The 121,807-nt window shown below is 37.0% G+C and overlaps 2 protein-coding genes across 4 annotated transcripts; one reads left to right on the top strand and one right to left on the bottom strand.

Moving 5' to 3' along the window:
* Positions 1–43,556: 43,556 nt before the first annotated feature.
* Positions 43,557–100,032, bottom strand: Galnt5 (polypeptide N-acetylgalactosaminyltransferase 5). 3 transcript variants are annotated; one of them, XR_012447212.1, is made up of 12 exons: positions 99,497–100,032; positions 98,016–99,335; positions 81,455–81,621; positions 79,802–79,921; positions 72,807–72,942; positions 72,114–72,233; positions 69,145–69,262; positions 67,477–67,800; positions 62,864–62,944; positions 59,950–60,111; positions 54,351–56,411; positions 43,557–46,017 (listed from the first exon to the last, which is right to left on the bottom strand). XR_012447212.1 is itself a non-coding variant. In XM_074070824.1 (10 exons), exons 1-10 carry the CDS (start codon positions 99,446–99,448, stop codon positions 56,271–56,273), a joined length of 2,802 nt encoding a protein of 933 aa, XP_073926925.1. In that variant the 5' UTR covers positions 99,449–100,032; the 3' UTR covers positions 50,166–56,270. The 3 variants fall into 3 exon arrangements, 1 of the variants encoding a protein (XP_073926925.1); XR_012447211.1 differs by having other exon boundaries at positions 98,016–100,032; XM_074070824.1 differs by lacking the exon at positions 43,557–46,017 and having other exon boundaries at positions 50,166–56,411; positions 98,016–100,032.
* Positions 43,720–50,638, top strand: Ermn (ermin). Its single transcript, XM_020167519.2, has 3 exons — positions 43,720–43,960; positions 44,610–44,702; positions 47,448–50,638. Exons 1-3 carry the CDS (start codon positions 43,720–43,722, stop codon positions 47,963–47,965), a joined length of 852 nt encoding a protein of 283 aa, XP_020023108.2. The 3' UTR covers positions 47,966–50,638.
* Positions 100,033–121,807: the final 21,775 nt, after the last annotated feature.

The raw sequence follows: 121,807 nt of genomic DNA, 5'->3' as shown, positions 1-121,807 counted from the left end.
ACCTTTATTAAAATGAAGAGTTTCTTCTTTTTGGAAGGTACTAGTAAGAGAATCAAAAGACAAGCCACAGACTGTAAGGAAATATGAATTAACTGTGTCCTATCTACACAAGGAGTGATATTTAGCTGTACAAATTCATCAAACTCACAAAAAGACATGATGAATCTTAAATGTATGTTGCTAAGTGAAAGAAGCTATTCTGAAGAAGCCACACATACTATATGATTCCATTTATGTTACCCTATGAAAGAAGCAAGAGTAATAGTAATGATATCAGTTGTTTTTCAGGGGTTAGGGATGGAGGAAGGCATGGAGAGTGTTGAACAGATGGAACTCTAGTTAGTTTTATACCACGAGTTAACTATTCTGTGATTGTGGATAGATGACTGTGCATTTATCAAAATCCATAGAATTTTACAGTACAAGGAATTATCTTTAATGTGTGAAAATGAACACAGCTCACTTAGGAAGTTAAAGGATCCCAAAATGGAATGCAGAATATTAAAAAAAAAATTAAACTGTAGCAAAAATATATGAAAAGCCACTTAACAAGGTGGAAGGAAAGGGTGCTGGCTTAAATAATTTTTTGACATGATTAGAGTGTGTAAGAGTAAAGGCAACTAAATTCTTCGTATACATTCTACTTTAGTTTAAAAAGTTTCTCATGGGAGCACTGATTAACCATTCTGCCACAGCTAGGCATGTACACTGGAAATGAGGATTTAATAAATGAAGTGCTGATGATAGGAATATGATTTCTCACTGTTTTATTCATAATTTATAGGCAAGCAAAGGAATGGCTGGAATTGATTAGAGCTGGAGATGTCAGTATGTACTAAACATTAGCTTCATAAAGATAGAGAGGATTACATGCAGAAATATTTATAGATAGGTGGATGTACATGGGTTAGGAAACATACACATATTTCCTTACATCATCATCTGAGAAGACCAAGAAGGAATAAGCATACTTATCATCTAGATTTTGGTTTACAATACCATTCTCCAATAAAAGAAACTTGGGTTCCTTGGAGAGATGTCATATTCTGGGACTGGGGAAGGAACTGTAACAAACCAGCAGCTTCTTATAGTGCCAGAATGCAAGGAAGTATTTAAAAAGCTTATAACCATGGGGACATGTCAAGGAGGCACAAAAGCCAACTGAATGAGCCTTAAAAACCAAAGAAGGAACAATTTGACAATAAATAAAATAGCATTTTATCATAACAAAATATAAAGAAAATATCCACTCATGAATCCATACTGATGCAAATAAATGATTGGATTAAAAACTAATGAAGGTTAGGAGACAAATCTGTACAGAAATTATTTGTGTAGATACTCCACCCTGAAGGAGGAGAAACACAGCGCCTCATTCCAGAGTAACTCTAATGTAGAGTTACCTGACAAACTCTCCCTCAGGCAGGTGATCAAACTCAACATTAGTAGAGAAAGGTCATGTTGACAATATGCATCCATGATACTATATGGTATCATAGTAAAGCAATGGAAGACATGTATACTGAAAACTGTAAGACATTATTAAAGAATTAAACAAGAGATCCAAAAATGAAAACATGCCATAGTCGAGAGTAGGAAGACTTATTCTTAAAATGTCCATACCACCCACAGACTCTTATGTATTCATGCAATCTTTTAGAGAGTCATTCAATCTTTATAAAATTTTCAGAGGCATATTTTAAAGAAACAGAAAAAAATTCTAAAGTTTATATTGGAACCACAAAAGACTATGAATAGCCAAATCAATCTTGAGAAAGAAAAACAAAGCTGGAGGCATCACACTTCCTGCTTTTAATATATGCACTACAGTGAGCCTATAAATAAATCCATAGGTACGTGGATAGCTGATTTTCAACAAGGGTGTCAAGAGTACACAACAGGGAAAACTTTAATCACATGCACAAAAATGAAATGGGACCCTTATCTCATACCAGCCACACAATCAATGCAAAATGGATTAGATACTTAAATGGGAGATCCAAAACTATAAAACTCCTGAAAGAAAACAGGAGAAAAGCATCACAGTTGTTACCTTGGCAATGATTTCATGGATATGATGACACCAGAAGTGCAAAGAGCAAAAACAAAAATGAACAAGCAGGACTGATCGAACTAGCAGCTTCTGCAGAGCAAAGGGAGGAACAATCAGCAGAGGGAAGGACACGTGTAGAACAGCAGGAAACATCTGCAATCCTGCTATGTGTTTAGAGATCAGTGTACAAAATACATAGGGATCCCTATGTCATAGGAAAAGAGACACAAAAACTTAACTTGCATAAAAATGGGCTAAAACTTGAAAAGACACTTATCCAAAAACAGCATACAAACTACACGCAAAGATGTTCAACATCATTAGTCATCTGGGAAAAGCAAATCAAAACCAGAATGAGATGTCACCTCACAGTTGTCATAATGATTATTATAGGAGAAACAAGTAGCAAAAAGTGTTGGCAAGTGTGTAGAGAGACTGGAACTCTAGCATACTGTTGGTAAGAATGCAAAGTGCCAGCTGGGCAGGGTGTCTCATGCCTACCATCCCTTCTACTCGTGAGGCAGAGATTGGGAGGATTGTAGTTCCAGGCTAGCTCAGTCTAAAATTAGTGAGACTCCATCTCAATAGACAAGCTGGGTATCGTGGTACATATCTGTAATACCAGCTATACAGGAGGCAAAGGTAGGAGGATTGCAGTCTGAGACTGGTGCAGGCAGAAGTGTGAGACTGTATTTGAAAAATAAACAAAAGTGAAAAGGGCTAGGGGCATGGCTCAAGTGGTAGAACACTTACCTAACAAGTATGAGGTCATGAGTTCAGACTGCAGTACCAAAAAACAAAAACAAAAAAATACCCTAAACCCTAAAGATAGAATTACAATGTGACTCAGTGATCCCATTACTGAATATCTTCCCAGAGGATTTGAAATCTTTCTGCAATGGAATGTCTGCACATTCATGTTCACTGCAGCATACGAGCAATAACCAAGCTATGGAAGCATCAGCGGATGAATTGGTTTAAAATATGTGGTGTATTTTCACACAGTGGAGTATTATTCACCCCTGAAAATGTTAACTCAGCCTGGAATTAGACGTGTGATCATTTTTGTGCATAAACCTTTCATGTAAGGGGTAGGAAGAACTGCACGTATGTGCTGGAACTAAATCAGACAAGATAAAGGGAATTACACAATTATTAGTTTAAGAAAATCACACGGAGTTGAGTAAGTTCCATCCTTTACAACAATGCTGATTTGTTGACTCTGGTCACACTACAATGCCTTGCTAATGACAGAGTACGTGGGGCGGAGGCGCAGAAGAGCAGGTGGCACCATTTTCCTCTCCAATGGCTACTTGAAAAGAACTCTTCCATTTTTGCCACATTCATTTTCTGCTTGACTCTCCCAACACCAATGTACAGAGGAGAAACTAGAAACAGCCCAGTGTATACTGCTCGGAGGATGAAATTGCTGTCTTTTAAAATGTCTGGAGTTTACGTCAATGGGTCAGTACAGCTCCAAATCTTATCACTACTTCAGGTTGAAAAAATGAGGAAGGTGTTTGACCTCACAATGTAGTCTACTGTTTCATCATTAATAAATTATGTCGATGAAAACTTTAATGGATTTTAAACTAAAAAATAGGAACAACATAGAAGATGAAAATGGGTAGAAGATTCTGTTCCTAAGTAGCTATATTTGGAGACTCAGTTGTCATTTCCTCACCACAGTGTGTGACAAGTTTATTCTCCATTTTTAAGCTGTAGACAGATCCACTGATTAAAGCAGGATGTGGCTTAATAGTCATGCACGAGAACTGATGTTAAGACATGAGCTTAGGTCATGGTCCTGAAGACAAGCACTGGCTGCTGCCTTGTTAAGTTCAGGCTTCCAGGCCTCAGACCCCAGAGTCTGCCCGTGGGCCTGCACGGGTCCTCATGGACATGGATGCCCAGAGCAGTGATTCCAGAGCCTGGCCCCTGGGTGTAAATTATATGCAAATACTACACTAGTTTACAGAAAAGACTTGAACATGAATGGATGTGAGTAGTCGTGGGGTGGGGGAAGAACGGAGAACTGATTCTCAGGGATGCTGAGGGATGCTTGTGCATCCTGAGTGCGTGCACATGTGCACCTGTGTAGGCACACACCTTCTCCTGAGTCACTTCCTCTTGAATCTCATGCTGCATCTTTTCTCTTGGCAATCAATCTTCTTGAAAAATGACCTACTCATTCACTATCTTCTCCTGCTGGGTGATTTAGCCTCTGTAATCTAGTGTTTGCATCATTGCTCACTCATAAAACATTATCGGTAACAACTTTCTAAATGAAAATGCTGTGGCTTTTTAAAAATTTAACCTTATCTTCCTCAGCCTGTTGATAGCTGTAATTACTCTTTCCTTTCTGAGGCATTGTATTACTATTATTAATATTATTCTTTTGATATTTTGAGACAGGCTCTCACTATGAAACCCAGGCTGGCTTTGAGCTTGCAATCTTCTTGTCTCACCCTCCCTGGAACAGGATTACAGGCAAGTACTACCATACTGGCTACTCTTGCTTTCTTGATCTTTGCTTTTTTAAATTCTTCTTTCTGCCACCTAAATGGAACCATTCTTCAAGTTATCTTCTTTCTTTGCATTTCCCTTCTGAGACTCCTTTCTTGTAGTTTTAATCTGCAATCAGAACTTCAAATATCACCTCTACATGACACATCCTTTTCCCAGACCATAATTCCTTGCTCCTAATCTCATTACCTGATCCTAACTCAGTTTCCACTTATACACCCTGTGTTTTAGTTGTATTGAACAAACGCTTTTTTCTGTCTTCATGCCTGTGAAGATTAGGGGAGTACATAGCTGAGCCGTGTGGGCCAGGTAGAGACACATCACTCATTCTACAGTAGACATGCAGCCTCAGTTTCAGGACAACAGGGAGAGATGGGGACTGTGGCCAATGGAAGAGTTCATGATCAGACAGCGAACTGCTACCCAACTCCAGTGAATTTATTTCTAATTAAAAAAAAATTAACTGATTTTTATGTGGTCTCTTAGACTCTATATGTTGTTAACTAAATTTTAAATTTTAGAAACCACTGTGCAAAGAAAACATATTTGCCAGTCATAATTAGCCTGAAGACTACTATTTTGCAATTCTGACCTAAGCTTAAATTACTGGAGATATTTGCTACACAATCCAAACCCTTGCTCCAGATTCTGCCTCCTTCTTCTCATTACACACAGCTATACTAATCCTTCTGAGGCTAAAGTGAACAACAGAAAATGTTCTTTTCTAAGTAAACTATCCTGTTGTTTTATAAAACCATGCACAAAACCTCAGTAGGGCTGTAATTGGTACGCTGCTGGTCGGAGTCAGAGCTTCCCGTGTAGCCTCGCCTTTCCCTGCCTACCCTGTGAATCTAGGGTTTCCTTGACAGACCTGTAATTCACTGCCTCGTGCTCTTTACCAACTTGTGTGCTCACCTGAGTGCACTCACGCCCTTCTGCCCTCTGCATTTGAGTTGTATGCTATTTGAGGTTTGGTTGATTTTGTTCCACATTGTATTCATTCTTTAAAGATTATTTCGAAACTGGGCAGAAAAACATAAAAGATTGGAAGAAAACAGCAAAAATCCCAAAATCTACACTTGGATTATTTCACAGGGTCTTTAATTCTCCTTTCACTTCAATGAGAGTGGGACAGAATGTTCTGGAGAATGTTTTATAGAAGAATGATGACGGCTGAATTCTAAGTAGTGGACCCACACTCAGAGTAGTTGGCCACAGCTGAAAGTGGTGGCAAATTCACCTGTACCTAGACATTTTAGATTACAATAAAACTCCTTCACAGAGATGCACCATTTCATGATTACCCGCTTTAACAGACTTTTGGATTGACCATCCATGTGTTGAAATGATCTTGGATTGTTTTGGTGTTTTGCACCCACACTCCACTCCCAAGCTCCATTGACACCATGATTTTGTTGGTACTGTTCTGTAACTCTGCTAGTCTACATTTCTATTTTTATTTTTTTTTAAATTAAACTCATCATTTCAAATTGGCTCAAATGCTCTCTTCTTTATTGTTCTACATATGTGCATTTGCATATGTGAGTGTATGTGTATACACACCTACAACTGTCCCCTTGATTTCTCCTCCTTGACGTGAGTTCTCATTCCTTTATCCACGCTTGGTCTTTATGCTTCCCTTTATATTCCTCTTGTTACACCGTATAACCACTAGTGATCTTATCTGGTGTTTCTCAAAATGTCCCATTCATTGAAGGCAGAATTGTGTACTTTTTCATCTCTGTTCTTCCCATAGCACCTAGTATTTAATGTGGCAAATATGAAGTACTAGTAACTATTTTATTAAATTTGTTTCTTTACTTCCAAAATTCTTCTGTCTTCTTCCACTTAAGATCAAACACTGCAGACTGACAAGGTCTTCTAGACCTCAAACTTGATGCTCGAACTTACTGTTTTTGTTTTGTTTTGTTTTTTTATTATTCATATGTGCATACAAGGCTTGGGTCATTTCTCACCCCTGCCCCCACCCCCTCCCTTACCACCCACTCCACCCCCTCCCTCTACCCCCCCTCAATACCCAGCAGAAACTATTTTGCCCTTATCTCTAATTTTGTTGAAGAGAGAGTATAAGCAATAATAGGAAGGAACAAGGGTTTCGAATTTACTGTTAATGAGAAGGTTCTGAACACATTGCTTCTAAATTCTCAGGAGACTTAGAATGTGTATCAGAACTTGTGGGCCAGTTGTAATAAATTAGTTTTCCCTCTCCCTGTCACCAGAGATGTCACTCGAACTGGGTGTTGGTAAAAAGATACACTGAAAATTAGAAGTGGCTTTTATCGAGGCCAGTGCTGAGTAATGCTCATTGTTTTTAGCAAAATATTTGGATTTAGTATGTTATCATGTTTGCAGCATATATGCTGATTTTACAGTTCTAGGAATTGTAAAAAGCCCGTGTGCTTTATCTTTGCACAATTGGGGGTTTTGATATTGCTATTTTATGGGAAAGATTAGTACAGTAAAAATAGTGTCAAAAGGCATGTATTAACGTTTTTGTCTTAAAAAATAAAAAACTTAGTCTGATACATGCATCATTAAGCATGGAACAAACAAAAAATTGGCAATCAGTTTAGAAAGCAATAGAAATATGGGCACACTTTAGGCTTACTTTGGAAACAAAAATGAATTTGAAAATGTCAGGTGAGTAAGCAAAATCCCCCATGAAGTGCCAGAAGAGGAGGCATGCTTAACAGGAGTCAAGCGTGGATCACCGCAGGTCCTCAAATAAGAATGCTCATGAGCATAGTTGCCAGGTATGACAACATAATTTTTAGGGCTATTATTAACATTTGCTCCCAGGAGGGTGCACCTTTATTTACAGTTCACTATTTTTCAATTTCTTTTAAAGTTTGTTTTTGTTTACTTTGTGTTCATATTTGCTTTCTTCTAAGACCAGTTATACTGTAACACGTATTTGCGTTACCTCAGAGCCTCCCAGTATTGTCATGGGAGGGTCTGTCATAGTTTTTTCATAGTTGTTTGTTTGCCAGCCTGCTAGAGGCAAAAGTTTCTGACTGATTTTGTTGTTGTTGTTAAGCAATTCCTGTTGGTTTTTCTTGCTTATACTATGGCATCTTTTCTCCAGTTGTTTCTCGTTATTTTCATGTAATTTTTATAAGCTGTGCCAGCTTATTTTTCATTTTCTTCTCTCTCTAAATTCCTTGATCATCTGTAGCTCTTCACCAAATTCCTTTTCAGAGTTCATAATCTATTTAATTTTTATAATAGCACACCTATTTTATTTTTTGCTTGTCCTTCTGTTAATTTTTAAATTTCTATAGGTTCTAGTTGAAGAGCTCATGCTGAAATCTTCATGCTTATTACTCTTCTTGAGAGAGGGAAATTCATAGGCACCTGCACTGGCCTAGGAGCCCTGTGGAGAAATGCCATTGGCCTGCGGGGAGGGGTTGGGGTTCGGTGTTGGGGGGGTTGGGGGAGGGAGAGGCAACTTCAGATCAGGAATGCTGTTCCACAACCCCTCCTCTTCAATTCAGGACAAGGCTGTGCTTTGACCTTGTGCCACATTTTCTTTCAGGGCTAGCAGGTGAAGTAGCGAGAGGAGGTTATCTTCAGTTTCAGTACAGCCTGTTGGCTTTCCGAGGTTTTAGAAGTGATTGTTCTGGATTTGTTTCGCTTAGCTGCATTCAATTCTAACTGCAAATCTAGCATTTGTTTTCCTTATTCTCCTCCTCTTCATGTTACCTCCAGATGGTTTTTGAGTTGAAGTATCCCATCCTCAGTCACAGTTTCTTGTATGGTATGTGCAGTGTTGACTTTGACCTTCTTAAAGCTATTCCTGGAGTCTTTGGGCATGGTGTATTCTCTTATTCTTCCTTATTTTAGATAAAACATTATTGAAAGAGTCTTTAGAGACCCTCTGGCTTACTTTAAGATGCATCGGCTTGTTTTCTCCCTCATTTTGGTCCACATTTCACTGAAATTCGTAGATTGTAGGTGTGTGTAACCAGAGTTAAAGGCAGAGTTCCAACTCCAGGAGTTCCAACATGTCAGGTCTGGCCACTTGCTCAAGTATGCCAATTAAAACACTAGCAATGATGAGGGGCAAAGAAAGAAGATTTATTAACACAGCATGGCATGGGTGGAGAGAGAGTAAGCACTCCAGCCCATATTCAGGGGACTGATACGAGCTTTATGTTTAAACAGAGGAAGAATATGCGGTAATTAAAAAGTCTCAAAGTGTGGCCTAGGTGTGGTCATCATCTCAGTTTTGGTTTTGCAAGGGTACTGGAGGAGCTGTCGTTGCTGTTGGCTGAGATGTCGTCTCCATCTCTTACCATAAAGGTGTTTACTGCTTCCTGGATGGGCTCCAGAATCTAAGCTGAATGTAGGAGGGAAAGATTCAGGAGGAAAAGGTTAGAAAGGCAAAGCTTGAGCCAGACAGGGACAAAATTGAGTAAATTAGGCCAAGACCAGTGCCCTCTGTGTGCTTGTGCCATGATTTTTGTTTATTGCGTAGCTCTTTTCTGAACTTGTAGATGTATTGTTCTTCACCATTTTAAGATGATTTTTGGTACTTTGGGTAGATGACCCAGTCTTCTCTTTTAATAGAAAACTGCAGAATAGCCTGTAATGTGTGTGGTGAGAAGTGTGAAAGGAGCAGTGAGGTGGTGAACCCAAGTAGCATAACAAAGGAAAGAGTGTATGTGCTGTTAACCTCTTAAAAAAAAATATTTAGGGGAAACTCCCCCATGTTACTTCAGTCATAAAGTGACAGCTTGCATTTCATTTCTGTTCATCAGACTTACAGATATTTTTGGGTATGAAACCACTATGTGAGCTTATAACCTCTCTTTTCCATAGAACTAAAGACATTAGATCACATTGAGAATGGAGTTTGAGAAAAAGGACAAACACAAAGAAAATCAACAACCAGCAAGTGCAGCATTTTAATAGTATGTGATCAGACTGAGTCTTTTCAGAAAGCTGCTCTGCCTTGTCATTATTGCAACATGGTGTTACCTGAAACCTAAGATAGATGCAAAACGTTTGCACAAAGTTTATCATTTCTAAATATTTTCAAAGTACATTTGGAAGGACTGAAATTGTCACCAGCATTTATTTAACGCTTACTGTGTGTGCTAGTGTGATTCAAATTCTTACACATACTTAATCCTGTTTCTGCTTATCTTACTCTGAGAGTTGTTTATGTTATTATTTCCATTTTAATTTTATTTACTTATTTTGGTGGCGCTAGGGTTTGAGTTCAGGGACTCATGCTTGCTAAGCAGATGCTCTACCACTTGAGCCACTCCACCAGCTCCTTATTTCCATTTTTTAAAAATAGAGATTGTGACTCACTGAGGTCAAATATCTTACCCAAAGTATACACAATTAGTAAACTATGATTGCAATATGATTTATAGTGGTGAAGAACTTGGTTTTGTACTCACATAGCCCTGGAATAAAACCCTGTCTTTATTTTAGTTAACTTTGTGATGTTAGGCAAGACACTTCTGAGCATCAGTTTCCTCACATGTACCTAAGGATTTGTGAGGATGAAATGCCATAGGTTATGTACAGAAGTTAGCACAATGCCTGGGACATGGCAAACATCCAGTAAATGCTACCTGTAAATCTGTAAGTGGTTCCTTTCCTCCCTGAAAGCAGGAGCTTGTATTAGAGGAGAGAATTCCTGCAAATCAGTCTGACAATCAGTTTACTAAAATTAGTACCTAGTGATACTTGCAAGAGGAAAAGAAAATGGGATAGTTTTATTTAAAATTCACTTTAAAAAAACAAACAAATCCTGCTTGTTGGCTCATACCTGCAATTCTAGCACTCAGGAGGCAGAAGAAGGAGGATTGCAAGTCTAAGGTCATCCTCAAACACACAGTGAGTTTGAGGTAGCCACCCTGAGCTACATAAGAAGATCCTGTCTCAAGGACCAACACCAAACCAAACCAAAACAAAACAAAGTAAAAATCCCAGTATTATACTTTCTTGCACTATGTAAGAACATGCCAAGAAATTGTGTCAGATTCTATCCCCACAAAATAGTGTTCCTTTCGAAAAATTCAGTTCCCTAATCCATGGCTATTAGTGGTGAGTGCAATGTCCCAATGTCAGAGTTTGCTAAGAGTTGTATGACTTTTGTCTGTTTCCTTAACCTCTAAAATGGCAGTAAAAATGTTACTTAAGTCACATAGTTGGATGATTAAATGAGATTATTCTTAAAAATTCCCTGTATAGCTATTGTCATCTCAAACTAGCAAAAATGCCATGTTTTTCTTATTAATTTATGTTTTTTCTTCAACAAAATAGGAGAACAAGTGGGTGGATGGGGTTCTTCCTGGAGTGTGTGTGGGAGGTGGTTGGCACTGGTAGGAGCAAGGAGGTGGCCCAAATAATGTATACACATGTAAGTGTGAGCCTTTTACTTTATCCTATGCACTTTCTCCTTAATCCTGTAAGAAAGGCAAGTTTCCCATAATTTTCTCTCTGTGCATTTAAGATAACAGGAAGAGTACACATGAATGAAGAGATAGTTAACTTACTGCCACTAATAAAATGTTCCAGGTGTACTTACAGAGGAAGATGCAGTATTTAAAGGAAACTGAAAATGTGGAATTCTTGTAGCCTTATTAGTTCTTGAACATGTTCTGATTTTTCTTTAAATTCAAATTGATACACGTTTGCAATTTATTCTAGTAAAGTCCCTGAATAGTGGATGTGAAGGTGTTCGAGGTGCTATCTTCCAGGAGTCAGGTGCTCTAAAGATGATACTTGATTTGTTTTTTCTCCAGCTTCATGAGGTTGATTTTTGAATCCTAATTGTATAGTTAGGTCATTGAGACTCAGAATGGTGAAGTAATTGACCTCAGATCACCTGCCTGGTGAGTGATGAACTAAGAATGTAAACATGAATTCATTAATCAATACCATATTAACTTTCCAATCGAGTATCCTAAGTATATGAATTAAACTACAGTGGATGATCTTGGCTTTGATATATTTTTAAAGATTTCCCTCATCCATCTGTATATACGAGTTCTTTTCCTTCCATTGATGGAAAATATTGCTTCCAGAGTGGCACACTGTTACTTTCTGCCAACCAATGAAAAGGAAATCTTTCCTTTCATACATAACAAAATAATGTGCTCCTCCCCCAGCTTGATTATCCAATTCACCTTGGTAATTTTACTATGAAAATTTCCATATTGACACTTGTTTAGTTAATTAATATCTGTGATTTTAACTCAAATATCACTTTCATTTATACATGTGGACAAAATACCTGGAGTGTTTTTAAAAATGCGTTATGAGTATAAAGCTTGGAACTTTTAAATGTCTCCCACTCTTGGGCTGGAGGTCTGGCTCCAATGGTAGATCACATGCTTAGCAAGGGCATGGCTTTGAGTTCAAATTCCAAAAATAAAACTAACTACCTCACTTTCTTACACTCTTTATGTTGTGACTAAAACAAGTTGAATTATTTCCTAGACACATTGAATTGGTAAAATTGATGCTTATAATTACACAGAGAATTACAGAAGATTTATAAAATTTGCACAACCCCAGTTTATCTTCATGACATTCTTATTGATATTCTCTTGCATCCTTAATAAGGCTATAAAACTAGGTTTACCAAAATACCGAGGGCCATGGAGTTTAAAGCAAAAGTTCCATAGCCAACTTCTACAATCCTACTTGTGCTTCAAGGACTCAGATGAAGATCCAATGCTATTCTTCAACCATGTACAAAGATTCCCAGGCATTTTCCTGGGGATATAAACACAGATTGCGGAATTTTGCTCTGTGTGCTACCGTTCACCTCCATAAGCACAAAGCTTTCACAGACATTATGTGATTGTTTCAAATTCTCTTCACAAAGTGTTTTGACCAGGCAGCTTTGATAAATGGCTCCTTGATTAGCCAACAAAGAGGATGGAAAAACAGAGGGGAAAGGTTTAAAATATGACAGTTCAGAACCCCAATTCTCTGCAGCATTTATCTTAAAGTATTTCATAAAAGTTAGCCTACTAGACTCCTCTTTTGCTAAGAGAATTTACTGAACAAAAAGATTAGGTTCATTTTTTTTTCCCATTGAGAAGCTCATTAGAGGACTTCTAAACATGCCTGTCTTGAGAGACTTAACTTAAATTTCTCTGTTAACAAAGACACTCATCAGCTGTGGCCACCTTTTGAACTCACTCAGTTCAAAACTTCCTCAGTTCAAAAGTAAAGAGAAGCTGATGATAAGAAATTAATTTTCTTCACATTTTGCAGGCACATTTCAGGCTTTCCCCTTTTATCTTTTTTACCTTTACATTTTATTCATGTTTACTTATTTTTCTTTTTTGCATTGTCCACATCTAATGTGTACTAGATTTTATTGAGATTTGGTAATGTGGTGGCAGGGCTTATTGAAACTAATTTTATGGTCTTGTGTAAAATGTAAGGATAGAAGTAAAATAGCCTATGTAGGAAGGAGACAGACAATTCCACAAACCCAGGGTCCCTTGTCTTCCTACGATATTCACACTAACTAGAGACGTGTGCTTTTGTTTCTGCATGTGTTTTACAATGAACTACTCTATAATTTTCTAGTATCTGATTCATACTTTGTTATGTGAGTATGCTTTAGATTTTAATATCAACTTTGAACTCCTCCCATGCAATGCAGAGACCAGCATAAAATGGACTGAAGAATTGCTGTCTCTAGTCCTCTTTATTTCATGTATGTCAATCAGAACAGCGTGTGCTGACTTTATGTCCAAAATATATTCTGCATCTGACCAACTCTTCTTTTTTTTCCTTTTTTCTTTTTTTGGCAGTGCTGGGGTATAAACTCAAGGCCTTATGTTGTAAGGCAAGTATACTACCACTTGAGCTACACCTCAAGCCCCTTTTGCTTTAGGTTATTATTCAGTTAGGATTTTCCCTAGTTGCTTCGGACCTTAATCCTACCTATGTCTCCCATGTAGCCCCAGCCTGACTAACCCTTATATATATATATATATTATATATATATATATTATATATATATATATATTATATATATATATAATATATATATATATTTCTGCTCACCTGCCTACAATAGTAGTACAAGCCATTATCTTTTTTTGCCTATACCACTGAATGTTTCAAATGCCTAAATGGTTTCTTCTTTCATTCCTATCCCCACCTGTGCATAACCAGATTAAGCTTTTAAAAATATAAATTAAGCCACATTACTTCAATCACCTCCCACTGAACTTTGATTCCATCCAAATTCCTCATGGTGCACATGTCCTGAGGAATCTGCTCTTGCCTACCACCACTGACTGTATCTCCAACCACACTGCCATCTGTGCATCAGCCACACTGCTCTCTCTTCCCAAAACGTAGCGTGCCTCTCATTGTGGTTCCCTCTGCTGTAATCATCCTTCCTTCCAGGGTTTGATTGGCTTCTCAGCCATTCAGTTCTTCACTCCTCAGAGAGCCTGTATTCATCACTTGAATTAAATGAGCTCTTCCTGGTCCTCACCTCTGTTGCTTTTTCTTATTTTATTACCCAGTATATTTTCTTTATGACATTTCTCTCTGGAATTATCTATTAATTTATTTCCTTATTTACAGTCTACCTTCCTAAAACAGAATTATAAATTTATTAGAGGAGGATATTCATCTGCCTTGTTGACTACAGTATCCTCAGTCCTGGGAACGGTGCCTAGTGTCTTGCAGATGCTCAATAAATGCTTGTTGAATGAACTGAGGGGAAAAAAAAGAGATGAATGGAATCTCCTACTTCAACCATGAGTTCTTTATGAGTTAGCTGCAGCAGAAAGATTTTTGTCTCAAACAAGTCTATTTTTTAAACATAAAGATATTTAAATAACCCATCCATATGTTATTTTAGTAACTAAAACTTTAGCTTCTCAGCTACTCAGTGAAATGATTCCCAGAGGCTAAATGTGTAGCACATTAAAATAAGCATTAAAAAAAAGACCAACTCTATAATTGCATCTGTAACAAAAAACACACAGGAAATATATTTTTAGAACAATATGTCATGTGATTCTTAACTATTATGTCTGCTTATGCAAGAGAACAAAAATGTGCCATGACAAGCCCCTGGATATCTCCCCTAGGATTCTTTGTCTAAGCTGCAACTCAATTTGGCTTGCAGAGCTTAATATGAAATAAAAAATAACTGGTGGTTCTATACTTATAAATCATTATGGGAAATAAAATGGTAGGAACATGGAGGAGGGAAAGAGAACCAAGACAGAAAAGGTACATGGTGGCAACTTAGTCACCTAGGCAGAAGCTTGGATTTTTCTGGCCCTTTGAAAATTTCTAATGCCTATTTTCTTCTGTGCATTAAGCAGTTAATCTATAGTTTCTTGAGAGAATCTATTTTGCTAAGTGGGGATAGAAACAAAATCCTGTGATTCTTACTTATTCTAAGGCTGTTGGTTAAGGGTGTTATAGAGATTTTTCAATTCATAAAGAATTTGTCATACTGATAAAATTGAATCATCACTATCTGAATAAGTCTTCCAACCTTTCAAACAGAGAGATAAAGAGATTTTCTTAAAATTAAACAAGTGCCAAGGTGAAATGCATAAGCTACATTCTGTATCTATGTATATGTCATCTTATTTTCATTTTTCTCTTTTGTCTCTTTTAGTAAATGACCTGGATTAGAGGCTTCTACTGAAAGAAATATTAGTTCCATTATGCTTTTCATTAAATATGGTACCAGTAAACTTATTATTTCCATTACATCTAAAATTTAGCTTATCAACATAGAGAAAAATAACTGCTTCAAGTTATACATTAATGTAATAGAATACTAGTCTTGGAAGGAACCACAAAGGAGATCTTATTTAGCCTTTAATAAAAAACAGAACCAACTTCTAAAGAATTCCCATAAAGTGGTGATCTTGGATAAACCACTTGAAGTGCCTGTCATTTTAGCCCCCTCTTAAGAACTCTGTGTCAGTTGCAGTGTTTGCTATCAACCCCATCTTCCTGGTCACAGCTGAGAGGGTTATGGCTCTGGGTAGTTGTCTCAAAGGCAGCTCCTTGGACAAAGTGATCTGTAAGTGGCCTGGTGGGAGAGAAATCAAACAGTGATGAACTGCACTGGATGTTGACAGGACAATCCAATAAGTTTATTGACTGGGAAGTTTAAAAGTAAGTCATGAGAAAATCAGATAGCAGAAATGTCAAAAGCCAAAGAGAGAAAGAAACTAGTGAGGAAAAATAACAGGGCAGAAAAAGTCTTAGAAATCATGAGTAGGTGAAGCGATGTGAAGGAAAGCAATTAGTTGGGTATGGGACAGGTAACACGCAGACAAGGGCAGTGAGGTCACAGATGATGCTGTTGATTGAACAGAGCAGTACTTTGATGATTGAAGATGTGTTGAATTATGGACATAATGAGATTGACTTTTGTCTTTAAACATAGCTGTGAGATTTCTGAGGTTCTCTTTTTCCTTAATAAATTTCCAGAGTTAACCTTACTAAGTGAGGTAACTGAAAATTTTCTCTGTTCCTTGTCAGCTTCTAAGAGAGTATCTAACGAGGCTTTCCTTGATTTTTCACTAATTTTCCATCAGCCCATTTTTTCTGAGTCTGCTTATTGAAACATTTTTATTTATGGAAGCATAAACTTAATTCCTTATAACTAAAATTTGTTAGCCTTAATCTAGAAAAATATCAACTAAGTGATAATCTGCTAACTGTAGGAAGATACTACCACATCTTAGTTACCTTAAACCTATAGATATATATTTATACCAATTAGATAGAATATTCCCAAATTCTTCAGTCATATCATGTGACAGTACCCAGAACTTTGCAAACAGTGTACTTAAAGATTTCACTCAGACCAAGATGCACACCTAAACTTCCCTCATGCAGACAGCACATTTTGGTTAGTGTAACCTAAGATTTTATTAACTTTCAGCTTTGTTGCCATCTTTTGACACATGGTGGATTTCTTCCAGGGCACACTTGGCCTGAATTTTGTTCTTGCTTAATGGGATTTTCAAAATATCAATTCTAATTCTAGATATAAATTTATAAATATTCTTTGTAGCATGTGCTTTTATTGAGAATTATTCATCTATTCAAATATTGAGTTTGAATTCTATTTCATCAGCTAGTTTTGATTGGGTTCAATACAACAGCTGTTCCTTGAGAATTCTTGCCAGGTACCTTGACTTTTTGCTATGCATTATAGATTGTCCCCCTCCTTTCTCTCTCCACCTTCTCTGAGAGCCATGATACTGGGTCTATGGCTTTAAGAACTTAATTGACTGTCTTAACCCTGTGTCTAAGTCAAATTTACCTTGTAGAATTTGCAAAAGTTTTTCATGTAGTTTTCTTTTGGTAGAAATTGAAAGAATTAAAAAAATACACATGAAAACAAGACAGACATTAGGACCATATTTTCTACTTCTCTGTTTTAGTGAGTCCTCTTTTCATACAAAACAAGCATTGGTCCCCTGTGACCTTCAGGTGTCTAGCACAGTCCCAGAGCACAGCCCAGCTGCCTCTCTCAGTTCTGAAGTGCAGTGGTCCAGAAGTGAGCAAGGTGGGGAAGGAAGGGAGTTAATCAAAGGAAGAGATGTTACTAAGACAGAACATTTGTTTTAAAATAACTAACCGTTTGGAGTATTAGAATCCATTTATTCTCTCTAGTTGCCTCTCCCTTGATAACTGTTACTCTGCAGAAAATGCTATGATGGGAATTCATTTGCATCAGAACTTTTGACATAACTCTGACTCCATTCCTTCCTCTCCTTTGGAATTATAGTCTCCAGCCTGTATGTCACTGCTCTGGTGAATTTTGTATGTGTATGTTACTCATTACCTGTCAAGAGGTGGATGCAGGTAATCTTGATTCTGTTCAACCATGGACGGGAAATCGGTGTCCCTATGTTTTATGCCCCTAAGTACCCTTCATAAGATCAGTCTCTCTGCTCTCTCTCTTTCTTTCTTGGTGATTCTGGGGATTGAACTCAGGGCCTTGTGCAAACTCTCTACCACTTGAGCCATGCCCTAAATCCTTTTACTTTTGGTTTGTTCTTCAGATAGGTTCTCACACTTTTACCTAGGACAGACTTGAATCGTTATCCTCCTATCTCCACCTCTGGAGTTGCTGTGATTAGAGGCATGAACCAATATGCCTTGCCTTATTTATGTCAAAATTAAAGAAGGAAGCTGCTTTAGACCCATCACTTTTTTAATTCCCATAAATAATATTTCTATGATAAATTGTGTGTGTGTGTGTGTGTTATATTGGCAAGTTGTGGAGTAGGCAGCATTACTTTTTGAGCATACCCATCTGCTCCAAATTTGCTTCATAAGGCACAGGTATGTCCAGATTTGTCCTCATCTTCTCAGTAAGTCACCCATCTGTCTTCCTCTTATTCCCATTCCCAGAACTCATTCTCATGTCCTATGTGGTGACATGGAAGCTAATCAGTTAATGAAATAATTTCTTCTTTCATGACTCAAAAGATTTGTGTTCATGTATGCCTCTGTCTATGTGGGTGGTTGCTGCAGGTCTCTTAATAGCTCAGTTTTTCTCATCTGTAAAATGAGTCTATTGGACTAGAATAACTTTTATGATGCCATCCCATACTACACTAAAATTAAGCCAGCTAAATAAAGATGTTGAGGTAATAGAAGTGTCCTTACCTATGCTACTTATTTCTTAGTAGAAAGTTTATGAGCTTCATTATCTAGTCCTCAATTCTACTTCTTATTAATGATAATATCAGTCAAGGTTCAAACAGGAAAATAGAAGTCACTATGAGGAACATTTCAGAGAATTGCTCACAAAGACAATGGAAGTGCTGAGGGGTCCAAAGGAAGTGGTGAGATAACCCATGACCAACCTTTGATGGAAGACAGAGGTGTGTGTTTATGAGGGAATGGTGGTGGTGGGGGCGGTTTACAGGAGCTTAGTTCAGGAGCTGGGCCATGAAGCAGAAGCTGAAACACAGATGAGCCTCTGTGTCAGGAATGAGAGTTCACAGGAGATGGGGCTATGTTAGTGACAATAAACCAAATGTAGAAGTAATGGAAACACTGGATTTTTGTCTTCTTGCTCTCAATATTCCAGCAACCTCCAATTGAAAAAACTGAGTTGACACAGATGCAATGCAACCACAAAAATACAGAGCAGGGAAGGGTAAAAGAAGTGATTTGAAATCAAATTGATCTAGCACTGGAATAGAGGTTGTAGGCGAGGTGCTGAGGCCATGGGTCCTCAGGTTCCTCATCTATAAATTAGGCATAATAAAAGTGCTTACCCATGGTTATGAAAACTAAATAATATTATGTACACAAATGTTCTGAAAAGATCAAGTAACCAACAGAGGTAAATGTTTGATTGGATAGATAAGGAAGAATATTTGCTTCTTAAAGGGATAAACTAATATTGGATGCAAGTCAGTTAAATACCTCTTTTAATATTCTAAAACATTCTTTTTTTTTCTTTATTCGTTGTTCATATGTGCATTCATTGTTTGGGCCATTTCTCACCCCTGCCCCCCCCGCCCCTTCTCTCTCTCCCACACCCCCTCATGTTGTGCGGGGGTGCATTGTGGCATTTACAAAAGTTTTTGCAATACATCAAATGTATCATACTTGAATCCACCCCGTCCATCATTCTCCTTTATCCTACCTCACTCCCATTCCTGGAATAGTTTCAACTGATTTCATTTTTCTACTTATATACATGTGTGCATAGTATTTGTACCTTATTCACCTTCCTATACCATTTCCCCACCTCCTCCCCTCTCCCACTGGTATCAACACCCTTAGATAGGACCTCTCTCCTGTTCTCTGATTTTGAAAGGAAAAATTGACATTTTTGTTTGTTTAAGATAGCTATATAGGGAGTTTCCTTGTGTATATATGTACTATAACCCAAATTGTTTCATCTCTTCTATTTTTCTCCTTTCTACCTTAGTCTCCATCTTCTGATGATTTCAACAGGTTTTAAAATTCTATATTCATTCTTGTATAGTACATCAACTATATTCACCTTCTTAACTTCCTTTTTTTACCCTCTCTCTCTCATATGTAATTTCCCTTAGCATGACCTGTTTTTCTGTAATTGTGTTTGGTCTATATTCCACATACGAGAGAAAACGTACGGCTTTTGGTCTTCTGAATTTGGCTAACTTCACATAAGATGTTCTCCAGTTTCATCCATTCACCTGCAAATGATCAAATTTCATTCTTTGTGGCTGAATAAAATTCCATTGTGTGTAAATACCACATTTTCTTAATCCATTCATCAGTAGTGGTGCATCTTGGCTGTTTCCCTAGTTCAGCTAATGTGAATAATGCTGCAACAAAAATGGATGTGCAGAAGCTTTATTATAACCTGACTTATTTTACTTCAGGCATATCTCCTAGGAGTGGAATCGTTGATCTATCTTTAGTTTTTTATCTATCTATCTTTAGTTTTTTGAGGAACCGCCTACTAGTTTCCATAATAGTTGTACTAGTTTACATTCCTACCAGCTGTGTATAAGGGTTCCTTTTTCCCCACATCCTTGCCAACATTTTAGTTGTTTGTGTTCTTGATGGTTGCCATTCTAACAGAAGTGAGGTGGAATCTTAACATGGTTCTTATTTGTATTTCCTTTATGACCAGGGATGCTGAGAATTTCTTTATATTTATTTTGGACATTTGGACTTCTTCCTTTGAAAAAACTCTGTTCAGTTCATTTGCCCATTTCTTCATTTGGTCATTGATGTTTTGAGAGTTTAGTTTTTTGAGCTCCCTCTATATTCTGGTTATTAATTCTTTGTTAAATGTGTAGGTGGCAAGGATTTCTCTCTGATTCTGCTGGAAGGCTCTTCAATTTGGTGACCATTTCTTTTGTTGTGCAGAAGCTTTTTAATTTCACTGAGTCCCATTTTTCAATCCTTTCAGGAAGTCATTGCCTATGCCTATTGATTGCAGTGTATTCCCTGCTCTTCCCTGCACTAGCTTCAAGTTTCAGGTCTTATATTAAGGTCCTTAATCTACTCTGAGCTGATACTTGAACAGGGTAAGAGACATGGATCTAGTTTCAGTTTTCTGTATGCAGATATCCAGTTTTCCCAGCAACATCTATTGAAGAGGATATCTCTTCTCCATTGTATGTTTTTGGCGCCTTTCTCAAAAATCAGGTGGGCATAGCTGCGTGACTTTATATCCCGGTCATCTATTCCATTTCACAGGTCTTAATGTCTGTTTTTGTGCCAATATCATGTTGTTTTTATTGCTATGGCTCTGTAGTATAGTTTGAAGTTGGGTATTATTATACCTCAAGAGTTGTTCTTTTTTGCTCAGTACTGCTTTGGTTTTTGAGGTCTTTTGTACTTCCCAATGAACTTTAGGGTTGATTTTTAATCTCTGTGATGAAAGTCATTGGAATTGTGATAGGGATTGCATTGAACATGTAGATTGCTTTTGGTAATACAGCATTTTCCCAATATTGATTATACCATTCCATGGGAAATCTTTCCATCTTCTGTAGTCTTCTTTAATTATTTATAGTTTTCCTTACAGAGGTCTTTCACATCCTTTGTTATGTCTATTCCTAGGTATTTTTTTGAGGCTATTGCAAATGGAATTGTTTTCCTATATTCTTTCTTGATCTGTTCATTGTTGGTGTATAGAAGGGCTACTGATTTTTATAAATTGATTTTGTGTCCTGCTACTTTGTTTATGATATCTAGGAGTTTTATGAGTCTTTTGTGTATAAGATTATTTCATCTGCAAATAGAGATAGTTTAATTTCTTCCTTTCCAATTTGTATTCCTTTTATTTCTTCTTCCTGTTTTATCATTCTGCTAGCAATTCTAAGACAATGTTGAGTAACAGTGGAGAGAGTGGACACCCTTGTCTCCTTCTTGACTTTGAGGAAATTGTTTTTCCCCATTTAGTGTGATGTTGGCTATAGGCTTGTCATATGTAGCTTTATTATGTTGTGGAACATTCCTTGTATTCCTAGTTTCATCAGAGCTTTTATCATGAAAAGATGTTGGATTTTGTTACAGGCTTTTTCTGCATCATTGAGATGATTGTGTGGCTTTGTTTTTGCTACTGCTAATATGCTGTGTTGCATGTAATGATTTGCATATGTTGAACCATCCCTGCATCCCTGGGATGAAGTCAACTTGGTCATGGTGTATGATCTTTTTGATATGCAGTTGGATTCAATTTGCAAATATTTTATTGAGGATTTTTGCATCAATGTTCATTAAGAAGGTTGGCCTGTAATTTTCTTTTTTTGTTGTCTCCTTCTCCAGTTTTGGGCTGGGTATAATATTGACTTCATAGAATGAGTTTGGCAGTGTTCCTTCTCTTTCTATTTTGCGGAAAAGTTTGAAGAGTGCTTGTATTAGTTCTTCTTTAAAGGTCTGGTAGAATTCAGCAGTGACATCATCAAGTCCTGGACTTTTCTTTTCTGGGAGACTCTTTATTGCTGCTTCAATTTCATTGCTTGTTATAGATCAGTTTAGGTGATTAATATCCTCTTGGTTCAATTTTTGATGGTTGCATGTGTCTAGAAATTGGTCCATTTTTTGTTGATTTTCCAATTTATTTGAATATTGGTTTTCAAAGTAGTCCCTAATGATTCTTTGATTTCATTAGTGTTTGTTGTGGCATCCCCTTTTTCATTTCTAATTTTATTAATTTGGGTTTTTCCTCCTCATTTTAGTCATATTTTCTAGGGGTTTTACAATCTTACTTATCTTTTCAAAGAACCAGCTTTTTGTTTCATTGATTCTTTGTATTTTCTTTTGTCTCTAATTCTGATTTCATTCTTATTTTTATTATTTCTCTCCTTCTGCTAGTTTTGGGTTTAACTTGTTCTTGTTTCTCTAGGAGTTTGAGATTCAGCATTAGGTCATTTATTTGAGATCTTTCTGTGTTTTTAATATAAGCACTCAAGACTATAATCTTTCTCCTTAGTACTGTCTTTGTTGTGCCCCATAGGTTCTGGTAGGCTGTGCTTTCATTCTCACTAAATTCTAGGAACCCTTTTATTTCCTCCCTTATTTCTTCAATGACCCACTAATCATGAAGCAATGTGTTGTTAAGTCTCCAGGAGTATTTTCTGCTGTTTCCTTTGTTGTTGAACACTAGTTTTATTGTATTGTGGTCAGACAGTATACAGGGAGTAATTTCAATTTCTTTACATTTGTTAGGATTTGCTTTGTGACATAAGATATGATCTGTTTTGGAGAAAATTCCATGGGCTGCTGAGAAAAATGTATATTGTGCTGTTGCAAGATGGAGTACTCTGTAGATGTCTGCCAGGTCCATTTGATCTTAGAGTGTCATTCAATTCTAGTGTTTCTTTGTTGCTTTTTGGTCTGGGTGACCTATCTATTAGTGACAGAGGAGTATTGAAGTCTCCTACTACCACTGTGTTGGGGTCTATCTGTGTTTTTAAGTCCAGTAGTGAATGTTTAATGAAGTTGTGTGCACTGAGTTGGGCACATATAAGTTAACAATTGTTATTTCCTCTTCATATATTTTTCCTTTCATTAGTATGAAGTGGCCTTCTTTGTCTCTTCTAATTTCAGTTTGAAGTCTACTTTATCTGATATAAGTATTGCTACTCCTGCCTGTTTTGGGGGGCCATTAGTTTGGTAAATCTTCCACCTTTTCACCCTAAGGCAATGTTTGCTTTGTCTATAAAATGGGTTTCTTGCAAACAACAAATTGTTGGGTCTTCCTTTTTTAATCCAGTTTGCTTATTGGTGTCTTTTGATGAGGTAGTTGAGGTCATTAACATTCAGTCTAAAACATTCTTAAGAGTGACATTATGAATAACACTATGTGGACCTGGCTGGTGTAGTGGGAAGAGAATGGAATTTGTCAGCCTACAGACATGAATTTTAATCTTGCACTGCCCTTCACAAGTTCCATAACTTATATGAATTAGTCATTTAACTTTTTAAGCTGAGGGTCCCAATTCATTTAATAAAGATTATAAGACCTATGTCATTGGGCTATTGGGAGATGATGGCAGAATCATATATGAAGGGCAAAATGGTGCTTGGTCTTTCCCTGATTTCTTTTGGAGGGCAGTTGGAAGACTGCTGAATGATGAACCATCAGTCAGCCCTGTGTTGAGCAATGTAGCAAACTAGACAAATGTCAGAATTTTGGATCCTAGACAATTTCTTTGTTTGGCAGTCATCCATGCCAGTTTTTTTTTTTATTAAAGGCCTTGACACCAAGAGTCTGAGATAAAGGAAAATCGTAGTACTAGCTGAGAAGATTACATAGGCTTAAAGAAGAAGTTAATCAAATAGAACAGGCATGCATGAACTCCACCAACCCAGCTTTAAGGACAGAGGATTTTAGGTCTACTGTTGATCTGCCTTTTTTTATAGCCTTTGGTTTTCCTTTAGGATATTTTAATGGTAAGTAATGTTTCTCATGAGTATTGAAATATGTCACCAAAGGATGAGACTTTTAGAAAGATTTGGCATGCTTTTTTTGGGCATAGGTCTTTGAGCAACTTTCTTTGTGATTAGAATACATGGGAATTATTTTCTTTTTCCTGTTGGTTTCATAGTCATTGAGCTTATCAGTCATTAAAACATTAAGAACCTAGAAGCAGAGAATATAGATATGGATGTGATCCCTGAGGAGAAATGTCAAAAGTTACCTTATAGTCTCCCTTAGTTGATAGTCTCTCTTTATGAAATGTATGTTGTCATGGTGATGAGAGTGGGAATTAAACTGTAAAGGGATTAGAGAAGACATTACAGTCGGTAAAGGGGCTTACAGTGTCTATACTATGGAGAAAAGTGCACTTCCCTCATGTCATTTTGGAGATCACACAGCCTGCTCACAATGTTGGAAATGACACATAGCTAAAGTTTCTGTGAGCTGACGGTTATGTCCATTATCTGAGCTATAACTTCAAAGCGTAGGGCAGGAGTTGGTTGTGAAAATTGTCTTTGGTGTGTTGACACTTGGAGGTACTTTGAGAGAGCTGGGGAGAGATACCAAATGAACACTTTCTTGAAATACATAAAAGTTAATGCAACACATTTAAATATTCTTTCAGCAACACCTTCAATCTTAGAACTCTTACAGGTGTTATAGGACATATGAAGGAGGTAGGTATTATCCATAACATAAAGGAGATAAAAGTCAGAACTAAAATGTAAGATTCATTTTTTTATTAACTAAAGAATCCTTTGAAAATTCATTGTAAGATGATTTAGGAATCGGGTTTAGGAACATGTGCCAAACACCAAATTTTCAAAGAATTATTTTTTCTTAATAGTAATTTATAAAAAGATAACTTCATTGATAATACCAGTGTAGTACATTTTAAAATTTGTAAATTGCACCATAGAGAGTTTTCTCAGACTGTTTCACACTGATCTCATGATATTTTGCCAAACTTGAATCATCTGTACTAGATTTACTTGTTATTGAAAACAAATCAATTTACTTTTATTTAAATTAGGATATTTGAAAAAGAAATGGGTGCCGGTGACACATGCCTGCAATCCTAGCTACTCAGGAGGCAGAGCAGGAGGGTCATGGTTCAAAGCCAGCTCAGACAAATAGTTCTGCAAAACCCTATCTGGAAAAAATCCTTCACAAAAAAGGGCTGGTGGAGTGGCTTAAGGTGTAGGCCCTGAGTTCAAGCCTCAGTACCACAAAAAAAAAGAGGGAATTTAAAAATATTACTTCCCAACTTTAATGTAACTACAAAAATAAGTACAATTAAACAAAATAATGCAATTAAATTGTAGAAAAATACTATTGCCTATCAAAGGGGCAGAAAGGGCTGAAATCAAGCACCAAGTGTTCCTTCTTTACATAATTATAAGGATTGAAAGAAAAATGAAATAATTTTATTATTGTGTGATTCAATATTATTAAATGCATGTCCAATAATCATCTAAAATCATGTTCCATATTTTGCAATTCATTGACTTAAAGTTTGCAAGGTCAAGTTCACATACATTCCTTTTTAGATTTTTATATTTATAAGACTAACAGCATATTCATTTATTAACCCAGTTTTCCAGATGGAGAAGCAATGGCACAAAGAGGTTAAAAAAGTCTCAGGGTAGATATAGACACAACCCAGATTTTTGAGAAAAACAGAAATTTTCTACTATTCACTCATTATATTATTATATTATATATTATTCTACTGTATATTATATAACTGTTTTCAGGCTCTTTTGTTATCAAATATTTCAAATAATTAAAAATAAAAATTGTTAACTATTTTTCTCAAGACATAGGAAGCTAATATTCCCTTATACCAATACCTGATGATATACATTCTATTAATTAGGGAAATGCTCTGCCTCTGCCAACGAATTGTTTCTAAGTTAATTAGTGAAATATTTTGCCTTTTGGGCTGGGGATGTGGCTTAGTGGTACAGTGCTTGTCTAGTATGCATAAGGTCCAGGGTTCAATCACCAGTGCTACGAGAGGGAGGGGAGAGAGAGAGAGAGAGAGAGAGATGGGCAAAGGAAATGAGGCTTCTTAAAAAATGTAAGGTGGCAAAAGAGGGAAAAGTAAAGATCTCAAGATCAAATTTAGAAATACTAATTCTAAAGTCTAAAGTAGGTTGCAACTTTTGATGGAGTGAGCCATTCGAAACAGATCTTAGTTATATTTTCTAGGACAAGAATCAGATCAGCAGAGGAACATGCTCAGTGCTAGCAATTCAGGGAATAGAACTCTTTAATCATATTTTGCTTTGTCTTTTGTATGAAAGAGACTGTGTGAAGTAAACATTGGTAAGGAGAAATAGAAGTAGAAGATGGATTAAACATTATTAGAGATAATCCTTCTGCTAGAAATGAGAAAACTCTGGGAAAATTAAACCCCAGAGTACAATATCCAAGGTGCAGATGAGGAAGGTGATACATGAAGAAAGATAAAGAGAAATGGGAGACAGGAATATGCAAATGTAGAGTCACACTTAGAAAGAGGAGGAAAAGATCTATTCTACCATTTCAGATGAGCGAGTTTATGTTGATTGTGGGCAAGGTTCCACATGAATTATTGTAGAGATGATTCAAGAACACCTAAACAGGGATCTCCTGAGGGTTCACAGGTCAAACTCTTGGAGTTGCATCACTCTGTTCTTTAGGAGGAAAACACTGACTGTTGAATGAGTGTATCTGCTGGTCTACAGGCATTTTCAAAGTTGCTTCATAAAATTTCTGGGGGAATGATGAAGAATAGATTTAATATAATAAAAAACATTTAGTTGGAAGATAGGTCACATATATCTGAATAAGGGCTGCTTAACAAAATGATGTCACCAAAGGGGAGGTTCTTAATGTTGCTTCCCAGAATTCTTTTTTGGCAGAGGGTGGTACTAGGGATTCAACTCTGGGACTCCCTGAGTAATGCTTCCAGCCCTTTGTAGTTTTAGTTATTTTTCAGATAAGGTCTTGCACTTTTTGCCTGGGGCTGGCCTGGTACAGCGATCCTCCTACCTACGCCTCTATGTAGCTGGGATTACAGATGTATACCACCATACCTGGCTTGTTTTTGAGATAGGTCTTCTAACTTTTTTGTCAAGGCTGGCCTTGAACCAAACTCCTCTTATCTCTACCTGCTAAGTAGCTGGGTTTACGGGTGTGATCCACTGAGCCTGACCTCTAGAGTTCTTCCTTGTTTAATGTTTATTGTATGTTAAGACTGCTGGTGTTAAATTCCCTTAGTCCCTTAGTTTTTGTTTGTCTCGGAAAGACTTTGGTTCTTCTTTACTGTTGAAGGATAATTTCAGTAGAAATAGAATCCCAGTTTAGTGTTTTCTTTTTTATTTCAAAACTTTATTTTACTCTACTCTGTTCTTATGTGCACGGTTTCTGGTAAGTCTGCTGTAATATCTACTCTTGTTCCTGTATAGCTAAGTTTTTTCCCCTCCTCTCTTCTTTCATGGTTGTATCTTTTTGTGTTTATTTTTCTGCAGTTTGAATTTGATATGATTAGGTATTTTGTTTTATTTGGGGGTATTTGTCCTGATTTGAAATTCTGTGATTTTTCTTACATCTGTAGTTTGGTATCCTGCCACTAATTTTGGAAAGTTCTTGGTTATTATTATTACTTTAACTATTTCTTCTGCTCCATTCTCTTTTTTTCTCCCTCCTTCTTGCATTCCAATTTCATGTGTGTTGTACCTTTTGAAATTGTTCCACAGTTCTTGTAAGCCCTGGGTTTTAACAAAAATTCTTTTTCCTCTTTGCATTGCAGTTTGGGAAGTTGCTATGACCTATGTTCAAGATCTCGACCATTTCCTGACCCGTGCTGAGTCTGTTACCAAGTGCATTATTCATTCTGATTACAGAACTTTTTTACGTTGACCATATCCTTTTGATTCTGAGTTTATATCTCTCTGCTTATATTATGTATCTATTTCTTCATGCTGTCTGGTTTTTAAGTTAAAGGTCTGAGTATTTTAATCACAGTTATTATATTATAAGTACCCTGTCTAATCATTTCAACAACTGTGTCATCTGAGTTTGATTCTAGTGATTGTTTTGTCTCTTCAGACTATGTTGTTTTTGGTTTTTGTTTTTCTTCTTGACATGCTTTGCAATTTTTGTTGAAAGCCAAACAGGCAAACAGATAAATTAGCAGATAGACCTTCAGTGTGAAGATTTATTAATTTGGCTGGGAGTTGAGTTACGTTGAATGTGTTGTTACTACTGTAGGTGCTACAGACTTCAAATTCTTTCTTGATATATGTTTTTGTCTCCTCTCGACTTTCAGTTTTCTCTTTTCCTCTGCAGAAAAAAATCTCTGTCTGGTCAGATGTGGTGTAATCCCAGCACTAAGGAGGCTGAGGTAGGAGAATCAGAAGTTCAAGGCCAGCCTGGGCTACATAGGGAGACCCTGTTACAAAACAACAAAAACAAAAAATCTCTGGCAGTTTTTTTATCTTTTAGAATCCACTGTTTTTATTCCGGAGCTCTGTAGTTGTGGTGGGAAGATGTGGGGGAGGGGAAACATTTAATAATTTTATTACAAGTTCAGTATAGAGATTTGGGAGTCTTAATCATTAGGAGTCTATTAGACTACAGTAAGATAGCTTTTTCATTTCCCCCTAAGGTAGGACAGGAAGGCTAGAGGATGCTGGTGGAAAAAGGCTCAGGGAAATTCTTCTCGTATTACTGTGGAGAAGACTGGGGATATTTCACAATAATTGCTCTTCCCTTTTTTCTGTCAGACCCAGCAAAAGACATTTCTCAGACCTTCCTCATAACAAACAACCTGGCCAATTTCCTGGAGGTACCCTGACACTGTGGCACCATGAGTTTCCCCCCCTTACAGTCATCTACACTCAGCAATCTGTCAAAATTACTATGTAAGCACTCCTAACAGTATATGGCTGTGGGTATAGCTGAATCTGTCTGCATGAGCTCACCTCTCCAAATTTGGAGGTAATGTTTTGTCCTTAAGCTTCAGTTTTCTGAAGCTTCTGAAGCTTTTCACTAGTTTTCAGTTTATCCATATTGCTGCTGTAAGGATGGAATTGATGGCTTTCAAACTTGTTACGTGTTGGGCTTGTAAGTGGAAATCCTCAAGTCTTCTATGTTTAACATTATAATTGTCAGTCTGGGTGAAAATATAAAGGATATTGCCAGCCAGTGTGAAGGTGAATTAAGAGCACTTACTACAAAGCTGGCAGATTCATGAAATGGTTAAACTGTAAGGATGACATGAATTTAACCGAAAGTGTCCGAAAAGGGGTAGGTTTAACCAGTTCTTCAATTCAAAACACAATTTTCAAGAATAGGAAAGGGGAGCTGATCCTTAATGATGGCATCCATGAAAAAGATGTGGGGCTCCTAGTCATCATTTGATTACCCATGAGTCAACAGTGAGGATCCAAATTCCAAAATAATTATAGCATCGGTTCATCAAATCACTTACAGGTGTTAAACAAGGAGACGCTGAAAACTCAGATATGTTAACTGTCTCTCTCTTTATTAAAGAACTTAGAAACTTGTTCAAGTTCATCATGATTTTCTAAAAGAATAAAGAACCTGTAGCATTTCCCAAATTTATTTGATCACAGATCTGTTCTAGAATTAAGGTTCTGGCATTTAATAATTGTGAAGCCCGGGGTAAGATAAATAACCTCTAAGGATCTTAGTTTTCTCATTTGAAGAATAGGAATACAGATTTCTTCTGCATAGTTTAGCTGTGAAAATTAAATTAGACTAATAATGAAAACACTTATTATGGTGCTAGGCACTTTGGATTCTTTCAGTTAATATTTTATTCATTAGGAGACATTAGCTTAAGAAGATAATAAATGGGTCCTGTTTGAAATATTTAACACTTATTTTGACTTGGACATTTGCCAATCAAAAAAGAATAATCCTTAGTTATTGGTCATGATATGAGGAGGGTGATATTCCTGGTGATGGGTTAAGGTGGTCACTGGACAAGGAAATTAGAAACAGAGCTTTGCATTAACTATAGTGGATCAGGCTTACTATGTTAATACACACTATATAGAGAAATATATTCAGAAAAGAATGTTTAGCAGGGTAAAGCTATGCAATACAATGGTATATCAGAAACAATTAAAAGAACCAGAAATATTTATTTCAGAAAGGGAGAGTGGGGGAGGGGGGTGGGCATGCAAGCTGTCTTCAAATATCTGAAGGATTGTCAGGTAGAAGACAGGGTAGACTTATTCTGTGTGCCTCCAAAGGGTTCAATCAAGAACAATTAATGTGTGAAAGCTTTAGGGCATGAAAGTTCAGATCTACACAAAGAAAAGTTTTCAGAACGCAGAACAGTTCACAGAATGACTGCCCCCATGAAGTGCTGAATTCTCTATTATTTAAAGATGTTCAAAAAGACAAAAGTCAATGCCTGGATGTTGGAGGATAAGTGGATATTGTGCAAGCGATACAATTATTGGACAGTCAGTTCCATAGATTCGAATCAAAGCTCCTGTCAGCCCTGAGCAACTTGGGTCCTATGAACAAGAGGCAGGAGTTCTCAGTGGTAATTCTGGCATTTCCATGAAATAATTATATATACTATGTTGTTTATTCCCATCCTTAACCTTGAAAAAAAATGAAAGCAGATAACTACAAAATTTAACTATTAAGACAAGCTGCTGGTAAGTTAAAGCATAACCTGAGAGCTATTTCACTTTTGAGGACTACTAACCCCAAGACAGACAAGTAAAAGCAGATCACTGTCACAGAGAAGGACAGAGCAAATCAAACCTGAGGTCATCTTGTTTGTTTGTTTGTTTGTTTACTTATTTTTGGCAGTACTGGGGGTTGAACTCAGGGCCTCATGCTTGCTAGGTTGGTACTCTACCACTTGAACCATACACCAGTTTTTTTTGCTTTAGTTATTTTTTTGGAAAAGTTCTTGTACCTTTACAGGTCAGCCTGATCCTCTCAGCCTCTGTCTCCTGAGTAGCCTCAGCTTATTTCTTATGAAGAGTTTTTAAATGTTCAAACTTTCCTTGACTCAACACATAAACATTTTGTAGTTACACATTAATGCCAGTTGATGTAGTGAAGAAGGAATCAAAGGAGAATAAGAAAGATTCAGAGACACACAGTGAAAGAAGGATGAGAATGCTGGAAAAAGGGAAGGATTCAAGCAGACAGATGTTGTCTTTTATTTACCCTTAACTTTCTATGTCTTCACTTTTGCCTCATAGAACTACACCTTTTTGAGGACCAGATTTTCCATCTATAAAAGGTTAGACAAGATTCATTGTATTCATTCAAAAAACATTTATGAAGTGGATACTTGCTAGCAGGCACTGGGTTAGCACCCCATGTGTGGTACAAAGACTCAGGTCCTTACCCTACTGTTTCCTGGGTTCACATCAAGTCTGTGACCAGATGTCTGTGATCCTGGATTGTCAGCTATTGCCTTTTAAGAAGTTTACAGTTTCAGTGAACCTAACATGATTTCCTTTAATCATCAGATGAATGACTGGTGGTAAAAGGGATATGACCACTGGAACCTCCCATCTGTATGCATACTATCATTACTCAAAAGTCAATACACAATGAATGGGAGGGCTATGAACTGTGAAGGAAATCACTGCAACTTGCCACCAATATTCTTAAACTATGAGTTTTGATTCTTAGAATTCTCTTACTCATTTTACTCCCCTCCCTCAGGATATTGGTTGGAAAAAGTGACAAGGGGTTTTTAAGACTGGTTATCAAAGTCTGCTCTGAGCATGAATTTTATTCTCAGCCATAAAATCTCATGAAAACATAGCCTGAGAGATGCTAACCATTGAAGTGTCTTAGCGTGATGGTAAGAACTGGACATAGCCTTTAGGCTTTATGGTGCACATTAGTTATTTCCCTCAAAACTAGTCATTTATACAGGTTGCCTAGGATGTCTTCTTCCCCTGGATCTTTCTAAACCTTCATCATTAGAAAGGATGGGTTAATTTTATTAAGCAGCTCATTTTTTTTTTAGAAATACAAACAAATATTAATGACACGTGATCATAAACATCATACTAAAGAATTGTTAACAATAGATGTTCAACCTTGGGATTCTGTAAATGAAGAAGCAGAGAGACCATCTCAATTAAGATAAACTAAACTACACACACACACACACACACACACACACACGCACTCACATTAGAAAACTAGTCAGTGATAGCCATAAAAGTTACCTTTCCCTTTGGGGCCACGTAAAATGGAAAAGTGTCACAAGAAATTCGTCTTATTTGAAGAATTCCATGCTAAAAGCCTTTTTTGCTTTAGTTTATTCTTCAGATAGGTCTCATTTTTGCCTGGAACTGGCCTTAGACCATAATCTTCTTACCTCTGCCTCCCTTGTAGCTGAGATTACATGTGTGTACCACTATGGCTAGTGATAAATTTTGCTGCATTTTTAATGAAGTGCAGAGCTGTATTTGAGAGCATACACACTAGTTCGAATCCTGGCTTTGTGCCTCACCAGACAAGTAACCTGGGAAGCCACTGAAAGTTTCTGTACCTTAATTTCTCATCTAAAAAAGGATGAGAATGAGAACCACTTGACAGGGTTGTTGTGAAGATTAAAGGGCATTGTGTAGGAAGCTCTTGGACCAATGACTGTACATAACAATCCTCCATGTGGTTGTTATTATCACTACGATTTCCAGAAGTTTATTTGTCCCAAGGCTTTCAGTTCTTAAGAAATATGAATTTTTAAAGTTTTTCCCCCAGAGACTGTTTTGTTGTTGTTGTTGTTTCTTGTGTTTGGGTTGGGAGTGATGAAGTACAGTATTACTTATTAGATGCACAACAGAATAAGGTGTATCAGATGTTGTTGAGAATGCACGTTCTGGCCTTAAACTGAACCAGGCTATCTGGAAATATGGTCTAGAAGCAGAGTTTTTAATACTATGTGTCAAGAGGATTCTGAGGCAAACTGGAGTTTGAAGACAACTGAGCAAAGCAGTTTGACTTGTTTTTACTTAATCACAGCAGTAGGTTCAATGCTAGACTATATGTTTTACACCAGCCACTGAGGTCTCTGGATATGGACTTATTAAATCTTCACATGAGGCCTCAGCTTCTATCTTGAACTCAGTTTTTCATATCAGGGATTATGGTTTTCACAACACTTAGGTAAATTATTTGTCTAAGTTCAGTTGCTGAGCATACATTTGAATAAGAAGATTGTCTCAAGCAGGCCATAGGACCGGAGAAATTGGTAGGTAATCCACAAAATGAGTCCAGGGCTGAGACAAAAGGCCCCATGTAGGGATAACTGTCCATTCCTGCCTTCCTTTATCTCCTGAAAAGAAACTTTCCAAAGCAGACCTCCCCTGCTGCTCCTATCTAAACAACCTCAGGTCTCTAACCCGGCACTGGCTTACCTATTAACAACCAACATATTCCTTGTAACCTGATGCCCTGCACTGCCCTTTAAGAATCCTGTGAATTCATTGTTGGGGGCCCAGAATTTTGAGTGTGAACTCATCTGGGACTGCAGGCGTAAAATAAAATCTGAGTTCTTCACTTCTTGAGTGTTGCTTGGTTTCTCGTCTGACAATATTTCCACAACACATTGGGGATGAAACTAGGGGATGGAATCAGGTCCACCTGGCTAGAATTTGGAATCCCTAGACATGCCAAACATTTTGGCATCTGTCTGAGTGTAGCTTGTCCTCTGTTGAGACTTTTTGCCCTAGGAAATCTGGCCTTCAACTTAGTCAAGGCTGATATAGGACTCCCTCCATGAAGACTGCAGTATCCAGCGGCATATGCCACTGAGTAGGTCTGTCTACTAAATATGGCGGTGGGTGAGTGAGGTTCAGCATGTTGTTTTAAAAACAGAGTTCTGTGAAGCCAGTCATTAACTTAAACTGCTTGTCAGCCAGTAGATGGTGTCTTCTAAATTCATACTGTAGAAAACTCAGTGTTTGGAGCCCAGTCCTTAATATTTCACTTGAACAGAGAGAAACAGATGTATAAAGGGAGGATAGAAGATGGGGCCGGGGTTTGTTAAAATGAATTCACTATCACATTCTTATGCTAGAACTGTCTAGTTATGGACAACTCCAAGTGTATTTATACAACATAAACCATGATACAAGTACTGTGCTTGCCAATGCAGGAATGCAAAAATTAATCACACCATGTGTAAGGGTATGACAGTATACTAACAAAGAACATTGTTATTTATTTTAGCTCCCACAGGATGTCAGGCACCATACTACGTGATCACATACATTTTCTTATGTAATTATTATTTTCCAAAATTCCATGAAGTAGCATTATTCAGATGCCCCAAGGCTCTGAAAATTTAAGGAACTTGACTACAATCATGTTGCTTTTCTGTGGCACAACTGGGATTTAAATCAAGATTTTTTTTTTCTATTGAAACGCAAGCTTCTTTGGTAGCAAGGTAAGATGATTGTGTGAATAACAATGCAAGGTAAAATATTGAGGTGTCATTAAGTTATAAGCACAGTCTTTGGGTAACAGTGTCATGAATCAGTTTATAGATGATGTCATGTTTATGGTGGGCCCTGACACAAGGCTCTGCCTTGAACACAGGTGATGAGCAAGATCTAGACGTGAGAAGGCAGGCATTCCTACATGAGTAGAGAACAAGCTAAGCTGTGAAAATGCAGACCCATGTTTTTGGTCATGTGAAATACTTCTGTGTGGCAAGGGTAGGAAAAAGAACTGGGCAGTTGGAGTGATAAACTTGAAAAGTAGATGGGTCATGTTATAAGGAGTTTGCACTTAAAATGACCAACAATGGAAGATGCACAAGGGCTGAGAGTCTGTGTGTGTGTGTGTGTGTGTGTGTGTGTGTGTGTGTGTGTAGAGGATTTGGGCAATCAGAAAATCTTTTAGTAGTTCACTCACTTTCTTATGGAAAGTGGACAAAGTGCTACAAGAGTTACAATATGATCTTAATTGTTCTTTTATAATTGTGTTTAGAAGCTTGCTGTCAGAATTTTAATCTGGTCCTATTGAGGTACGAGATAGAGGATTAGAAACTGGAGATGGGGAACCAGTTAGATGACTATTACAATGGTACAGAGCTAAATTTAATGTATTGTGTGGACCCACTGCGTGTGGTGTTGTTCTCCTCATGTTTCTATTTTCCTAGTGGCATGGCTTCTGAAATGCACTTAGTACATTTCCTGTCTGGCTTCAACTTCTTGATGGTCAATAAGCTAATCATTAGATAGAGACATAAAGTCATTGCTGTCCTCATGCCATAGTCAGCAGAATCTGCACAGCTGTTCCATGTTCCTTTCTTGAATTTGCCACCACAGCTTTACAAGAGATCCTCATATATCTGCATTTATTTTGCTCAGTGAGAGCATGCCAACTTTTCCTATTTAGCTTGAAACCAAGTTTACTCAGCTAAATTACTAGAGACTTTCTAAGAGGAATTGTATTTGTTCATAGTAACATCACTATCACTTTCTTACCAAAGCAGACTCACATCATACTCACTTTTCCTTTTTTCTCCTTAAGGAAAAATGTGTTTCATTATTTTCTTGCTTTTCTCCTTTGAAAAACAACATGTTGCTTTAACTCCTAGGGACATTCAAAATAGTTTTGGATGGGTGATGCTGACATAGATATTACTTTCACGCAGCTCTGCTTCCCCAGGAGGATTATAAAATGCTTTCAAAGTACTACGGAGTGTTCTTTCTATGGTTTTATAAATACTCAGACAAATTCCCTTTCTATCTATTGAACACTAGAGTGAATAGAGAAGTCATTCTTCCCATTAAAATGCGTCGAGAAAAATCCCATTGTGAGTAAAACAGAATTATAATTGCTTAGCTAATGGCTCTAGAAAGCCCAGTTCACTGGAGGCCTCCTTATGCATTTAGGATTACATACGTAAAATTATGGCCAGGAGAGTAACATGATTTTACTTTATGGGGATTTCCTCTATTCCTATCTGTACAATAGCTCTGCAACAGTTTAAAACATAATTCATGCTCTACTTGCATGGATTGTTGTGCAAGACAGATTTATGGGTCAAAATCTACCGATCAGATCACCCTGTTAGATGGGATTCTCATAGGATCAATTTTGCCATGACAAAGCACTGCAGTGTTTTAGTGGCTATAGCTGGTTCTCACAAACTAATCTCAAGTGAAGGCAAGAAGAATGAAGTCATGTTACTCACCTGAGTGTGTGTTATTAAGTAAAACAGGTGCTACCACTATTTGTGGTGGCCCCCTAAAATAAACCATTTTTATTTGAAAGAGGGCCAATGGTTGGAACTTTCCCCAGGTCTCCAAGAAGGAACATAACTGACTCACATTTGACCTGGACTCCTTATCTGTGAACCAGTCTTGGGAGCAGACCCATTTTAGCACCCACCCTAGCTCCTAGTGAGTAAAAAAGAGCTCTACAGCAATCTAACTCAGACCCATCTCTGAAGTCAAGTTTCAGAATTTGTTTTATAAAATATGAAGATGATATATGCATGTGTTATTCCTAAGGAGACTTTCCTTTGCAAATAACAATAAAAACAATATCTAGTATCCACAGACCTCTACTTCATGCCAGCCTTGTGCTACGTTCCTTGCCTGTATTTGTCATGTGGCAAGGTATGTGTCACCATTCCTTATAGTAGATGGATACATGGGGCTCAGGCAGGTTAAGTGGTTTTTTCAAAGCTCCATGGCTGGTGGTAAAAATAATAGTAATATAACAGTAAAAAAATTTTTAAAAATTGAATTAAACACCTACTATGCCACACTGTGCTAAACACTTTCCCTGGATTAATTCATTTAATTTTTACAACAGTTGTAAGAAATATGAGTATCCACCTTTAACAGACAGATCTGAATCTCTTAACATGTATTATAATGGGAGTTCTACGCCAGAGTCCTAAAACCAAGAGTCCAACATGTCAGGCCTAGCTACTTGTCCTAATATGCTAAATAAAGAGGAGCAGTGGTGAAGGGCAGAGAAAGGAGATTTATTATAGGCGTGTCACAGGATAAGCAAATTAAGCACTGCAGTCCATCTTAGGGGTACAGACTTGAACATTAGGTTTAAGTAGAGGAAGAATTAGGGCAAGGGGTAAGAGGTAGGCATAATTATTAAACGGTCCCCATCACAGGTGTGGTCTGGTAGTCAGAGGTATGGACTAGTTGCTTATTATCTCAGAATTGGTCAGGCAGAGCATTGTTACGATAAGTCATTGTTGCCTGGTAGTGAGGTCACTTTGGCTCCTGTCAGAAGATGTTATCCATCAGTCCTGCCCTTCCTGGATTCCAAGGTGGCTATAAGGTGAGTGCAGGAGAGAATAGCTCAAAGCAAAGGACAGATACAAAATGGAGTTAGAGATGCCAAGCTTTTATCCTTCTTGTAGTTGCCTTTTGAACATCTGCAGGCCCAAGAGAGGAGTCAGTGTTTTTCAGCAAAAGCAGCTTCTAAGTACCTGTTACAGTGTTTGCTACTTGTTTATATGTTTTGCCTACATTTGTTCTCAATTTCTTTCTTTCTTTTATTTATAGTTGTCCTGGGGTGCATTGTGACATTTACAAAAGTGCTTTCAATATATCTTAGTTAGATTCACTGTTCCATCTTTCTTCTTTATTCCCTTCTCCCTCTTCTTAGAACAGTTTCAACAAGTCTCATTGTTTCATTTTCATACATGAGTACATAGTGCTTCTACCATATTCTCTCATTCTTACTTTCTATGCCAATTTTCTGCTTGGGGTTGGACACTCGTCTCAGAACTGGACAAGTGGTGTATTTATCCCTTCTAGTCATAATAATTGGTTCATAAATTAATCAATATGCTCAAGGATTTTGGTAGGAATTAGTAGGAAAGAAATATTATTTTCTTTCACCTTACTAATTATCTTCATAATGTAAGCATAGACTTTTCAGAATAATATTTACTTTGATGAGGGGAGAACTTGCTTGAGAAAATTCCAATATAGAGGGAAGTAGAACAATGGGAGTGATGAGAAAATGGAGAGAGAACTTTCCAGAAGCCAGCATAAGTCCCATTTCTGTTGCATCTGTTTTGGATTGAGTCTCTTTCACTTTCAACCAATGAAATACTGCATTGAAAAAAGGACACCAAGAATGGGATATAGAATAATCCTTAAATTGTAGGACTGAATCAGTTGAGGAGCAGTGAGAAGCAGAGAGAATTCGCCTATTCCTAATTGTGAAGATGACCATTATAGCTATAAATTGGCAATGGTTCAGACCATTCCCTACTGAAGACTGAATTTTTAAACTTCTTAGAAAAATATCAGGATTCTGGAAAGTTTGTGATTTTCTTATACAAGTCTTACAGTAGACTGTACCAAATTTCAGACAAACCTGGACTATCAGGAAGCTGAGAAAGAACACACAACCTTGTTAAGAGACATCTTTTCAGCCAGTAGGAAACAATACAAGATAACTGATGCTTAAAAATATATATAATAAAAAAGGTTTGAAGAGCTAAATTTTTTGCCTGTAACTAGTCATTGAAAATGAAGACAGAGAAGCATGAAATTCAGCCTATTATTGTACTATTAGTGTTAAAAACAAATTAACACAAATTTAGTGACTTAAAAATAGGGTAAATTCATTCTCACTCAGTTCTGGTAGTCAGAAGTCTAAAATCAAATTGCTGGCAGGGCCACATTTCCTTCAGGGCTTCAAAGGAGAATTTGTTTCCCTGCTTTCTCTAGCTTCTAGAGGCCCATTGGCTCATGATCCCTTCCTCATGCCACTTAAAGTCTTGCTTCAGGATCACATCTCCTACTATTGCCTTTGACCTTGTTGACTCCCTCTTTCAGGACCCTTGTGATTGAATCCAACCCAAAAATCCATGGTAGACTCTCCATCTCAAGATTTTTAATTTAATCATAGTTTTAAAGTTCCTTTTACTATGTAAGGTAACAATTCATAGGTTCTGGGAATTAGAATGTGGATGTATTTAGGGGTGGTCTTCAATTGGAGGTGCTTGGGGACCCAGGAAAAGACTGGACTCTCAGGTCCACTCTTAATACATACTTTTCTTGTGATCAAGATGGATGAGTAACCTGTAACATTGTTTAAATCCTAGGATCCAAACAAGTACAAAGCCAACTCTGGACTTAGCATTTGCATAAACTGTTAAATTCAGAACATAAAATTCTTTGAATTAAGTTTGTTAAATCAGCACCCCAAACAGGCTTAATTTGTATACTTGTCCAAGGTCACAAATAGCAGGTTGAATCTCTCCTTTTTGACTACTATAGGAGTTATTGATGGCAATGCGCATTTGTTCTGCCCATCCTGGCACACGTGGCTCTGTTGTTTAGGGCCAAATATTTGTCCTATTTGTTCCAGTACTTCTCTTTAAAATGGTGGCTCCCTGAGAGACCAGACTCCATATTTTAAGACCACAAAGAGATGTACCTTTCCTGAAGTATAAAAGGTTTTATATTTCTAGACAATAGACAGTCATCCTCTCCCCATCTCCAAGTTGGAAGACACACTTCTTTTAAAATGCCTTTGTGTGTTCCCACTTGTTCTCTGACCCCCCTTACAGACATCTTCCCTTCTCAACTTTCTTCCCTGTGGACTTCAAGGTCCAGGATCAGATGCAACAGCAGAGTTACAGAGAAACCCACAACTGTGTAAAGTCAAATACTTCAATACTTTCAGATGGGTAAATGGTAGGTATGTAGGTAGTTCAGTGGGTAGAGAGACTCATTAATCTCCCAGTGGGTCTACATTTTTACTTCAACCCTGATTGAAACAATACTCCTGTCTCAACTATGTAAGCCTCTGCATAAAAATTGACTGCAGGATGCCAGGATCAAAAACTTAGCTCTTAAATTTATTTTGTGTTTCTATTCGACACTTACTCTCTTATCTATGACATGAATTTGTCTTGGTTTTTTACATTTTATTAAGGTTCAGGGTTTTATGACTTTCCCCCAAATCTTATTTCTGGATATAATATGACTTTAATGTTAAGCATTTGGTATTTGACACATAGAATATAAATATTTACATGACTTAATTTTGACACTTTACATTGCCATGTGAAGTTTCTTTTACTATTGTATGTTGCTAAAGATTGGATAATAGTTACATTTATATGACACCCTGGAGGTCATCATATTGAGTGACATAGCCAAATTCAAAAAGCCAAATACTTCATGTTTTTCTTCATTTGTGGAACCTCGACTTAAAGTGATGATGATGATGATGGGACATGAATGTGAAAGAAGAATGGTTTTGGGTGAAAAAATCAGTGATGGGGGAAAGGAAAGGATACTGAGGAGTGAAGAGGATAGGTACCCTACACACATGCACATATACGCACATACATACATATATATGTAATATTGAGACAGCATATTGGATCCTATCAAACACTGTCTGGAAAAGAGGGGAGGAGGGAGGAATGAGAATATATTAGAGGGAGTGAGCTTGTTTAAAGTATGCTTATGTATGATATTATCACAATGATACTCTCTCATGTTATTAATGTATGCTAATTCAAAAATATGATAAAGCTATTTAAAAAGACATATTACAGTTCTTTGAAAAAAGAAGAACAACTAGGGAAAAAGCCAAGTACTTCAGGAAATTGCGTAAAAATGGTCATGTTTCATACAGTGGATATTGTGCAATGATATTTGAATTAAGGATCATTAGTTCAAATTCCAACAAGCTTTCTAAGTCATAGGTTATTATAAACAATGGGTGAAACTTACCTCCTCACAGATAAAATAGTCTATGTTTTATTTAGTAGTCACACTTATCTTGGTGCTAAATGTATCTTATGTCACTTCCTATTTGTAGGAAAAATAACAAATTATTAGTTATTTATCTGATATCCATTATTCTGAATGGCAGCATAAAAATTAATTCTTATAGAAGTGAACACATTGGTTAACCAAAGTTGACAGATTCTGGTTCATTGTTCTATTTATCCAAATCTAAAATAAAATAATTATTTTATAGAAAGTTCAGAGCAGAGCCTTAACTAAATTATGATTAAAAACTGGGCTATTGATACATGCTTCAGTTACTATAGATAATAGAAATGTAGAACTGAGAGACAGTGAGAATATACTCCTCCTTACGGTACCACTGAATTGAGGCACTTGACTGTCCCTATTGGGAGTGATTGGGGATAGGACTTTTAAAGTTAATATGAGCATTTCAATATTTCCATTTATTTGTAGGACATTTTGTAGAATCAGTGCCACTTGCTGCCTTTAAGGATCTCACAATCTAATATGTCCCTGTTTGCACCCAAACTTTGGTCTTCGTTTCTTCATTTCCCGGTGTGATTGCAGTCAGTATGTTTTCATCCAGAGGCTTACTAGTTGAATTTCTTGGGATGATCCCCTCTCAATACTGTCTTCAACAGCTGTCTCTCTTATGAAAGCTTTCATAGTGCCTCGGGCTCTCTGCCGCCCTCTCATGGCTACAACTCTCTCTGCTGCTAGGGTGTTCATTCTGGATGCTTGTGGGATCTGTTGCCCACGGAAACATCTACTGGAATGGCCTTTGGTTTCACCCAGGCTGTAAACTCTTATCAGTAAACTTATCAGCTATGTGACCTTGAGCGAGTTCCTTACTCTATCTGTGCTTCATATTGTTGTTTGTAAAATGGGGTTAATAAAACACCTATGTCACAGATTAATTTTATTGGTATTTTTGAAGCAGAACTGTATTATGTGAGTGTTTGTTAAAGAAAATTTAAAAATTCAATCAATCAAGTCAGCAAATAATTAGTGTGCTGGATAGACAAGAACTGATGATGACCAGAGAGGGAGCTGCAGTATTACTACAGATGTCTTCTAAGAACATCGGAGAGGGGACAACACCACCGTGCTTGGATTTGTCCTCCTTGATTTCAGTTGTGCCTTGGATTTTCACATATTAAGGTTCATGATTTTACCACTTTTCCCCAAATCATGTTTCTGGACATAATATAGACTTAACATTAAACATTTGACATACAGAATGTGAGGATTTACATGATTTGATTTTGACGCTTCACATTGCCATGTGAAGTTCCCTTTACAATCATATTTTGCTAAAGATTTGATAATGGTTATATTTATATGACACCCTTTGCTATTAAGAATAAGAACCAAGGAAAAAGCCAAATAAAAAAAGTCATGTCAATTTTAAAGGCAATAAATTTATAATTACTCTCCAACTTCTATTCTTCCTTTCCCATTAGAGATCTCAAATGTGTTATCTTGGGAGTTAAATTTATTCACTTATTCAAATATGTATTTAAAATTTTAAATAGAGTACTTACTTAGTTCAAAACAGATGCTGTATGCTGGGAACACAGGTAAGCAAGTTAAGATGACTCCTGCCCAGATGAAGTTTTGATTCTAGTTGGTGCAGACACCAACTAGACAACAGACAGCTGTGCAGTTACTGTTTTATTGCAACTGTTAAGAGTACTCTGAAGGCAAAATATCGCATGTAATAGGAGTCCCCTTCTAATCCTTTAGGTCAGGGAAAGTGTCATGGGAGGAATGATATTTAACCTAATAACTGAGGACTTGGAGGAGTACACTAATCTAGGGCTTGGCCTTGAGGAAGGGCAGGACATTGCATTGGCAGAGGCTTGGGCCAGCTTTCTGGAATCATTTTGTAACACATGAGATCCAAAAAAGAAAAAAGAACCAACATCTTCCTTTAAAAAGTTGGTAGCATATGTTTTAATTAATCACTCATTTTCCCTAAAGGCAGGTTGCACCACCACCTTGCATCAGCATAAAATATAGAGAATAATTCTGATAAGAGCCAGAGACAGCATGAAGAAAATTATAGTAGGGTTTCAAAGGATGAGATGGGCTCCAGTAGACATAAATAAACTGAGGAATAAGAAATTATAGATAGAATGAATTAGTCTAAAATTGAGACTTTTTTGGTATAGCTTATCAGTAAAATGACTTGTTTTTTTGTAGGTCCCTTCTCAACCTCAGGGAAGCGTACCATGAAGTTTGTTGCCAGAACCACTTACAATAAAGTCATCCTGTTCACAGGTTTTTGATAAACTGTTTTTATTCTTTAATAAATAAGAGACGATGCCATTGTCTCCTGTGAAATAGCAGGGGTTTTACTCTGAAGAAAATCTGTTTGGAAATGTTAAGCTGGTTACACAGAACTAATAAGCCTCAAGGTGGTCACTCTCTCTGGATTAAAGCTGTGGAACAATTGTGGCTCCTGTTACAAGGAAAATTACAATGGCCCATTATGGAAAGGGACAAAAATCTCTGTTCCCAGAGGAGGGCTGACAAGCTAAAAGTCCCCCTCCACATGCCAACACAAAAGCCCCATTGCCTCAGATTGTTCGTTTATGTAAATCAAGAGGGTGGCATTAATTCTGCAAGTGGGACTGCTAAACAGTAAGGGAGGAGCTGATTGGCTGAATCCTTGCTCCTGGGCTGGTGGCAAATCAGACCAATCCTATTGCGTTTATTCTAAGCTCTGTCTGGACACCTTTAAGAGAAAAATTTTGCTATTATGTACCAAAGTGAATAATCTATGCTTTTAGAATAAGATTTGGCACTATAGGACTTGAAGGCAATAGAAGGTATCATATCAAAGATCTGCTCACTTAGCTTCCCTAAAGCTCTCTCCAAATTGGACTTCAGTGTACATCATGACAGATGTTCCTGCGACAGTTAGTGGGGACAAGTGTAATGGAGACAGACCACCTGAAAATGGTCAACAACCTACCAGTAAAATCAGTAAGCAAATGACTGATGTGGATGGGACCCTGCCATACTACAGGGTTGAACCCAGTCTTGAAGATTTACCTATGAAAGGAAAGCAGGAAGAAAGTGGAAAACCCCAAGGGACCATATTGCCCAATTGGCCCATGGACAAGAAGATTCTAAAAGGTAAAGTATTTTCCTTTCTCTTTATTTGCTTGTTTTGATGTGTAAGCTCACTCAGGATTTTTTTTTTTTTTTTGATAAACTTCATTACAGGAATAGCTGGGCACCTAAGAAATATAGTCTCTTATCCTACTAGGGTTGCATACCATAGAGCTAAACCTCTGCCTCTGGTAATCCAGACTTGTCTATCCAGTGGCAACATGATTCCACATAATTTTCTTTGTCTCCTTAACTGGGAGAAAACTTAATAGTTATCACATTTGTGGGTTTGTTGCAAGAAATTCTAAATTCTAGTTCAATGCCAACTACTGTTATTTATTATAGACAATCCAATGTTATTTGCCCAAAGAAAACTCAGAACTTCAAGATCCCCATCTACCCTCACCCTGCACAACAATAAAAAAATCCCTCTTTATATATATTTGAAGATATCTGAATTCATGGTTCTATATCTTCTATAAATATTAAAGGAGGGATTATATTGATAAAAAAATTAATTGTCAAATAAATAAATGGAATCAATTAAAAAAGAATCAGAAGAGTCAAAATAACTTTTAGTAATCATAATTAAAATTAATCTACCTAGACTCTAAATGGATAATTTGTGAACCCTTGAACTATATATGTTTTAAATACTTGTACTTTTCCCCAGAAAACCCAGAAGAGAACCTCTTTGTTGTTCATAAGGCCATCACAGATCTTTCTCTCCAAGAAACAAGTGCTGAGGAGATGACATTCAGAGAAGGTAACAGGAATTGTAGTTTTTTACACTAGAAATTGTTTGACTGGATATGATGACAGTTTTTGCATGGAATACTGTGTGAATTTGGTATTAAAAAGCAATCCAGCAATGACTTTGAAATCTCAAGCTGTTATAGGCAGATAAGAGGGTCTTGAATTATCTGTCCATTCCACCTTAGCAAGCATTCCAGATGGCTCAGGGCTAAAACTGCATGTATTGGAATACCTGATTGGCATGCCAGCATGACATGTGTCTCCTAATAAGTCAGTCCACTAAATCAGCCTTTCTTTTTGACTTGGTGTCTCAAAATCTGTATCAGACACCTTGTGAAGTGTTTCAAAAACAGGTTTATCTTGAAAGTCTACTATTGACATGCAGTTTAAAGTGATTGTGTAAATTGATTTAATTACAGGAAAATTCTAGGCCTCTGATTTTAGTACAAAATGGTTAACTATTTCTTGTCAAAGAAAGCTTCCAGGATGATTGAGTTAACTTTGTGTTCTTTAAGTAAATGGGAGAATGTAAAGAGCATTGGAATGACTATATTATGATTCAAATAAAGTCAATAGATTAAGAGATACAAAATCCTTCAGACATTTCTTCTAAGAAGACACTTACATTCAACTTCCAAATAAAGTGCAGGATAAAATCAATTAATCATTCCTTCTCTCTCTTGGAACTGTAAACAGGTTATCTCAAAATTCAAGTCATCTTGTTAGATCTAACCAATATAGTAAAGGACATTGACAAGCAAAATGTACAAGGGACTACAGATTGAAACATTAGAATATCACATAAGATAGTAGAGGTCAAAGAAGACAGGGAGGCTATTGGCAGTTTCCTGGGTTTGCTCTCTTTACCTAGACAGCTCTCAGACTGCCTGCTGATGAATGCATACACACTTCATGGAAAAGACAGCAAGCAACAGCCATTGTTAAGCTTCTACACCACCAGAGATAATTTATAAAGCTTAAGACCTCACAGAATGAACCAAATGACTTTTTTGTCCAATTCTTTCTGCTTCCAATATAACAAGCCCTCCAAAGTAGGAATCATAGTCTTCCATCTAGAAACCTTTTCAAATTTCTGATCAGGAAATCCATTGCAAACAATAGTCTTCTAGGATCTTCCATTTTGATTAAATGGAGAATGAAAATAGCCTGTCTTTTTAAAGTAGTTGGTGTCACTGGTGAATTTGTCCTTGCACAAATCCTTTGTGTTTGATGTAGCATGTACTTTTTCTCTCCAGTGGAATCACAGATTTTGTTGTCTTTTATTTTCACTATGGCAAACAGCTAAAAATCTTCAGAGAATGTTCCTGGATTGAAAAGTAGAAAGATGATAAAAATATTGAAGAAAAGCTAGAATTTAAATTCAAGGAGTAGTTTCATTCACAACAATCCTATGCCTGAGGCATGAATATGAACAAAAAGATCAGTTTGGTTCTTGTGGAAAAGCAAAGCTTAATACTATAATACAAACGTTCTAATGTGTATGTGTGTGATGTAAAGAATATTGTCTGGACACCAACAAACTTGCAGCAGCTGTATATAACTAATGTGGGGTGAATAATTCATTTCTATTTCTATGTTTATACTTTAAAAATCTGATGTTTAAAGTTTAAAAAAATACAAAATAATTAAAAGCTTTAGATGAAAAGGCATATATTTCAGAAAGGATAGAAAATTGTGGAGGGGAGGGACAAAGAAGACCACTGCCTCTCATCTTATGTATGTGTTGAAAAGGAATGGTGGAACTAGGCCCGGCAAGGGATATAACCCAGACTACCCAGACTGATGCTTCCTATAGAGCCTGTTAGGGGTGAAAGCTCAGCGAACAACCTTGGCTCTGTTATAATACATTCTTAGCATGCTCAGTGAGCATTGGTGAAGGTATGTTGATATGATCTAGCTGTTTTAAAAGTGATGACTGCAGTGCACTAAACCCTTTAAAAGTTGCTACACAATACCAAGTAACTTGTGTTAATTAGTTGTCATTCAGAACTTGTTTTAAACAACATAGCATTATGTAGCTATGACTTCAACAAGTATCTGTGGTTTCTGGAAATCAGTGCAAATCTTAGACCTCATTGTGTGTGCTTTGATGGACATGGTGCCTGAGTTGTGAGCACATGAGTCTTAACCGTCTGTGGATCCCTGCTCTTCCTTCCATACCTAATTGCTTTATGATAACTCAGCGACAGGACCAAATACCAAGTTTGCTATCTGAATGTGACCAGACATGGGCAGTCATCATTTTCACTGTTGGAAGAAAGGGTTTTCTCCCTGATGTATTCTAATTTTCCTTAAGGGATGTGTTTGTGTGTATGAGATAGACCCAAACATTTTATTACATATATTCACATATCCAATTGTGACAGGCTACACAAGATTTTTGTGTGCCTCAGGGAATACTAGTCTTACTGAAGAGAATAGTCTATAGCAATAGAAGTCTTTGGAGTTTAGGTTGTAGATTTTCTTGGAGATTTACAGTATTCATTAACATTTTAAAAGCTTGGGATAAATTCTGAAAACATTTATTTAACTGTATTTAAAGCAGTATTTTCCAGACTAATTTTGTTTGTGAAGCTTGTCTAATTCTGTAGAACTTATTAATAACCAAGAACCATACCCCACAAAACACAAGCTGAAAATGATTGTCCAGAAAAATAATTCAGAGAGTAACAAAATAGCAAGTAGATACTTTGGACCCTCTTCACATCTCAACTACCAATTGCTTTTGCTACAGGGCATCAGTGGGAGAAGATTCCTCTGAGCAGCAGTAACCAGGAAATAAGAAGAGCAAAGGAAAGAATCATGGAACAACCTCTAGAAGAGAGAGAGGATGAGGGTATTCAGAACAAAGCTTACCAGGCAACAGAAATTGAATGGTTGGGATATCGAAAACCTAGCCAAGTTGACATGTTGCATTGCAAACATGATGAGGAGGAAGAGGTTTGGAATGAAGAAGCTAATGATAATGGTGATGAATGCAATGATGATGAAGATGAAGTTCGAGTAATAGAATTTAAGAGAAAACATGAAGAAGGTTCTCAATTCAAAGAAGAAGGTGATGCAAGTGAGGACTCCCCACTGAGCAGCCCCAGTTCCCAACCTGTGACACCTGAGGAGCAGCCAATGTTAGGAAAGAAGGGTGATATCTCCAGAAATGCTTATTCCAGATATAACACAATATCCTATCGGAAAATCAGGAAGGGGAACACCAAACAAAGAATCGATGAATTTGAGTCTATGATGCATTTATAAACTAACTGGAGCTGAGAAATTCTCATATTTCATGATCCCTAATGCAAAAACTAATTCTATTGTCCTGTGATGAATCTTTCTATGCCTTGTTTGAATTATGCACTTGAAAGATGTGCAAGCTTATTGTTTTTTTCATGGTAGAATAATGTGAAAATAACCTTAGACAAAATTCATTCTGGTAACTGGTAATTCATTCTGGTAAAAGCTTTAGCTTCATTCGTGGGCATTTAAAACTTCATTAATATAGCATTACATGATAAGCATTAAAGAGCTGGTCCCATTGGGGACTCTGACATCATCTGCCTTCAAGGTGGTCATCAAATGAAAGGAGGAACCATGTGAAATGTAAAGTGGCTTCTATATTCATTTTGGTGTCTTTCTTCCTGTACACTGGGGTGATAGAAAGCCTGTATTAAACCCTTCCTCCCTTTGAAAATGGCTTTGCATATATTCTGGCAATAAACTGTCCAAAATTCTTTATCTTTCCTATTATCATTAAAAATTGTTTTTCCTTGCCATCCACTGAGCGAAAATTCTATAGACCTCCTTCCTAGGTGTCATCATAAACTGAATTTTCTCACTGGAGGGGCTGATTAATTTCCAGTCAGGAGAATTGTTTGCTAGATGTTGGCTTTATGCTTTTGGGTTGAATTAAAACCATTGTGAGGGTGATACAGGGAGGGGCTGCTAGATTGGTGGGCAATAGACTAAAGAGTTATATTGGATAGTTTTATTTTTATGATTGAAAATAAAATCTTGTGTGGCACAATTAAAGTTATTAAAAATAAAAATCACAGTTTTAGCACAATTTTAATAAAATGCTCCTCACTATTACCACTTTCTCTTATTAAGAATTCTATTATCTTAGAATAATTTTATTTCCTTAGAAATCTGAGACAATGCTAGTCATAACTGTACTAGTTACTACAAAAATAGAAATAATCATCTTAGAATATGTTCAAAGTAGGGTGTGAGCACATATTTTTAGAGAGGAAGCATTGATAGTTGTTGGGAATTTGTAATTTGCTGGACCTCTGCCCAAATCCAGAAGCTTAAAATTGTACTTGTGGAGTTTCACTCAAACCAATGTGTCAAATAATGTGTTGAATATTTATGAAAAGGAAATCTATATTTATATTCTTAGATAGTTTGTTCCACAATTTTTCATTTCATGCTTCCATATATGTTACTCTGAACTTTCTGTTACCACTGATAAAAATATCTTTGGCTCTGCAAATAAAAAGACAATTCCTTATTGTCTGAATGTAATACAGTCTTCATTGTACTATTCAACCCATTGTTTATTTCTTTTTCATTTTGTGAAAAAGCCTGGGTTAGTCCTCTTAGATTATTGCTCATTTATGTGTAACAAATCCCACACATTCTCATAGCAACTTCTTTAATTCTTCTTGGCCATATAATATAGTTCCACAGTATTATTTAACGTCTATAAGACTCAATTTTGAGTACAGGTTTGAAGTGCTCCTTTTATTCTTTCAAACAGAGACTTTACAACTGACCATACAAAATGTCTGTTAACCTTAAACTCTTGGACCTGCAGATTTCAGCTGGGTGAAAATGTGAGTTTTCAGAATAAAGTGAGGGAAATCAAGGATTTTTCTGGATAAGGTTAGGTAGGAGATTGATGCACTAGGACAACTTCCTGCTTAACTTAGATCCTCTAAATCTTTCCACCAGGACAACCTATTTTTTTTCTGGGTTACTGATGATCACTATAATTTTCTACTTAACTTCAAAACACAATATTACATTGTCCGTCATGTAACAGGACCCTTATTGTTAACCTATCTTCAAGAGAATCTGCAGTTTGAATTATCCAACAGAGGTGATGAATTCTTAAGGAATTTGAGTGTGATGGGTGATCTCTGGTTATGTGACATGGCAAAGCAACTGGCTTTTATATAGTTCCAATATGTAATAACCTTTGTCTTTTTAGCTGTGTGCACTCACCCAACAATTAACTGACTATGAAACATATTGTCAACATGACTATTGTATGGTATGTTAGCTTGTAAAAGTTTCATGTTCATGGATGAAGCAATGCAGTTACAAAAGAGCACCGACAGTGTTCTATGGCATCAGTGTGCATTGCCCTGAACTGTCATCTTACATCATAGGGTTAAGCAGCTTTGAATAACATGATAGTGATTATGGCCATTTGAGTTTTTGTAGCCTGGGAAGGACAAAGGTCTAGTTCAGATTGCACAGAGTCTATTTACCATATTTTATATGCATGGAGTACATGATTGTGAATAAAAATTGGTAACTACTTATGAAGGATTACCCAAGTAATTGTGATTCCAGGTTCAGGGATGGTAAGTATTCTGGTATTTGATAGGAAAGAGAATTAATTTATTTTGTGAATGCTGATATTGCTTACATGACTTAATTTCTTTTGCTGCCAGATTAATAGGAATTAATGATAGCTTTCTTTATAAATATAAAATGTGCCTTTCATAGAATGCTGTATCGGAAGTCACAGTATTTTCCAGAATCTGTTTATGTATGTGTGTATGTATGTATATATGCATATATGTATGCATGCCTGTATGTATCTATCTATCTTATTCATCTCTCTATCTTAATAATTTAGATAAAGAACTGCCGTGTCTGACTTGCTCTCAATAAAAGTTTGTGCTCTTTGTTTCTGAATTCTATACTTTGTTTTCTTTAGCTGCCTTTTAAAATTTAGTAAGGACCCTTCCATTTCAGCAACTACTAAGACCAATAATAAACGACTCTTCAAAAGTCAAGATAATACCTTATATAATTAATTTGCATTATTTATTTCAAAAGGTCTTAAGATGATTGTATATGAAATCATAAAAATAACTTCTGGTGTGTAATGTACATAAAAATTCTATTACTTTAAAAATGAGATATTGTTTCAACTGCATGTTAGCACCAAAAAATGTGAAATAATATCTTCACAGTCATTAAGACAATTAATTGAAATTCTTCTAACGCTTTTACAGTAATTGTTTCTGCAAATTTACGTGGGGTAGTAATTTTGGCACATTTTCAAGTGGAGAACATACATTTAAGTTTTTCAAAGTGATAGGGAAAACATTTAAAATAAGTAATATTAAAGAATTATGGAAAAGGATGAAACATCAGATCATAAAGAAGAGATATGTTTGACCATATGAAAAAGGCAACTACTTTTCTCAAAGCCTGAACTTTCATTGCTCCATAAAAACAAGAGGTTTATAAAAAGTAATGTCGAAAGTTGCATTTGCCAATATTAAAATATCAGACCACAACATAGCACCATAAATATGAAACCCAAAATGTGTACTCAGCTCATGAAGAATACAAAATGACTGGGCCATACAATCAGCACAAACACAATGCAGGATGGTAATGGGCACAGAAATCACCCAGACAGATGGCAAAGTACAAAATAAACTGGTAACATCTAGTAACAAACTGCCAGCTAGGGAGAACTTGGGAAATGAATTTACAAAGTGATTTGGACTTTTCCCTATAAATTTAAAGTTATAAATTTGATTCATTCTTTATAATAATTTCAGCTGGTCAGAGACAAAAAATAGTGGGTACTTAAAAATATTCAAACAATTACAAATTGTTTGTACTCTATAGTTTAAACATGATTCTCCCATTAACAAATGCTTTCAGGTAACCAACAACAAAACTTCTCCCTTGATGTTTGTCTTATCTCAATGTCTTATAACTGAGATATATGTATATCTCTAGCAAAATTTGGGCATCTGTCTGAAGAAGAACTAAGGCATGTGCATGATTCTAAACTGAAGAATAGCAGCTTGATAATTTAATTTGATCACTCTGCAAAGCAGTACCAGAGTGAGAGTCCATTTGAAAAAGTTTTGTTCAGGGGGCCAAAAGTAGACAAAACTATGCAACTAAAAAGTGAGTTAAAAATACCTAATGACATCCCTTTTTTTTCTTTACAATGCATGTAAATACTTTTGGTTTTATTTTTCTTCAGTTTAAAGTATTAAACACACATGTATCCATATATGTTTGTATTTAGGCATACATTTTTATAAAAATTGGTATTTTCAAATGGTCATGTAAAGGTTAAAATCTCTATTAATGGTATTAGAAATTTTAATTTCAATATCTAATAGAAAGGCTTTATTTATATATTAATAATCTATATCTTTAAACTGGCAAATATCTATCAATCAATAGTAAAAGTAGAAAACCTCTACTTCCAAAGAAGTTATTTGTTACTTACTTAATGGCAGTTATCACTACTAGGAGCTCAGCATATTTGCAGTTGTCCTATGTGTTGAAAAATGAGAATTTTCACTTCTATCTTTTTGTAATTTTTTTTACAAAGGAAAGACTCACATAAACTTGTAAAGGGTCACTTATTGAAATGGTAACTGTTAGTTGATACATTAGGTTGAAAACAAAGACATTAAATCTGCTTTGTGTAATGCTATGTTTTTCCTTTCCTTTAGACATGGGCATCAATACAGGAAACACATCCATTAAGCTCACTGTTTATGGAAAGGATACTTGCCAAAACAGTATTTTGTACAGTCACTTTGCTTCTTTTCTCTTTTTAAGGCATTTTGGTTTGTAGCAATCATTAAGTAACCCATGTAACATGTGTTGCAAAAGCAGTGTAGCACAGTGGAAGTTAAAGTCATGGTTTATAATTTAAATTGGATTATAATTTAAATTTTTTATTGCCCATCTTTGCTTAAACATAGCAGTTGTCAGCTTTGCTTACAAGCTGGAGGAAGAAAAAGTTGGTACTATTACTCACAGAGAAACATACCTCTGGATGTCCATTTCTGTTTCTCATATTTGGCCCAGGAGATGGAAAAGAATAGGTCCTACATATGAGAGTCATTACACTTACTTCTACACATCAATTGTTTAACAGAGAGGGAGGCCTTCTTCTATTTCCTACCTATGCAAAATCCAAGATAGACCAAAGAGGTTTTGATTCTATCTCATTTCATAATCCTTGACATCAACAAATACCACCAAAGGATTTTAACGGAGTTCACTTGCACAGACAGCCCTATTCGATAAAACTGTTACAGCATGGCACAGTGCAAGAAATTTTGGGAGGGGAGCCAGACAGAATAGGAGGGTTTTATCTCTTATGAGTGGGATGACCAAATTCTTCAACCGTGTAATGGAGAGTGACCCACCTCATCCATGTAATGGGGAGAATGATGATGGTGAGACAGAGCACATAAGGTACCTATGTGTAGTAAGGATTCAATTATAATTATTTCCTCTCTCTTTTCTCTTTACTCTTGTATTTTCCTTATTTTTATCCAAGATATTGAGGCCTTCATCTGAGGTCTTGCTTCTTTCTTGTAATATGAATCTAAATATTAAATTAGAAATATTTGAACAATACAAAAAATGATGGCATTACCTGGTATTTCTCAATGTCATTATCTTGCATATAAACTTCTTGAAAATCATTGTAAGTGATCCAGGAAATCAGGATTGACTCTGAATATTGAATTGCTGTACACTGTAAATGTTATCACCGTCCCTCTATAATCCTTAAGGTTAGAAGCAAGGTGTTTTAATATCTAAGAGAATGTTTCCAAATTAGTGTGGGAAACTAATTGTGATCGTGGCACTCGGTGGTTTTGCAGCCCTATGAATGACAGCTATTGAATGTCAGCAAGCAGTACTGAGCAAATTTGATGCTTGTGATAAAAAGAGGCGTGCACCCCAACGACAGCTGTGTCTTCCCATGGAAAAGTAGGGTAGAAGATCTTGTAACCATTGAAAAGAGAAAGAAACTGTGCAAACTGAAAGGTGCAGAAGCACTTCCAGGGTTTAGTAAACTAGTTTTTGATCAAAAACATTCTGTTACATATTTTTAAGCTACTCTGGGTTCAAGCTACGCATAGACAGTTTTCTAAGCAGAGAATAACTTAAGTCCATCCAAGGAAAACTGAAGCCCCCAGTAACACAGCCTACTATTGTATTCAGGACTGGTTAGGACCCTAAAGCATCTCATCCACAGGGTTATCATTAGAAGTAAAAGAAGACTTATTAGGATTTATATGCTTATTCCAGTCTTCTATAAACAAAATTTAGAGGGCAATGCTTTAAAAAATTTTGGTAGTAGATTTAAGAGTTAGTCAAGACTGTTCACACAGATTCTTAAATAGTGATTAGCTTCTCACATGTGAGGGTAATTGAGAAAATACATAGTAAAATTGTTTTAAAAATTCTACCCAAGAATTTACAATATAGATTCAAATACAGCTTTATATAATAAGTATAACAAGGTAATGTCAGATGGAACATACACTGAGCAGACTAGAGAAGGAAAACATTCAATTTTCTTCAGCTGGGACAACCAAAGTTAGGTATCCAAAGCATGACTCACCTTTTTTGGAACAGAGTTGACTTTTCTTTGTAGAAGCTGTTTTGGGAAAAATAGAGGCTGTACAGACGGGGGGTGGGGGGCAGGAACCTTTCAAATTCTTCAGTGACATGAAGAATTACACAAGGCATCCAGTATGTTCAGTTTGGTCAGTCACTCAACTAGTCCTCTGGCAAGCAACTTGTGTTTCATTCCCCATATGGCTATTTTGAAAAGTATTATCTCATTTTCTAGCTATTCTCTTATTTCATCTGCAATCATCAATTATTTGAATAAAGCATTTCAAATATGGTAAAAATGTACAGAAGTTTTTCCCTATTCTAGTCTTAGTTGTAGCTGGAAATTAAAATTAGGTGTTAAAAAGGAGGTCAGAGCTAAAACTCCCAGTTTTACCATCATCTCAAGTAAACAAGAATTTAAAACAAACTTTTTTTGGCAGTACTGGGGTTTGAACTCAGGACCTCATGTTTGCTAAGCAAGCGCTCTATCATTTCAGCCACTCCACAAGTCAATTTCTTTCTAAGGACTGTGTGGAATGGGTTTGTTAGGCTGTTAACCTGAAACAGCAGAAGAGCCTTGTCTCTGGAGAACTGAATTCTCATCAGAATTCCTTCATTAACTGTCCTGTGATTTTTAGACAGGTAATTTGTCTTCAGACATCAATTTTCTTACCAAAATGAACACAAAGGCTATTTCAATTACTAAGCTTTTGTTCTGACATGCCTAAGTGTTGGTATAGTTAAGATAAGAGCTTGATTTGGATGGAAGAAATATGTAACTTTTCCCAGATTTGCCATGGTATAACTGGTCCACATTGAGGGCTTTGTTCTTTCTCTCCTCCTTCATATCCCCTCTGTTCTTTTACCAAGTTTAGGGAAAAGTTTTCTTCAATTGTCTTCCTAAAAGTCATTTGTCTCATTTTCTTCCTCTTTCATTTATTTGTAGTTTGAAATCTTTTTTTTTAGTTTGAATCCATTTTTTTGCATATTTCATCCCAGTGAATACTGCTAAATCTAAAGTAAAATTCTACTATTTTTGAGAAGCCTTAATATCCTTCAGTGGTATTTCTGTTTGTTTTGTTGCTGTTTGTTTTAACTCTGCCCTGCATTAGCATTTGTTCATTGGTTAAATGTGTTCTTGGTTACTACATTGTGTTGTGACCTAGCCTTTTTTTCTTTCTTTGCCCTTTAAAAAATACTCATAAAAGACTAGGATGTTACTGGTATGAGTAATTTTTTAAACTGTAGTTTTAAAAACACAAAATGAAATGAAACAATATCCATACCTAGAGTTTTTAAATAAATAAGCATTTTTAAACCTCTTTTTCTCACTTAGATTTTTTTCCACTAACTATGAGAAAAGAAAGAGTAAGTAGTAATCAAAACCAAAACCTTGCCATTAGGTAGGGTCATCAATAGTTAATCAATAGCATGTCAAACTGTTAGGTCATGCATGTAGTCTGTAGGGATTTCAACAGTTGGTAGCTCTGTGCATCAGTTTTAGGTCTTCTAGTCATCAAACACCAAACATTTAAAATTTGGTGAAAAATTAGTCAATAAAGGGCCATGTTCTCATTGGTTATACTTGTGCTTGTGTAGGACAGAGTTGCTGACAATCGTTAAACAGTCATCATGAGTATCACTACGCTTCCCTAAGTGAGTCTTCACTTCTGGTTACCTATGAGATGACAGGAAAAATTATAGCACAGGGCTGGAAGCATCCAATTCCAAAGGCCAGACAAGGCTGAATAAGGACCCTGAGTTATCTTTTGTACTCCAAATATTGTGATTTAAAAAAAATCTTCCATTGAAATGCTATTAAAAGTGAAAAATCTTAAACTGCCACTGAGAAATACAATGAACAAGTTGACTGTCATTTTCACAGCATCTAATGGATTTACTAGATAAAAATATCAGTTCTTCGTTAGTCTTCATAGTATTTTTCAAATTTCCACTTTTGATATGGTTTCATTTGGTCACAAGAAGATAATTTCAAGGTCTTCTGAGAAAAATTTCCTTCCAAGCATAGCAACTGCTGATAATTTTCAAAAGCAATGTGATCCACCTGGAGAGAAAGAGGATCTCAGAATGACCCAGAGACTGAATTTGACAATGGTGATATAAAAAATATAACCCCCACCTCAAGAAAGGCAATTATAGTTTTAATTTCTTAAGAAGCCGCTTGAACTAAATTAATGACATAAACATGTTCTTTGAAAACATTAACTTTGCCTCTGTCTTATCATAACTAACTTGTCATAGTTCTTCAAGCTATAAGATTTTTAATTCTCCAGGAAGCAGAAGATGCATTTTTTAGTGATATGGGTGATAGCTATATTATTTAAAGGGAAAAATTTCCTGATGACATTTAACATATTTGATGGATGATGGCTATCTCATTGGTGATAGTAAAGAAAAAAACACATGCCATGACAGAAAGTGAACTCATTGATTTCTTAATTAAATTCATGTCCTGGAATTTGCATTCATATTACAAAATGCTAGAAATGATGCATTTTATTTATGAACTCCTTTCCATAATTTCTGATAGTATATAATGCCCAATGTGCACAATCCAGATTTAATTATGAAAATGTCAAAATATTCCAGATGGCCTTATCATTGCTTAATATTGATTGAATATCTGAGAAATGATAGATAACTTACTTAGAACCTTTAGGGGTGATTTACATAATCATTTATTTAAAAGTGTCCCTATAAAAATATTATCACTCTTGCAGGACTTTTAATGTTTGAGTATGTGCAAGGTTTTATAAAGTAGTTGGCCTTCAGGAAAATCCTTCTGGATTGTCTATAATGTTCTGCTGGTGGATTATGAAAAGGTTACCAAATTCCTCTTTGTCCCCTAACTAAAACATCTGACCAGCAGTTGAGAGAAATTCCATATTCCAAATATGCCACCTATAAGATCATTTCTTTTAGGGTGACCAAAATTTTGATCTTTTGGGGAGGGCTGACCTAGGGAACACTTTTTAAATGCAGATTTAGAAATGTATACTTTTAATAACTCATTGTTTTCAAGGGCGAACTCACTGCTACACTTCCTCTTTCCATGAAACTGCTAACCCCTAATCTTTCAATAAGGAGAAACGGGTTTTTGTTACTTAGAGTCTCTTTCTCCATGTCTAGTGTTCATTAAGTCTTGCATGTCTTGGTCAACTGCTCCCCTGAATATTGCCCAAGACTCTATGTAAGATCAAAGGCTTGGTCCCCAGGGGGCAATATTGGGGAGTGCTGGAACCTTTGAGATGTGGGGCCTACTAGGAGGTTATAGGCCACTGGTGGCATGTCCGTGATGAGGAGTGTGGGACCCAGGTCTCTTCCATTTTCTCTCTTTTGCTTCCTGGCCATAAGGTGAGTGATTTTGCTGCCATATGCACTCCTACAATTACGTGATACCTCACCACAGGCCCAAAGCAACTGGACAAACCTATAATGGACTGGAACCTCCAAAATTATGAGCCAACATAAACCTCTTTTCTTTATTAGTTGATTATCTAAGCTATTTTGCTACAGCAATGGAATACTAACAGAGGGACTTAGATTTAGTATGAAAACTACCATGCACACACCAAAAAAAAAAAAAAAGAAAAACATGAAAGCCAGCCACCAAGATATTCATCTCCATGATCATATAGCAATATCAAAGAATATCAAAGGCAGAAAGAAGTAATGTAGCATGTCACAAAGTCACAATTACAAGTAGGATAGAGAGTCAGCTTTCTAGTTTTTTCTATTGTAATTAAATTATCTTCTCTAAGAAATCAGCTTACTGTTTAAATGTTTTCTAACCAGAAATCTTTCCCAGGATTCACTTCTAGGGATACAGGATGTGTTTTAGTTTTTTTGTTTTCAATTGGCAATGCTGGGGTTTGAACTCAGGGCTTTATACTTTCTAGGGAGGCACTCTACTGCTTGAGCCATACCCCCAGCCATTTTTGCTCTGGCTATTTTTGAGATAGTGTCTTGCTTTTTGCCTGGGCTAGCAATCCTCTTATTTATATTTCCTGCTGTAGCTAAACTTCCACTACCACACCAAGCTCTTTCTATTGAGACTGGGTCTTGTGAACTTTTTTTGCTCAGGCTGGCCTGGAACCATGATCCTCCTGATCTTAGACTCCCACATAGCTGGGATGACAGGCATGTGCCACTGCTCTCAACTATTGGTTGAGATGGGGGTCTCACAAACTTTTTGCCTGCGCTCTCCTGGAACGTTAGTACTCCTAAACTCAGCCTCATGAGTAGCTAGGATTATAGGCATAAGATGTCACGCCCAGCATGTTTTCTCTTTATCGTAATGCTTTCCTTCTCTCCTTTTCTTTTCTCCTCATATCTTTAGCACCGGTTTAAGAGGTGCAATGTAGTTTATTTATTATATGTTTATGGATTTTCCTAACAGTATGCAAAAATAAAACTAGTAGCTTTTATAGCAGTATTTCCTAATGTTTCTGAGTAATTTGATAATAATCATTATCATTAAAGAGGAAAATATTGTGCAGAGGAACTAAAATATAACAGAGAAGATAAAAGTGGTAAGAGATTGGAGAATGCATTACTTAGCCTTGATTTTGACTCTGAGCAGGAAGAGAAGTGTCTGAGCCATCATCAAAAGAAGGACACTCTAAGGAGTAAAGGGTGTTTGCTTTGGGACCAGCTTTGGGAAAAGTGATGGATTTGATATAATAAATGCATTCAGTAGATTTGATGGCTGCCTGCTTGTGAGGTGGGAGAAACTCTGAGAAGTCAGTTCTGAGATTATTTCTGCCACCTCAAGATCCTGTGCCAAAGCATATGACTTTGAATTCTTTTAAAACAAAATTGGGAAAAAACTGAGTGGATTTGAAACTAAATATAGAATAGAGGTGACCTGGTAAATATGAACGATTGGACCTCTGGAAAATTATCTCTTGATCCAGTAGCCTCTGCTGATTTCTGTGATGAAAATACTGTCATGATGGCCGGTTTCAGTCTATTGATGTGATGTCACTGAATGCAAAGTTGGCAAGAAACAGATGTACACAATCAGTTCCTATAAGCTGGTGAGATCTGGATCCTGCACTGCCTTCTGAGCCCAGGTCTTTGGAATCACAGGGGATGGAAAAGAAAAAAGACAACTTATATAGAAAAAGGACAGAGTGAGGAAAGAACTAGAATTATTTCAGAGTGCAAGAACTGTAGTAAAAGATGCAGCTTCTTGCTTTTTCCATATACTCCCCCATAAACTCTTCTGTTATCCAGTGAGGATCAACTTTAGCCTAGAAGTCTTACTTTTAGCATTCTTGATTGAATGAAACAAATGATTTTAGAAACAAGAGGATGATAACAATACAACCATAAGAACCTGGTGACTTCTATTTCCAATCACTCTTTTGAAATAAGAATTAAAAAACAAACAAACCCCAAAAAATGACTTGACAATTTACAAAAATATATCTTTATGTTTTCCAGTGAACTTTAACACTGCCTCTATCGTCACAAACATTTAAAGCTTCAGACTGAGGAAACTGACAATGAAAGTTTTATGATCCACATGATTGAAAATGGAATTTATGGTAAAGAAGAGGTATGAATAGTTTGCTTACCAGTTCTGGATGAAAGATTGATGTGGATTTATGCAGCCATTTGAGCCCTTTGTTTCTGTTATCACAAGGATGCAGCCTTAGGGATCCTGTTTCAGGGATAGAGGCTAAGCACCATTCTCCATGTTTAATAAGTCTTAACCAGGTGTAATTAAATTGTTGAAACTATATTGGAAATGAATAAAGAAAAGATCACTTTTGGCATCAATCATAAGTATAGGGTTTGCTAAATATTTTTGTTAAGAATAGGTATGAATATTGGCACTCTGATTTCATGATTTATGTTCAAATCCGACTACTGTCATTTCAATCTGGTAGTATGGGTGTATTATTTACCTTGTCTGTTATCATATTCCTCATTTTAAGTTGGATATCAAAATAATCTATCTCTGAGGGTTAGGATAATGACTATGAAGTATTTAGCACATAGTAAGCCTACATATGTAAGCTGCAATAATTATTATACAATTCATAGCCATCTGTATGCAGATGTTGTGTTTTGTGTTCTGAAACCCAGACAACAATGGTGCTTGAAGTATTGGAATGTATAAGCCACCACAATTAAATTTCCAAGCCATAGGTAAATTCAAAGAGCTCTCAGTCTCAGTCTTAAGTTTCTTCAGTGAAAATTATTATATTTTCTTCTTTCACATTATCTGGACAATTGGACTCCAGTTGCTTTGTCTATTGTAAAGAAGGTTAAAATATTTCTCTGCTGCTAGCACAAGGAACCATCGTATTGCTACCATGTTAGCATCTACCAGTTCATAGGCTGTTCAGTTTGGGGGAGTAACAATGTATAAAATAAATGACAGTTTAGGTAATGGAGCCATTTTTTTCAGTCCTTAAAAATATTTTCTATAGTTGTTTATAATTTACTCTTTGGATGTTTGGTCAATATACTCTAAACCTCTGAGTCTGGAAAATTTGCCATTTGTACTTCTACAAATGTATTTGGAAAATGAATGGACTATTGGCAAAATTTATCTAAATGCTTTTATTTAATGAATAATTTGCAACATAGCTGAGATTTAATTTAGATTATCAGGTAAAATTAAAGTCATTATGCTGGATCTTCCCTCTCAAAGGGTAGTCCTTGGACTAACGTCACTGCCACTTAGGAGCTAGTTAGAAATGCTGTATCTGAGTCCCACTGTGGCCCTACTAAGTCAAAATTTGCATTAACAAATTCCACAGTTAATTTGTGTGGACATTAAAATTTGAGGATCATGGATATGTGGCATAATATATGGAGGTATGTGGCTACTAAAATAAACTAGATAGCATGTTGAAAAGGGATATCTCAATTGGTTACAAAGTTGATAACTAGAGAAACTCTTTTGGTAAGGAAAAGTATAGGGCTCCATGGTTCAGTCCAATTGTTTTATTCGTTTTGAGCTGTTTTGGCTGACAACTATAGTCATGGGCTTTGCATTAAACCTTAAGTCTATCCAAACCAAATTAACTTCCTTTATCTTCCTGTTCCTTTTACTACTCAAATAAACCACAAGAAGCAGACACTAAAAATGAGCAAAAAGGCAAAAAAGGGATTGGACTTTGTGGAATGCAGTGGCTACATTATTCATACTTTGGTCTCCTTACCTCCACTAGAGAGACCCAGTGGTGAAGAAGAATAGCAATTGAGTTTTCAGAAGAAACACTGGTTACTAAGGCCCCAAAGTTTCTACATTGATTAGTCTTGATGAAGTACATTATTTAATATCTTCATATAATTTAGACTAATTGTGGGGTTGTTTTTATAATTTATGAATATTTCTTCTTTGAGTTGTTAATAAGCAAAAGTTATTGCTTTTATTTGATTTTTTGACACTCATCATTTACCTCGGTCTCCTCTCTTTTCTAATTAAGAATAAGTTCCCTTGGCTTCAAGTTTATAATCCATAGCTCAATTACATTAATAGAGATGCCTTTTCTTCTAGTAGCAACTTTGAATTAAGAGGTGCCTGAATTAAGAGATGTGACTGAAAGCATAAGCAACATCTCTAAGTCAAAGTGAAGAAGTAAGATTAGCAAGCCCAGACTACCACTGCAAAATAATTTCTTCATGAAAATGTGGTCTGCAATTTTTGGGGGCTGACTCCTACTCACGAATCAGTGTTCCTGTGAGTCCTATTTGGCACCCAAAGCAGATAACTGTTCCTACAGCATGTAGATCTGTTAGGGAACATATGTTGGAGAGGGAGGTGTGATCGGTCAGAGCTCACCTCCAGCATCACAGGAGGAGTTCCTGTTCTGTTTTTCTGGCCCTACTCCCTCCCCTAACCATTGTGCTCTGAGCTTTTGGGAGTTTTATTGTAGCATTTTCTATCATGGATCATAGACTATGGAGTTTACATTACTCTTTGAGATGCAGGTAGATGACAGGGCACAAGAGAGATGGAATCAGGGAATAAAGTGGCTCCCTTAGGATGATTATTTAGAAATATGTCTTCCTTCATTTTATCTTTATATATTATGCATGTTTTGCATTTTTTTGTTTATTAGTATCATCACTGTTAACATTTACAGAGAAGTAAGCATTAGGTGTTTTCTTCATGTTTCCTGTGTTACTAATTTTGGGTTCACCTCAGCTCTGAAGGTAGGTGATACAATCACTAGCATTTATCTAAAGGTTAACAAATCTGAGAAAGTTAACACATTTTTGCAACTGAAGGAGCCAGGAGTGGATCCACCCTGGATCTAGAAGATCAACTTTTGTACTTACACCTTTCTTCCTTTAGTCACTGTCTTTGCATTTAGTGGTGAACTCTCTTATACCAACCTTACAATTATATTGAAGTTTATAGATTAACCATGGATTTCTACAGGGTGAAGGAAAACTTCTCAAGTGAGCAGTGAATATGTCAAACAGAGCACCTATCTATTTCCATAGATTGAAAACCATAGCTAAGCTTACCTTGCTGTTCCCATCACAGTCTTCCAGAGTGGCTGTAGTGTTTTCAATAGAAATGCATTTACCCAAGGCCACATTAATAAGCTAGGAAGCAGAATATAAAATATGAATTAAGAAAAAACATGTTTTAAAGTAGAACAAAACATTCATACACATCTAGAAAACAAAGAATATGAAACTATAATAAGGTTAAAAGATGGTTAAGTTAATAGCTTAGCATTACTTAGCACTATATGACTTTATTGGTTGCTAGCTCTAACAGAGGCATAATGTAATCTTGCTAAGTACAGCTTCAATCTGTCAATTTAGGCTATGATTCAGCCACAGAGTCAACAAACAGAAGCTTTTAATTAACCCTTTCCTAGAATGCTGAGTGGTGAATGAGCAAAGGTGGCATGCATAGTAGTTTTTTCCTTGTTTTGAGTTTATCCTGATGCATATATTAAAAGCCAATACACATACTTGCAATTTAATCAAACCAAGAATTACAGGCTGTGTTCCTTGGGTGCCCCCTTTAAGTTATCTGACTGCTTAGGCATTGAATCATAGATAAATTGAGTCCTGCAAAGAACAGCAGATACCAGCTGATTCCCTGTCAGAATCTTCCTAATGACTCAAGCAAGCTACAATTCCTTTCAGGAAAGTCACGAAATCTAAAATAGAGCCAGGCGTAAAGGCACTTTCTGGCAGGCCCTCAGGTTTTTAATGCATTTACAGGGTCAAATATGGAGGTAGTTTTCTATCAGTCACCATTTAATGCAGAAAAAATGTTGATTCCCTTGCCCTCTTTGACATCCTGGGCAGGGCTAATGAGATGGTTGGTTAGTAATGTAATTTAGGCTTTTCAGATATCTAGAAGAGCTGTGTAGAGCAGACTTTATATTATATGTGCCAGGAAAGTCTCCTGAGTGGGGAAGTGGTGACACAATGTGTGTCTCTTCTTTTACTCTGGCGCCAATACAGAGCTCTAACTCTGGGGTGCTATATCTACATTGGCTGTGTAGCTCACATGGTTGCTCAGTGGGTTAGTCTCCATTATTACATGCATAACTTAGCTTGCGAGAAAGTAAAGGGCAACTTCAGGGATCAGAAAACGCAGAAAAAAATTGGAAGTGAAAATTGTAATCTTGGAAAGCAAGAGACATGTTCCTTCATAAGTGCAAGAGAAAAACCTGGGTGTAGATAAGTCAGAGAGTTGGAATTGAGGTCTTCCACATATAAAGATGAAAATAATAAATAGTTAGACCTTCAGTGGAATGGTGTACTAGGAAAAACAATTCACCCATTAGCGGGAAAATAGATTCTCCCTGGGATTCTGAAGCCTTACACATTAACCTTCATCTGGGTTTGAGATAAAAATTTACCCTACTGTTATTTGGTAGAACCTCACTGATCTTAAGGCATCAAAACAAATATCAAAATAGTTGGAAATTTCTAAGGTGCCTGACACAGAAAAACACAAAGCATTTCTAGAGGGAAAGATCTCCATTGAAAATCCTCAAAAAAAAAACAACTTTATTTAAAATTCAAAATGACAAACCCAAGAGCAGACAATTCACCATAGTAAATGTGAGCAGTCACAACACACAGAAGGATCTAACATCACTAATTTCAGAGAGGAGAGTGAATAGAAATGTGTGAAGGTAGAAAAATTCTGGATTTGAAAGCAGGGAAATGAAGCACCAGTTGTGCTCTGGATCTTAGCAGAGATCACAAATAAGATCTTGTATTTGTGAATTATACAGAAAATATTCTATCTTCAAATAAGTTTTGAAAACTTTGGTTGCAATGCAACAACCATGTCCTACTGCAGAACTTCTCAGAACCCTCAGGGTATCAGTGCTCAGTTTGCTTCTCAGAAGGCTTGGAGTGTGTTCCGATCTTACTTAACCATGGACTCTACACTAGCACAATCAACATTACTCAGTGGTGTGCGTAGGAAACCTCTCTGACAGATTTCTTCGAAAACTCTTTCTCCTAAGCACTGAAAGGCACTGGGAGCAAAAGGGAAGCTCTTCCATATGAAGATCTCTTTCTCTTCCTTCTTATCAGATATTCCTTGGGAAACTATTTCTCTTCTTATAGAAATGGTCTCTGAAGTGCTAAGGAATTATTCTTCATTTAATTATGAATAGTTTAATTTTTTAAATTACTAAGTATATTCATGCTTTTACTGTAAAACATTTTAACCTTTTGTTTTTAAAATCAGACAATGTATAAATGTCACAGTTTCAGTGCTGAATGATTTCATTTTTTAATTCAAGAGGTGGGAATTCCCCACAGTTTACTATGTAATTGTTAAACCTTAGGTGATAGGCTAGTTGCTGACAAAGTAATCCAACGGAAAAACACATTACTGGCAAAGTTCTTGTATTATTTTCAGATATTACTAGCTCAATAACATTATTTGTTTATTTATTGTTTTATCAAAAACAAAAGAACTTTCACTGAATTTAAATTCTTAAGTGATAGGTTGAGAGATGGGAAAACATGAAGCAAGTAACAAAAATGTGTGGAATTTATTTTCTTGACACTTTTCAAGATTGTCTATACAAAAATGTTGCAGTTAATTGTTCTCTGAATTACTTGGGTACAGGTCCCTCTTTCATAAAATGACAGTAACACTCCCTCTGGCTGCTTCAGAGGAGAGTAAATGTTGTCTGTATTAACATTTACCTAAGGAAGGCGAAAAAGAAATATTAAAACAGAAGGAAGGGATCTGTTCAAATTATTTTAGAAATATTTGCTGCATTTTGATATGTTATAGTTCAGACATCAGCAGAAGGCCCTTTCAGTAGGAGAGCTCTTCAAAACACAAGTTAGCAACAGGTAGAGCCAAATGGTAGTTTTCTAGTTCCCTCTGGTGGTTAAAGTTAGGTAATGCTCTTGTTCACATTCTGTTAGGAATAGAAAAATTTACTATGCTGATATTTTTCTTCTTTTTTTCTGCTCAAAGAATGGAATTTAAACATGTAAATTTATTTTATAGATAAATCTGATGTTATAATATAAGCAGTGTGTATAAGTCCAAAGTGTTATTTCTAATGAGTTATCTAAGATAAAATATCAAGTTGTGCCACCTGAAGTAGCTACTATTCTATTGTGACCTATAAAATGGCAGTTTTATAATTCATTATGTTATATGTCAGCAGGTCACCTATACTTGTTTTTCAGTTGAGTTTTGTAAAATAAGAACAAATTTTCATACTAGTTTTTAACTTTTCTAAGTCTTTGTTACAGGAGACTTGCCAGAGAGGGAAAGTGGTTAGTGTATATAATTCACTTCCTAGGAAAAGCAGGCTTACTGAAGGCCACGTTTGAGAATTTCTTGAAAGAAAAAAAGGGAGAAATTTGAAAGACAACAAAAGAATGGTGAGAATATTTATAAGTAAATATTAAAATAGAAATAAAACTCCAAGATTAAAAGTAAACCTGGCTGAGGATGAGCTTTAGGTGGAGGATTCCACGTCACATGTTCTCATGTATTCCCATCCTCTTCAAATCATCTTCACTTCTAGAATGGGTTTTGAATGGCTTTTCCCTAGGTTCTTCTCTTCCTTGAGTTTCTCTGAGCTTTGTACTCTGTTTAACCTGTCTGGTTTAACTTCTCTTTTGGTGCCTCCCCTTGTTTTCTCAGTTTCTATCATTTTCACTCTCTCTTTGAAACTTAAAAACCTGAATTAAATCTTGTCATCTTACTGCTTAATTCTACTCAACAATTTCCCATTACAGTCAAAATAAAAAAAGAACATAAGATGGAAGAATAGTAAAAAAGGAAGAAGGAAGGAAGAAGGCAGAGAGAGGAAGGAAAGAAAGAAAGAAAAAATATTTATCTTCAAGAACCTGTGTCATCTGGGCTGGTGGAGTAGGTCAAGTAGTAGAGTGCCTGCTTAGCAAGAATGAGGCTCTGAGTTTAAGTCCCAATACCACCAGAAAGAGAGAGAGAGAGAGAGAGAGAGAGAGAGAGAGAGAGAGAGAGAGAGAGGCAGAGAGAGAGAGAGAGAGAGAGAGAGAAAACCTGTGTGATCTGATTTTTTGCTCCTCTATTTCTCTACCCCATTCTTTTCTCCTTCTCATCTCAATAACAACAATCACTTTTTTTTCCAGTTCTTGAATGTCTCTGCCCTGTCTTAGACTTTTGTATGAGCTGCACTGTCTAACTAGCCCTGTTTCTCAGAGCTTGGTTGACACTTTGTGTTTCAAAGTTTCCTCCTCAGAGATAATTTCTTGATCACATTGATTTAGAAGGATTCACCACTTGTGGCCTGTTCCCTAAATGAGAGCTATTATATTTTGTATTCAAAGATTTTTATTTGTTCACTATCTTCCCTACTTTGAGTTCCAAAGGAATTATTGAGTTTACTTCATTCACCATCCTACAACCCAATTTGGAAATGCTGCCTGATCTCCTGATAGAAAATGGGTTATCTGTTGAATTCATTGATGAACATTATCTATATTAAACTACATTTAATTCTCAACTATGCTTTGTCCTGCTGACATTCATACTTGCAGTTTTATAACATAGCATAATAATTCATTCTTTCCCACACATTTTTGAGAGAATCTTCACATTGTTTTTAAAGAGTAAGATGTAAATTGCCCCATGAACTTACCACACCACTAGCTCGCGCGATGGGAGCCTTCAAGTCGGGAAAGACGTTCTCCAAGTACCATTTGAAACTTTTGCATTTCAGCCTCTTTCGAAGTTCCATTTGTTGGGTGAGGTTGCCCACGTCCAAGCCCTGCTCTATGAGGTGATCTCCATGGCCATAAAACAGCTCCTTGTACTCATCAAGCCAGACCTCAGCAACCCGCACCAAGTTCCGCTCTACTGTCTTCATGCGATCTTTGGGGAAGGAATATGGGTTGTCATTTCTGAATATATGGCCTACTCGGGAGCAGGGAATGATCTCGATCTCACCACCACACATCCACACCTGGAACAATTCAATGATAATCAATGATTATCACATGGTTTTTCACAAATCATGAGAGATTAATGGTGATAAAAAACAAAACAAAACAAAACAAACGAACCCATAGGTGACTTTGTTTTTCCCTGCTTGACATAGTACTTTGAACTTCCAAGGTAGAAAATATTTTTGCAATAGAAAATAAATCTCAACGGGTTTATTTCGTTTGGGATATTACCATGGTGGACCATGTTAGGATTAGTAAAATAAATTTTTTGCCTTGATAACTTACAATGTAAAGTTCTTTTTTCTTTGCAGAATCCCAGTATATAAAATATATAATATGTGTTCCCGTTTTGGTTGAACCAGGGCAAAATGTATGGATGTGCAATTGTTCACCTTCCCCTTCCCTCATTATGGTGGGGAGTCTCATAGGCTGTGGGGCCATTCTTTTATTTGTCGGTGCTGGGGTTTGAAATCAGGGCGTTGTGCTTGGTAGGCAGGGGCTCTATCACTTGAACCATGTCCCAGATCTTTCTTGTGTTGGTTATTTTTTAGATATTCTTAATTTATACCCAGGTGAGCTTGGACCACCATTCTCCTGTTCGTGCTTTCCTGCATAGCTGAGGATAACAGGCATGTGCCACCATGCTCAGTCATTTGTTGAGAGGAAGTCTCATGAATTTTTTGCCTGGGCTGGCCTTGAACTGTGGTTCTTTCTATCTTCCCCTTCTGAGTAGCTGGGATTATAAGCTTGAAGCTCCACACCTGGCCAAAATCATTCTTGATCAAGAACTCCAAAATTACACCCCTTTTTAATAGAGACCACATAACCCCTTAGGAAAGCAGCTGCTTTTTGGATGTTACTAGTGCCACTGCCAAGGCTTTCTTGTATCTTAATCTTGATGGTATGAAGTGTCCAAAGGAACTGTGCTAATAGACACATTTGGCCTGTGAGTGACCCTTCTGGAGATACTGTTTTGTGCTTCTGTCATTTGTGTTCTTTAAGATCACCCATTATGGGATGATTTCATTACTTTCAACATATTAAAGAGATGTTCCAGGAGAGTTGTTTTGCATCAAGTGTGAATCCCACCCTGTTTATGTTGGAGGCAGAGAGTAATTTTCCCCATATTTAGATGCAGAAACAATGTTGTGAAATATTTTAAAAACTAATAAATTTTACAATAGTTGTTGATTCTTTCAAACTCAGATTGGGGTATGAAAATAGCAATCTGGAGACCCTAAAATTTTTGTGAAATTTCCTCTCAGTGGCAGTCATGTATCCCATCTTATTAGTAAAATAAAACCATTTAAAAATTACAAACTCTTAATTGCAAAGAAAATTTAATAAACATTTGTTGATACCTTGAATGAGAGCTCCATATTTTCTCCACCCCAAACATCAAGGCCAGGGTCATAGGTTCCAAGTTCAAAAAAGTAATTTTTGTCTATAGAAAATAATCCACCTGCCATAACAGGGCACCTATAGAAAGAGAAGATTGGTTTTTTTTTTGGTTTTTGTTTTTTGTTTTTTTCATTTTTCTTTTATTATTCATATGTGCATACAAGGCTTGGTTCATTCTCCCCCCTGCCCCCACCCCCTCCCTTACCACCCACTCCCCACCCTCCCTCTCCCCCCCTCAATACCCAGCAGAAACTATTTTGCCCTTATTTCTAATTTTGTTGTAGAGAGAGTATAAGCAATAATAGGAAGGAACAAGGGTTTTTGCAGGTTGAGATAAGGATAGCTATACAGGGCATTGACTCACATTGATTTCCTGTGCGTGGGTGTTACCTTCTAGGTTAATTCTTTTTGATCTAACCTTTTCTCTAGTACCTGTTCCCCTTTTCCTATTGGCCTCAGTTGCTTTAAGATTGTTTTTTAAACCTATATTTCATAGGAGCTCAATTTTTACATCTGTTCCTCTGTACACTTGTGTTGGAGTAAAGAGGCACTTCTGAACAACTACTAAGTATAGTGGTCTTGAGATGGAGTTACCAGCAGTCTTTACGAGTTCTTTGTTCATGATGGCAGAGCTTGATTAGGGTCAGCAAAGACAAGTTGGAACTAGGATTCTTATTTGTCCTTTGTCTTCTGACACCAATTCTTCAGAAACATTTTTATTCTTGGAATGCTGGGGTTAGAACCAGGGCCTTATACATGCCAGGAAAGTGCTCTACCACTGAGCTACATCCCTAGCCAGGAATTTTATTTTTAACCAAACTTACTTATGGTTAAGGTAGTAGCTGACACAGTTGTTTAAGCATTACCTCTCTATTTACTCAAATTTCACAAAAATCCCAGGTGTGCCATTATTAAGAAAGTGCAACGCAGAGAAGATGAGAAACTTTTCCATGGAGAACAGACTGCTATGTGGTCCATCTCAGGTTCACATGTAGACAGTTTGGCTTGACTCTATGCCTAGCACTTGACTCTATGTCTATCACTCCATTGCACTGCCTCTCAACCATAGGCAAACTTGACTGATAGCTTGTTGTGTGGCCAGCACTGTTGGAAGCACTTCATATGTAGAATCTGATTTAATTAGAAAACCATTCAAACTGATAGATACATCTATTAATCTTCACCTAAAAATGAGATGTTCATTGTGAGACTTAAAGTGGTTAAGTAAGTTTTTCAAGCTCATGTCACTAGTAAATAATCGTTGAGATTCACACTCAAAGAAAGAATCTGACTTCAGTGCCTTCACTACTATTACTGATCATGGAGGCAGAATGGACATTTTAGTCAGTAGTCAGATAAGTTACAGTCACATCCCATGGTGGTGACCACTGAGCCAGTTCAAAGTGGTTTCTGTGGAGAGCCTGCTTTGTGTTTGAGGCCTACAGCAATCTCAAGGATAGGGAATTTCTGCCTTACACCTCTCTCCCTTTCCAACTATTACATAAATATTCTATCTGTACCTCCATTTGCCTTGTCAGACTATCCAGAACGCATTTTCTTCCCAATATTATGCTGTATGTAATTTGAAGTCAGCCACTATAGTGACCCTCAAAATAGAATCTGAAAAAAGCAAACCAGTCCTTTAGATGTGGGATTAGAACATGGGTGTTAAATTCAGACAGATCTGGGATTGAGTGCCAAATTCTTCTAAATTAGCTGTGTATCCCTGGGCAAATTACTCTTTTAAGTCTCAACTTTCTCATCCATATAAGGTGAATACTACAGTTTCTTTTCTAGGACCACAGAGAAAGTTAAGAGCCCGGCACAGTGTATAATAAATGAGGGAATTCCACTCTGCTCCCAGGGGTACCAATTCTGAAGACATCACACCTGGTAAAGGAGGAAGCATGATTTACCGAGGGGAAAGCAAGCAAGGAACAGTCTGAGCGTGGCTTTCTTGTGGGATTTGTGAGATTGTGTCTGCTCAACTTCTATCTCCAACAGGGGACAAATGTGTCAGGACTCCTGTTTCTCTGGTGTGGCTGTCTGGTGCCTGTTCTGCAAGTCTAGACTCTTGGGGGAAGTAATAGGAAACCCCACTTTTGGCTTCAGGTCCAGGCTGCATTCTCCAGTCCAGCTTCTCCAGTAATAAAGCCTATATTTTAATTCATAGTTAGCTTCTGTGTCTATTTCTTAATTCATTCACAAAATTTGGCATCTGTCCCATAAAGAAGGTAGAATTAGATTGTGAAAGAAAATTTTACCCCTAGCTATTATTAGGATGGAATTTCTATTACTATTATTTACTCTTTTAACTTTTACTCATGCTAATGTTCATATTATATGTGTTTATGCAGCACATTTAACTAGTTTGTGTTCCTTAGGTTATAAATCCCGGGGTACAGAGAACACATTGGTAGATTTATTTAGGTACAGGGCTGAATAGGGTGCATTTAAAATGAGTCTTGCTAGTAGGAAACTAATTTCTCAGGAAAACTTTGTTTGCTTTGGTAAGCTATTAGTTAGACCTGTAATTTGTTAAAATTTGTATTTGAAATAGGTCTATTTTGCTCAGGCTGGCCTCAAACTCATCCTCATCCTGCCTCAGCTCCCTGCATGCTGGGATTACAATACCACATCTGGTTTAGGCTCGATATATATGTATATATACATGAATATATACGTGTGTGTGTGTGTGTGTGTGTGTGTGTGTGTGTGTGTGTGTATTTTGGTGGCACTGGGGCTTGAACTCAGGGCCTCATGCTTGCAAGGCAGGCACTCTTACTGCTTGAGCCACTCCATCACCCCTTGACTGTAATTTTTATTGTTCTACAGAATGACAGGACACAGCTGTTTTAAAACATTATTTCCCATGTTTTTAAAAAAAAGACATTTGGCTGTTTCCTAGTCTTAAATCTCACACACTTACCTTATTATGTCAGTGTCTTTAATTCTGTTTCTTGCAACAACATCTGGAGGAATTGTTTTCCAACCAAAGTTCATGGGCCATGTGAAGATGCCTCTTTGAAAGTTGTCCACTGTCATGTAACTAATCCAGGAAACAACAGTAAGAAAAACAAGCAAGAAAACAAAATGCTGCCTGAAATTATATGCACCTCTTTATTTTTAATCAGCTTGGCTTCATGGCTTATTCATGTATGGAACAGGTGTTTGTGCAGGTAATTTTAGATTATCACCTTTATGTTCAGTTCAAGAAAGTTTATGAATACATTTTACATTGGTGATTGCTTACTTTTTACTTATAGTTTTGTCCTGACCATTTCTGAGGAAGAAACAACTTAAAAGTATGTATTATTTCCCCACAAAGGAAGAACTAAACTGTAGGAAAACAAATATTTTGGGTTTCTGGATATAAAGAAAAATGATGAAGATAATGAGTCCTTAGATTTATTGATGTCTAGGTTTAAGAATTTGTAGTGACCAAATATATTATTGAATTGTAAGGCTCTGATTCCAAGATATTTATCATATGTTTTTATCTATTAAATGGATAAACTGCAAATTTCTTTGGTTTAAAGAATGCACATATTAGGACCAGAAATTTCTGCTACTTGAGGGCAAAGGTGCACTTAGTAGTGTCTGGGGATTATGGCAATGTTACCTCATATCCTTGTCATTGATGACTTCAATTACTGGACAGGCCACTTTTTTCCTACTTAAATAAACTCTTTCCAGAAGAGGTTCCAACCAACCAACATTACATTCCACATGAGAATCTAGGAATGTCAACACGTCACCTACAGAATAAAAAAAAATAATAATTTGAAAATATGATATATTGAGAATGCATCCTTTATTTTCATAGGTGTTGGGGACTGCTCCAGAAATGTGGTTATAAAAGCAATAATCTTTTCTTCTCATTGAATTCCTGGCTCCTATAATTTTATACTAAAATGACATGAAGATTATTTATACATAGGGGTTTTGTTGGGTTAGCATCTTTTACATTTGGAATCAATTGATAAGCCAATTAGAATGGGAAGCACTTAAGTATTCCAAAGGAAATACTTAATATTAAAAGTAGTTGCTAAAGTCCTTACTTGGGAGTATGGGTCCCATTAACTCTGGGGGTGGAAGACATAGGACTTCATTTTTCAGAAGAACAGAGGGACTTGAGATTATTAATTAGGCCATAGAAATGATGAAGAGGAACATAATAGGGGTGAAAAGAAGTTAAAGTAGAGGGATCAGCCAGACTGGGAAGTAATAAAAAGTGGAAGGTGTTGCTGAATATGTATGGAGTTTTGTTTTTGCAAGATGATGTTCTGGGGATTGGATGCATGGTAGTGTGAGTGCACTTACCATGATTGAACTATACACTCAAAAATGGGAATTTTTATGAGTATTTTAATACAATAAAAAACAGTTATGAGACAAAAGAAAAAGAAACTTAAAGGATAGAAGTATTTATAAGAATCTCTTTGTTCCGTTAGTAGTGTGAAATAAGATTCCCATCCCCTCCAATGAAATCTCAGTAGCATATTCAATGCTTTAAGTAATTTTGTTAAGTGGAGTGTGTGTGAGTGTGTGTGTGTATGATTAATAATACCTTGAGGAATAGGACCCTGTCCCAAATGTTCTGCATAGTATTTCAGGCCCAGCCCTAGGTAAGTAGGAAGGCTTTACCTGGCAAGCTTCATAAGAGAAGGCTGCCCTCCCATCTAGTCTAAGGGCCTAGCCTGTGCCCTGCAGTAGCTAAAGGAATTGTAGTCAAAGGCTCAGGCCCTTCCTGCCCTCAGCTGGACATCTTACGTGTGGCAGCATTGCTAGTCTAGGTGCTTATATTCAGAGTCTTTCTCAGGCCAAAGCCTTTGTTGAGACCTCCTTTTAGGAGGCAGAGTGAGTTTTGAACAGTGTTCTCAGTGCTTTCCCACTCACTGCCTTTCCCCCTGACTCTTACCCTGGCTCCAAAAACTATGAAACAGGAGGATCATTTTGTTCTGGGCTCTATCAGCAGTGAGATGAACCTGACATCTGTTCTGCTCTGATCCACTACCCAGCCCCATTGCATGGGTAAATATGGAACACTGGAGAAGTAAGCTCCTTCTCCTGTTTAGTGTCTTCTGATACTGCTGTGGTATGTGTTTAAGGCTTGATTGTTATTTTCCTTTTGGCTTGTTGTTTTCATTGACTGCTCTAATACCTGGATGCTCGGCTAGCATTGCTTATCATCTATTAAGTGCTTATGGATGTCATACTGTATTCCAAGCATTCTAACAGTGCTGTTTCATTCACTCCTTACTACAAAATTGTTGTAATGATTCATTCCTATTTAAGAAATAAGGAAATGAGAAAGAAATAACTTTAAGTAACTCTGCCAATATTGCACAACTGATTGGTGCCAGTGTGGTATCAGATAATACCTAGTTCATTCAGGAGTCCAGAAAGAGGCAGAGCTTTGAGTAGGATGAAAAAAAGAGCAGGTGAGAATGGTGACCTGAATAATAGATCATTATCACTGACACCTGTTTCTCAAGTAATGGAATTCAATAACATATTAATGACCTGGTCACCAATGGAATTTTTGCAAGAGGGTGAAGGGAAAAACTCTATCAGGTCTTGGTGAGGAGTGTCTGAGAAGTCTCTTTAGACAGAAGCAGCTGTGCCAGAAGTCTACCCTGTACCCCACTACTCTTGGAGAGAGCAGTTTATCTGCCATGCTACAATTTTAGAGTATTACAACTTGGTTGATAATGAAAAGTTATTGCTCCTACTGTGGTTTGAATGTATGTGCACTCCTAAATTCACCTATGATGGCATTTGAAAAATCAGACCTTGGAAGGTGATTAGGTAATGAGGGTGGAGCTCTCTTGAATAGGGTTAGTGCCTTTATAAGAGACATAAGGGAACTTGTTGGTCTTCTTTGCCCTTCCTGCATGTGAAGGCACCACAACAAGGTGCCACCTTTGAAGCTAAGATTGTATTTCTCTAAACACTGAATGTAATAGCACCTTGATTTTGGACTGCCTAGGCTCTAAGATCAAATGTAAGTAGCAAAAAATGTATGCTACTTACAGAATTACTCAGTATAAGGTATTTTATTATTATAGCCTGAATAGACCAATACATCTCCTATATATGTCCTCTTGCATAGCCCCCTCTCCTGTTGTAGGAAGGCTCTCAGGGTCATTTAGGTGTGTAAGGCATGTATGCATGACTCACAAATATCCACCAAGCTAATAGAATATGCCAAACACAGTCTCCTTTCTCTCCACTCCTGCTTGTGGTACATTCAGGTCCAGAGTTTAAAAAGCAGTTTATTCTACACCACCTGTGTATCCCCAAGCAGGCTAACAGTGTCTGGGAAACTTGTATCAACTTCCTTAGTCCCCAGAAGCAGTAGGGTGGGCTCCCAAATGTGCATTCACAAGGACTCTCATTCATTTGTTGTCAGCAACTGAAGGAAGCAGCATCTGCCTCACACATAGTCTGGAATCTTGTGGTGTTTTATTGGGAAGAAGAGGAGAATCCTTTAGGCATGAATGCATTGCTCCACTTGCAAACATTTTATTCTAAAATAAGGTCTCAGGACTGTGTTATGTAAGAAAACAAGAAGTACTTGCTGCAGAGATCCTTGTAGGATTTCTAATTGTGGTGTTACTATGTGCAATGTTGCTGGCCCTAAGAAGCCAGGAGACATCAGGCAACAAATTTTGGATTGAAGTTACACATGACCATCTTTAACCTCAACTCTCCTTTACCTGGACACACTGGATAAATTATTTATCTTCTTTGAGTTTTACCCTATGGGACTATTTCTAAGATCTAACTAATGCCTAAATTCTTAACAAATAGATAGTATTCTTTACTATTTTTCAATGAATGTTTAAATTCAAGTTCAGAATAATTAACCTAGTCTTGATTATAACCTGGCAGAATTTTTATTTCCTAAGACTAGGTTACAGTAATGCTGGATTGTTGGCAGATGTAATTTCATTGTAATTAAAAATTTTTTTTGGCTAACCCAAAGTTACTCGGTATGCCAGACAACTTTGGCTCCCTGTTGAGCATGGACCCCTGACTTATATTTAGTTGAGCAGCATGGTATGTTGTTGTCATTACCAGTTAGTGCTGGAGTGATATATTCAGGGTTTCTTGAGGGATGTGGACTTGGCTTACCATTTAATTTTACTTAATGACTTATAAGTGATACTGAGAAATCACCTGCTTAACCTGCAGGAGAAATACATTGAAGTTTATAGGAGAATGTCCCTTGGTACTTTTCAGGCAGCTTTGGTGTTGGCCAGGAGTTATATGTCACTTGTTGTAGAGTCACTTAAAGTTAGCTAACTGAGTCTATGGGATGCTCACAGCATCCCATGTCAGGAATTTTGCTAAATACCTTGATTTGAAGGAAATGAGACATCTAGTCTTTGATCTCACTGATGAACCTGCTCTCCTGCATTGCATGCCTTCATATAGTGAATGATTCTTAGAGAGCTGTTGACTGGCTTGCCTGCTAAATTTTGCAAATCTGACTTGGGGCTTTAGACCTCCTCATTTGTAGTAATTGACTGATTGAAACTGATCTTTTGACCTGAATCACTCAGATGAAGAACCCCAACATTCCCTGAAACCTGAATACATAGTGGGCATTGCTAATGGTAAGAGGGAGTGCTGTTTGGTCACTGATTATTTTGTAGATGACTCCCTTAGACTTTCAGAAGGACTGATAAAACTCTCAGACAGGCTGTTTGACTTGCACTTCTGTGTATCCTTGGATCTCTGATCTCATACTTCCCCATTACCTCTCTTTTCTTCAAATCCCAGTGGGTAAATCTTTAGAGACTTGCAAGGCCAACCCAAGTCTGGACTCAGTTTCTTATGTTTTACTTCTCTGTTTGGCTAAGGCATTTCAGAGAGCATTTCTGTTGATATCTTTGCTCATCTCTGGTTTTCAGAGAGTGTTCAGACTCTGAGAAGTCTCCAGTTCACATGTATTTGTGAGGGCTGGAGACACCCTGGGGGGTCAGTGGATTCACCAGGCGAGCCAGCCATGTTCAAAACCAGTCCTTGAATGATGTCCTTAGCAAAAGCTAGTACAGGACCCTGAAATCCTCTGAGTTCCCCACAAGGGTCTGGTGCATGCCAGGGAGGTAGGCACCAGGCTGTTAGTAACCCTGTCAAGATGCACGCTTCTGCTTTTTTCTGAACTGTTAGGTATTGACTTTCCACTAACGCTGCTCAAAATGTGGGCCTCAGATTCACCATGCAGAGAAGATGGGAACAGAAATGGAGACCGACTATTCTGATACTTCATAGCAATCTGCCAGAGGAATTTATTGTTCATTTCCTCTTGTATGTGCACAATCCTTGGGGGATTGGCTCCAGGGTCTGCTGTGGATACCAGTAGCCTCAGATGTGTAAGTCACTTTTATAAAATGGAATAGTGTTTGCATAGAACCTGCACAAATGCTCCCATATATTTTAAATCATCTGTAGATTGCTTATGACACCTAATAGAATGTAGATGCTACGTATGTAGTTGTTATGGTGTATTGTTTAGACCATACACGTTCTGTTCAGACACAATAATCCATAATTGGTTGATTCCATTATGGGAAACCCATGTATATGGAGGACTGGCTGCATATACATATTTATGTCTGTGTACACACATGCACACACACATATGCATGTTTATGTATTAAAATGGAACTTTTGGCAGTACTGAGATTTGAACTCAGGACCTCATGCTTGCTAAGCAGGATCTCTACCACTTGATTCACACATGCAATTCTTTTGTGCTTTAGTTACTTTTCATTTAGGGTCTCTTGCTTTTTGCCTGGAGCCATCCTTGGATTGTGATCTTCCTACTGATGTCTTCTGCATAACTAGGATTAGAAACATGTGCCACCACACCTGACTTGCTTGCTGTTTGTTGAAATGGGGTTTGCTAACATTTTGTCCAACCTGGTTGCAAAGCATGATTCTCCCAATGTCTGCCTTCCATGTAGCTGGGATTATGGGATTGTGTTTATATATACATTTTTATTATAATTTACAAAGAGGTAAATCCACAAAAATTAGATATTAGATTAAAATAGGTCCTTTTCAGATAGCTTGAGAAGCATCTCTCCCCAATTAGGATACACCTGACTGAAGTTTTTCAGCCTAAGATTTGTGACCCTTTTATTGAAAAATTAAACCAATTTAATAAGATTGTCTAGAATTAAAAAAAATTTATAACATAGGAAAGAAGATATTAGAATTTATTGCACATGTTATTTGATGAAATGTCTACTGTGTTATATGTGCAATTACACATGTACTGGGTTGGGATATAAAATTTATTTCTTAACATGAGTCATTGTCAAAATATTTTGAAAGTTACTGCATCAAAACTGAGCTAATGTTCTCGAGGGTATTAATGAATATGAAACAAATTTACATTTAGATCTGCTAGATTTAAAGAAATTATTTTATGGATATAACTGTAACCAATTGCAACTGCTTTTAATCAAGTTCATCTGAAGACAGCCTCCTGTGTTGTCTAACAGTTTGGGCTATTCTGGGGGTCGTTGCTAGTACACTTTGTGTCTGTGCAGGGAGGTAGAAATCTTATTTATAAGAAGTGCATTTTTTGGTTCTGTATTCATTAGCTTTTTGCACAGGGATGTCTAACTTTCATCTTAAACTTACAGAGGCAAAATCATAGCTTAACTGCAATCCCAACTTGCTCATCCAGTTATTTCCACCACCAAGTGTTTGCTTTTTTCCAATCCTAGTGTTTGCTTTTGATACTTCTCATTCTCACTCTCTTAACATCTTGTCTAACGGCAAGTCCCGAAGGCTCTATATCTAGAACAACTATGAATCCGACTGCTTCCTTCAGCTGCCCAGTACCTCCCTGGTCTTGGACAACTGTAACAAGCTCCTAACTGGTCTCTCTCCTTTCTTCTCTTGTCTCCCTCGTGTACATTCTCTATATGGTGGCCAGGGTATCACTGACAGTGGAACAACCTGAAATCATGTGTTTTTTTATTTGAAGCAGTAAGAATTGCACAGTTCCTATCGTCTCAGTAATAGAATTCTATACATTACCTGTACAAAAATATTTATCCTGCAAGAAATAGAAAATTTCAGAACACAGTCAATTGTACCAAACAAATTGCCTGGACCATAATAAAAAACAACACCATAATCATGTGTTAATGTGATGTGAGTTGACTATACAAGATTGAGAGATTAGAAACCAAGTACTCAAATACAGGGCATAAAACCTAATGAGATCCTGAATTGAAAAAAAAAATTTTGGAAGCCTGGGAAAGTTTGAAAAGAGCATTTAAAAATATTATGTGTTACTTAGGTAAAATAGTAATGTTTACTTTAGAGAATGTCTCCACTCTTCAGTAAGGCCCATTGAAATACTTAAGGGTTCAGTGTCATGATGCCTGTAAATGTTTTTTCAAAGGCTTAAGGAAAAAAAATGTGTGTGTGTGCATGTGTGTGTATGTGATGAAAGGCACATGTTAAAAACTGGTAGACTATAGAGATGAATATATTCATTGTTTCATTCTTTCAAGTTTCCTGTGTGAAAAACATTTGAAATTGAAGCAAAAAGGATAATGAAACCAAAATCGGGTAAGCCCTTACCTGTTGCATTCTGTGCCCCTGCCAGTCTGGCTCTTATTAAGCCATGTCTCTCTTTGAGTCGAAGAATCCTAACTTTTGGATACTGAGACATGTATTTATCCAAATTGTCTTTCAGGTAGTCTATTTTAGAACAAGGATAAACAAGGAAACATTTTAATTAGCTAGGTCTGTACCAGAAGCGCCAACACAACGTCAAATTCCAAAATCTGTAACAGTACTAGTCACTAAGTTTTATTTTTTGGGCCATAATTTTTATTTCCTGATGTCATTTTCATGGAAATATTTTGTGTGGTTTCAATAGTATAAGTTGCTTGGTTTCTCAAACTCCAGAGAGAAGTCTAAACAATGAAAAAATTGGGGAAATTTGCAAAAGAAGCTGGTGTAATTGCAGTTTGTTAAGACCACTGACATCCCTACTCTGACATTCCCTCCAGCAGACCTTTTTTCTCTTTTTAGTTAGCCATGGCAGAATCCAGCTGGAAGAATTTTGTGTGTGGGGGGGGCTTTAAGGATATATTTATGTGGCTTTCAGTCACTTCTGTGTATAATTAAGCTACCAACATATTGTCAGCTCTCCTAGATAAGGCTTCTAGGAATATTTTTATAGCTCACTTTCCAACTAATTTTGTGGCTATTTTTCATCATTGGGGATTGAATCCAGGGTCTTGTGCTTGATAGGCAAAATTTCTACCACTTGATTTATGCTTCCAGACCTGTGTTCTTTTTCATTAAGAAGACTCTTAAAACTATGCAAGTTTCAGGTTCCACAAAATCTGCATTTGTTTCTCATAAAGGAAAATTTCCTGCTTCATAACTGGTACTATTACTGTTCATGCTTTCAAGATCACTTCTTAAAGTTTTTAGTCAGTTTTTCTCTGGCATCTCATTGCTTTTGAGCTCAGTATGATTATGGTAGGAACCCCAGGGCCAAAGAAATCATTCATATCACCATCGTCACAGATCAAGGCTAGGCTGTCCTGGTCACATTGCAATTCCTTTGCTATTTTCTAAAATTTAAAGACATTGTTACAATATAGAAATTCATAACATGGCAGTTGCTGGACCTGTGAGACTATCAATAGATACTAAATTATTTGATGATCCAAAGAGTAAAATTCCTCATCCAGTGGAACCATATCTCGTGAATTTCCCATTGGAAATTTGTCTTTTCCACACTTCTTAAGGGAACATATAATCTGCCTAGCTATTGAGAAAGAGGCTATAGAACTTATATTTCTTTGTTTTCCAAAGAGCTTAACTCTAGTTGTTAACAGCAGGAAAGGTATTCTCTTAATTCTGGGAAATCTGCTTATCAGATTCCATGAAAAAGGACTTGTATAATTATAAGGAACATCCTCCGGACTCTGATATTTCACAGTGTCCATCTCCATGGAGCTGTAGTTTCAAAATCACTCCTACATGGCAAGAAAGTCATAGCTAAGGGGATGCCTGAGAGAGCAAGAGGAACAGAGCCCTGGATGACTTTTACTATCCCACAGATGCTTAGATTTAGATCTCTAAGACTCCACATGAAATGATGATTTAGCATTTTAAAAATGTTTATGCTTCATCAAATTATCCTGCAAATTTGCCATGCAAACAACTAATGCCTCCCACCAACCTTGGATTTTTCAGTAGAAAAGGTTTTCTTACCTTTGGTGCTGAAGTCATCCACTAGTAGAATCTCCTTGATGAGGCGTGGAGGAGACCGGTTGAGGACACTGTGAACAGACCTCAGGAGAGTGGACCACACCTCATCCACAAAGCACATGATGACGCTGGTGGTTGGGAGGTTATTGTGAACTAGCTTCTCTGCACACCTGGGCCAGAATATAAGCAGAGCGCAAGAGATGTCCAATGAGATTGGCAAGGTGGTTTGAAAAGTCACAGGGTGTTACTATGCACATACACTCTATTATCTGTCTTCTATCAGTGTTCATTTTATCATGTGTCTTTTCTTGGAGGGAATGTACATGCAAAGTCAAGGAACAGCAGAAGACTAAATAGGGACAGAAGTCACTGTAAAGAACTAGTAGTGTGGTACACGAGCACTTGCTGTGGAGGCAACACAGTGAGGTGGAAAGGACAGAGGCTTCACAGGAGGTTAGACCCTACTTCAAATCCCACCACTAAGATTTCTCAGATTTTTAGCCATTAATATCTTCCTTACTCTCTCTGTGACTCAGTTTCTACATCTGCAAAATGAGGTAATGGTCAATTTAGTGGTCAATAGCCTAGTAATAATGCACATAAAAAGTCTAGTGTAGTTCTTGGTATAGATATTCACCAAAGAGTAGCTATTGTTATTACTATTAAGTTACATACCAGAAGAGAGCATTTTGAGGTTTTTTTTTTTTTTAACATTACTAAATAGTTTAGGATCGTCCTTATAACTGACCATCTGCCAAGTACCAAAAAATATATTCTTTTTGCATTCTGAATATGAATATATTTATGTCAAAATATATATGCACCACACAATTAAACTCTCTTCAACTTCTGTATCTATCTAGAAGTTCCTTGCTAGTCTCCGCTACATAATAGCCACAGTCAAAGTATAGTGGCTTGTTTAGAAATGAGAGCAACACCATCTCTGGCCATAAAGGAAATGCAAATCAAAACCACGCTAAGATTCCTCCTCACCACTGTTAGAATAGCCATCATCCAAAACACCACCACCAACAAGTGCTGGTGAGGATATGGGAAAAAAGGAACCCTAATCCACAGCTGGTGGGAATGCAAGCTGGTGCAACCACTCTGGAAAAAAATTTGGAGACTTCTTAAAAATCTAAACATAGACCTGCCATAGGATCCAGCAATCTCACTCCTGGGGATATACCCAAAGGAATGCAACACAGGTTACTCCAGAGGCACCTGCACACTCATGTTTATTGCAGCACTATTCACAATAGCCAAGTTATGGAAACAACTAAGATGCCCCACTACTGATGAATGAATCAAGAAAATGTGGTACTTGTACACAATGGAATTTTACTCAGCCATGAAGAAAAATGAAATCTTATCATTTGCAGGTAAATGGATGGAACTGGAGAACATCATTCTGAGCAAGGTTAGCCAGGCTCAGAAGACCAAAAATCATATGTTCTCCCTCATATGCAGACTTTAGATCTAGGGCAAATGCAACAATATTGGTGGACTTGGATCACAAGAAAAGGGGAGAGCAGATACGGGAGATATAGGAATAGGTAGAAAACCCAAAACATGAAAGCGTTTGATGTCCCCACTCCAGAGGAACTAATACAGAAACCTTAAAATGACAGGTTATCACTAGCAGGGGACCAGGAACCAATGTAAAGATCAGTTAGAGTTGAATCAACATGGGTCGTAACACATGGGTACATGAGAGCAATAGTAGGAGTCTTTCTGTATAGCTATCCTTGACTCAAGTAGCAAAAGTGCTTTGTCTCTTTTATTATGTTTATGTCTTTTCTTCAACAAAATCAGTCACAAGTGCAGAAAGGGACCTGCCTGAAACTGAGGAGGGGAGGGGGGGAAAGGTGGGAGGGGCAGGGTGGAGAAATGACCCAAACAATGTATGCATATGTGAATAAATGAGCAAAAAAATTAAAAATTAAAAAAAAGAAGAAATAAAAAAAGAAAAGCTAATCATACTTTGTTATATAAATATCCATACAAAATATTCCAATGTATTGTAATTCTTATATCAAGTAAGTAAACTTGGAAAAAAATATGTGCCTGAAAAAGGGAAAGAATTCTGATAAAGTTTTTTAATTTTTAAAAAGTTTAAAATTTAAACTTACAATATTTGAATGATTTTAAGTGTTGCTACAACCATCTTAGCAGATGCTCAAGACATTTTCCCATGGATAAATAAATATGTATCTTTCATGTACAGTGCTGAATTGAAGCTTAGGATTTTGTCCTATGGATTCAAGGTCATATTTATGTGAAAACATGTTAAAGTATTTTAACTGTTAACGATATGTCAAAAATACCAAGTAGTAGTAAATACCAGCAGCAAATTATAGACTACCATGCTGCTGAGTAAAGTTTTCTTAAAAAAAAAAAAAGGAAGTATTCTCAGCAATAAAATAAACAAGAATTACTATGAAAAAAAAAAAAGAAATGAGAGCAAGACAAAGTGAAAAATGGTATTCAGGTGGGTCTCTCCCAGGCTCTGTAGTTTATTCTGCCTCATTGTTGGCATTCTTCTATATCCTGTTAGTATTACTCTTTACAGAGCAGTGACCAGTGGAACCTCATGGAGAATATTTCCTATCATTGTATCATCAAGGATGATTATATAATTATTATAAGCACTTTCCCTTATTTTGATTTAAACCTCCCTGGCATCTGTTTCCCTTTTTATAGATGAATGATTGAAATCATGGTGAGAGTAACTCATGATTATGCTAGTAAGTGGTAGAGCAGAGACTGAAACTCTGGTTCAGTATGGCTCCAGGAGTAAGCATTCAGGAAGCCCCAAATCCATAAGAATAAACCAGTTGGCAGTAGATGTGGTATTTGTGAGACCTGGTGCTTCTGCCAAATGACATGGCTATTCTTAGTTTATCCAATAAATAAAGAACATTTGCATGGCACTTCATCTATACTTGGCAAAGTACTATTTGGTATATAGTTTAATTCAGCATTATCATAATTGCTTGAGATACATATTACTACATACTTCTTCAAATAGAGCAAAATGAAGCATGAGAAATTAAATGATTTGCACAACATCATTCACCTAGAAAGAATGTATATAGGAATGTGAACAAATGCAGTTTTCATTCTACTACTCTATGCTTGTTTTTCTATACTAATAGTATGAGTTTGGGGATCAGATAAATATGTGAACAAATATCAGTTCCCACTAATTACCGGCTTGGAAAAGTTGTACAACTTCTTTGACTTAATTTTCCAGCTATGAAGCAGAGATTTAAAACTTACTTGTTCTAAGACTAAACACATATATTATCATAATAACCAATAATGCATTGGGAAAACATACATACCCAGTCCTCAACCTCAGAAAATCAATTTAGCAAATTTTATAGAGCCTGAGAATTTATGTCTTAAAAAACAAACAAAGCAAAACAAATACAAAAAAAAAAAAGCAAAAATAATTCACAAGTCATTGATAGGCCAGTTTGGAAACTTAAGATTCAAAATAAACTTAATTTGTTCTCCTTATTATAAAGATTAATCTTTAAAACAGAGGGCTGATATTAATATGTACTGAATTTTCAGGTGGTATAAAATCAAAATAGTATACTTTGATCAAGTATCTTAATCTGAACAGGTATAATGTTAACATAAAATAGTAGGCTTCCAGAGCAATATAATTCTACACAGAGGACCCACATACTACCATTTCTGAATAATATGAGATATTCCTGATTTCACTTAAGTACTCTATTAGTTTACTGTAGCTGCTGTGACAGATTACTAAAATTGTTACTTATTGGTTCATTCCCCAATTTATCCCTTCCCTCTCACATTTTAATATGAACAGAAAGAAGATACCATGTTACAACTTCAACACTTTGGTTGGTGTTCTCCTTAGCTAAATATCCAAGGTCACCATTTGCAAATTCTGCTCATTTTCCCATGATAATAGTACACAATTGAGTCATGCTCACTGTCACTAAAAAATACATATCACCTTCCTCCAGTTCCCACTAATGTGCTCCTTATCCTTCTGAACCATAAGAAGCATATTTTACCAACATTTTTTCATAACAACAGATGTGAAGCTTTCTTTTCCCCCTGAGCCTTCCTCACCAGCAGGATCTTTAATATCCATATTTCTTTTACCAAACTCTTTTAGACACTGTAGTGCTCTTCTCTCATGCCTCTACCTATTACCTCTGATCAACTCATTATATCTTTTGACACACAAGGAAAAATTCACTCTTCTGTTATGTAATGTAATAATCACAGGTTCCGAGAACTAGGAAGTAAATATATGTTTGGAGGGCCATTTCTATCAGTCTGTTTAAATGCTTAATAAGTTAAAGTATGAAATAAGATTTTTTTTGAGGGAAAGCATATCTATTATTTCTTTTAATGCATGTGTGCTCTCCAAACCCCTCTCCCAAAGCACATTTGCTTAGAATTTGCAGGACTGTCAGACATTATATCTCTCTTGCCTTTATTTTATTACATCTGGAACTTCCTTGAAGTTTACAAATTTATACACTAAAATCCATGAAAGCATTAATTGGTAGCACCAAGTAATGAATTATAATAGTGACACTGAATCTTGGAAAAGAAAAATAATTAGAAAAAAGAGAAGAAGTAATATGAATTGAAGGATCATCAAGCATTAAATGATATCTTTGGTTGTGTAATTACTAATAACTGAAGAACAATTTTAGAAATTGACAAATTTTAAACACAACTATAACCAACTTGTCTTTGACAAAGGACCTAAAAATATACGGTGGAGAAATAGCAGCCTCTTCAACAAAAACTGCTGGGAAAACTGGTTAGCAGTCTGCAAAAAACTGAAACTAGATCTATGTATATCACCCTATACCAATATTAACTTAAAATGGATCAAGGATCTTAATATCAGACCACAAACTCTAAAGCTGATACAGGAAACAGTAGGGAAAACTCTGGAGTTAGTAGGTATAGGCAAGAACTTTCTCAACGAAACCCCAGCAGCACAGCAACTAAGAGATAGCATAGATAAATGGGACCTCATAAAGCTAAAAAGCTTCTGTTCCTCAAAAGAAATGGTCTCTAAACTGAAGAGAACACCCACAGAGTGGGAGAAAATATTTGCCAACTATACATCAGACAAAGGACTGATAACCAGAACATACAGGGAACTTAAAACACTAAATTCCCCCAAAACTAATGAACCAATAAAAGAAATGGGCAAGTGAACTAAACAGAACTTTCTCAAAAGAAGAAATTCAAATGGCTATAAAACACATGAAAAAATGCTCACCATCTCTAGCAATAAAGGAAATGCAAATTAAAACCACACTAAGATTCCACCTCACCCCTGTTAGAATAGCCATCATTAGCAACACCACGAACAACAGGTGTTGACGAGGATGCGGGGAAAAAGGAACCCTCATACACTGTTGGTGGGAATGTAAACTAGTACAACCATTCTGGAAAAAAATTTGGAGGCTACTTAAAACACTAAACATTGATCTACCATTTGATCCAGCAATACCACTCTTGGGGATATACCCAAAAGACTGTGACACAGGTTACTCCAGAGGCACCTGCACACCCATGTTTATTGGAGCACTATTCACAATAGCCAAGTTATGGAAACAGCCAAGATGCCCCACCACTGACGAATGGATTAAGAAAATGTGGTATCTATACACAATGGAATTTTATGCAGCCATGAAGAAAAACGAAATGTTATCATTGGCTGGTAAATGGATGGAATTGGAGAACATCATTCTGAGTGAGGTTAGCCTGGCCCAAAAGACCAAAAATTGTATGTTCTCCCTCATATGTGGACATTAGATCAAGGGCAAACACAACAAGGGGATTGGACTTTGAGCACATGATAAAAGCTAGAGCACACAAGGGAGGGGTGAGGATAGGTAAGACATCTAAAAAATTAGCTAGCATTTGTTGCCCTTAATGCAGAGAAACTAAAGCAGATACCTTAAAAGCAACTGAGGCTAATAGGAAAAGGGGACCAGGAACTAGAGAAAAGGTTAGATCAAAAAGAATTAACTAGAAGGCAACACACACGCACAGGAAATTAATTTGAGTCATCTCCCTGTATAGCTATCCTTATCTCAACCAGGAACACTTGTTCCTTCCTATTATGGCTTATACTCTCTCTACAACAAAATTAGAGATAAGGGCAAAATAGTTTATGCTGGGTATTGAGGGGGTGGGGGGAGAAGGAGGGGGTGGAGTGGGTGGTAAGGGAGGGGGTGGGGGCAGGGGGGAGAAATGACCCAGGCCTTGTACGCACATATGAATAATAAAACAATAAAATAAAAAAAAATAAGGTGTCAAAGTTAGATTCAGGAACATATAGTATTTTGTAGACTATTTTGGGAGAAAGTTTAGAAAGTTGATAGGAGAGTAGCTAGGTGGGATGCAAACAATTTTGTTATCCTTTCTTTCCCTCTCATGAATAAAAAGGGACAGAATCATATTTGTGGTCATCAGGGAAAGTGCAGATAGAGTTGAGAGATAACAAAAATATTAGTGATAAGATTTTTAATGGAACAAGGTCTTCTTACATTGATTAATTGTGCAGTGGGAGTTGATATAATTGACAAGTCTAGTCTCCTTCAGTCATTCCCCAATTTTCTTTGGATCCCATGAGACCTGATAGTCTTCTAGTTTTTATCCATCACTCATTGGCTTTACCACATCAATCCCCTTCTTAGCTTTTCCCTCTTCTTCATCATCACTAAACAGAAAATTCTCAGAGCTGGGCCTTGGTCTTTGTTTTCTTCTGTGTACTATGTCACTGCATGATCCCATCTATGCCCACAGTTTTAAATGTGGTATCTTCTGAATTTATATCTAAATGAGATTTCTCCTCTGAGTTCTAGACTCATATATCCAACCAACTACTTGACATGTTCCCTGCATATCTCAAAGGCATCTTAAGATAAAAAAAGTCTTAAACAGAAAATTTGATTTCATCCTTTCCAGCTTAATCAGTTCTGTCCAATTCTTGATATCATCATTCACGATGATGCATTCATGATTGCTGCAGCAATATAGATGCCATTCTAGACTTCACCCTCTCTCCCACTACAATATATCAACTTCTGTCCATTGCATTTCCTGAATATACCTCAAACTCAACTTCTTTACACCTCCAAATTACCACTCTTACTTCTTTATCTTTCACCATCTTACTCCAGGGTTAATGCTGAAGTCTCCTGACAGGATTCTATTTTCACTCTGTCATATCTGCATCACTTTTCTGCTTACAATCCTTAAATCAATCCTTATTGAACAGAAAAAAAGTCCAAATTCTTCATCATAGTTTGAAGTTTCCCTGCCTGTCATTTTTTACTATTCCTTCCCACATTCTACCTAGCCACCTTGTTTTACTTTCAGTTCTTTCTTTTTTCAGAAGGATGTTAAACTTCCAGCTTTTGTCATTTTCTTGACTTCTAGCATTTTTGCTACCCTCCCCATGTCTTCCTGGGTGGCTTCTTCTATTCCTTCAGGCATTAACTTACATATTGCCTGCACAGAGAAGCTTTCTCTGTCAAAACTTCTATTATTCTCTGCTATGATCACCTGCATTTTATCTGAGCATTCATTTATCAATTTTATTTCCATATATTCTGTATCCAGAATTTCCAGACTTTGGGTCAAATATGCTGTCTTTCTAAAGTACAAGTTTCTAGCACAGTTGCACATAATGAATATTTGATAAATGTGTATTGAATGGATAGAGACAGAATGGAGCTTATACTTCATGCTTAGTGGAGTAAGTGATATTTTTCTTTGAGATAGGAAGAAAAAGAGGTGATGATGTGTACAGATAAGTTTACCTGTAATAAATGAGAGGCTAAAAACTTTGCAGGTCATATCAGAGAAGAGTCATTTGTTAATTAAATAGGGTAGGGGTTAAAAAATTGTAAGTATCATTGTAGACACTATGGGAAATGGGAATGAGTGTTAGTCAACCACACATAAAGGATTTCTGAGAGGGCATTGAGCACTTTTCTGAAGTTGAAATGCCAAAATTTTGTCATAAAACAAGTGTGTAATTTGTTCACTAGTGCCTGACACTTGGGTGTAGGAAGAGATAAAGCAAACCGTTGGATTAGTACAAGTCTAGGGATCATCATAGCAATGGTGTAGAAAGAGAAAGATGATAGAGAGTTTTGAGGAACTGGTATAAAGTGGTTAAATGTTCCATCATGGGCTCTGAATGGGGAAAGAGGAAGTAATAGCCTGAGTGAAGGGAGGAAACAGAAGACAACTGTGACTTTCTATGACTCCACATGTCTAATTTTGTAATGTAAATTAATGAGAAGTGCACATTTCACACTTAAATGTTCTTTCAACATTTGGTGCTGAAAAAATAAATCAGTTCTAAAAAGCAAAGGTCAGCTGCACAAATTCTGTATGAATTAACAAGACTAGTTGTGAAGTTCTGAGAATGGCTTTATGGTTAAAAATGTTAGAGATATACAGTGACAAATCAAAATTCCGTATGAATGGTTAATAGGTTAAGCCTATTAACCTTAAAATAGGTTCATAGAGATGACCCTTCTTATATTATGAACCAGTAGATTTTTGGTCTGTTTTAGAAAGGAGCTGTAAGAACTATAATGCTAGCCATTCTGAATTGAAGGTGGGAGAAGCCGTCAGATATTGAAGAGATTTAAAGATAGTACCTCTGATCACCAGATATCTGATACTCCATTGCCCCCAGTGTGTCATGGTGCCTTAATTTCACCATCAGAAATCCTTATGAGTAGATTATGAAGGATTCTATTAGATGTTTATATCCCATCAAGCAAGTATATCCTCTCCCAAGCTCTTTGTGCTTATTGAAGAGCACATAGTTTAGATTCATTTAAGGAATCAGGTTGAAAAAGACCCTGAGGAAGATGGTGCATAGAGATCATACTGGAGATGTCAAAGATTCCACATACAAAGTGTCACAGTGTGCTGTGGTTTGGGTGGCTGAGAGGCCAAGACACTCTAACAATTTTAAGATCCTGACCTCATTAATAAACAGATTCAACATGTTTTCAGGTGTCTAGAAAAAAATGTTCATAGACACAATAGTTCAGACCAGAAAAGTTTTCAGCATTATTAATTCTTGCAACAAACATATATAGTGACAGTCATCCAATTTCAGCAGTTTCTATAGGTTGTAAAAACCATTCTACATTATTCTACATTGACCCAAGTGAAGGAAATTGTCTCTATTTCAATTTTCCTTAGAAACCTTGATTTCTGCATTATTATGGAGGGAGGAATTGCAGCTAAAGTCAAGTCTAGTTGAAATGGAAGATATTCTTAAGTTTATAAACATTTTTGAGGTTGAGAAATCACATTTTTATTTTATATGCCCATTTATTTCACAAATTAGGTAACTAAATACAGGTCCTGTGCTCTGCTTAAAAATAGACCCAAACAGTGTTGTTTGAAGGAAGTCAATCCAAGTACTACAAACAAATGGGTGGAGGGTTGTACCTTCTTGTACAGAGCTGCTATACAATTATGGTAGGACAGAGAGACTCTGCACATGAGAAGATGATAAGGAACTAAGTTTTGAGGTCTTTCTAGCTGCATGCCCACTGGTGAGTCGCTTAACATTTCAGAACCTCCGTTTCCTCACTTTTGGGATAAAGATTACAATGTCTGCATCACAGAATGGTTATGAAGATTTGATGAGATGATGGATATAAAATACTTGGTAGGATTCACGGTGCAAATCCCATGTGAGAACCTGTGGTCACCCCCAATACAAATGCACACATTCTGACCAGACGCACTGCTTTGGAAAAGGGCAGTGCTTTAATCTGAATCTACCAAGTGCTCAATCATTTATCAAGAGACTCAGAAAAGGATGTGTTTCACCTGCTGGGCTTCTGTGTGCTCAGCCACTAACCTGATTTGAATGTAGCCTATCAAATAAAGAAGGTTTCGAATCAGAAGAGTGAGGGAATGATAACATTCTCTCGTTTCTATGAATTTTTCATATTATTCCAATACAGGCAAAATGTACGATGTGGGTCAAGTCTCCGTCTTCACAGGTTTGAACAGAAGGTCGGGAGAATATTTTCTCAACTTTTATTTGCAATTCAACAGCAGCTTTCATGGAGCCTTTAGCGGCTTTCACTCCCTAAGCTCCTGTATCTTTGGAAGCATCAGGAGAATGATGCATCTAGCTGAGGCGCTCTGCCAGAAATAGTATTCTTTTCCCTAAGACCTTAGAATTATTGGGGCTTCTTTGCCTCTGACTGATAAGGGAGGATAGTGATATAAAATTTTTTCTTTTGTGTTTTGTTCTTTCTAAGGTGGGCCATCCCTGGCACTCAGTCAAAATCACTTGGCTACTAGCTGAGAACATTTCAGTCACATTCCTCCCTCCCTTCCAAAGGTCTTAGCCAGTTGACCCCAGGGTTGCTGAGACAAGTGTGCATTCATCAGAGTGACTGGACTCCAGCCTGGAAATACAAACCCATATCAACACTTGCCACATTAACAATAGTTTATTTTGAGCAGGCAGTTGTCAGGGTGAAACTGGGCTGGGAGGCAGAAGTACAGGCGATGCTGTGATGTGACAGAAGTAGTCCTGGGTAGAAGGTAGGATACCTTGGAGGTGGTGCTATCTTGCCTGCTGTGTGTGACCTTGGGCGAGTCAATTTTCTTTTCACATCTTCTCTATAACACAGGACACTGGATCAATCACTTTGAAATCTTTCTCTAGTATGAACATCACGCAATTTTCTGTGTAATGTTGGCCACATTTACCCTCCTGTACCTCTGACTTATATGTAAAAAGTAAAATTTTAATTTCTTCCAAATTCATATGATTATAAAGAAAGAAAGGAAGGAGGAGTTATATAGCCTGTGGAAAGAGCACTGGAGTTAGAAGTTGAGAAATTTCCTTTTGAATTTCAAATCTGCTGTTAAGTTCCTAGGATAGATGAGATCATTTGTTCTTTTACAGCCTGTTTCTCTCTGAGTATATGTGTGTGTATGTTCCCTCATCTGTTAAGAAAGAGTCACTTTTATGAGTCTGTCATGGCTCTTGAGATCAAATGAGATGACGTACATGAAGGATGAGAAACCTAGTTGCCTGTCTTGCTGTGTCTGCTCATGACAGACCATCAGCAAATTTCACATGGAACAAAATGACCTGCCACAATCTGAACCTCAGCTTTCTCTGTAAGTCTTAGCATCTCTCTGGGTACAGTTGGGGTGGTGTTAGCATCTACCTTGAAGAAACTTCATAGGGAGTAAAGACCTTTGTGCAGACATGATTCCTCCATGTTATTGTTTCTCACACATGCCCACAAATGCCAACATCTTAGAAGCAGGGCCAATTTAAAAGGCATGTGAGTTTGGCATACTATAGATGTTTTTCCAGGGGATTCTAAATAGCACCTTTTGTTTTTAATAGAAAACAACTTAATAGAGTCTCTGAATGTTGTTATTTTTTCTGGATTTTCTGACTCTTAAGCAAAATAAAAAAAAAAGAAAGAAAGAAAGAAAAAAGTCTTTCCCCTGAGAAGTTCTGTTTTGAACGGGTCAGCCAGAGAGTCCAATGGGAAGCTATTTTCTGGGACAAGAGGACCCAGGAAATATGGCATCAAAACTGTGAAAAATTAGGCTGATGGTTAAATTGGGCCCTGGGTTAGATGTGTGAAAAAGCCATGTAAACAGGTTCAAAGTCCTATTTTACTAATTACTCTCTCCCAGGAGTATTTCTGGGTCTTTGGCAAAATATAGGAGGAAAATTCACTGATTTGCTTTAACATTTCCCAGTTTTATGTTAATTAGGCACTTTTAACCTTTTTTTTTTTTTTTGCTTCAAATTAGTCACAGAAATGTTTTTTATATTGCTCTTCTCTGATCAGCTTTCTCTGTGTTTTGGGAATAGTCACTTATGGAAGAATGTGATAAAGAAAGTATCCAAAGGCTTAGCAACCATCTCTTGACCACATTAAACCTTTGTTACATTGTGGTCTAGCTTCTTTCTAGGTGTCCTTTTATTTCCTACTCTCATACATGGCTTTTCATTAAAAGAGAGCATCTACCCCTAATGTACAAACACATGCACACTCACAAATGTGTTTGTACACACACTATTCAAAAGCCACCATTGCGGTGCTACTCCTCCTTTTCCTCCTCCAGTAACTCATTAGTTATGTTTTTTGACCTTTTAGGGTCAACATTAAAGTTCCAAAGTTTCCCTTTCCCTTCAGTAATTTAGGCTGGTTTGTGGCAAATGCCTGGTACTGTCTTTGTTTTCATATGTGCCAAAAGAAAACTTCTTAGCAGTGTAGGAAGGAATCAAATAGTGGCGGATAGTCCTAGCTCTGCACTAACAGAACACAGTCCCATTTTAACGGCTTCATTGAGGTGCTTGCCAGAGTTCTTCTGTGGGAAGAGCAAAGCATTAAATAGGTAACTGAGTAACAGAGGTAGACAAGCACGCCGTAATTCTTATTGGACTTTAAAAACTAAATGCTTGCAACAAAATTTCCTTTGAGTCTGTTTTCTCTAAATTCAGAGTCAGGAAGTACACTCTTAAAATAAGTTCATTTCTGGAGTTCCATCTTACTATAGCTGCAGGACAAAAGGCAGAATTTTCCAAGTTGAATTGCCCTGAATTTTCATATGTGACAGTAGTTCCACAAAATGTGTGTGTGTGCTGTGTGTGTATGTGTGTGTGTTGTGTTTGTGTGTATGTGTGTGTGTGTGTTGATTATTGGTGATGGAACAAACTTTAATAATAAAGATTACATTTTATAAGGATGATTAAATGTAGGATTTTAAAATAGCTGTCAAATGAGCATTTATTTTAAGCATATTTTGTAGGCAAAGATTCTAGGTCAATATGAAATTATATTTTATTTACATAAAACACTTTTGTAAAATAAAAGAGATTCTTCCCTATGAAGCCCAAACATTCAAATTAAAACCAAACAATAAAAATATGAACTCATGAAGAAATATGACTGGGTGGATCACATGGTTGAACAGGCTATATTTACTTTGAACTAGAATGCTAATATATTCCATACATATAAAAAGAAAAGTTAGGAAGTCATTATTAATTTATCAAATAATTTGTTGCCAGCTTCATTTGAATTGTTACTTCTCATTTATTCTTCTAAAGTGGCATCAATTTCAAATATCATTTCAGAGAAACATACCTTTTAAATCAGTATTGTGAAAATCTGTATCTTGGAATGCACACCACTGTGCTCAGTGCTACCTGAGCATGAAATAAAGTTAAAAACCATTTCCAATAGAAGCTGGTAGTTTCACTGAGAAGGAAACAGAGATGCCCAAGGCTCTAGTTAGAGGAGAGCATACACAAAGTGTCTCAATAACATGGAGGGCTGCATACATTGAGAGGTCACAGCCATGTCATGGTCCAAGTGGAGGTATACTATAGTTGGATTTTTGAGTATTGTTGGACTAACATGTGTGCAGAAAATGGTGTGGACCCTGTTAGAAGAGGGTAGAGGGAGGATTTGGGAGGAGACCAGCTAATAAAACATCAGGAGATAGTAATTGGCATAATGTCTAAAATATATCAGGAGACTGGCTTTCCCTATGCTGAGGGCCCATCTTGGGGAAAATGGCCTGTGCATCATGCCAGGGATTCACTGCAAGGGGGAGGAACATGGGCAATCCTGAGAATAGTGGGGGCAAAGCTGACAGCAGGAAGTTCTTGTGCTTTTGGAAAAGGCCATGGCATTGCATCTCATCATCTTAGAAATGCTTCTTAGGGATCCAGGAGCGGAAGGAGGAGAGAGCAGGTTTGGAAAAAGAATGTGATTTTAGAACTAAAGTAGGGGAAGTTGTCTTGGCAACCCTGCTTGTCTCCTGCATTCACTGGTAACCTTGTCCTAGCATATCAGTTAATTCTTCCTTAAGGATTTATTAACTGGTAACTAGATATTATTTTTACTGAGGGGAACTGAATTTAAATGAATATAGCAAATCTATAATTTTTATCCATTTTAAAACTATATGCAATGATTGTCATGATATGTCAGTTACTGTGTTAGCTATCATTAATCTGTAATGGCAGATTTTTGGAATATAAAAAAGATATTATGGAAGATATTTCCCAAAACTCTTGAAATTGAATAGCTGTTACTATAACTATTTAAAGGTCAGCTCTCATGAGTTCTTCTCTCTCTCTCTCTCTTATTATATTTAATAAAATACAATAAGACTTATTATTATGACTTTAAAAATCTACTATCTTAACAAATCTTACTGTATTTTCTGGAAGGCATCTCAAATATTTTTTGAACAAGGGTGAAAATAAAATCAAAATAAAAAACTTTGCTCCAAATCTTGCCTGCTCAATGAACCAAACGTTTTTCATTTTTATTTTTTCCAAACTTTATCCATATGAATACATAACTGGCACACATTACAGTGTTTGGATAAAAGAAAGAGAATGATCTATTTTCTTTTAAGGAAGAGTGGCACAAAGGAACTGCAAATACTTTGGGGAGCCCCATATGTAGGCTCGCTGGTGGCTTAGCCTATTTCGTCCGTCCTGTTGGAACAGAGCAACAGCTGAGCAGTGTGTGGGGAGCACGCCCATATTTAGCCAAGGTGGATTGTGTGGTAAGAGGGAGGGGCCTGGCCGTGTGCTCCTGACTCATCTGTCTCAAGCACATGTGTTTGTTTCTGCTATAGTTGGACAGCCTCCTTCAGAAGACAGAGCCTGACTGACTTTTCTGGGCTGCAACACTTCACTTCTGCAGTCCAAATTATAAACTAACAAGCGCTGGGAGCCATTAAGCCTTCAATAAATCACAGGGATGATAACATTATTATTACTTGCTCTTGGCCTCACTCACTGGCCCTTTTTCTTGTTTGGAGTTGGAACTTGTGCTTCTGTGCTGTGTCTGATTCTTCCCTAGACTCCAAAGCAGTTTGCCAGGCCACTAAAGGGCACATTAAAATGAAGTTGCTTTAATGACTACTTTGTTCCCCTGCATTTTGTGTTCAGAGCTGGCATATGCAGTCCTGTGATATACAAGAGTTCAGAATAGAGCTGGTCCAGTGTAATTTTTAGGATCATCTATGGGGGATAATTAGCAAGAGATAGGAGAGAGAGCAGCATAATTTTGAGCATGAATTTTAATCATTTCCTTTTAATTACTACTGCTATGATTACAGACAATTTAAGTTCCCAGGGCCTCAGTTTCCTCATCTGTGAGAACATTGGTGTTTTCATCAGGCTGAATTACCAAAGTGAGGAATGTGAATAGCACAGTGTTGGACTAAGCAGGCAGTTAGTAGGTGGTCCATAGCTGTTTGCCAATGGCTAAGAGATTGAAAATGGTCCCATTGTAGCTCCTCTTACTAAAACGAATAAGAGTTCATCTATATGTGCTTTCCTCCTACTAACACTAAAATATAACCGGGACTACAGAACTTCCACAGAAGCAAAACAAAGCCGATGTTTATATACAACATGTACTAAGAACCCAATCTTGACATCCCCTAATTCCAGCTTCCAGGCAACCATTGTTTTGCTCAGGGAATTGAGTATCAAGGTATACTGGGAGCTGTGTTATCAATTAATGGGTAGTGAACATATGCTACACTTAGGGGTGCACCAAAAAAAGCCAGAAACCAAACGATATTTGAATCAGCTCAAATATCTGTGATTTGTTCCACCTCCCGCTGATGCAGCTCATAAATTTAATTCTTTGAGGAACTGGTTCAAAAAGGTACATTGGGCAGCTTTAGCACTGTACAACTTCAGGGAAGTGGTACATTATTGATTGCCCTCATCTATTCATTTGAAGTATAATGCTTGCCACCTCTTTTCTAGGGATTTAATAAAAGTTCAGCTATGTGCATGCAGGCTCTTTGTAAATGGTGAAACTCGACAAATGTAAGTAATTATTATTATTATTATTATACTCTTTAACTTCCTGCTGGTGTTTGCTAATTATTGATGGACCTTCCCCAATACTATTATTCCTGTATAACTAAACTCATAAAATTTCTACCATTCCCACTGACAAAGGACATTAAGTTTTAGGGAATCAAAGTCACTTCTCCCTTTGCAGCTATGGTTATCATTACTTGTGATTAGGCAGAATTCCACTGTTTAAGATATAATTTCTGGGAGGCTTAGAACACATCTTCTCTATGAATATATCTATATTTCCTGGATATATTCTTGACAAAGAATGAAAAGTTCCAGCGTGAGAATCCATTCAATTGTCACTGTTATAACCTTATTATGAAATGAATTCACCTAATCAAGTTTTAAATAAAGGGGAGGAAAAGGAACCTGAGCTAATGAGAGTGAGGGCCGGAGAAATAAGTATAGAAAGTAGACAGAATATATAAGCTGATTTGATAATTGTTCTCCTTGTGGGTGGTAAGATATTTGGAAAGTATCTAATGATTAATGTTAATTTAATTCTCTAGGTGATGAAAATTCACACTAAATTATCTAGAAATAAATCTTCCCTACACAAGAGCCAAACACTTGGAATTGAGGAAAGAGAAGAGAAATGGGTCTTACCCAGCAGGTCTTGTGTCTTCAATGGCTCTGTCCACTGGGATCAAATCACTAAGGTAGACATTGAAGTTTCCTTCTTTCCACCTTCGTTCTGCTTCCTTCTCCTTTCCAGGGGGAACAACTACAGGACGTCCAAACTGACCTGGAGCTTTGGGGTCCCTTGGAGAAAGTGTCACGTCTATTCTCAACACATGATGCTTTCCATGGTCTTCAGGTAAGAGCACTTTTGGATGACTTTCATTGTGTTCTGCAGGATGGGCCTTGGCAGTTATGTTGAGTTTTGCTGGCTCTAGCCCCCCAGCTAAGGCTTGTTTGGTTTGAGACACTATTGTTTTCTGTAAAGCAAGTGAAGAGAAAGATACCTCACTTCCATTCCTGGAAGTGTGTTTAGCTTGGCTTCTACCCAATACTTTAGGAAATGTAATTTTGGTTTTAGAACTGGAAACTTCTTTGGTGTCTGTCTTTAGCTCCTCCTCCTTGGTTACAATCACAATATGGCTTTCAGAAAAATTGAGTTTCTTCTCAGGAGCCATTATGGCTCCACCATCCTTTGGGAAGCCTTCAAACTGTGTCTCATTCATAGATTGTTTCTTTAAGCGATTTGAATCGGCAATCAACTTGAAAAAGGGAAGACTCTTATGGGCTTGGTGTTTATAGGACTTTGGTTCTTGGCTCTGAGTCTCAGTTTTATTTAAGGATATGACTTTCCCAAATTTCAGTACTGGTGGGCTGGCAGGTTGTGTCCTCTCGTTTGCTACAGCCTGTAAGTGCTGCTTTGATCTATCAGTCCTAAGATTGATCGTAGCATTCAGGTCCTTTTCAGCTGATAGTTTTGATGTGTCACTCCTAAGCCTATCATTCTTCAAGGCCTCCTGTGTTACATGGATGGGTCCTGTGTGTGCTGATATTTTGATCAATGGCATTCCTCTTGCTGCTATGAATGGGGTTTTCTGAGCTCCCTGAGCTGATGTTTGCTTCGGTGTCACTTGTCGAGAGGAGGCTTCAGGTTTTCTGTCTCTTCCCTCTGTCCTCTGCATGGTAAGAGTTACTGAGTGGGTCTGTGGAGGTGCAGGATGCCACAAAGGGACAACTTTGCCCCTTCTCAGGGTTTTCTGCATTTTTCTTTCCCTCTGGGCTTGGTCCAAGTCATCCTCAACCTTTCTAAAGTTCTCCTTGCCCCACTCCCCCTTACCATGTCCCCTGGGTGGAGGCCTCATCTCTTTGATGCTGCTGTAAAGGATCTTCATTTGGTCTGGTTGAACTTTGAATCCTCCATGCTCCCTCCTCAGGATGTCTTCCTTGAGGACTCGAGCGTTGATCTCACTGAATGAGAGGCGGAGAGCTGCCATGTCAAAAAGTAGCCAGATGACAGAAGCCACAAATATAAATGCCAAGACTCGCCCACTTCCTCGGAAAAACTTTCGGATCTTGTTCATGGTACAAAAGCTTCCCTTGCAGTCTGCCCTCCCGCTGAGCCTGCTTACCTGGAGTGGAGAGAGAGCTGAAGAAGTAGCAGCAGCAGCAGAGTTGCCACAAAGCACCCTGTCCCCTGAACACAGCAGGAAACAGCAGTCCAAGGGGAAGGCTCAGCTCACGCTTGTCAGTCTCTGCCTGCGTGGCATTCACACAGAACATCTGTGCCTGCTCAGCCGGCCCTGGCTAAACCCTGGTAAACACTGGCCTTAGGTCACTCGGGAGCAGCCAACTGCAGCTATAGAACAGTACAACATATCACTTGTCTTGTCTCCAGCAGCCCATGTCCACCTTCCTACAAGCCCAAGAAAAGGTGGGGGCTGGCTTGGGGCTGTTACTTCTCTCCTCCCTCCCAGTTCTCGTCTGCATGCTGTAACTCAACACCACCTCTCATAAGGAAAACATTTCAAGCCATTACCCAGAAAACTTCATTCAGCTCTCACCTTCTGTGTTATGTGAGAGCGGGTGTGTTTTAAAGGCAATTAAAACAGAAAGCAAGCTATCGAACTTGGAGGGCATGTGTTCCTGGTTTGTAACCCCACCTATCACTCTCCTGCTTATTAACCCTGTGGTCCCCAGGTGCTTGAGCGCTCTGCCTGAGCAATTTATTCCTGACCTGAATGTTTCCGTTTTAAGAGATTAATAGCTTAAGGAAGGGGTTCCCATGTTCTCATTACCAGATCTGGATGTTTAGTTATTCAGAGGCCCTCCTCGAGGGAGCATGAAGATGTTTCTTTGTAGGTCAACTATTCTTTCTTCATCTATAGTTATTAATACATTTAATAGATATACACTTAATTTGTCATATGGCTATGAAGGTTTCTAGACATTTTGCTATTATCTGAATATTTGTGTCACCACCAAATTCATGTGTTGAAAACTTAATCACTTTGTGGTCTTAGTATGTAAAACTTTCGGGAGTTGATTAGATGAGGAGGACAGAAGCCTCATGAATGAGCCCCTTATAAAACAGGCTCCAGAGAAGTATCTTGCTCCTCTCACCAGGTGAGGACACAGCAAGAAGACACCTAGATACCATGAAATGGGCTCTCACCAAACCTGCCATTCTCATACTTCTCAGCCTCCAGGATGGTCAGAACTTAATTGATGTTGATCATAAGTCATGCAGTCCATGATATTTATTTTTGCAGCTTAAATAGATTCAGACAAACTGACTGAGCTGGGGCTTCTTGGTTCCCACCTGTAATTCTACCTGCTTGGGGTGCTGAGATTCGGAGGATTGTGGTACCAGGGCAAAAAGATTTGTGAGACCGCCATCTCAACAGAAAAAAAGCAGGGCTTGGTGACACACACCTGTCTTCCCAGCTATGGCAGGGAGTGTAAAATAGGAGGGTGATGGCCTAGGCTGGCTTGAATAAAAAGCAAGACCCTATTTCCAAAATAACCAGAGCAAAGTGAGCTGGAGACATGGCCCAAGAAGTAGAACATTGGCCTAGCAAGTGAGAAGCCCTAAGTTCAAACCCTCGTACTGCCAAGAAAAAAAAAAAGACACACTCTCAGTTTTAGTACTTGTCATGTACCAGTAACAAACAGATCAAGCATTGTATCAGGATTTCAACCATGTTCTGAGTGACCCTGGCAAACTGATTGGACAGTGGTCTGCATACAGGTTTTACATTAGAATCACTTTGAAGAACTTCCCCCCAGATTCTGATTTATTGAGAAGGTAGAAGTAGAAATGATAGTTGGTCTGGTATTGTATTTTAAAAACTTCCCGAGTCTTTCTAACATGCAGCCAAAGTTGGAAAATACTGGTTTAGTATAAAATCTCTCTCTTTCAGTTTTGAATATTGCCCATGTGGTAGTTAACTTTAGGTGTCAACATGACTAGCACACATGATACTCAGCTGGTGAGCCATTCTTTCTAGTTGTGTGGGAGAGTATTTACAGAAGAGATGTGCATTTGAACCAGCAGACTGAGTAAGGAAGGTCCTTCCTCACTGACTATGGGTGGGTACCATCCATTTGACTGGAGGCCCAGATAGAACAAAAAGACAAAGGGAAGGCAAATTCACTCTCTTTCTTCTAGAGATTGGATGCATATATTCTCCTGTCTGTGGACATCAGAACGCCAAGGTCTTTGGCCTTTGGACCCTAGGATTTATATCAGTGGTCTCCTAGCTTCCAAGGCCTTTGGCCTCAGACTGAGAATTATACCATTGCTCCTCTGGTTCTGAGTTTTTTCTAACTTGCACTGAGCCATACTACCAAACTCCCTGGCCCTTCAGCTTACAGAAGGAATATTGTGGGACTTCTCAGCTCAATAATTGCATAGGCTAATTATTTTAATCCATATCTATCTATCTTTCTACCTATCTATCTATCTATCCATCTAACCCTGATTAATACAGACCATAATTTTTGCAAAACTGCCTTTTCAGACAGAGTAAAATCTAATAACTGAACTCCTAGAACTAAGTCAGAACACACATTTTAACATTGCTAGTTGTAATGATTGTGCAGCAAGTTTGAAAACACTGCTCAGGAGTGGTTTTCTCCAAGGTCTTCAGCAAGTTCTGCCACTTACTTGGTAGGAACTAGCGTGCTTGCTAGGAGGTAAACTCAGGTCTCAGGAGGGGAAGAAGGAGCAATTCTATTGCCTTCTACAATATTTGCCCTTTAAGTTTGTACTTTGCCCCCTAAGGAAGGAACTCAGTTAAATGAGACTATAGTAACATGATTCTTGAATCCCCGATTCTCCTCTCTTACTTGGAATATCCACAAGCTCAGCTATTTCCTTCATGCATATCTTCTTCCACTCATCCTGCCTTCCAATATATGTTGAGAATGCTGTGGCCCAGGCCTTGTGCAGAGTATTGAGTGATGTTGAGTAAAAGAATAAGGTTATTAGTGGACAAGACAGGTAGGCACATATTGTGTATTATAATATGTAATATGCAATATGGGAAACATAAGCTCCCAGATTCTGTGGAAACATTGCTATATTGTGGTCTAGAACAGAAATATTAGCTGAATGGTGAAAAGTTGATAAATTAGCAAAAGCATAGAACATATGTTCAGACAGAACATAGAACTATAAGAGAAGCATGAGCTTTTGAGAGCCAACATGACCAGAAACACAGGCTTTGGTATTAGCACGCATGCATGTGTGTAGTTGTGCATGTACTCCAATATGTCTCAAGCACTTTGCTAAGTTCTTTCCATCAAGTATCTCACTCAATATTTGCAATAATTCAACAAAAAGATAAAATTAAAATCCTCATTTTGTAGTCAGGAAATGAAAACAGAGGGGTGAAGCAACTTACAGCAGAGATTGGAAGAGCTGGATTTTGAATATATAACAGTATGAAGCTACAGCCCATGTGCTTAAATATTGCACAGTACTTCTTTTCTAAGCTGTATGACCTCACAAGTTAGTTAATTTTATATGGGAGTAGTAAAAAGATGAAAATAATTTTTGCTTCACCAATTAATGTGAAGATCAGAGAAAATGATTTCAAGTTCCTGTTATATTGAGTATAAATAGCAGTTATTGCTGCTAATATTAGCACTAATGTTTCTACTGTGCTAGAAGTATGTGGTATATGTAGAAGGTAATGTAACTGCTCTTTCCAAAAATCAAACAAAAGACTGGTGGCTAACATGGTTCTGGCAATAGGGTAAGAAGTGTATTTAAATATTTTATTTTATTCTTGCCATTCTTATTTCATTTTATTCTGGATTAAATCATGACAATTGTTCATGGAGAACTCACATAAAGCAGATGACATTGTCTCTGCCCTTAATGGCTTGAAATCTCCACTCAGTAGGACATCATCAACATAAAACTTAGCACAATAGTTTACAATTTACATTTCAAAATAAAGTAGGATTAAATAGTTAAATAGTAGTATTAAATGGTTAAATAGTTTGCATCACAATATTGCTTTCAAATAATGAAAATAGAATTCTTTGTAAGTATTTTATTCTAAAAGATTGGAATCTGCTCCAACCCTATCCTCACCTCAAATGACATACATAGCAGTTGGAGTTAATCAAGCTCTTTAGAAAAGTCAACACTTGTTACATCCTTACTCTGTATGACAGCTTTAAAACACTGAGTGAAATATATCCTTATTCCTCTATATTCATTTGATCTGAGAACAAATGTTTCTTTCTCTTTCTGTGATTTGTCCTTACTAATTAAAACACAAGTTACTTGCAACTGGAAAGAAAAATAAGAAAATTAAAGGGGAATCTTGGTTTATTTGCCATGGGTAAAGCAACTTAATTCCGGCTTAGTCTTCAGGGTATCTAACGTACAATTCAGAAAGAGTCATGAAGAGTACATAAGAGACAAAGAATACAATGATCAAGTCCAGAGAGAAGGTGGAATGGATGGATAGTCAGATTCGTTCTAAGTACTGACTTGGCCACTAATAGTCATATGACCACAGATACATGACAGCATTCCTTCCAGTGTCTCTTCCTTTTTTTCCTGGGGAGTTTTTGGGAATCTGTGGGAATATCAGAAGTTAGTTAAAGTCAATGCTATAAGCTCAAAACTCTGATCTTTGGGGACCTAGTAACAGTTTTTGGTGGTCCTATCAGTTATGCATTTTATTCATCTCTTTTCTGAACACATTTGGTATTTCACATTTCAGGCCCAATGACCAATATGGGTAAAAAAGGAAGAGAAAACAAGTAAGTTAAGAAAGCCTACCTTTAATAGAAGCCAATGCACATACTGTCCAACAAATGATCTGTATATAGGTTTTTTGTACTGATTTTAATTCAGTTGGATTAGTTTTCATGTTAGCAATCAAAACTAAATATACAAGGGATTCAGTTATTTGAGGTGCTCCACAGTTGTAGAACATGCCTTGTCATCTCAGATAGTGCAATGCAGGTAGTTTTAGCTATCAGATATCTCAAAAATCTTCACATACTTAGTTGGAGTGGATATCAGTGTGAAAATCTAGAGTTAATCAATGAGTCCTGGGAAGCTTTTGGAAACATTATTCCAATTATGAATCTGACTCCAGCTGTATAGTACAAATTTAAATATATATATATATATATATATTTTTTTTTTTTAACTTTGTCTTCTGTAAAATGGGTATAGTAGCAGGAGAATCTCCCTTCTATTTTATGTGGTTGTATCAGGATAAGCATATTAATAGCAACTATTTATTAAGAGTTTACTGAGCACCTGCCACTAGACTAGTCACTCGACAGTAATTATCTCATTAAACCCTCAACATTTAATTTCCACAGGCTAGGTCATCAATTCTTCAGCAGGACAGCTCTTCATATAATTAGAGTGAAATGTGTATCCTTGTCCTACTCCTATTACAAATATCTCTGAATTATCCTCACTGTTAATCAGCAGGAGCATGATAAACATAGCTTTACATGTAGCCTTAGACATCTTCAATAAGAATGTAGAGACTTAGAAATATAATGCCAGTTGTTTGACTTTACATCTAGAGTTAGTCTTTCAAGGTGTTTGAATGTTTCTTGATGATGTATTTTCTGAGAAACATCTGATTTTCTTATATGATATTTATTTAATTGCATATCCCTAATTATAAACAGAGATGTAAAAGGGAATATGTATAAACATATATTTTATAGACAATAATGATTATCTACAGATGTATCATTGAAATATTTTTCCTTGCCTTATAAATAAAATTTGCATGCATTCAAGCAGATATTTTGATATTCATTGTGAAATGATTATCACAGTGAAGCTGACATATCCATCACCTCACATACGTACTTTTTTTTTAGTGAGAACTTTTAGGACCTTTCTTAGCAAGCTTTAAGAATATAATACAAAATCATTAACTGTAATCATCATACTATATATTAGGACTTAGAATTTATTTGTGCTTATGACTGAAATGTCAACTCTTTGATTGTGTCCCTACTCTCCCTGCCCCAACCTCTGGCAATCACCATTTTATTCTCTTTTTCTATGAGTTTGACCCTTAGGTTATATATGTAAGTGTAATTATAGAGTATTTGTCTTTCTGTGCCTGTCTTTTTCACTTAGTATAATGTCCTTTAAATTAATCCATATTGTAGCAAATGACAGAATTTCCTTTTTTTTAAGCTGAATAACATTTCATGGTTTCATTTCTTTTATCAATTCATATATTGATAGACACAGGTCAATTCCACATTTAGACTATTTTGAATAGTATTGCAATGAACCTGGGGATATAGATACCTCTTTGAGATACTGATTTTATATGTGTGTGTGTGTGTGTGTGTGTGTGATTGCTGGGTTAGAAGGTAATTCTATTTTTTTTTTGAGGAACCTCCATACTATTTTTCATAATTGACATAGTAATTTACATTCCCACCAACAGTGTACAAGAGGTTCCTTTTCTCCACACCCTCACCAAAGCTTTGGTTTTTTGGTAACAACCATTCTAACAGATATGAGATAATATCTCACTGTAGTTTTGATTTGTACTTTTTTGCTGATTAGTAATGCTGAGTATTTTCTTCAGTATCTGTTGTCCATTCTCATGCCTTTTTTTGAGAAATATATATTCAGATCCTTTGCCCATTTTTCAGTAGGGTTATTTGTTTACTTGCTATTGAGTTGTTTAAGTTCTTTATTTTAGAAAAAGGTTTGGTACCTTTTATTTTAAAATAGTTGTGCTTCAGGGAAGATAAGGTTGAGAAGAGGTGGAAGGAAGAGATTTTCATGGTATGTATGTCATGTTTTCTGATATTTAAGAGAACAAGGTAGACCAATTGTAAATGGTGAAAAGTAAGTGGTTTCAAAGGACAAAATGGTAAAATATTTAAACTCTAATTGACTTTCATTAGTGATTTGTCAATTGGTGTAACATCTCTCCTGAAAGTTTAGAAAAGGTTCTTTGATGGGCATGGTAGAATAGCCCATTTTATTGGTAGCTTAAGCAGTTACAAAGAAACAGCGTAATACAAAAGGTAGATGAGTTAATGTATTAGTTTTATCATTGCTGTGACTAAATACCTGAGAGAAACAGCTTAAGGGAGGAAAGATTTGTTTAGCTCATGGTTTCAGAGATTTCAGTCCACAGTCCTTGGCTTCACTGATTCTGGGCCCATGGTGAGACAGAACATCATGTTGGTGAGAATGTATGGAGGAGGAGACGATTCACCTGATGGTGGATAGGAAACAGAGGGAGAGAGGAAGGAGGAAAGTTACTTGCCCAGTGACTCATTCCCTCCAACTAGGCTCAACCTCCCAAAATTTCTGCTACCTCCCAAAATAGCACCTCCAACTGGGGACCAAGCATTCAACACATAAACCTATAGGGAACATTACATATTCAAACCACAACAATTAGCATTAGGTTGACTTAAGGTACTATGCTTGTAGAGTTTTAACAAAAAGGATTTTTGGATCATGTTGATAAAAACTGGCTTGTTTATTTGACTATTATTGCTCTTTCTCCTGATTTCTTGGAATATCAGATAAGCAACTTAGTTTTGATTGGCAGCATGGAACTTCAACAAGAGTGACTCCATTTTGGCTTTATCTATTGGGGCCAAGTTCAAGAACTCAGTTCAAATCAAACACCTCTTGCAGATTTTATTTAATGGAGGGTAGGGTGTGGATATACTTGGTAAAGTGCAAATCAGCTGTTATGAGGAGAAAGAGAAAAAAAGTACTGCTACCTCAGAACAATAGTAAGGACTGTCAAGAGCTTCAAAAATCCTTCTGGCATTTAAACCAGTGCATCTAATCCAGGGGAAACACAGAGTAACAGTAGAACAAAGTAGGTATGTGGGCAGCCACAACACTCATGAAACACTGACAAAGGGTGATGGAAAAGCAGACGAGGTGTAGCAATTTCTGACAAGAATGGACAGAGAATGCTTCCAGGGGAAGTGCAATTGCTGAATCTTGACAGCTAGAATAGGAAGTAGGTACTAGAGATTTTTGTTGCATGTTTTATTGGTGGAAAGAGACATACTGTGATGACAACAGGCATGTTAGGACTTTGCCCTTTGAAAATCTATTAGTAATGATATAAAAATCCTTCCTCTGTCTCTTTTTGGCAGAAACTGGATTAATCTTCAGCAGCTCTCTGAATTACTCACTTAAAAGATTCAGAGAATCTTTTGTTTTCTTGAGCTAAGAAAACAAAGACCAGAGTGAGACTCTTCAGGGCTTGGCCAGAGCAATGTGGTCATGTAGAGTGAAGAGAACACTTCTTCGCCAACCTCCAACCCTGTCCCAAGCAGCTCAGCTTGCCAAACTTGCTGCCATCCCTGTGTCATCCCAGGTGTTACCTTTGGAAAGGTCATGTCACCCAGCCCTGACACTTCTTCCTCTCCTTACCTGTCCTATGTAGAACCCTACTAATTTCTTTTTTTAAAAATTTTTAAATTTTTATTTATTTATTTATTTTTTATTCATTTGTGCATACACTGTTTGGGTCATTTCTCCCCCCTTCCCCACCCCCCCTACTGACTGATTTCTTTATGATTTCTATTTTAACAAAGAAAAAGAAAATGAAAAGGAGAGAATGAATAGAAAAGGAGGCATTATGGATGGAGTAGATAGTATGTACAACAGAGGGCATTTGAGGCTACTTTTCCTATGCTGTGAAGAAGTAGGATGATATAAAAGCCTTTTGAAAAGAGCTGGATTATGTCATGCTGTTTCATATCTCCCTCTGCTTTTTCCGCCACCAATTCAATTCCTGCCCCCAAGAGAAAGTTCAAAATAATTTTCTGTGGGATGACAGGGTGATAATGACTTTGAATCCAATTATGTGATGATAACTTTGAAACAGCCATTCCATTTGAGGCTTGCCAAAACACTGACCTGTGAAACTGAGATTACAATGAGAGATATGAAAGAGATTTGAACTCAGGGCCCTTTAGACATTCCCCTCAATATTAAAGGAAGATCTTTCTCTTCCTTTATGAAATAGAAGAGGAAATAAGTAAGGGCAAACTAATGGAGAAAATGTAGAAAGAATATAAAATCAGAAGTGAAAAGAAAAATGGATTCAGGTTAATGTCAGTATTGCAATTATCACAAGATCTGAACTTTGTTTACATTATTACATACTTTAAGAGATATTCAGCCCTTCTTCTGTAAAGTACCTAAATATTTTTTTACCTTTGGAAGCTGAGGATTACCTACTCAGGACTGGGCACATGGCAGACAGTAGTGGGTAAGCATCCATTCCAATGGAGCTAAGAAACATAAATACAGCTTGAAGACACCCACCTTATTTCCAGAGGGGTGAAATAGGCCCAGAGGTAGATAAACTGTTGCCATGTGTTGGGGCTAGATTGGAGCCAGGCAAGGAAGAAGCACTTGGGAGAGAAGGAAGAGTCAGCAATGTGTATCTTTTACACATGTGCACACATATGTGCCTATATGTTTATATATAAACACGTGAATTCCATGTGTGGTTTATGTTTGTGTGTAAGTATTCATCTTCATGCACATATGTACATAGGTACATGCAGAGTTCACATGGCAGACCCACACAAGTATACACCAGACATGCTGACTTTGAGCACTGCAAGGAAAAAAAAATTACTGAGGAAGAAAAGAAACAGGGCTTTTGAGGACATTGGCCATACCACCAGGCATATTGCTTTCTGGAGGGCAGATCATATGTTTGGCATATGTTTATTTTGGGTAAGGGAGGACAAGGGCAGCATAACTGCTTCAGAATTTTGGAGGGATATCATGTGGAAGCAGAATTTAATTCGTTCCATATGGTTCCAGAGGGTGGAACTGAGGCTGGGGCGTAGCAGATTTCTGTTCTAAATTCTTCCTAACAATTAGTACAAAACAAAAGAGATGTGAATTCCTTCTAAAAGTAGTTAATGATCTGCCTGCTCTTGGAAGTGACATGTGGCAGAGGATGAATGGCCATCTGTCACAAAACTTGTAGGGGGCATTCTGAAATTCAGTGGGGGTTTGGCCTAGGCCGTGGAATGGAAGAATGTCCCCATCTTCATTTGAAATTCAGTAATTCTTAAAACAAGTTTTGAGGCAAGGCATGCCTGATAATGGCTTTGGTTTTCTGACTGTTTTTTTAAAATTCAGTGGCTTATGAGTACTTAACTCCTACCTCAATAGCCCCTAGGATAACTATTTTCTTCTGTCTTTTGCTTGATTTCTGTTCTTCCCATTTTTTTCTTTACTTTTAATTTTTATATTTTCTGTTCTCTTTTTTTAAAATCCTGCCTGTGCCCTCTATGCATAAGAAATGGAGTGAAGGCAGTGTTTGTCAAGAAAGCCATTTAGAGAAGCAAATGTTCAAATCTTAGTTGTGTGTGAGTTTGTGAATATGAAGTTTACATGTACTTTATTACGTGTATATATGCATATATACACCCCCAGTGAGCAGAGATATATTGCTTGGATAACAGGGGTTGTATTATTTTTAACTTGACAATTCCATTCCAAAGCAGGTATTTGGAAATGCTAGGGATTGAGAACCATTTTTGGATGTCACAATGCTAGAGGCTGCTACTGGCATTAAATGAAGAAGGGACAGAATGCTCATGTCCTGCAAACAGCTGGTCAGTCCCATTCAGTTCAATTCAATCAAGGGTATGCCATCCTAAACGATAATAGAACCCCATTTAAAACCAAAAGGTGAAGGCTGTGGAGATAGACTACTTGGGTGTGAATCATGATTTTTAACTTTGTGATCTTGGACAAGTACTTTAATTCATTTTGGGTTTTTATTCCCTCATACAAATATGGAATGTAATGAGAGTCCACACTTTTCAGTGTTGTGAAGATAAATAGCTTCTTATAAGTCACATGCTTAGAAAAGCGTAGATACATAGACCATTCAACAAATGTCAGTTAGGGTTTTGGCTTTTGTGAAATGACTGAGAATGGGCTACTTTCATTCATTTTCCATGTTGAAGATATGAATCTTTCTACATGCTATAAGTGGTGTTTGGGGAACTAGAAAATAATGAACCCTACTTACAAAAGTGTGACCTATGGACCCTTGATGTACTAGAGCTGCTATGATATCACCAGGGACACAAATGTGCACCTAGCTTTAGAAAGATTAATATGTCTTTCTTTCATCTCATCTCACATATGTAAATATTTACCCAACCATTTACCTAATCTCTGAACTCTTGACATTGACACATACACATTGAGTGGCACACTCAGAGATGCAGATGTAATTAGTAAAATATAAGTTCTAGGAGTTTTGCTGCTATGTATTTGCCCAATAAGTGAATATAACAAATACATCTATAATACTTGGGGGACTATGGAACTTTAAAAAAGATTTTCTTTAATTTGTTATGATTGAAAAGGCTGGGATTAATCAAACAGATTATTCTCTTTTGGGCACTACTTATTTCTACATTTATTATAAGCAATTACACAATAGAGTATTCTTAATCCTATAGTGTTAGTTAAGATTATTTTATGTGTTATTACAGATTGATTTAGGAGGAATGTCAAGATTTTTCCACATCCCAAAGTCATAATTACAGACTTTAATGATCATTCCATCATATGTCAATTCTAGAAGGCACATTTGATTAAGTGGAACCTGTTAAAATTTTGTAATGACATAGATATTGTTTTTAGAAAAAAATCCCTGACATTAGCTTGTTTACTTTTCATTTTTAATTTATTTTATGAAAACAGAGTCAAGATTCTTTGTACTTATGTGTGCTTTGGTATGATGAACAATATTTCCAATTGGTTTTGTCCCATCTGTTAAAATAATTTCTCTTTCCCACTTGACCAGATTATTTGGAGGGAAACAGTGCATATTCAATGTATGGACAGATTCATTGATTCCCCCATGATGTGATTGTTGTATTTTCCTATGAAGATGTATTGTGAAGTGTTGAACCTTTTACTATCATTCATGGGTGCATTTATCAATCAACCTCTGGCACATGGAACTTGTGTATTCTTATACTACAAATTCTATAGAAAGCATGACTATATCTTGCAGTTTATTGAAATATGTATACTGTTTGTTCTGTGGACTAAATGACTTTATGTAAGTTAAGTATTAGAAAAGCACAGACACATAAACACATTCAGAAAATACCAACTGTGACTTTGATTTTTCTGATGGCTGGGAGTAGGCTGTTTGGTTTCATCTTACATATTGAATATATGAGAATTCCTATATACTTTAGCCAATTTTTTTGAAATTGGAATTAGTACTCACATGTTCCATGGATAAGATAGAGACATCTTGTAAATTATTAAAGTATAAGAACTCTATGTACTACTCTGGTGCAAGATATTGATAGCAGGGAAGGCTGTGTGTGTTTGGGGCAGGAAATTATACTCTCTGTATTTTCAAGGTGATTTTGCTGTGAATCTAAAACTTCTCTAATACTATTGAGATTAAGGTTGGGGTTGTAAAATAACAACAATGATAATATTTGATAATTCATGATTCATAAAATACAAACTTTATTTTTAAAAATTTTATTTTATTTTTATTATCATATCATCAATGTACTAGGGATACATTTCAACATTTACAAAAGTGTTCAGAATATATCTTAGTTAAATTTAACCCCTCCATCACAAACTTTAAATTACATTTTTTTTCTGGTACACACTTACCCCCAACTCCACTGGTAGTGATTCTCTGAAGAATTTCATTTACTGATTTGTTTACCTGCCTAACCTAGAAAGGAAAGTAAAAAAGCAGCCATCCTTGTGACTGTGTGATTGGTCTATCAGAATGAGACTGTTTTTAGAGAAGTCCTTCCAGTTCACCAGTTTACATGGTAATGATCTGAGTATCAATCACATCATTTTCTTTTGTCTTTCTTGTTCCATTTGTTTGTGTTTGTGCACTTAAGATTTAATGACATAAAAAATGAATTCCCTAAACTTAACAAAGGATGTGAATGACCTCTACAAGGAAAACTACAAACCACTGAAGAAAGGAATTGAAGAACATTATGGAAGGTAGAGAGATCTCCTGTGCTCATGGATTGGCAGAATCAACATAGTAAAAATGACTACACTACCAAAAGCAATCTACATGTTCAGTGTAATTCCCATCAAAATCCCAGTGGCATTCAGGACAGAGATTGAAAGTTCAAACCTAAAGTTAATTTGGAAACATAAAAGACTGTAAGTAGCCAAGGCAATACTGAGCAAAAACACAAAGCTGTAGGTATCACATACCTGACTTCAAACTATACTACAGAACCACAACAATTAAAACAGCATGGTACTGGTACAAAAATAGATACAAAGACCAATGGAACAGAATACAGGACCCAGATATGAATCCAGGTTGCATATACAACTATACCCACCTAATTTTTGACAAAGGTGCCAAAATTATATGATGGACAGAAGACATCCTCTTCAACAAATGTTGCTGGGAAAACTGGATATCTGCCTGCAGAAAACTGAAACTAGATCCATGTCTCTCACCCTGTACAAGTATCAACTCAAAGTGGATTAAGGACCTTAATATAAGACCTGAAACCTTGAAGCTAGTACAGGAAAGAGCAAGGAATACATTGGAAGCAATAGGCACAGGCAAGGACTTCCTTAGTAGAACTCAAGTAGCTTAGCAACTAAGAGAAAGGATATACAAATAAGACTACATGACCCAAGCCTTGTATGCACATATGAATAATAAAAGAAAAAAAAAAGCTAGATATTGATCTAAAAAAAATAAATTTTATATTTCTAAAAAAAAAAAAGACTACATGAAATTAAAATGCTTCTGCACAAGAAAAGAAATGGTCTCTAAATTGAAGAGGGCACCCACAGAATGGAAGAAAATCTTTGCTAGCTATACATCAGACAAAGGACTGATAACCAGAATATACAGAGAGCTCAAAAAACTAAACTCCCCCAAATCAATGACCCAATAAAGAAATGGGCGACTGAACTAAACAGAACTTTTCAAAGGAAGCACAAATGGGTAAAACACACATGAAAAATGCTCACCGTCCCTAGCCATAAAGGAAATGCAGTGAGATTATGCCTTATTCCTGTTCGAATAGCTATCATCAAGAACACAACCAACAACAAATATTGGTGAGGACAGGGGGAAAAAGGAACCCTCATACACTGCTGGTAGGAATGTAAGCTAGTACAACCACTATGGAAAACAATATGGAGGCTCCTTAAAGAAGTAAAAATAGATCTGCCATATGATCTAGCAATACCACTTCTAAGGATATACCCAAAGGAATGTGACTCAGATTATTCCAAAGGCATCTGCACATCCATGTTTATTGCAACACTATTCACAATAGCTAAGCTATGGAAACAGCCAAGATGCCCCACTACTGATGAATGGATTAAGAAAATGTGATATTTATACACAATGGAATTTTACTCAGTCACAAAGAAGAATGAAATTTTGTCATTTGCAGGTAAATAGATGGAATTGGAGAACATCATCAAGTGAAGTTAATCAGGCTCAGAAGGCAAAAGTCACATGTTTTCTCTCATATGCAGAATATAGACTTGAGACAAAACAGTAATATTATGGGAAATGGATCACACTAAGGGGAGGCTGTTCATGGGAGGGACAGGGGAAGGGAAGGAAACCAAAAGCTTGAATGTGGTTGGTGTGCTTAAGGTACAGGAATGAATATAGAAATCTTAAACTGGCAAGTGGACTAGGGAGGAGTGAAGAGGACTGGAAGAGATGAACCAATGGGGCTTCTAATACATATATGCATGGAAACACCCTGTGTAGCTATCTTTATCTCAAACTAGCAAAAAATCACGCTTCTTTCTCTTTTTAACTTCTATGTTTTTTCTTCCACAAAATTGGAGAACAGGAGGGTGGAACAGGTTCAGCCCAAGGGTGGGAGTTGTGGCGGTGGGGAGGGATGGGATTGGCACAGGTGGGAGGGAGGATGCAGCTGAGAAAGGAGTAGGAGGATGAATACAGTGCAAATAATGTACACACATGTATGCAAATGCAAAAATTATACCTGTTGAAACTGTTATAGGAATCAGGGGAAGGGGATGAAAGAGAGCAGTTGAGGGGGTGAATTCAAGTATAATATATCTGACATATTGTAAGAACCTTTGTGAATGCCACAGTGTACCCCCACCCAGCACAATAAAAAAAAGTCCTCAAAAAATAAAATTCAAAATCAGAAAAGAGACAATGAATTCCCACTCATTTTTCACCTTTTTGGTAAACAAACCAAAACAGTCCCTATAGAACCACATACATAAAAAGAATTTCTCATGGGAGACAAACTGGTGTAGTAAAAAGTAGAGTTTGAGGTCACCAAATTCCAAATTCTAATTTTAGCCTCAATATTTTGCCTAGGCATAATTAGGGAATGTCAGTACGTGCTCTGAGCTTCAGTTCCCTCACATGAGTGCTGCCAATTCTAATGCCTTTTTGTCAGAGGTGATGAGCACAGCCTAATCACCTGGCTCTGAATCTGGCACATTAAATGTTTATGAAATGCTAGGTAGCAACTAATGTCAGTTATTATTATTTTTATATTGACTTTTTCATGAATTAGCCTTGTTAAGGTATTGTAATTTATTTACTTATTGTGACTGCAGCAATAACAAAACAAAACAGAAAAGGATTGAAGATTACACACAATAATTTGCTATAAAACAAGCAGAAGGAGGTCTACCATCCCTAGACAATATTGGCTACAGAGTTCAGGGACAAGATAAAAAAAATACTGCCCATGTGACTAAAATATATACAAAATTGCTTAGTAGTCATGGGCTTATATTGACTTTTAGTCAATTGCTTAGTAGTCAATTTTTATATTGACTTTTTCATGAATTAGCCTTGTTAAGGTATTGTAATTTATTTACTTATTGTGACTGCAGCAATAACAAAACAAAACAAAAAAGGATTGAAGATTACACACAATAATTTGCTATAAAACAAGCAGAAGGAGGTCTACCATCCCTAGACAATATTGGCTACAGAGTTCAGGGACAAGATAAAAAAAATACTGCCCGTGTGACTAAAATATATACAAAATTGCTTAGTAGTCATGTACTTCAAAGTTTCCCATGAGTAACTCATATTGGTTTGTGATTTGGCTATAAGATACACAGTTGGCTTTAGGGGTGTGTGTGTGTGTGTGTGTGTGTGTGTGTGTGTGTATGCACGAGCGTGTGTGTGTGTGCATGTATAAATGTATTTTAATACATAACTGGAAGGAGTCAGACTTGAGCACTATGTTAGCACATACTTGTAATTTTAGCACTTGGGAGGGTTAGTGAGACCCTGTCTCAATCAATCAATCAATGAACCAATCAATAAACACTTTCATTATTTGTAGTAAGATATAGAATCAGCATATAAAAGTCAGCAGATTTTCTATATACCAACAATGAGCAGACTGAGAAAGAAATCAGGAAAATAATTTCCTTCACATTAGCCTCAAAAGATACCTAAGTATAGACCTAAGTAGGTGAAAGATCTCCATAATGAAAAGTCTAAAATCTTAAAGGAAGAAACTGAAGACAACAGAATATGGAAAGACCTCCCATGTTCATGGATTGGCAGAAATAATATTGTGAAAATGACTATACTACAGAAATCAATCTACAGATTCAATGCAATGCTCACCAAAGTTGCAATGTCATTCTTCACAGAAATAGAAAAATCAGTACTGAAATTCATTTGGAAACACCACAGACCCTGAACAGTCAAAGCAGTCCTGAGCAAAAAGAGCAATGCTGGAGGTATCACGGTACCTGAATTTAAATTACACTACTGGGTCACAGGAACAAAAAATAGCAATGGTATTGTAAACAAAACAAAACAAACAAACAAGCAAAAAACACTGACATGAAGACCAATGGAATAGAATAGAAGATCTTGAAATAAATCCAAACAGCTATAGCCATCTGATATTTGACAAAGGCATATCCCTTGTGATAAAGACAGTCTCTTCAACTGTGTTGGGAAAACTTATAGAAGAACAAAATTAGATTCCTATCTCTCTCCTGTACAAAATTAGTTCCAAATGGATCAGAGATCTTTTTATTGGTGGGACTTAGGTTTGAACTCAGGGCTTTGTCAAGTGAATGCTCTACCACTTGGGTCACACCTCCAGTCCATTTTGCTTTAGTTATTTTGGAGATGGGATCTCAGAAACTATTTGCTTGGACTGGCCTTGAACTGAGATACTCTCCATCTCAGTCTCCCAAGTAGCTAAGTTTAGAGGCATGAACAACCAGCACCCAGCTTAGATCAACCAGAAACTTTAAAATTGGTAGAGGAAAACACTTGAAAATATAGGCACAGGTAGTTCTCTTCTGAATAGAATCCCAGTTGCTCAGAAAATAAGGATAAAAACTGAAAACTGGGATTGCATTAAATTAAAAAGCTTCTGCACAGCAAAAGGAACAATTACCAAAATCAAAAGAAAACCTACAGAATGGGAGACAGTAATATCCAGACTATGTAAAGAGCTCAAAAAACATCCAAATAACAAATAATCCAATTAAGAAATGGCCAAACAAATTGTTCTCTAAAGCAGCACAAATGGCTAATAAATACACGAAGAAATGTTCAACATCCTTAGCGATAAAAGAAATATAAAATCAAAACTATACTAAAACTCCACTTCACCTAAGTCAGAATGGCAATCATCAAGAACATACAACAACAAATGCTGGTGAGGATACAGGTAAAAAGAAACTTTCATACACTGCTGGTGGAAATGTACACTCATGTAACCACTATGGGAATCAGTATGGAAATTGATCATAGAAGTAAAAATAAACCCTTTGATCCTGCTACACCACTCTTGGGCATATATCTGAAGGAGTATAAATAAACATAGAAGAAAGATATGCATATACATGTTTATTGCTGTTCTGTTTACTGTAGTCAAGACGTGGAATCAGCCGAGGGGCTCAACAACTGATGAAAGAAAATGTGATACACACACACATACCATGGAATATTCTTAAGCCCAAAAATGAAATTATGTCATTTGCAAAAAATGGATGGAACTGATTATCATCATGTTGAGTGGGATAAGCCAAGCTCAAAAAACCAAAATATCATGTTTTCACTCATTTGTGGAATCTAAACCTAAAATGATGATGATGATGATGATGATGATGATGATGATGTAGTAATAAATAACAATAATAGTGAGGAATGAGTTTAAAACTGTGACTGTGGGGATTGGTTGGGAAGGGGAAAAGGAAGGGTATGGTGGGGCAAAGAGGACCAAAGTAGTTTACACACACAACACGAAGATAACATAATGAAACCCACCAAATACTGTTTCAAAAAGGAGGAAGGTGGAAGGGAGGTTAAAGGAATATCACGGAGGGGATGAACTTGTTCAAAGTATACTGTTCGTATCTATGGAATTCAAGATGAAATCCCATTGTACTATCAATGTATGCTAATTTAAAAAAAATTTAAAACTATATAAAGGGGTGGGGAGAAGAAGCAGACTAAAGTGTTAAAAATAATAAAATAGGATGGTATAAGTTTATTTAATAACTGTTAATTCCTTAAATGTTACTTAGAAGTACTCTGTTGTGAGATGAGTGTGAATGTGGACGTTTATGACATAGTCCTTTCTTATTAGCATATAATGGTATAGGGAAATGCATTGTGATATTTACACATGTGCTTGCAGCATATCTTAATTAGATCCACTTCCTCCATCATTCTCCCTGCTCCCCCATCTTATAACAATTTCAGTAAGTTTCATTGTTCTATTTTCATACATGAATACAAAATGCATCCATTATATTTGCCCTCCATCCTCTCTGATTACCCTGCCCCCTCCCAACATACCCACCCTTAAGACAGGACCTGTTTTACTTTCCTAAGACATGATATTTATCTCATTTCTTAGACTAATAAACCAGGCTTATAACACATGTAAATAATAAATTCTACAGAGTTTTATGCCACAGCTACACAGAAGGACATCAGTTTAGCATGGAAAGGTCCAGGGAAATGACTTTAGACATGAGTAATAAAGATTGAGTAGCCACTGTCTAGAAAGACAAAGGGATTGACTAATTCCAGTGGGAAGAAACAGTGTGCACTAAGATGTAGAAACTTAAGAGAATATGGTCAGGGTGATATGGGAAATTAACTTGGAGGGGTGTGGGGACCAGATTGCTAAGAAGTAGAAGAAGAGATCAGAGGCTGGACAAGATGGTGGCTAGAGGTAGGAAGCAGAAAGCGACCCTCCTTTAGTGAAATCTTGGAGAGACGCTGGAGACACACTTTGCAGGGATAATCACTGAGAAAAGGCATAACTTTGACCCCTCCACACCTCCAGCCGGTGCAGAGAATCTCCACTTCACGTTAAACGGAGAAACGAGGAGGGCCCCGGGGCCGCCAGTGGCCGGCGCCCATACGGCTTGGGAAGACGCAGACCAGGTGAGCTTCGCGGTACCACGGTAGCCCAACAGACAAGCCTGGGCCAGAGCAGCATAGCCCCCTGGACAGACTGACCTCCACCCGGGAAAAAAAGAGAAACTGAGTAATAAGCAATAAGAACAGTTAAGACACGCTGGAAAGAGGGTGGGCGCCCTGAGCGCTGAAGATTGGGGGAAGGGAATCCTTCCCAGGACTGTAAATAAACAAGCCGGGCGGGCTGGAGAGCCTCTGGTGGGAGCGGGGCGCACACCCAGCAACCAGGAGTGGGGAAGCTTGTGAGAGGAGGGAAGACCCACTTCCCACGTGAACTGTAAACAAACATGGCAGCCGGCAGGAGCAGCAGCACCTGCTGCAGTAAGCAGTAAGCAGGAGCAGGAAAGCTTCTGAAAGTGGCAGTGGGAGGAAAACTTCAGAGGAGAGGGGGGAAGACCCACCTCCCACATGAACTGTAAATAAACACGCAGGCCTGACAACGTGGGGGCAGTGTCACTTTTCCCAGTGCTTGGAAAGGGGAAAGCCTGTAGCAGAGGCTCCCGCACAGGAGAACTCTGAGCAAACAAAGCCTGTGGGACCAGGTGAGTGCTAGCTCACCCCAGAGATCTGCATAAATAACGCCGCCAGCTACAGGCTGAGAGCAGCAGGCAGGCAAGCCACAGTTGCAGATACCACTCTCAGAACTGTCTCCAGACGCTTTTTTTTCTTTTTCTCCCTACCTTTGATGAGAGAACAACCGAATTATACCTGCAAGCCGAAAAACTTACTGAAACTATTGCATTTGAACTGGGGACAGTGGGGCTTTTGTGTGTGTGTGTGTGTGTGTGTGTGTGTGTGTGTGAATGTGTAGTTTTGTTCTGCTTTATGCATCCCCTTTGATGAGACAACTACAGAACAACATCTAAGGCACCAACTCCAGGACTGGAGATTGAGACAGACACCCAAATTATTAAGACTGAAACTGCATTGCATATAAACTTGGAAGTTTTTTGGTTTTTTTTTTTTTTAATTTTCTATTTTCCATTTTATTTTAATTCATTTTTATATATAGATATTACTTTCATTTACTTATTTTTTATTTTTTTATCTTTGATTTTCAATCCTCTCTCTGTCTCTCTAATGTCTGTTCAGCTTACTGTCGATTAGTACACTAACACTCCCTGTTTATACCTTTGAAACTCTCTTGTCTGATACCTTGTTCTGCTTTCTCCCTCTTGTCTGTATATTTGTTTTCCCCTTTTCTTTAACTTCTTGCTTTCCATCTCAGCTCACTCTTCCATTCTAAATATTACCATTGTTATTATTACAAGCTAGAAAATACTTAATTACACACAGTACAGGGACAGTAACATCACCAAGAACAATGACAGGAAGACGGAAAAAACAGGGAAACCAGTTTCCCCACAGCAAAACATTAGTACAGGAACCAGAGGGGAATGAAGAGAACAGAAACTCAGATCCAGACTCCAACAAAATGAAGATAAACTATGCCAAAGGACCCAATGAAGCCCACAAGAATAATTTAAAAGAAGACATACTACAAGTACTCAATGAGAATTTTATAGAGATGATACTGGATAGGGTCAACCAAAATGTACAGGAGACACTCAAGAAATTCCAAGACAATAAAAATAGAGAATTTGAAAAAGCAAAAGAAGAAATAAAGGAAACCATAGAAGCACTGTATAAACACCAAAGTGAAAGAGAGAACACAATGAATAAATGGATAAATGAACTCAGGACAAAAATAGACAACAATAAAGAAGAAAACAGCCAGGATATGGAAAACCTCAGAAAAAAGAATGAAACAGAACTGCAAAACAAAACGGAAGGCCAATCCAGCAGAATAGAACAAACAGAAGACTGAATCTCAGAACTTGAAGATGAAATGGTAATTAAAGGAAAAACCGAAGAACTATTAATTAAACAACTCAAGACCTGTGAAAAGAAAATGCAAGAACTCACTGACTCCATCAAAAGACCAAACTTGAGAATCATGGGCATCGAAGAAGGAGAAGAGGTGCAAGCGAAGGGAATGCGTAATATATTCAACAAAATAATAACGGAAAATTTCCCAAATCTAGAGAAAGATATTCCCATACAAATGCAAGAGGCCTCCAGGACACCAAACAGACCAGATCAAAATAGAACTACTCCACGACATATCATCATTAAAACAACAAATTCAGAAACTAAGGAAAGAATATTGAAGGCTGTAAGAGAGAAAAAACAAGTAACATACAAAGGTAAACCCATCAAAATCACAGCAGACTTCTCAACAGAAACATTAAAAGCAAGAAGAGCGTGGGGTGAGATCTTCCAGGCACTGAATGAAAATAACTTCAACCCCAGGATACTCTACCCAGCAAAGCTATCATTCAAAATAGATGGAGCAATAAAAGTCTTCCATGATAAGCAGAAACTAAAACAATATGTGACCACAAAGCCACCATTACAAAAGATTCTGCAAGGGATCCTGCACACAGAAAGTGACACCCAACTTAACCATGAAAAGGCAGGCAGCACCAAACCACAGGATAAGAAAAAGCATGACAGTAGAGAGTAACATCAAGTTAGGTACACACAATCAAACCTTCAAATAACTAAGACAACTAAATGGCAGGAATCACCACATACCTATCAGTACTAACGCTTAATGTTAATGGACTTAATTCACCTATCAAAAGACACCGTTTGACAAAATGGATTAAAAAAGAAGATCCAACAATTTGTTGCTTACAGGAGACTCATCTCACCAACAGAAATAAGCATATGCTTAGGATGAAAGGCTGGAAGAAGATTTACCAAGCCAATGGCCCCCGAAAACAAGCAGGAGTAGCAATACTTATCTCTGCCAAAGTAGACTTCAAACCTACATTGATCAAACGAGATAAAGAAGGACATTCCATACTAATAAAAGGGGAAATAGACCAAAAGGAAATAATAATTATCAACCTGTACGCACCCAATGTCAAT

The sequence above is a fragment of the Castor canadensis genome, chromosome 4 (genome assembly GCF_047511655.1).
Source record: "Castor canadensis chromosome 4, mCasCan1.hap1v2, whole genome shotgun sequence".
Lineage (NCBI taxonomy): Eukaryota > Metazoa > Chordata > Mammalia > Rodentia > Castoridae > Castor > Castor canadensis.
This window is presented reverse-complemented; position numbering and strand designations above follow the sequence as displayed.

Bases quoted from the DNA above. Each gene is read 5' to 3' on its own strand.
- Ermn (XM_020167519.2), top strand. From the start codon at position 43,720: ATGACAGATGTTCCTGCGACAGTTAGTGGGGACAAGTGTAATGGAGAC. The intron at 43,961-44,609 runs GTAAAGTATTTT...ACTTTTCCCCAG, and splicing joins GGACAAGAAGATTCTAAAAG to AAAACCCAGAAGAGAACCTC. The intron at 44,703-47,447 runs GTAACAGGAATT...CTTTTGCTACAG, and splicing joins GGAGATGACATTCAGAGAAG to GGCATCAGTGGGAGAAGATT.
- Galnt5 (XM_074070824.1), bottom strand. From the start codon at position 99,448: ATGAACAAGATCCGAAAGTTTTTCCGAGGAAGTGGGCGAGTCTTGGCA. The intron at 79,922-81,454 runs GTAAGAAAACCT...GTTCTAAAATAG, and splicing joins GGATGACTTCAGCACCAAAG to ACTACCTGAAAGACAATTTG. The intron at 69,263-72,113 runs GTAAGTGTGTGA...CTCTTTCTATAG, and splicing joins AAAGACACTGACATAATAAG to GTGCCCTGTTATGGCAGGTG.